Source organism: Vipera ursinii, assembly GCF_947247035.1.
Source record: "Vipera ursinii genome assembly, chromosome: 5".
Classification (NCBI taxonomy): Eukaryota; Metazoa; Chordata; class Lepidosauria; order Squamata; family Viperidae; genus Vipera; species Vipera ursinii.
This window is the reverse complement of record NC_139518.1, coordinates 35,292,187-35,436,365: the sequence shown is the minus strand read 5'-3', so window position 1 is coordinate 35,436,365 and position 144,179 is coordinate 35,292,187. Positions and strand designations below refer to the sequence as shown.

At 38.1% G+C, this 144,179-nt stretch overlaps 4 protein-coding genes across 6 annotated transcripts; 2 read left to right on the top strand and 2 right to left on the bottom strand.

Annotated features, from left to right (window-relative positions):
* The first annotated feature begins 64,044 nt into the window (after positions 1-64,044).
* MRPS22 (mitochondrial ribosomal protein S22) lies at positions 64,045-70,878 on the top strand. The gene is made up of 8 exons (XM_083364330.1): positions 64,045-64,174; positions 66,458-66,621; positions 66,965-67,129; positions 68,275-68,421; positions 68,890-68,973; positions 69,593-69,738; positions 70,340-70,448; positions 70,737-70,878. Exons 1-8 carry the CDS (start codon positions 64,057-64,059, stop codon positions 70,836-70,838), a joined length of 1,035 nt encoding a protein of 344 aa, XP_083220456.1. The 5' UTR covers positions 64,045-64,056; the 3' UTR covers positions 70,839-70,878.
* Positions 70,426-89,996, bottom strand: COPB2 (COPI coat complex subunit beta 2). Of its 2 annotated transcripts, XM_083364324.1 has the most exons (22): positions 89,909-89,996; positions 87,872-88,009; positions 87,411-87,497; positions 85,351-85,477; positions 83,472-83,620; positions 82,563-82,709; positions 82,146-82,245; positions 81,173-81,315; positions 80,766-80,965; positions 80,330-80,440; positions 79,859-79,947; positions 79,663-79,769; positions 79,195-79,338; positions 78,724-78,854; positions 77,860-78,067; positions 77,080-77,190; positions 76,444-76,658; positions 74,868-74,960; positions 74,605-74,785; positions 74,451-74,516; positions 72,506-72,595; positions 70,426-71,318 (listed from the first exon to the last, which is right to left on the bottom strand). In XM_083364324.1, the coding sequence occupies exons 1-22, from the start codon at positions 89,909-89,911 to the stop codon at positions 71,226-71,228; spliced, it is 2,733 nt and encodes a 910-aa protein (XP_083220450.1). In that variant the 5' UTR covers positions 89,912-89,996; the 3' UTR covers positions 70,426-71,225. The 2 variants fall into 2 exon arrangements, 1 of the variants encoding a protein (XP_083220450.1); XR_014492717.1 differs by lacking the exons at positions 70,426-71,318; positions 72,506-72,595; positions 74,451-74,516 and having other exon boundaries at positions 74,868-74,980.
* A 2,642-nt stretch (positions 89,997-92,638) lies between these two features.
* Positions 92,639-104,905, top strand: MRI1 (methylthioribose-1-phosphate isomerase 1). 2 transcript variants are annotated; one of them, XM_083364329.1, is made up of 7 exons: positions 92,639-92,736; positions 98,444-98,685; positions 98,768-98,937; positions 99,524-99,700; positions 100,686-100,910; positions 101,383-101,546; positions 103,911-104,905. In XM_083364329.1, the coding sequence occupies exons 1-6, from the start codon at positions 92,644-92,646 to the stop codon at positions 101,514-101,516; spliced, it is 1,041 nt and encodes a 346-aa protein (XP_083220455.1). In that variant the 5' UTR covers positions 92,639-92,643; the 3' UTR covers positions 101,517-101,546; positions 103,911-104,905. The 2 variants fall into 2 exon arrangements, with proteins under 2 accessions (XP_083220455.1, XP_083220454.1); XM_083364328.1 differs by having other exon boundaries at positions 92,704-92,916.
* A 16,030-nt stretch (positions 104,906-120,935) lies between these two features.
* On the bottom strand, positions 120,936-133,385 carry LOC310641357 (retinol-binding protein 2-like; the record flags this gene model as incomplete). The annotated part of the gene is made up of 4 exons (XM_083364334.1): positions 120,936-120,989; positions 125,549-125,650; positions 129,020-129,198; positions 133,313-133,385. The coding sequence occupies 4 exons, from the start codon at positions 133,383-133,385 to the stop codon at positions 120,936-120,938; spliced, it is 408 nt and encodes a 135-aa protein (XP_083220460.1).
* Between the last annotated feature and the right edge of the window lie 10,794 nt (positions 133,386-144,179).

The window sequence follows — 144,179 nt, the reverse complement described above, 5'->3', positions numbered from 1 at the left end:
ATCTAGAAGAGGTCTGTGCAACTTGTAGAAGGGAAAGGCCCACACTGATAAATTAAAAATCTTTGTGGTCTGCAAAGGAATGCTGGTGGGCTAATCAATGATTTGGTGCCTAGAGGAGCATCTACAGTGTTGGAGTTCGTGGTCATGGTAAGCCATGGAGGCACTAGGCAACATGATTTTCAGGGCAGTGGTGGTGATTTTATTACTTTTTTTAAAAAAAAAAGTCTGTGCTCTGTCCAAGGGTGCTTGGTAGGCTGTATGTAAAGGCCTGGTCTAGAATTTATTTTGGAGCATTCAACTATCTACAGCAGGCATGTCAAACTCATTTTGTTTGAGGCAACTTTTTATAAAAGAATTGCCATTAATTTGTTTTAATAAAATAATTTAAATCAATTTTTCACTTGATTTCAAATTAAATGAATTATTTTGGTTGACAATGAGATTTTTTTTTAGTACAATTGTCAAATGCAATAAACTGGTTTTAGGTATATGTTACTGGAAGGAAAAAGCAATCCCTGCTGTGTTACTGATCCCAGAGAAACATTTGCATGTATGCAGGTATCCTTAGGGTGCCATAGTTATGGATGAGAAATATTGGTTGGAAAGTTGGCATTTCTGGATGTAATACAAATATTTTGGACTTATTTTTGTTTCTTTGCATGTTTGATATTTTTAAAAAGGCATATGCTACTGACTACGCTTATGCACATATGTAACATGATCACTGCTTGTCCAAAATTTTACTATACAGATAATACCACCAGAAATTATTTTAGCCTTTTTAATAAATGTTGTTATTGATGTTAAGCTCACCAGGGAAAACATCATATATTGTTATGTATATACTAGGTTAATTATTTAAAGACTGAAGTGCAACATATCTAGATTCTAAATAATCTATTTTTCAAAACACACAACAGTCCAAAAAGTAAAAGTCCAAATTAAGAATATTTCATTCTCAAGAATTGTTTAGATTCAAAATAGTTTTCAAGAGTATACAAAAGATACTATTTTTTTCTAGAATCAGCTAAATTAGACATATTACATTGAGAAAAATGTTTCTCATTTCTTTCCTGTTACCTTTGATTTCATTGCAGAGATGTTAACATAAGAAATATATTTTGTTATCTAATTTTACCTTCCAAAAGACAGAAGCAGATGAAAAATGTGAGGTTCTTTCCTGTTGGCTTTTCTGAATTAGCTGTTTTAGATTCTAAAAGTTTAGTTCCTAAAGAAGTAATCCTGTAAATAACGTCCTCCTCTAGTGCAGGCTAGCAATCTTTTTTATGACTCAAGGACTTCAACTCCCAGAATTCCTGAGCCAGAATGGCTCAGCTTGGAAACTTCTTTCTTTCCCCTCAGCATGGCTGGCTCAGGATTTCTGGGAGTTGAAGTCCACTAGTCATAAAAAAGAACCAAGATTGCTAGCCCTGCAATAGGCTTAGGAAAGCCAATAAGGGAGCTGGTTTCTTTTCTTTTTTTTTTCTTTTTTTTTGCAAAAAAAAAGGTGCCAGAACGCTGTTCTGAGCGTTCTATGAGAAAAAAAGCCCTGGAAATACTGAAAGTTTTTATATTTAGAAAGTAAATGACAGTACATGTTCACTTATGATATCTAAATTCAAACATATGTTTTATAGGCTCTGGCTATGTTTCTAACTTAATATATATTGTGCAGCATGCTAGAGATGCTCTTTAGCCAACATACTCCAACATTAAAGGAATCTATTTTTCATGAATGAAGGTGAATATATGTGTCCCAGGATAATGGTGCAGGATCCAATATGGGTTGTGTTAAGTATTTGGTTCTTGAAGGTATTAAGCGAGACGAAGGGTTCAAACAGCAACAAGTTTATTCTCAGTCAGAACATAAGAGAAGCAAACTAATAACTGCTGCACAGCTATTTATACGGTTGGCCTCTAGGCGGTGACCAATAAATTTAAAGTAGCAGTTTCCTGCCCAAAACCTACTTGACAGATTGGAGACAGCAAGTCTAGCTCAGCCCAGCAACCGTTACATAACATGCAACTGTATGACCCTTCTGACACTGGAATAAACCAAATGGAAGTTATTATGGGATTAATCTATGCTCACTAAAAGTCAATTGGATGAAACAAGGATTGCCAAAAAGAAGGTTCCCCAACTAGATTATACCTTTGAAAATTAGTCTATTCTCTTAAGGCTCCTTAAAGATTTTGATGAAAGCTTGTGATTCTGATTGCATTAAGCTGGAGGAAAATCAGAAGAAATGGAAAAGGTTCCGTAAATTGAATTAATTTTCTCAGCTTTACACTTGTTCATGTTTTGCTATTCAAAAAAAAACCACTGTGAGCATTATTTCTTAGCTTAGTGCTAGCGGGCCTCAGCTTCATTTTTGATGTCAGCTATGGATCTGTAGTGATATTGCTATGTGGGCAAATGGAAATATCAAATAAACCCCTGCTTCAAAAAAATTCAGGAGCGCTAGAGGCTTTTTGCTTCAAAAGGGTATCTCAGGAGAACAAATTCCATACATGTCACTTGGTTTGAAAAGCAAGACTTGCAATTTAACTAATTATGAACACAAGGTCTAACCAGTTATCTATAATTAGATTTGTATAAAATGAATTAACATAATGGTTGTAATAATTGTCAGATAATTATCTAACAATTTTGCTGCCCCACCTACCCCATTTTACTGCCCAACCTACCACTTTTAAATTCTGCTTATTTTCAAAAGCAGCCTGCTATATAGCACCGAAACCTTCTGTTCAAAAAAAATAAATAAAATAAAGTCCTTTGGTAATTCAGATACCAGCATGTTGTGCGTATTTTTAAATCTCCTCCCACAGAAAACTGCCACCAATTACTCTGTGGGAAAGACCCCTGAAGGAAGCCATCAGACCAAAATTATCCTAGAGATCTGCTCAGCTGAATGCTTTCCTCCCTTTTCCCAAGGTCATGATCACAATGCTCCTATTGGAAGGAATCCAGAAGATTTTCCTAAATAATATTTATTCTGTATTTATTTACCATTTTTAGAATGGCTTGTATTCTTCTTTGGAATCATTGTAATACTGAGATATTAATAATTATCATATAGGTTTAATATAGCATTATTTATTATTGATGTCTCTATCATGGTCATCACTGGATGACTATTGATAGTCACCAGTGCTTTTTTTGTAAGAAAAAAAGGAGCTGGAACTCACATTTTGTTAATCTTTTATTGAAAAAGTATATGTTCAGTTCTTAACAGAAATTTAACTTGTTGTATTTAAGGCAAATGTTCATAATAAAATTTACACTAAAAATTAAAAAAAGATTTTCAATTCAGCAACATTTTTTAAAAAAAAGAAATTATTTACTTTTCTCACATAGTCAATCACTGTACAAACACCCACATGCATTGGTTGTGTAATGAAACATAACGGTTGCCACCTGCAATAAGTCCTCAGGGTGCAACCACACGACCAATCACAAGCCAGCAGCACCATCACAACCAGCGTGGACGAAGTACACATGCATCAGACTCAACACACAAGCAGACTGCATGCACCATTTTAATGATTTTGCCGCCAACCTGCTATGCTCGACAGGGCGATTCAAGTCCACATGGACCAAACATCAAATTTTCAAAAGTTACTTTTAAAACTTGGAAAATCTGCAAAAAAAGGTGCCGGAACTCTGTTCCGGTGTATTCTATGACAAAAAAAAAATACTGATAGTCATTATCTCTCAGCCTAACTTACCTCTGAAGCTTGTTATGAAGATGAAAGAGCTTTACCTTACATATGCTCCTTGAAGTTCCTTAAAGAAAGTTTAAATGTGAATGTATAGAGAAACAATTTCACTTTTGGGAACTAAATTTAATCGCAACTCCAGATATATATATCACCACATTACATAAATGGGCAGAGCATTCTGAAGGAGAAACAACCCCAAATAGCATGTTTTTCCCCCCTATAAGCAGCTAAAGTGCATGTAATATCACTTACCAATGTTGACTTCCCTGCACACTTTCCCTTTTAGAAAAGTGTAGGCTAGCCACATTGCTGATGAGAAAGGGAAAAGGACCTTAGTCAAGGCATAATAGATGGAGCAGTCTGGTAGCTGCATTAAGCTTAAGATCCAACCCAGTGGGTTCATATAGGTACATTATATAAATTAATTGAAAAATGTCATTGATATGTTTATGGATTGAAACTGCAACAAAAATTAGAACAATCTTCCAACACAAGGGTATTTTTTTTTTATAAATTTTTATAAATTTTTTCCTTACAAAATTAGTTCCCAATCCTTGGCAGCACAACTTCCAAACACTAATAGGCTGCAGGTCCAAAGCAACATTAACCTTTGACTGCCAGATTAAGTTGTGAATCTAACTGCGTTTACTCCTATCCGACCAGAGGGAATGATAGCAATGTAATGAAGCTTTACCAGTACATTTGTGGCAGAAATTGTTATGACGCTTCCCAGAAAAAGCAGCAGAAACTCTGCATCTATAAAATTGCAACTTCTGGCTGATTTAATATATCACCAGAATCTCTGTTAAGATCTGATTGGAACAGTGGCATCAAACTGTGCAAATCACCATAAGTAGGGAATGCAATACATGATGTCACTCATAATAGTACATTAGGTTCTTTGTAAATGTAGTTCCATGTATGTCCATGTAACCTAAAGTTTTACAAGGACAAATCATTATGCTAGTAAATTATCCTGTGAAGTCATCCTATTATACTCAATGTGAATTATTCTATTTTTTCATTTAGATAGACAATTTCCAAGGTGATTTGGTCTGGAAAAAATTATTAAAACATTGATAGAATATAAAAAATCTTTTGACTGCTTCATAGTGGTATTCATATATTCAGCAAAGGCTTCTTTAAAGAAGGCAGGAAGGATTCATTACAACCTTCTATAAATCTAATGACTGTGGAATTTGTACAACTTAATAACAGCATGTTCTTTTAAAATAGATTCAGTTATTTATTGTTGATGAAAGTTGAACTTCAGTACATATAAGTGTGGATCTCTTAATGAGAATCCTTTTTCTGAACTGGAAGGTTTATTAATCAAGCAAGAAAAAATAAGGGAGAAAGAAATCTTAATTTTTCTTTAACAATTAGAAACCTGAAACTACTTGTGGAAAGAACTGAAAATTGTTTTAACACTTAGTTTCATGAGAAAGGAATTCAACATAAAGATCAGTCAATAACGTCCACATATTCAATTTTCTTTCTTTTTTTAATTCCTTAAAAAACCACAACTGGCTTTCATTATATTTAGCTCCCAATTTAATCAGTTTAAACTGTTTCATTTTTTTCCTCTGATAAAAATCATAAGTTAGATTCAAATTTGAGCCACTTTAAACTACAACTCCTGTCAGCACCTTTGATTATTATATTACATTATATTATATTATATTATATTATATTATATTATATTATATTATATTATATTATATTATATTATATTATATTATATTATATTATATTATATTATATTATATTATATTATATTATATTATATTATATTATATTATATTATATTATATTATATTATATTATATTATATTATATTATATATTATATTATATTATATTATATTATATTATATTATATTATATTATATTATATTATATTATATTATATTATATTATATTATTATATTACATCATATCATATCATATTATATTATTATAATTCTACACTATACTAATTATTAGTGCATTAAGTTAAAGAGCAACTATATCTTATGAATGTGAATGTTTATATACTGTATGTCTCACAGAAAACTAATGAAGAAAACTCTGACTCTGGATATTGTTTTTAATCAGCGTAAATTGATGTTCATTTATTTATTCTTAAAAAATAAAAATTATACTTACTAAGTTTCATTTAACATGCATATCATGAATTTAAAGAAATAGTTGAAATCACACACACACACACACACACACACACACAATTTTTGACACTCTGTGTAAGAATGTAAATACAAGCAAACAGAAGTCAATCTTAGTGGAGGAAATTATTCCTTCAGGAAGATATGATATATTAGAAGTGAATAAAAATTAATGTATTATCATCATCTATGCCCTTCCTCAGGCTATGAAATATATAAGTTTGGACCATCAGTTTAATTACAGATTGTCTCTAATAGATTTATTGATGTAATAGATTTATTGATGTGATAAGCACACCTTTTTTCAGAGATTTTACACGAAGAGATAAAAATAGGATTCCTGTGTCATAATAGTCAACATAATTATTGATTGTTCAGTGTTTTGGACTTACATGACACACAATTCTCTGTGAAAAACTATTATCTCCTCCCACACTAAGGAAAAGCACAGGTGGCTGGATCACAGGCTCATGTGGTCTACACAGTGGTCAAACAGATGCATTTAGAAGTTTGCAATCATGGACTTGTGAGGAGGGCAATAACTTTCTTTGTTTTAAGGCATGCTGCCTGTGATTCAGAAGGTAATGAACAGTTAACAAAACTATTTATCTGTCCCTTTTTGCCATGCTATTCTTATGAGTGGGAGAAACTGGAAAGAATTTTTCACTGATTCCCTAAGGAATCAGTGATTCCCAGTTGGCAGAAACAAGCAGAATTTTTAATCAAGGACAAGAGATACTTGAGGTCCTTATCAGCTGCCATTTGTCAGCTTGGACAATCTACCCCACATAGGCTTTGTCATCACATAAGAATCAGAGTAAGCATGACCCAATGAGGATAAGAGCATTAAAGTCATGGAAGAGTCATGAAGTATATATTTTAGTCCCTAGTCCTTAATCTCATAAAAAGATATTTAGTGAGAATGCCCATAGGCCACAAATTTATTTACGTTTTATTTCTTTATTAAACTTGCATGCTGCCCACCTCCCCAGAGGCAACTCTAAACAATAAATATGGACCATAAATTTAAAATTCAATTAAAATAAAACTTGCTAAGTTGGAGAAGGAGGGAGAAAAGTATGCATAGGGATATGGTGGGGTATTATCTATTTTTCTAGGCACCTCTAAAATGCCACATCCCCTTTGGGGTCCCAAACTAGTTGGCACAGTCCTTTAGAGTCCAAAAGAATGGGTAGGGGTCCCAGAGAAAGGATGATGTTCCAGAGGGCAGTACCTCTGGCAGAAAAGGCTCTTCTTTTGGACCCTGCCAGCTGAAATTTCTTGACTGAGCAAGTCCACAGCATGCCTCTTCTGCTGGCAGGGGTGGGAAAGACTAATCCCATTGAGGTAAGCCAGTTTCTCAGGACCAATGCCATGAAGGACTTTAAAAGTAATAACCAACATCCTGTATTGGATCCAGAAGCAAGCTGGCAGCATGGTATGTCATGGGTCAACCTAGAGGCCCTAAGATCTGCCGACAAAGCTGCATTCTACACCACCTGAAAATTCCAGATACTTTTCAAGGGTTGCCCATGGAGAGTGCATTGCAGTAGTCCAAACATGAGATGATCAAGGCATGAGTGACTGAACACAGGCACTTCTAATCCAAGAAAGGGTGCAACTGGTGTTCATTCCATCATGCAGTGATAAAAGGGGTTGAGAATAAGCATACTTCCTAAAGCAGGGCTTTTCAACCTTTTCACTCATAGTACCACTTTTAGGATATGGCAATGTCCAAGTACCACCGGTCACTTAGCAAGGTGTCAAAAACTTGATGACCAAAAAAAAGAAAAGAAAAAAGTGATGAAGTACAGGTAGTCCTCGACTTACAACAGTTCGCTTAGTGACTGTTTGAAGTTACAATGGTACTGAAAAAAGTGCCCCCCAAGCCACAGCCGAGCAAGACACCTGCCTGCCCACCTGGCAGCGCTCTTCCTCCTATCCGAGGTTTTCATGGTTGTGAGCATTTCTGTTGAGGATTGGCAATGGGGGAGGGGTGGGGGGGTGTTTGATTTTTATTTTCCTCCCTCTGCTGGGTGGTTGCAGCAGGTTTTGGTCATTTCACATGACCCTGGGACACTGTGACCATCATAAATATGAATCAGTTGCCAAGCATCTGAATGCAAATCACAAGACCCTGGAGATACTGCAACATTCCAGCTGATTGGCACTTCTTCTAGGCTCAGCAGAAATGCCAGGATCAGTGGTGCTTCTTCTGAGCTCAGAAGCGCCAGGATCAGCGCCAAGCTCCAGCTGGAGACTGGCGCTGATCCTGGCGCTTCCACTGAGCCCTGACAGCCTGAATAAGTGCTGATCCTGGCACTTCCGCTGAGTCCTGACAGCCCTGCAGCTCCAGCCATCTCTTGCTCAGCTCATTCCCCTCCCCCACTACCACTTTTCTAGGATGGTCGTGTACCACCTGCCAGGTGCCAATGTACCACAGGTGGTACCCGTACCACTGGTTGAAAAGCCCTGTCCTAAAGTACTTTGAATTCTAACTATTTTTTCAGTAGCCAGTGATAGAGAACATACTTCTATATTCCAGGTTTATCCATCTACATTAGGTTAGCCATGGTCAACCATACTGAGATCAATGGTCTGATTCAATATAAGGTCAGTTCCAATTCAGATAAGAAATAAAAGAAACCACTTGTAAAAAAAGAGTATCATAGATTCAGAGATCTAAACCTCAAATAATTTTTGGTGAATCCCCCTCAATATTTTGTGGCATTTTAAAGTCTAACAAATTATTTTCACAAAACTTTCATTAATGTCATTTTTGCTATTTTAATCAAGCAATCTCTCTTTGAGAATTAATTCTTTAAAAATTCTATCCTGCTTATATAAACAAATTATCAAAATTAGGGAGAACCATAAAATAGAGGGACCCCTACCCCTAGCTTTTATAATAATAACAACAATAACAACAACAACGATGATGATGATGAAGAAGAAGGAAGGGACCTTGGGGGTCATCTAGTCCAGCCATCAGACAAATGGCTGTCCAGTCTCTTCTTAAAAACTTCCAGTGATGGAGCATTCACAGCTTCTGGAGGCAGATTGTTCCACTGATTAATTGTTCTAACTGTTCTAACTTGTTCTGCCTTCTGGTGCTCTGGAGAATAGCTTGACTCCCTCTTCTTTGTGGCAACCTCTGAGATATTGGAACACTGCTATCATGTCACCCCTTGTCCTTCTCTTGATTAAACTAGACAAACCCAATTACAGCAACTGTTCTTTATATGTTTTATCCTCCAGACCTCTAATCATCTTTGTTGCTCTTCTGTGTATTCTTTATAGAGTCTCAACATCTTTTTTCATTGTGATGACCAGAACTGGATGAAGTATTCCAAGTGTGGCCTTACCAAGGCATTGTAAAGTGGTGTTAACACTTCATGCTTCATGTGATCTTGATTCTATCCCTCTGTTAATGCAGCCTAGCACTGTGTTGGCTTTTTTGGCAGTTGCAGCACACTTCTGGCTCATATTTAAGTGATTGTCCACTAGGACTCCAATTGTAGCCACTAGGACTTGGCTACAGAGTGAAAAATTGGCAGCTTCTCTTAAAAAAACTAAGAAGGATGTTGGAACTGATTTCTACATAATGCCATGGGTGTGTGTGCACAGATGTTCTCATGCTTTCTTTAAGTTTAGAAAGAGAACTCATCAACCAATATATGTCCTTACATATTACCTATATTTAATGAGGCAGAGAGCCCTCTGTTCATAGCTAAAAACCATGTGATAGGTGATATTAAATATCTGATAAACATCATCTCTATTTAAACTATTTAATATAAACAAAGTTAAATTCCTCTTCAATAATAAAGGAAAATTAAATTGTAGCAAGGACTACATATGTTAGCTATATGTGATTTGACCCTTGTGTCAAATAGTTAAACACCCCTATTTTTCCTAAACCTAATATTGCTTTTATATTAACTAATAATGAAGGTGTCTAGATTTCTTGTATTCCAGAATATAATTTATCAGTATGGAGCAGTTATATGTTAGGATAACCAACTACATGACAAATAATGATTAGTTGTAGGCATTCCATTCCCCTACACACACACACACACACACACACACACACAATCTCTGTTGCTCAGTAAAAATCTATTTTCACAATGGAGGAACCCCACTTCTGAGATCACGTGTAATTTTTCAACAATATATTTCTTGAATAGAGGTATTATTTTTTATTTTTGTATCTAATTTGATATTCTTGGTTCCTATCCAATATGATAAGTGTCACAGTGACTGACAGGGTGTAGTTCTTTTCTTATATCAATTTTAGTCTTCCTTCACATGACAGCACATGAACATGACCCAGTTAGTAAGGCAAAGTAGAAATATTTAACCGCCAAATTTCTTGGAAAAAATGAGAAAGCCAAACCCCTGGAATGTCAATGAAATCCAAATGCCTGAGGGAAAGACTTGTGCTTGTGCTTCATATTATTAGTGCTTCATATTATTAGTCATTAATCCAAGTCTATTTAAACTCACATGAAAATGTAGAACAGGTCTTTCTGTGAACCTGACCTGCCCCAGCTGCAATTCACTTATCTGCATTTGATTTCTCTCTTTACCGCTTCTCCTATTCTGATCTCCAAAACTAGCTTTTTAATTGCTTGGAGATACCAATTTGTTTTGGTGCGGTCAAACCACAGAGGCGACATTTATCACAAGCTAGTTACACAGAGAGCCAGGTCAGTTCTCACCATCAGGAGCTGTTATTTCCATCGGTGACATTTTGTACTGAAAACAAGGCTACTGATTTGGCGAACACAAACAAGGCTGCTTCCTTCTTTGGAGATAACTCCTAGATTCTCAGTTCCATCACTAAAAATGGGGAGAAGGGAGTCAGTGGCCCAAGGATACTCCTGCTTTTAGGTTATGACTGACTAGAATAAACAAAACAAGGAAAATGCTTGATTTTAATGTCTCGTCTTCTCATGGACAAAAAAAAGAATGCTGTAGTATTTTCATTTTTTAAAAATCAGTGTGACCCATAGTTCTGCTGAGGCTAATATGAAATGTAAACATGGCTCAACAATGCTACTCCCACCTAAAGCACAAATGATACAAATGTTTAGACTGGACCTCAGAGAGTAAGCATTGGGAGGAATTCAAATAAAGTACAGCTCTTTCAGCTGCATTAGATACAACTTTTAGGACAGATCAAAAATCACAGAGTTTTCAAGTTTCCTTGAACCCTTCCCTCAACTAAGTGAGGCGGTGGTCACTTCAGAACATAATAATATTTTTACTAAATAAGTGATATACATGGATAGAAATCTGAAAAATGATAGCAAATAATTTGAAGATAAGTACATGTGTTAACTCTAATGTAGTGATTTGAAAGAACATCACAGAAAGCCAAAATTACTTGCAAAATAGCCCCATTGATTTCAATCAATGGACAACTTTATGATGTGATTTGTGTTCAATCAATTAGGCAATACCATTTGATGAAGGCTAGGAACCAGCATTTTCTTTTACAGCATGCCAGGTTCAAACAGACTTCTAAGTATAAAATATAGGTTAGGTGGTAAGATCTGAAATGATTTTTTTTCTAATGATGGGACTTCTTCATTCAACACCTTAATGATATAGCTATGTCATTATAACATGAGGTCAATTCATAAAATATTACAAGAATTCTAGGATGGAAGTTCTATTTTCTTTGTCAATATTTTCTGAGTTTCTGCATCTAATTGTTTAGATTTCCCAGGAATAAACTATGAGTTCACAATCACTTGCAGAAACCAGCTGGGTGACCTTGTTTCAGTCCCTTTCTTTTAGCCCTAGGAAGGAAGCAATGGCAGAACAGTGCTAAAAAATCTTGCCAAGAAATTAGCAGTTGCTGAACTTGGAACATACAAGAAAAATCTATGCTGTATTGCTCATTTGCAAACATTCTCCTGTCTATCACTGGTCAGGAAACTTTAAAGTATAACTGTAAAGAATTTAAAAATGTACTGTCTCAGAAAATTGTAGATTGGTTCTAGACTAGAGTGTTGTTGTTAGCTGCGAAGTCGTGTCTGACCCATCACGACCCTATGGACAACGTTCATCCAGGCCTTCCTGTCCTCTACCATCTTCTGGAGTCCATTTAAGCTCACGTCTACTGCTTCAGTGACTCCATCCAGCCACCTCATTCTCTGTCATCCCTTTCTTCTATTGCCCTCAGTCTTTCCCAGCATTAGGCTCTTCTCCAGTGAGTCCCTCCTTCTCATTAGGTGGCCAAAGTATTTGGAGTTTTAGCTTCAGGATCTGGCCTTCTAAAGATATAGAGTATTCTGAAACAATATCTGAGTTTAAATGATTTGCTTATATGCTTAATATTTCCTTGACAATTTATTCAGTTTCTTTTCAGCTGTAATATACTGCTATTATTCCATAAGCAATGCATTTGAATAAAACCCAGAACAAATTTCTTTTTACATTTCTCATTACATTTAGTTAATGCCTGAGACATGATCATTTGTTCATTAAACTATACCAAAAGGGAATTAAATGCAACTGCCAGTTAAAGCAGAATTATACATGATGAGCTGTAAACAAATGATTTCTTCTGCCAACTGAAATTTAACTGATATTTGTCAGAAGAAATATTCCTTAACTCAGTACTCTTTACAATTGAACTATTTTTTATTATTATTATTATTATTATTATTATTATTATTATTATTATTATTATTATTATTATTATTATTATTATCATTAACCACACACACTCAGCCAGACGTTTAGGCTGGATTTGTCATTTTTATCTATCTATTGAGTCATTATTATTATAATTTTAAATTTATTATAGTTGCCCACATCCATTGATTTTGGACAGCTTACAAATACAAAGCAATTTAAGCAGTTAAGATGTATAGTATCCTAGGCAACATAGAGTAAAATAATCATAACAGTAAAGAACCAAACTAGAACCCCCACAAAGACATCAATCTCCAGGCCCCAGAGCAAAGCTAGGTACCAGTAGTGCTTTTTGGAATTCCAGGAGAGAGGGCAGTGTCTGCATCTCTGGGAGGATTCTGTTCAGCACAACAGAGAAGGTACATTTGCAGAAGTTGACATTTAGTAAAAGGAACCTGGAGCATGACCACTCTATCAGAACATGTGCATGTGCATAAACAATTGGATAAATATGGTCTCTAAGGTATTCAGACCCTATGCCAGGCATGTCAAACTGCTGGCCAACGGGCTGGATGCATCTTACTGAAACCGCACCTAGCCCATTGCTGGCAATGGGGAAAAAGTCATGATATATCGTGCGACATCACGTGACATCGTGAGTTTAACATGCTGCCCTATGCCATAAGGGCTTTATAGGTCATCTAGAATGTCATCATCATTTAAAGTATGAGAGTGAGATTCAGGATGATGGGAACCGTATTTCAGCCCATATGAAAGGTAGTCTGTTGGGACAATCTATTGCTAATGTTAAAATACTAGCAGATAATTTTTAAAGCATTTTAAGATGTAGTCCTTTTCAAACTTTTGTAGGAATAAAATCCAATGATTTAAATAAACCTTACATTCTAGTAAAACTTGAAAAACCTGTAGATGACTTAGTCTATAATACTATATCCACATTGGGGGAAAGAAATATCAGAGAATTGAATAGATTTGCTTCTGAGTAGTCAAGTATAGGATTACAATATTAGAAAATATGGGGATTCTGATTTTTAACTCTCTATTTGAATATCTGTATCTCCATTTCAGCAGCACTATATTTGTCTGCTGCTAGATTAAAAAGAGAAAAATTTCAGCTATTCTTAAGCAGTCTAAGAAAGGAAACAGTGAATATCATAACCAGCTGAATATACAGAGAGAATTAATATTAGCAGGATATAATTAGACATATTGGACTTTAGTCAAGGCATCAGGGTTAACACCTTTTTGCTTGTAAAAAGTACCATGGGATCCTTAATAACTGTAAGTACTTAGAACTTTAGCCTTTCTTTCTCATTAAAAACACAGATTGTCAATGAATTAAGTCCTCAGTTTGAAAGATATTTTGGTTATTTTTAAAAGCATGGACAGTAATTGGTCTGAAGGGTGATATTTGAAAAGAATACAAGGGATAGACTGGAAAAGCCAAGAGTTTGGGTATTCTAAATAAAATTTTAGTTGGATTAATATAATTCAATAAATGATTTTGAGTTAGTACAATGTGTGTGGCCAGCCCTTTTGTCTTCTATACAACAAACCACAGTTAAAACAAAACATGAATTAACATTGGGGATGAACCATCTTTGATAAACCAGGGCACACAACTTGGCTGTCTAACTTTCCAAAGTGCCATAGAAGGCTAGCCAGTGATGAGGCTGAAATTTCTTAAACTCTTTTCTAACTATATATTTTAGGGTGGGAATGGGGAATGGCTGATCTCTGGGATGCAAACTATCTTACTTTTAATTTGGGGGAAAAGAAAGGAACATTCACTGTCAAAGATAATCAGTTTTGCTTCTGACCATTTGTGGTGTATTCTCATGGACTAAGCTAGATGTGTGGTCGGTCATTGATCATGGTTTTAAATAGCTCAAAACTAAATAGCCACACAATTTAGTATGGTCTATAAAGTAAATAACTATAATGCCACACACATACATTTAAACACCACAGCCTTTTCAAGCCCCTGGATTTTGTAGTTATTCAACCTGGCTATATGACTTTTAACAAATCTTCCAGATTCCTTATTAATTTCTGTCATTCACTAAGCAAGCAATGATTGTATAGCTTGAACAGTTAACATCTTTAGAGTATCTCATATATTGGAACTTTCAAAGAATTATTCTGCAGAATAATAAAGGGGAGGAAACGCCAGACATAAACATGTTAGCTTCAAGTTATCTTTAAAAATGCATTCCCAGTATGCTTGGTGCTCCAGTTGGCTTCATTTATGCCTTTGCAAAGATAGCTGTTAATTGCTTCCCTGATTAGGGTTTGCACCTGCATCTGTGGAATAGAAGCTATTTAAAATGAAGTGAGTTAACAAACAGCAAGTAAACTGGTAGGGTGAAGAGCAAAAATGTTTGACAGATAATTATCATGCCTGAAATAATTTTAATATAGACAAGTGAACATCTTCTCTATCTCATTCTGTTTTAATATGTTGAAGCAAAAGTGAAAGAAGTTTACAGTTTTGATTGGGCTTTTTCAAAAGTTAATTTAATGAAACCAATGTGTTTATTTTAAAAGTACACATTATTTGGGTCAACCAATAGTTTACATTTCATTTTTCATCTAGTATTTTGGAGTCCTTTTAAGCAATATAGAAGAATTTTAATTCTTGAAGTACTAAACTATTTGTTTCCTAAGCTGCATTTTTAAATCAAAGTGCAATTTTAGAACTAGTATAAAAATAATGGCCGAATTAATATTACACAATTTTATGGTTGGCTTAACCATGGCTTATTGAATAACCCATTTAGTGGCTGGCTTCATAGATAAGATCCACTATATGACATTCATCCTTATAAACTTTGATTTCCAACCCACAGTGACTGACTTTGTAGAAGATTGGTATCTGATTTTTGGCTTAACATGCTATATAAATTCAGCCAGTATGAACTATACATTAGTTTTTCTGTCTTTTGTGAGGTTAAAATAGGAATCATGAATTTGTGGCTCACCATATTGTATAGACCTAGCCATGTGGTTACTTGAGACTTTAGTATGTTCTGTTAATTGAGGCATTCGGTTAATTTAATAATTAGTATGTAAACACTGCTAGTGTGGTCTGTAACAATGGCTTAGTGTAAAGTGTGAACACCATCAACAAGAAAATGTTGTGTATGGCTAATATGACAATCGGAGTTGATGTAGCAGAATAGTTATTGGCAATAGTTGGCTCAAAGTTTGTGACAAGGAAAACTACTGTATGCATATGATCATGAGATGCTATAAAGAAGTAAAATATGTTTGTATTATCTTCAAAATATTTGTGAACATGAAAAATAAACTAAGTTCAATAAACTATATTATATTGGGAAAAAACATTAATTTTACTTACATTAATGGAAATTGTTTTGAGTTCAGTAAGAGTACATTTGTAAAAGTAATTTCTCCTGAAATAAGAACTTCCCCTGATTTAAGTGGTCTTGATTGTCATATTCATTTAATTCAATTGAGTCAGGCTTAAATATGATATATTTGGCAAAAATTATTTATCTCAAGTTGCATCATTTTGATGTTCCTTGGTACAAATTGTAGCTGGGATAGTTTCTAGCAGCCAAAATAAGCCCAGACTACAACATTTGGATTCTGATACTTCAGCTATGATATGTATTCATGGTTATTTGAACCATGATTTGTTCAATGAAACTAATTTTCAAATTTTGTGAAACACTAAAGTATAAATTCACATGAGCTAGATTTGCGCAACATATTAGATTAAAATGTGGCTGGAGAGTGTCTATTTCATTGTATAGTATAAGCACAGTTTATGTTTGACAAAATAGTTTTTTATAATTGAGAAACAGTGTTTTAAATAAAGTGATATTTTATGTAAATAATTTCCTTTTGCTTGCAGTTTAAAATATTTAAAATTTTACATTAGAGATTTGGATTCTACATAAAGCTCTTTTAAAGAGAAAAGTGTACCAAGTATATATGCATTCTTCTTTTTTATAGAAGTCCAAGAATTCATCTTTTGAAAACAACAGATTATCATTCTTAAAGTATCAAATCATTAAATCATTCAGTGAATGATTAAGATTCCTTCTTTTAATTCTGGTACTAAAAGCTATTCAAGTGAACATTCAGTAGATCTTTCTGACCAATTAATGTTAGGGGGAAACTGTAGTAAATTGTAGACTCAGATTAATCAGTTCTTCAGTTATTCTGATATCTGCAATCTTGATCTATGTATACTTTTTCTATTTGTCTTTTATTTACATTAAAAAAAATTTCACATGGAATCCAGGAACAATACCAGTGTTAACATAATGAAGAAGAAGGCTGAAGAGCTGCTGCAGAATGAGATATGCGTAAGTAGAAGCAGGGGTCCAATAGGTAGAACAACTGCAAGATCATGAGTGCAAATCTTAACTATAGTCCTGCTAAACACTTTTGAGGCTCCCCCCCACAATCCCACCAAAAAAGCTAGTGCATAGAAAAAAAGAAAATAAATAAAATACCATTTTACCTTCTATGAACCTATGAATGCCATGCTTTAAAATATTAAAAAATGGAAACAGTTTAAACTCCAATGTTAGTGGGATGCTGAAAGCTTCCTATATTTTCACATATACAGTACTATAGCCACTCCCTAAATTCATAGTTTCCTACCTTTTAAACTAAAGGCTTTAGATATTATTTACTGGCTGCTGGGTATTTTTCCACCTATGACTCCCTTGCCTACTTCCCAGCCCTGAACAAATCACGTACACTTGATATTCTCATGCACTTAAGCTAAAATAGAATAACCTGGAGAATCATGAACCTGGGTCTTTCACTTCCATCCTAACTGAACTGAAGCAAATAGCAACACAATGTTTGTCAACTGGCACCCTGAAAGGAAGAGAAGTGAGAGTAAATGGTGCTGGCCAACCTTCAAAAATGTATTTACTGTACTGTATTTAATTTGTATCCCACCTTTATTATTTTTACAAATAATTTAAGGCAATGAACATATCCAACGTACCTTTCTCCTCCTATTTTCCCCCACAATGACAACCCTGTGAGGCGGGCTGGGCTGAAAGAGAGTGACTGGCCTAAGGTCACCCAGTTGGCTTTCATGGCTAAGGTGGGACTTGAACCCATGTTCTTCCGCTTTCTAGCCTGGTGCCTGAACCATTAGACCAAAGTGGCTCAAAAGTGCCCTTATGTTTGGCTTTGATCTTGAAATTGTTTCACCATAGTCTCGGTGCCTTGAATGAAGTTGTGAAATTAGTTAATGCTGTCAGAATCTGAGCGTATAATTGTTGGTAAAAATTAAAGAGTTGGGGGAAGAGTTTCTTTCTTGAGACCTTGATTCAATATTGAGTCTGGAACAAGATTTACAAGATCATGTATTGTGGCAGAGATGAATTGCGTATATGTCCTAGTTCCTTTTCAACTGCCTGAAGTCTTTAATTCTGAATAGAGATATTGAATTACTCACTTGAATTGCAACCCCTGTAGTCTGTAGCTGCAAGCATCTGCTTTCTACTTTTTCCATTGCAATGCTAATCTATGCTTGGAGATGTTCTGTACCAGCCTACTACCGGCCCTGCAGATAAGGCAGGGACAACCCCTTTTACAAGAAGGCAAGAGGCTGGAACTAAGCCTGCCAAATTTATGAACACAAAAGCAAATAGAGCAAAACAAGACACGAACCATGAAACAGGAACTATTAAAATGGTTGCCTTCAGCAAACCAGCCCTCCCACGCATTCCCCTTTTAAACAGTTCAGGGCGTGACTTCTCTCTGCCTCCTTCCGAGGTGCCCCATTGCCTTCCTCTGTTTACTCCTGATTGACTGCCTCCTGCGTCGAGCGTCCTTGAATAGGGCCAGCTGTGGGTCATCTTCATCCACGCTGTCAGGCTCACACAGCTGGGTCTGCGTCATAACCAGGTGGGAGGGGCCTGGCTGAGGGCTCTCATCAGCAAGCTCTCCAACCCCCTCAGCCACCTCTCCAACACCCCCCTCCTCCTCCTCTGAATCGTCCGACCCAAATGCCGAACCCACAGGCTGACCCTGAATCACAACACTATCCCGCACTGCAGGGCCCTTCCCCCGGGTCTGCCGATCCGGATGTGGTCGGGATGGAAATTGTTCATGAAAAGCGGTCACCAAAGCAGGGGCATGAACGGCGGTTGCGTCTTCCCAGGTGAACTCCTCTGGTCCGTAGCCTTTCCATTCAATCAGGTACTGGAAACGACCTTTCAGCCAACGGGAGTCCCTGATGCTGGCGACCTCGTACTTGGGGGTGCTGTCTCCATCACAAGGTCCTGATCGGGGAGGTTCTGCTTGGCGGAGTGGACAGGCCGGTTGCTCGGGGACCAACAGAGACTGATGAAAAACTGGATGCACGCGTAGGGAATGTGGCAGAGTTAAGCGATAGGCAACCGGCTTGATGACAGCCTCGATTGGGAACGGTCCTAAATATCAGTGATCTAACTTTCTCACTGGCCGTGTTGACGGTAGGTTCCTGGTGGACAACCAGACCCGATCTCCCACCGATAGTGGAGGCGTATCCCGCCTTGACCAATCAGCAAACCTTTTGTAATCGGCCTTGGCCTTCTCTAACTGACGTCGCACCAATCGATAGATCGCCTGTATCTCTGCCATGAAGTCGTTCGCTGCCAGCTCCGGTGAGTCCACGGAAGAAAGGGGGAAAAACTGGGGTGATGTCCCACATTGGCCAAGAACGGTGTCATCTGTGTGGAGGTGTGCTGCGAATTGTTAAATGCAAACTCAGCTATGGCCAGATAGTCCACCCAATTGTTTTGCTGCAGATTGACATAGCAGCGCAGATATTGTTCCAGGATACCGATGACCTTCTCGGTTCCCCCGTCAGTTTGAGGATGATGCGCGGAGAGGCAAATCTTGATATCCAACGCATGCATCAACTCCTGCCAGAAGCGGGCTGTAAACTGGGCCCCCCTATCAGAGACGACTCTATCAGGGAGGCCGTGCAGCCGAAACACCTGCTGAATGAACATATGACTAGTGGCGCGGGCTGACGGTAAGCCGCGACAGGGGATGAAGTGCGCCATCTTGCTCAGCATGTCCACCACCACATACACTGTCATAAAACCAGAGGATGGGGGTAAATCCGTCAGAAAGTCCATGGACACAGCCCCCCCAGGGTCTTTTGGGTGTCAGCAAGGGCTGCAGTAATCCAGGCGGGGCCCCTGTCGCTGACTTGGCCTGCCTGCATGGGATGCAGGAGGTGACATAGGACTGGACATCATGTCGGACTCGGGGCCACCTGAAGGTATGGGAGACCAGGTTCAGGGTCTTGAACAGGCCAAAATGCCCCGCCGCCAGGTTATCGTGACACTGGCTGAGGATGAGTCCCCTGAGTGGCCCTCCCAGAATGTAGAGCCGGTCACGATAATACAAGAGTCCATCCATGACCGTCCAAGGAGAATCTGGCCCCACCTCCTCATTCCGCTGAGCCACCCACACCTCCTGCTGCTGTGCCTCCCGGATCTGAGCCCGTATATCAACCGGCTCCCGCACCGCAGCAAAAGACTCGACGGGGATCACTGTCCTGGGCAGAAGCTTGTCTTCCACTTGGGAATATTCGGGCTTCCTGGACAGAGCATCCGCTCTTTGATTGTGCCCGCTAGGTATGTACCGAACTCAGAAGTCGAACCTCGCAAAGAAAAGAGACCACCGGATCTGGCGTTGGTTCAAATTCCGAGCGGTCTGCAGGATTTCCAAATTCTTATGGTCCGTCCGGACCTCGATTTGATGCCGCGCTCCCCCAAGATGATGCCTCCAGGCCTTGAACGCCACTTTGATGGCCAGCAGCTCCTTCTCCCAGATTGTATAATTGCGCTCCGAAGGGTTCAGTTTTCGTGAATGGTACGCGCAAGGGAAGAGGGTACCACAGGGCATCGTTGCCTGGAGTAACACTGCCCCAATGGCAATGTCGGAGGCGTCCGCCTCCACGACAAATGGCCGTTGCGGATCAGGATGCTTCAAGATGGGCTCCTTCATGAAGGCTTCCTTCAAAGTCTGGAAAGCCCGTTGTTCTGGAGCGTTCCACTGGAACCGAGTCTTCTTCTGCAGGAGCTGGGTGAGGGGGGCTGTCAAAGCAGCAAACCCAGGGATGAAAGCTCGGTAATAGTTGGCGAACCCAAGAAGTCACTGAACATACTTCACGCGACGTGGGGGTTGCCAACTCTGCAAAGACTCAACCTTACTCAGCTCCATGGCGATGCCCTCAGGAGAAATGCGGTGACCCAGGAAATCGATGGTCACCCGGTAGAACTGGCACTTCTCCAACTTGGCAAACAGCCGATGTTCTCGGAGTCGCTGCAGGACCTGATGGAGATGCTGATGGTGCACCTCACGCGACGGGGAGTAGATCAGGATGTCGTCCAAGTAGATCACGACAAACTGATCCAACAAATCCCAGAAAATGTCGTTCATGAAATGCTGAAACACAGCGGGGGCGTTGGTCAGGCCAAACGGCATCACCATGTACTCAAAATGTCCATAACGAGTACCAAACGCCGTCTTCCACTCATCACCCGGCCGAACCCTGACGAGGTTGTAAGCTCCACTCAGGTCCAGTTTCGTGAAGATCTTAGCCTCCTGGAGTTGGTCCAAGAGTTCGGGGATGAGGGGCAGCGGGTAACGATTCGCACCGTGATGGCGTTGAGTTTCCTATAATTGCAGCAAAGCTGCAATTCACCAGATTTCTTTTTGATGAAGAGCACGGGTGCAGACACTGGTGAGGACGAGGGCCGGATGAAACCGTGAGCCAAATTCTTCTCCAGAAAGTCCCGCAATGCAGCCAACTCGGGGTCCGACATGGAGTACAAATGCCCCACTGGGAGAGGCGCATCAGGGACTAAATCAATGGGGCAGTCATAGGGCCTGTGCGGGGGTAATTGATCCGCCTCTGTCTCGCTGAACACATCAGCAAAGTCGGACAGTTCGGGAGGCAAGGAAACCGCTGGGGAACCCTCCACCTGGCTGGCACAGATATGGCGGGAGTGGTCCACGCACTGCAAGCTTGGGAAGGTGACCAAGTTCTGTGACCAATAGATCTGTGGGTCATGCGCCCGGAGCCACGCCAGTCCCAAGACCACGGGGAAATGCAGATCTGAGGTGATATAGAATTGGATGGCCTCCACATGGGAACTGATGGCCATACATAATGGCGGCCGTAATTGGCCCAGACAGGAGCACTCGACCATCGATAGTCTCCACTAACATGGGCGGATCCACCGGGCACTGGGGTACAGCCCATTTGGCCACAAATACTGAGTCCATAAAATTTGTGGTGGCCCCAGAGTCAATTAAGGCATGGACTGGAATCCCCACTGGCTGGCCAGGAAGGATCAGACGTGCCTCCAATATCAGATGCCGTGGAGGTCCACAGGCAGCATCGGAAAGACGTCGCTCAGTATTGTTGTGGGACGCCCGATCTATCACACTGTCTAGATTGGGCTCGGGGCGTTTCCCGACAGAAAAGTAGGGGACTTTCTTGGGGCAGACTCGGTCACTGATGCCTGCTGTCGCTTCTTTGGGCAAAAAGCAGCCAAATGCCCAGGGTCCCCGCAGTAAAAACACAACCCCCCCGATCGTCGTCTGTTCATTTCAGTCACCGATAGATGAGACCTGGTGGCACCCAGCTCCATTGGCTCCTCCCTTTGAACTGGGGTCTCACGCACAACAGGGGCTGCAGGGTTTTGTGGAGTGGCGTGGCGACTCCTTCACTGCTGCAACCGAGCATTGATCCGCAGACAGAGATGGATCAGCCCATTCAGGTCTGAGGGAATATCCACACGGGCCAGCTCATCCAACATCTCCTCCGACAATCCATCCTGGAAGGCATCCACAAGCACAGCCTCATTCCAGGCGGAATCCTGGCTAAGCAGCCGTAAATCGCTGATATAGCCCTGTAGGGGGCGTTGACCCTGCCTCAGAGCTTTCAGGCGTCGAGTAGCAGTCTGCGTCTTTATAGGGTCCTCATACATCAGACGCATATGATCACAAAACCCCACAAAGTTGTCCAACAATGGACTAGGTTGAGCCAGCAGAGGCGTGCCCCAACGAGCTGCATCACCCGAAAGAAGGCTTAACACAAACCCCACCTTATCCCGGTCAGTGGGGAAATCAGCTGCTCTCACGCTGATAAAGAGCTGGCATTGTCCCAGGAAAGCAGGAGACAGTTCTGGATTGCCAGTAAATTTATCCGGCATCGTAACTTGGCATTTTCTCCTGGGTGGGGGTGATGGTGGGGGTGCAGCATGGACCTGAGCTTGCAGTTGAGCCACCTGAGCTGCCAACAAAGTGAGTTGCTGGGCGAGCTGGGCATTCTCAGCATGTAGCTGCTCCATAATAATAGTAAGGGGTGGGAGGCTGAAGGCAAACTGTTCTGTACCAGCCTACTACCGGCCCCTTTTACAAGAAGGCAAGAGGCTGGAACTAAGCCTGCCAAATTTATGAACACAAAAGCAAGTAGAGCAAAACAAGACATGAACCATGAATCAGGAACTATTCAAACGGTTGCCTTCAGCAAACCAGCCCTCCCACGCATTCCCCTTTTAAACAGTTCAGGGCGTGGCTTCTCTCTGCCTCCTTCTGAGGTGCCCCATTGCCTTCCTTTGTCTACTCCTGATTGACTGCCTCCTGTGTCGAGCCTCCTTGAATAGGGCCAGCTGTGGGTCATCTTCATCCACGCTGTCAGGCTCACACAGCTGGGTCTGCGTCATAACCAGGTGGGAGGGGCCTGGCTGAGGGCTCTCATCAGCAAGCTCTCCAACCCCCTCAGCCACCTCTCCAACACCCCCCTCCTCCTCCTCTGAATCGTCGGACCCAAATGCCGAACCCACAGGCTGACCCTGAATCACAACAAGAGAGGTTTCATCTTATTTCCATAGGCAAACCTGGAGTAAGGCAAACCAGAACTCTGTATTCTCTGCATTAAGCTTTGTAAGCATCTTGGTATCTAGCAAAATCTAATTGACCTGAGATCAGGCATACTGTATGATAAATAAATGTGAGCATTGAACCGAATGTTTTAACAACTGAAACAGACCCATAGTTCTATGTTAAATTACCAAATAGGAAGCTTGCACCAGGTTTTTAGGACTGAGAAAATGCTATAGATCATTGAAGAACATCTGCAAGTCAATATAACGGTATTCCCCAACTAGTGCTCTCTAGATGTGTTGGACAATGACATTTCTATTTTTACATACCACCATGTGGCTGATATATAGTATTTCATCCCCATAACTAGAGGTCATCAAATTAGGGTATTCTGATACAGATGCATTTAGATCATGAATAATTTATCTGGTTCTGCCCAGATGTGTTGGATTATAGCTTCTCCATCCTTTCCTGCTGGCCATGCTAAGACCGATAAAAATTTAGCTCCACAATAACTGGACATTACCGAACTAGATATACCAATAGTTGGTGTCAATGATAAAGTATATCTTCTTACATTCCTATGACAGTATGCACCATGAGCAATAATAATGTCTTACTGTTGACTGATCCCTCATATCATTACACCCATCCATAGCTATTTATGGTGGGTGTTGTTTAGTTTAAAAAGCTAAAAATACATTAGCTTGTAAAATAAAGTGCCTTATTCATTGTCACTTGGTTTTGTTAAAAATGTTTTCACCTTAGTGCCATTTCTTCTGCATTCACACAAACACAATATAACAAGAAACTAAAACCTACATATAGATATCCTCAGAGAAAGCCTTCAGTTTGGGATTGTGGGATTTTAAATGAAGGGAACAATTTTGCAAAAGAGATTTAAAAAACCTGGGAAAAATCTACCATAGAGGCCTTTCAAAGGATAGTAAGATTATGGGAAGGTAACTATGTGCTTCCATTGCTAGTTATCTATATCATTTCCTAAGCATTAGTGATTTGCTTTCTGTAGTCTGAATTTTAGCAGATCCATACTAAAATAAGTTGAACAAAAGAAAAACCAGAAACATGATAAAGATCCTTGTTCCCTTTGCCTGTAACATTTTCTAGATGTTTATCAAACTGGAGGACTTTAACTCTTTTATGGACTTTTGCAGGGTTCATTTTATTATCCAATTCACTTACAAATTTTTTTTGTTCTCTATATCCTGAATCCAGAGTGTTTTCTGTGTGCAGAACATTACATTTCCTGTATGGGCACTGACCCATAACTGTGAACAGATGTGGCTTTTCGGACTAGACAAAGATTAGAGATGATCTCCTGCCAGAAACACTGCTGTTATTTCAGTGCCGAAAAGAGAATTTAGAGCACCTTGACCCATCCAAGGAACACCTTACCCTTCGCTTTGCTGTGTTGCCAGCTTTTTCTTCTTTTCACATAATGTCACTGTTGAAGCTTTAATATGTGGGAGGAGAAGCTATTGCTGTTTATCAAACCCTTTGAAATGTCCAAACTTTTTTGCCAGAACTGGAAAGCACAAATTTTATTTAATTAAATAGTGAAGTGAAAGCAGAATAGTGGCTTTGTCCCATTCTAACAAGCCATTATAAACATCGTAGCAGTGCCATATAGGGCTATAGTATAATTGATAATGCTGCCCCTAATGCTGGTAGCTCACAACCATTAGGACTAAGAGAACTTCATTTATACAAACCTCAAAATTCCATTACAAGATAGCATGCGACCAAGAAACAAAACCCAGAATCATGATTATACAATTTACAGGAGTGTTATGAAGATGAAGGCTGGCCCACTTCTTAATGATTACTACCACTGAACTGTGTGAATAAAACAGTAAAGGTTTCACTGTCAGTTGTGTCCAACTCTAGGGCACCGTGCTCATCTCAGTTTCTTGACCAAGGAAGTCAACATTGTCCAAAGACAATTGCTGTGATCATGTGGCCAACATGACTATATGCCAAAGATGCATGGAATACCATTACCTTTCCACCAAAGTGGTACCTATTAATCTACTTACGTTTGCATGCTTTCAAACTTCTAGGTGGACAGGAGCTGCAGCAAGTAACAGGAGCTCATCCCATTGCAGGGGTCTCAAGCTGTCAGCTCTCCAACTGTATGAGTGCTCTATAAGAAATGTGTAAGAAATTCTTATTCCCATATTCACAGAATGTATGGAAATAGATATTACAGTATTGTGGCCCTTAGCTTTCCCCTTAAAACACTATGCTTTTTTATTTACAAGAGATAAAACATACACACCCACCACTCTTTTATATTGTATAGAACATACAAAGCTAAGATATTCAGCCCTGTGGTCAATATCTGCTATAAAAGCACTAAGGTTGGAATAGGGTCATTAGATGCAAGGAGACAAAATCTTGCTCCAATATTGCAACATCCATGCAATCTGAAAATGAATACAAGATATGAAAGGAAAACAGAGTTAAAATAACATATAATAATAATAAAGTTGGAAGGGACCTTGGAGGTCATCTAGTCCAACCCCCTGCTCAGGCAGGAAACCCTATACCATTTCGGACAAATGGCTGTCCAATGTCTTCTTAAAAACTTCCAGTGTTGGAACATTCACAGCTTCTGGAGGCAGATTGTTCCACTGATTAATTGTTCTAACTGTCAGGAAGTTTCTAGGTTGCTTCTCTCCTTGATTAGTTTCCATCCATTGCTTCTTGCCTGCCTTCGGGTGCTCTGGAGAATACCTTGACTCCTTCTTCTTTGTGGCAGCCCCTGAGATATTGTAACACTGCTATTATGTCCCCCCACATCCTTCTCTTCATTAAACTAGACATACTCAATTCCAGCAACCGTTCCCTATATGTTTTAGCCTCCAGCCCCCTAATCATCTTTCGTGCTCTTCTCTGTACTCTTTCTAGAGTCTCGACATCTTTTTTACATTGTGGTGACCAAAACTGGATGCAGTATTCCAAGTGTGGCCTTACCAAGGCATTGTAAAGTGGTATTAATACTTCATGTGATCTTGATTCTATCCCTCTGTTAATGCAGCCTAGCACTGTGTTGGCTTTTTTGGCAGCTGCAGCACACTGCTGGCTCATATTTAAGTGATTGTCCACTAGTACTCTGAGATCCCTCTCACAGTTACTACTATTGAGCAAGGTACCTCCTATACTATACCTGTACATTTGTTTTTTCTTGCCTAAATGTAGAACCTTACTTTTTTCACAATTGAATTTCAATTTGTTAGATAGCACCCAGTGTTCAAGACTGTCCAGATCCTTCTGTATCTTAAGCCTGTCTTCTGGAGTGTTGGCTATTCCTGCTAGCTTGGTGTCGTCTGCAAGTTTGATGAGTTCCCCATCTATCCCCTTGTCCAAATCATTGATGAAGATGTTGAAGAACACTGGGCCTAGAATAGAACCCTGGGGCACCCCACTACTCACTTTCCTCCATGTAAATGCAGTTCCATTGAGGACCACATGCTGAGTACGGCCAGTCAGCCAGCTACGAATCCATTTTTCTATCTTATCAAGTTGTAGGTTGTGATCTACTTTATCAAATGCCGTACTGAAGTCAAAGTAAATTATATCCACAGCATTCCTCTGATCCACTAATTTTGTCACTTGGTCAAAAAATGCAATAAGGTTTGTCTGGCATGATCTGTTTTTGACAAACCCATGTTGGCTTTTAGTAATGGGAAATGAAAAGCCAAGACATGCCCAGGAGCCAGTAACAAAATTAACTATCACTTCATTATGAGTGCAATTCTTTATTCATGAGCATCCTGAGTCTATCTTCCTTATTATTTAATATACAATGGTTAGCAAATAAAATATGATTAAATAGGTCCAATGGGTCTTTAGTTAATTTTAGGATATTTAAATAAAACAATGCTCAAAGACACATGGCGATAATAAAAAGATAATGCAGAAACCCATTAAGCATGTTCACCTGTTGTTAAAATCCACATCAGAAAACAGTAAAAAAAAGTTACTTTGCTTTAAAACTTCCTATTAAATTCTTAATATCTGTCCATCTTTCTGAAGTTGACAATAGTCAGCAAATAATGTCAAGAAAATGAAAAAAAGATCAGCTCACATTTTGTTAAATTATGTTTATTTAATTATTTATTTAATTATTTTAGCCAATAAAACCAATGCCACAATTCAGAGAAAAACTCTAATAATGCAATTGATTATCTACTGATACATAATTTCTTACACAGCCCACAATAGTTTACACCATTTTTTCCTTTCCTTCATTTATTGGAAAATCAATGCACAATTGTACAGCATTTCTTTACATTTAAAAGACAGTTCATCTCTTAATATTTTTTAAAAAGAAATTGTATAAAAGAAGTGCTCTAGTTAATTCATATTTCTATGCCTGAAATAAGTTTCAAAAATAATGTTTTTGGAAATTATAGGAAAAATGTTCCTAGTTAAAAAGAAGCAAGAGATTCTCTGGAGAGAAAAAGGACGTTCCAGGTGTTGCCAGCTGTTAACAAGGATGTTTCTGAGTTATGTCAAGGCTTAGTTACATCAGAAAGAAATGCTTCCTGAGATACCATTCTGTTTATTACCCTCAGTTACATCTTTATATGAATGCTAGAATGATCTCAGATTATTCCAGCACAAAGATTTGGAGAAGCATCTAAATATGATGAAACAGATATTCTTGTCATTGACTTTTATGTATTCGTTATATTTGTATTCCTTTTTCTTCCACAGAGTGGCTTATGTGTTTATATTGGATTCTGGAGTTCAGCCAGTGTGCTAAATCTGACTGAATTTGTTTAGTTTTGGCTTGTGAAATACGTGCGGACTTGAGTATTTAATCATGGTTTGTTGAATCTCCTACAATTATCCTTGTGTGTGTGCAATAATTGTGAAATATCTGTGTATTTTCATGTTGTTATGTTCATGCTATGAAATTATAACATCATAAGTATAATAAGAAAATAAAGTATCATTGCTACAAATATATGATCCATTCAAAACACCTACTTTTATATGGGAAAACTTTATGCACGTACATCTGTATGCTCATAGGAACTCTTCATTCGACAGCGAATAATGGACAGAGTTGTTACTTTTTCAAAGGGTTTCTTGACTAAAAGGCTCTAAAAGATCAAATCAAGCAATAAGTAGCCTCGAACAACAACAACAGCTAAAATTGAATTCTTTTATTTAGGTTTCTAGCCAGACAGACATTTCCTTTTTCCACATCTTACATTCCATTCTCTTTACGCCCACTCATTCTCTCTCCAGTCATTAATCTGTAGTCAGTGAGCATCTTCAGTTCTCATTTACTGCTGCTACTCCCCTGGTATTTTTAGGTTTCTCTAAGATGCTTGTTAGATCTTTTTTATGTATGAGTACCAGCTGGATTATTAAAAACAACAACACATTTTAGTCTGTATATCGGAAATAAAAGAATGATTATGCTGTGTAATTTCGGTAGAATAACTCAATTCATAGGGAAAAGGGGGGAAAAATCTTGTAAAAACAGTGTTCTAGCTTCTAAAATTATATAAAAATGCAGTGAAAGCCTAATTTACATGCTTATCTAATTTAAACTGTATAGAAATTAAAATTTTAAGGAAATTTACAAAATTAAACAATTTTTAAACAATGTAAGTAACTGGCAAGTTACAAAATTTACATCAAACTCAGAGTCAAAGTAATTTTGAAATGTCTGAATTAATTAGAAATAATATTTTAAAATTAATCATGGAATTGACAAAGAAGAAGAATACTGTTGGCGGCATCTGTGTGTGCAGGTGTGGCTAACAATCCAGTTATCTAAAAGAAGCTGCAAGATATTACAAGCACAGGGAGTTACCAGCCTTGGGATGCTGATAAGTACTAATAATCTGTGTCAGAGAAAAGCTTTTCTCTACTGGAGCAGTGTTACTCAACTTCCACAATTTTAAGATGTGTGGATTTCCATTTCCAGAATTTCCAGCCAGCTGAGAAATTCTGGGAGTTCAAATCCACGCTTCTTAAACCTGCAGAGGTTGAGCAATACTGTGACAGAGAAACAAGTATAGCATTGTGCTCAAAGGGTTCTCATAAGCACCTTCATCAGTTCTGTACAAAAGAAGCAAGACCATAAGGTGCCTAATGAAAAAGAACACAACCATCTGCATCATGTCCTGAGATGGTACAAAATGCATAAAGTTTATTTCCAGGTTTCATCCAGAAATATATTTGAAGACCCACAGGAAACATAACCATCCAAGTAATACCTAAGAATGTGCCAGAGAGGCAGTGTTTCTCAAATTGGGAACTTTAAGATATATGAATAACTCCCAGAATTCTCCAGCCAGCCATTCTGGTTGGGCAATTCTGGGAGTTAAGGTTCATGCTTCTTAAAGTTGAGAAACACTGCCATAGGAGCTCTCACTTTAGGTATCTCATGCTCAGCAGACAGAATTTTTCATGGCTTCCATGAAAGAAAAGAAGTACAGTATTGCTAAACACTGGTGAATATTATTCCTTGCTATTTCAAGTACTGTACTTCTTAACCAATACATGGACATACACATAAATAAGACTCCTAAAAGGAATTTCCAAACATTCATATTTCATATGGAAAAATAAAGTAAAGGAAACAGTGCTATAAAGAAAACAAATGTATTGAAGGTATCCATGATCAAATGATAACTTTAGTATGAGGGCATTCACAATATTCCCTTCGCATTGTCAACAACATACTTCAGGAATAGGAGAAGGAAGAAAGCAGTCCATATGTATGCTAGCTGTAATCTCACCATCCCACCAATTCCAGATGATTGTCCATTTGGAAGAAGATCTGAAAGAGGTACAGGTATCTAGGCTTTAAGCCAATTATAACTATATAGGTCCAGATTCAAATTGGAAGCTAATAAAGAATATATTGACCAGTGCAATATATCCATAATGTAGCAAATACTGTACAATTGTCATGCAAAGCCAGGGAAACATTACAATATATCTAATGACAGAAAAGTACAAGAATCTATTTGGGTACTGTTGGTTTCCATTGTATTCTCTACTGTCTGTTACATTCAAATGTATCTATATGTCTGCTGCTCTCTGTTACCACAGTGTGTCCAATAAGCCAGCATCTAACCTTCATTTGATTTCAAGATGATTGCTTAAGTTTCAAAAATCCTGGATGGTGATAGACAGGGCAATGCACTTTGTAAACCTCAAATGCAATGCACAAAAAGGTACGGTAAGCTCTGTTACATAAGAAATGCCATAAAATTTCTCTGAGTCTTACCAGTTCAGCTTAGGTTGGAATTTGTACAAGTAATGTTATCTAAAGGAAAAACATATGAGAGCAAATTAAGGAGCACAGAATGAAAATGATTAAAGCTGAAGCTAGAGGCAAACTTACCTTTAAAGGATCAGCCATTGATCCTTATATCTTTGAAGGATTGGCTCTCAAGATATATTTCGTTATACTAAAATAAATCAAAGTATTGGTTAATTTATCCAGATCTATTCCTCCCCCTCCAGCATTCCTATGGCATGATTCCAAAACTATCACAGCAGGACACACATTTTGGATTAGCTGTGACTATTGGTTCAAAGAAGTCTGCCACTTGAAGAACGAAGAAATAATGAAGGGGAGGCATCAATATTTTATGCCAGAAATTGCTACAGATAACCCTCCAAATGTCTCTGCTGCATGAAACCAAAGGACCACTGTTGAATTTAGCATAGCTAATTATGAAATGATTCATACCAAATTTCTCCACAGTATGTCATCTAAATTAAGCAAATATAGATGGAACTAGATTATTGGCAGCAGTTATCCATGGATTCAATATGCGTGGTTAATGTAAAATAGCTGCATTTACTATTATGATGATATGAATTTGGTATGGATAGCAGTGTCCATGTATACGGTAGGTTAAGAACTGTTGAAAAGAATTATACAGTATTTCAAGTTGTTTCTTTTGCTGTCACTAGAAAAATGCAGGTCTTGTATTGGCAAGTATAGATGAAGCATGCCTGTACTGTATTTCTGACAATTGTGTGTCACTATTTTGTCACATGGATGACTTTTTAGATAGTGAGTTAATGTGATTACCATGTAACAACAGTACAAATACTGAATTTGGGACCTGCTGAATTCTAAATTCCTTATCAAATCTTCCAACCAATACTACTTTAACAAAACACAGTATACACAATTCTCAAGTAACCATGAAGGCAGGTTTCAACTTTAATCACTGTTAGCAAAACATTACTTGAATTAGCTGCATGGAAAGGAGCAACGTTGATCCTCAATCCCACCAGCCAACCATATCATTGAATTAAACTAACCTAAATAACAACAGCCTAGTTCAGCAACTTGATCTAGCTGAAATCGGATTTATTGAATTAGCTTATGAAAATAAAAAAAATGTTTAACAAACCTATTAATTAAAATATTATTTAGCATGTCTTTAACCAACCGAAGTTTGAATAACAATTTTAAAGGAAATTAAAATAAAAATCTTTAAACAAAACTCATGAAATAATTATTTTTATTATATGAACTGCTCTCATGTTTCTACATCTCTAAACAGATCTCTAGTCTATTTCCCTGAGCTATAAAGAGGGCATGCTATAATACAGTGATGGTAAACTTTTTAGAGACCGAGTGCCCAAACCGCAAGCCAGAACCCACTTATTTATTACAAAGTGCCAGGATTGCAACAACATTGTATTGCCCTCAGGGGGAGCATGGGACATGGCCCACTGGGTGGGCATGGCCAGGGTGGTCATGGCCACCTCAATGTTGCTCATGGGGGTGATGACTGTGGGGGCAAGGCAGGGTTGGGGGAGATCCAGAGGGTCTCTGGCGGGTGGGGTGGTGGGCAGGAGACTCGTCCTGCGGGGTGAGGCAGGAGGCAGGGTGGGGGTGCCATTGCCGTGGGGCAAGGTGAAGCAGGGGCTGGGGCGGCTGGTGCCTGACACCATCCGCCCCCGCACACAGAGGCCAGTGAGCACATGGGGGCTGACAGTGTCTGTCAGCAGCCACAGCCTGCCGGTCCCTTGACCAGCACACTCTGGGGCTCTGCAGCCCACTGCCAATAGGTGGAGTAGGGGAGGGGTGAGGGATGTGATGCAGACCACTGGACAAGCTTACTAATCCCATCTGCTTTTGCTTGCGGTTGGAGAGCAGGTTGCTGCTGGTCATCTCGTCTCCCTCACAGATCTTGCCCTTGGCCTGCACATGGAGCCTGTTCCCCTCACTCACCCGACCTGTGCAAGCTGCTGGCAGCGGTAGTGCACGTGCCCACAGAGAGGGCTCTGAGTGCTGCCTCTGGCATGCGTGCCATAGGTTTGCCACCACTGCTATAATATATATGCTCTCTCTTGGGAGCAAGCACCATTGGATTCAATGGATATTACTTTTAATTTATATAAATATATAGAATATCCATATATGGCTTGTGGGCTGAAGACAGTGAGGAATTCATTTATCGTGTATGTGTGTGTATGAGTTCCTGACTGTCCTCAGCCCACAAGCCATATCTGAATCTTCCATGAGCTACGATAGGGTGGGGCAACTTGCAATTGGCTTATGATATATTGAAATCAGTGGGGTGAATGGTATTGTTTGTTTGTTCCCTGTAATTTGAAGGGACAAAAGCCTTAAAGACTCAACTCTCCAAAACAAATGATTTGAGGATAGCATGGGAGCTGCAGAATGGCTGTTGCTGGACAATATTACACCCTGCAGGTTACCAATTTCAGAACTAGACAGATATCTGGTATTATCACCAACATGTTTTCCAGCTCACTTTTGAGAGTACTCCTATTACTACTTACTTTTTACTGTTCTCTGCCACAGAGCTCAGATGTTCCATACTGTTGCTGCATTTGGTCTGAGGTGGAAAGTGATAACATGTTCTAATGCATTCTCACAAAGCCATATAGATCCTTCATCAGATCATTGAACAGTTTGGTGCTTTGCAGAAATCCACTGGTGTCTTTCATGCTGTTGGATCTGCCACAACAGAAAAAGAACCAGAGTCATAGAGACTCATTCCGAATGAATCTCTTAGAATGAAGTATTATGAGCAAGATCCATTACAGAGATTTGTGTGTGAATAATTCTTTTGCAAGCTGCTAAGAGGATTACCTAATAGAAATATGTGGCATACAGATAGCTAAACCTCAGGTTTCATTTTGAGGAAGAACCCTCACAATATTGATGGGCAAGATTGTCCAAAATGTTGCAGCTTTTTCAATAACAAACACTGTGGAAGGTGAGGTGAAAGTAAGTCTTCTGTCTTAGACTGAATAAACAACTAGTGTTTCAACTAATTACACATATGGAGACCAAGAAAAACCTGAGGGGTTGGGAAATAAAAGATATAATTACTGGAAGCTTGGGTGCTTATAGATTTCAAGTCTTCTAAATGATCTAGAAATATTCTTGATTTCTAAGAACTCTAGGAGGACTTGAAACCAATTTTTTTTGCAATGGTGTCCATATTATCTCAGATTAATTTTGAGTTATCAGTTGAAAGGTCAAAGTTATGAGCTGAATCAGGCCATACATTTTTTAAAAATAAAACTAATGTAAATCAAGAAGTATTTGTTGATCAATTATAAAAAGTGCAGCTATTGGGATGCCAATTGAAATTTCTGTTGACCAGCAAATTATCTGGATTTGGTTTGTTGTATTATCTGGCACAGGAATGTTTGGTAAATAGTTTATCCATGTTTAACCCCAATCAATCTTCCTATCAGTGCCATTGCTATGCATGCAGATTTATATTAGAGAAATATTTATTACACAAGTTGATTTTTATGTGCAACCTTAGAGAACAATATTGTAATATGGAAACCTCTTGTCCTACACCAACTTTTACCTCCCAGTATTAGGCTGTCAGTCTTCAGTGGGTTGTTTTAACTTTTCAATTTATGATTTATTTTCCTAAAAACCTGAGGTTTAACAAAGTTGCTTGAGCCTGGATGGTTTTATTTTGACTATGTCAGCATTAGCGCTCAACATCTGAGTACTGGAAAAAGATGGAATAGTATTTTTTTCAAACATTTTTCAAAGACTGCTTAGATTATAACTAAGATCACTGACCTGTGTATTACCATCCAGTTTATGAGCACTAAGACTATAGAGTAAAGCATTCCTGCAATGTTTAAATTCATAGATTTAGAAATAATCCAGTTAGTACATATTTTTTAGGTCAGCATACTGAAGATGACTGAGAATACAGCCACAGCCATACAACCAAGTAAATCATCATAATAAAACAATTTGTTTCTTTGTTGCATTTGAACCAATAATCTTACATCATCTTAATACTGTTAACTCAGCATTAACTAGATGAAGTTATTCAATATCTCAGATCATGAAAAAATCAATTTCTTGCTAAGGGTAAACAATAATAAGCATGATGCATTATCATTTGATTTTAATCAGGTGCACAATAAAAATAAACATAACTCTTTTTAAATTTAAATTCTGATCAATTTCCAAACAAGATCACTGCCAGATTAAGCACATACCCCTTTAAGTTCTACTGAATGTCTTGAATAAAAGAATATTTTATGCAATGAAAACATTTAACTTTCATTCATAGAATTCTAGGCAAGTTGGAACAATGATAATTAAATATTAAATCAAAATATAAAACACAAAGCAGCAGCTGAGTTGCAAGAATGGAAAAGCTGTAATTTTCTTTCTCTGATATATGGAATCTTAAAAGATTGCATTTCATAACTTTAAAGACTAAATGGTATCTTTATCCTTTCCAGTAAACAGGTGTCCTAAGGCGCTACTGATCCTCATAATAATTCTATATTTTGGATTTAGAACTCTCATGGGAAAACAGGAACAGGGTTTGAAAAAAACCCAGTTTATTATAGATACTAGTAAAGATGAAGGACAGCTTCTACCTAGATCTCTATATATGGATATTCTATGGTTTAATCCTGAGCTTCTTTCCCCCACTTTTTGTGATGGACTGCTTGCAATCTGTTTTTCACATTGGCCAAGTTTCGGCACCTGGTCTGAGTTTATAAATCAGTTTATCTGGACCTAAGCTACTTGTTTTTGGTCTTGCCAGGTTCAAGCCTCCCACAGCTTCAGATTTTATTTTATTTTAGCTCCTGACACTGTAAAAACAAAAACAAAAGTCAAAGAATTCAGCTCTCCAGTAATGTCACCTTATCATTAGTAAACCTCCTGCTACCATCAGAGGCCATTAAAAATATGTCACATCAACTGAAAATTCTCTCCCTGTTTGAAGGGAAGATCTTTACTAGATTCCAGAAGGTTTTCTGTAATGAAATGAGATAGGCTTCCTTTCGAAAGTTTGTGCTAAATCTTGTAACTGTAAATCAATACATTCTTCCAATAATATTATTGGGACCTAAAATTTCTTATTATTGGCTGGATTGATTCTTGTAGAAACAAATTGGGTGCTGATGTTGGTACTCAATAATTGGGAAATGTCTAAATATTCAATTAGGAGGTTGTGAAGTGTGTGTGTGCCTAGTTGATGAAAGGCTATGAACGATTATTAAATATAATGACACCTATTAAGCAGATATTCAGAATGTGAAAACTGATGACAATGTTGACCTTAAAATGTATGCTGTCACAAAATTAAGCAATTTTAATGCAATAAATCTTGTCATGTACTAGGCAATATCTTGAAAGACGACTCAATATTCAAGGATGTAATTTTTTTGCCACGACCTGACAACTATAAAAAGATACCCTGCATTAATCTCTACCAGATCTCTGGAAGTATTTTCAAACTTAGATGAAACTCTCTCTAATCAAAATTGACTTTGGGGGAAATGAAATCCATAAAGAAATGACAAGCTAGCAGAAAGCTAACCACTCATGTGCCCCAGAGGCTGCTTCAAAAGTTCACAGCCAAACCAAGACCTGGGAGTTAACCCTAAATGTCTCTCCTGAAGAGATGTGACCCATGGTATGACATCTAGGTGACATGCTTAAACTACTGGGAACAGAAAGAAGATTTTCATACTGTGATCAAATCTTTGCAATGCTTTTCTATTCCCATCACAATTAATAAAACTTTCTTTACTTTCATTTTTATTGGTCATTTATCTGATGCTTGAATTAAAAAGTAAGTTCTCGCTCTAAATCTTTTAAGACTCTTAACCTAACTTTAAAAAATTAAAATAAGATATAATTTAATATAAGGAAAAATGACAGTTAATAAAGCTTGTTTCAAAAGAAATGAAAACAAAATCACTCAAAGTTGTTAAATGATATACAGGTGCTCTGGGTACATCCCTTTCTTGGATATGATATGAAGCAGATAGACATACTACAAAGCTGGAAAAGCTAGCGTGTCCTGGAACACTGATGAAGGCCCAGACTTGAACACTTATCTACATCAATTCTTCTTCACATTTTTGTTTACTTTTGTATAGATATCAGAGTGTAAAATAGAGGAGTACAAAATGGATAATCAAAAATGAAGGGCACATGTGTACAAAATTTGATGTGTTTCAGCTATATCTGTCACTGTGTGTGGTAGGGTGGGGGGCAATCTGATTCCAGATTTGCATTTTGCAATTTGATATCTATACTCCAGCACAAAATACACAATCCCACCCATCCAGTGCAAAGGGCACACATGTATAAAATTGAGTGCATGTTCCTTTAAAATTTCCAGAACTTGGGGCCCAATCATTTATAGAGCACCACCTCATATTTAAATATGGAATTCTAATTTTTCCCAAAATACCTCTTTACTCTTAATGGGAATCATTGTGTATATTACTCAGATGTTCACTATAATATGCACAATATTTCTTCTGGAAATATTTATAGCACAAGACCTGTTCTGTACAATGGAATGTTTTTTCCCCCTTGAAACAGAACCTGGATTTTTGTTTTCATAGTTCCCAAATTAAAAACAGTCTAGCCCATAAACATGCCATGAACTTTTTATAATAAAATAGACAATTAAAATGAACTACTTTAAAATATTACTTGAATAAGTATGCACAGAGCGTTATCTCTGTATTTATTTCAGGATTTAATTAAGATTCTCAATAAAACTAATCACTGTTCAATGTTCCTATATTCACCAGGTCATGGATTGGCTGTGGCCATTGATATATTATAATTGACAGTACTGGAGGACATCAAATGAGAAGAGTCTGTCTTAAATTTGGTTGTTTGGTTCTGTTCATAAACAATGCTAATGTTTGTCAACCTAAGTATTATAGAGGGACAACGAACTAGAAATCAATTTCTGTAGCAGAGAAAAAAAGCAATGAATGTATTTTTTTAAAAACTTGGAAAAAAATTAAACCTAAAGGACTGCCTGACTGAAAAGGAAAACATTTCCCTTTTGTTTTATTCTTTGCATTTTGACTTCCTGGTTATATTTATTCATTATCTTGCCAGAATGATTCACTTGTCATTAGAGACTCATTCTAGAATAGCCTTTGACGTCTTTATTGGTTTGATCTAACACATTCTAGCTGCGTTTTCAATTCCAAGAATATTTTAAAGACTACTCACTGCTAAGAGCTGCAACCATGACCACACACATTTTGGTTGGATTTCTTATACTATCTGAGTTTCTTACTCTTGCTGAGAGAGAGTAAATTTAAAAAAAAATGCTTTCAACATATTTACAAAAAAAGTTGGACATATGGATGTTTAGTTCAATTAAAAGCCCAAATCAGAAATATAAATGGTACCACTGCAAGCCTATGTTCAGAGTAATAAGCTTAATCAGCAATCTTGGACTTACATCTGAATTAACATGCTATATAACTCTGAATGGTCAAGTATGTGTATGTTTGTTACCACCTTTTTCTCTCCATATTGAGTTTGGAATTGCTTTATTTAAAATAATATATATTATATGGGACTTCAAGGGGATTTGCCATATAAATAGTAATTTAGTTGAGGAAAAATTCATTTAAATGAAAACTAATATTAAACTGTACAATATTAGTGTCAAATTTCACATGCTCTTACTGAGGTAGAATAAACAGTTATACTGTACAGAAAGAAGAACGTGCTTGTATAAAATAAACATTAAACTTATGGTGAAATGTTTAAATCTGATTGTGTGTGTGTGCGTGTGTGCGTGCGTGCAGAGCTTTTTTTTTTTGTCATAGAACACCCAGAACAGAGTTCCAGCATCTTTTTTGGATGGTACCTTGTAGGGTAGGCAAGGCAGGTTGTATGACATGTGTGAGTTCTGGCACCTTTTTTTCCGGCACTGTATATCTGTATGTTTGTGTGTCTGTATATATATATATATATATATATATATATATATATATATATATATATATATATATATATATATATATATATATATATATATATATTCTGTACCATCACAAAAAAGTCCTTTTCTTTGTCATTATTAGTATGATACTACTCTTCTTTAGTATGATATTACTCTTTCTCTTTAGTTGGAAGAGAAAAATTGATTTGTTTTTAAAGATGAAAAAAGTGATGACATTTTTGTAAGCCGTAAGCTTGTAAGTCGCCCTGAGTCTTTGGAGAAGGGCAGGATATAAATGGAATTTTAAAAAAATCAAAAAAGATGGCAGAGTTTTTGTATTTACTTTAGTTGTGAAGTGTTCAAGGACTGTGAGTAAATGAATCCTGCATCTCATTGTATAATTATCTAGTCCTTGGGGAGAAGGGCGGTATACAAATCAAATAAATAAATAAATCAAAATAAATTATTTCAATAACCATCTACAACCTCTTATCATTCAGATAAATTCCCTTCAATAAAATCCCAAGGAAAAATACCTTGAAAGAATTCCTTGAGAGAAACCTTACCAGATTAGCAATAGAGACAGCCAGAAGATTACGAAGTGTTGGTTTTATATATATAACTGATATAACAGCATTGTTGGTTGTCTTGTACAAAATAAACTTGAACACACTACCAAAATAAATTTGAAAGAATTACACATACCAATTAACATTAATCTGTGGTATCTGGTAACTGCAGTTTAACAACACTTAGAAGGCAACAGGCTGGACAATATCTGAAAACAATCCAAAAATTAAATCTGGGAGCCATGGAGAGATCTAAATAGAAAAGCATAAACACAGAGAATGCTGATCCATGGACTGTGGGTTCATTGTAGGAAAGGTAGAATAAGTCTATGGTCATTATAAGAAGTGAAGACCAGCCTGAATAAAATATATTAGTTTAATGAAGATTAATAAAGATGGGATAACATTAGACATGGGCCTAATTATCACCAAGAATATATAATCAGGTGAGTAATCTGTAAATGGATATTTACAGATTATATTTGAACTCTAGCCTCAGCATAGGATTTTACTGAGAAATATGATTAGGGACTGTATTTCATTCATTTTGTAATGTGGAAACAAAATATTAAACTAGAAAAGTCTTTGAATAAATCAGTAGAGCACTTCTGATATTTTTATACTTTAAAACTTTGGTACCGTGTTTCCCTGAAAGTAAGACTCACCCTGAAAATAAGCCCTAGCTTGATTTTTTGGGGTGGGCCTAATATAAACCCTACCCCAAAAATAAGCCCTAGTTTTGAGGAAAGGTGCATGCCTAAAAATCAAGCTAGGGTGGAGATGGGGATGGAACTGCCCCACATCCCCTGCGCCTGCTTACGATTGCAGCCAGGCCTTCCATGAATTGACACCTGCTTCACCTCACTGGCCCACTTCTGTGGTGTTCCCCATCCTGCATTTTGCAGTCAGAGGCCTTCCAGAAACTCCTCTGCAGCTGAGAATGGAGTTCTGGATTCCCCTACCTGCATTTTGACATCAGTAGCCTTCCGGAAAGGCTTTTGCAGCCAACATCTGAGCAACAGATTCAATGCACAGCTCAGTTCTTGGCTTCAGAGGCCTTTCCAGAAGGCCTCTGATGGCAAAATGCAGGCTGGGGGGTGCCGTACATGTCAGTCTGGAGCTCGATTCTCAGTTGCAGAGGTATTTCCTTCTGCCGCAGAAGTGGGCTGGCTGAGTAGGGCTCTTGGTGCCACCATTGCAAGGTGAGACTGTGAAAAATACACCCCCCAAAAATAAGACCTGTTACCGCTTTTGGAGGGTCTTATTTTTTGGGAAACACGGTAATGAAATTTGGAAAACCTGTTCTTAAATTTGTTTTTAATTATTTAACAAACTGAGGGTTTAAAACTCAACACCCAATGTTTAAAGTTTCGAATCTTGCAGAAATGTCTAAGATTTCTGCTTATTTGAAAGATCATTCACAGGAAAGATATATTTCAGTTTGGAGGAGATGGATAGATTATATTCAGAACAAATATGGGACTAAAAAGTTCCATTTAGCTTATGAGAAGATTTTAGTGGTATATTGTTATTGGTACTTTGTTTGTAGTTATGTTAAAGGGGAGTTAAAGCACATCATGGATTTGGTTAATTGTATATTATGCATAATTTTTATTTAGAATATGATTATTATAACTATAATCCTGTATTTAGCTCTGGGAAGTGGGGGGGGAAGTGGGCGGGTTTGGGGTGGGGGGCATTTGGGGATATATTGTAAAACTTTGTTTTTGTAAAACTTTTTAATAAAAAATAAAAAAACTCAACACCCAAGAAAAACATTTGCAAGAAAAATATCAAACTCAGAGAGCACTAGGGACTCCATATTTGAATATATACATGTGACTGGGTGTAGGTATACACACATGTACACCTGTGAATGCACTTAAAAATGACTTAATCCACAATTGCATAACCTGATTATCAAATTAATATATTTTGGAGGCTTTGGACAATCCATTAAATTATAGGCTATATATCAACAGGCTATATTAACACATTAAGCCTCAGGAAATCAAATCAAGCTTAATTCTCATAAAGTCTGATTATGCTATACAAATGTGCCTGCTTGTTCTTTAGCTAATGCAATGCTAACATTGCATACTTTCAATGGTATGAAGGCCCTGTAGTTGTGTGATTATTCATCAGTGAAAAAAATGAATAAATTTTTTATTCAATTTTTTTCACTCACTAGAGAAACCAAAAATCAAATATAAAGGTAAGTTATTCAGCAGCGAAGATCAAATATTTTCAATTATTTATTTATTTATTTATTGATGGGATTTATATCCCACCCTATCTCCCGAAGGACTCAGGGCGGCTAACAGCAAAAACATATAATAAGTACAGAAATCAAGATAAAAATAAAATTGAGAACATCTGTGCAGTAAATTAAAATTAGAGAATTTAAAAATAAATTAAAAATTCTAAATATAAATTAATTAGAATGCCTGTCAGTCCAGGTCAGCCTGGTGGAACAGGAGTGTTTTGAGGCCGCGGCGAAAGGATTGGAGGTTTTGGGCCATCCGAAGCTCAGGGGGGAGCTGATTCCATAGGGCTGGAGCTCCCACAGAGAAGGCCCTCCCCCTGGGGGTCGCCAACCGACATTGCCTAGCTGACGGTACCCTGAGGAGGCCTTCTCTGTGTGAGCGTACTGGACGATGGGAATTTGTTCCCGGCAGCAGATGGTCCTGCAAGTATCCCGGACCTAAGCCATGTAGGGCTTTAAAGGTAAGTACCAGCACCTTAAATCTCACCCGGAGGGCAACTGGTAGCCAATGCAGTTCACGCAGGAGGGGTGTAATATGGGAGTATCGGGGAGCTCCCATCACAACCCGTGCAGCTGCATTCTGCACCAGCTGAAGCCTCCGGGTGGTCTTCAAGGGCAGCCCCATGTAGAGAGCATTACAGTAATCAATACGGGAGGTAACGAGTGTGTGGGTGACTGTACGTAGGGCATCTCGGTCCAAAAAGGGGCGCAATTGGTATATAAGATGAATCTGTGCAAATGCCCCCCTAGCCACGGCTCCAATATGATCTTCAAAACTGAGTCGTGAATCTAGGAGGACGCCCAGATTGCGTGCTCTATCAATGGGAGGTAACAACTCTCCTCCTATAGTCAGAGATGGAACCTCTTGGACTAAACGAGATGACGGTATGTACAGCCACTCAGTCTTGGCCGGGTTGAGTCGAAGCCTGTTTTCTCCCATCCAAATCTGTACCGCTTCCAGGCAACGGGACATCACATCGAGGGCATCACTGGGTTGGTTCGGGGTGGAGATGAATAGCTGGGTATCATCAGCATATTGATGATATTTCACCCCGAAGCTACGAATGATCTCTCCCAGCGGCTTCATATAGATGTTGAACAGGAGGGGTGAGAGCACCGAACCCTGAGGCACTCCACAACTAAGAGGCCTAGGGCTTGACCTCTGCCCTCCTGCCAACACCATCTGCGAATGGTCCGAGAGGTAGGAGGAGAACCACCGCAGAACGGTGCCTCCCACTCCCAGCCCCTCAAGACGACGCAGTAAGATACCATGGTCGATGGTATCAAAAGCCGCTGATAGATCTAATAGGACCAGGACAGAGGAATAACCTCTATCTTGGGCCCGCCAGAGATCATTCACCAGTGCGACCAATGCTGTCTCCGTGCTGTGCCCGGGTCTGAAACCCGATTGGTACGGATCTAGATATTCAGCTTCCTCCAGGTTCAAAGGGAGCTGTCGTGCCACCACGCTCTCAACGACCTTCGCAAGGAAGCGAAGATTCGAGACAGGACAGAAGTTGTTTAGTGCCTTCTGTTTGAAATTAAGAGGGGAAAAATCCCACTACCTTAAAAGGATTTTAATTTAAAAGCAAAATGCTTAATAAAATTGTGATCCAAGAAAGTTTTAAACAGATAAAGGTGACTGATTTTAAAAAACAGAAGAAATATTTTCTGAAGAAAGTGATTTTGAAAATAGCAAAAATAGCTATTCATGGGAAAACTGATTGATTATTATCAATAACAGTAGACATTTAATGGATTTTATAAAAGAAGAAGGGTAATATTAGTGAAACTCCGAGTCTGTAATTCTGCTAACATGCTAAAGACAAAGAAAAGCAAAATAAAAAACCCCTGCCTTTTACTCTCACCATTATAGTAAACATATTTTCACTTTCTCAAATGGCAATCACAAGAAACGCTGCTAAACTATAAGACATAGGTGTTCACTAGAACAACTTAAAAATATAGGCATTTTACCAGATTAATTGCAGTAAATGTTTGAAAAATTTGGCAAAAGATGACTACAATGGTTAAAAATGAAATGGAAGAAGGCTCTGTAGGGCAACTGGCTGCAAACTAGAGTGTTGCAAAGTGGAAGATTTGGAACATAACACAGAAGTTATAAAGAGAAATGGGGAGAAATGTTTGGACAATTTGGCATTAAAGGAATTGAGACATTCAACTGAAGCCAGAATTGTTTCCTTTTGGACAAAGGAATAGCAGTTAGAAAGAAGCCAAGGAAAATTATTTCAATATATGATTACTGTGGCAACATTATTATATGTACAGCAATGGAAAAATTTAACACCCCTACTATGGAAGAATAGTTGGTGAAACAGACAAATTTTTCTCAGAGGGATAAACTATTTGCATTGATTACAGAAAAGACACTATCTGCATTTATTGGTATCTCCTATAGACTCTTTTTAAAAAAAAAGGACCTTGTGATTTGTGGTTTTGATGATTAGACAGGATAGGAAAAAGATTATGATCATATAACTTTTAAGAAAAAAAGTTCAAAAAAGATAAGGGTATTTATTATCATTCTAAAGAATACTGGAATTCACTTTGTTGTATCTTTTTTCTTTTCCTTCTGTTTTTTTTAAACTTTTTTTTCTTTTCTTGATCTTGATCTTCTTTTTTCTTCCTTTCCTTATAATTAGTGGATTAGTTTTTAGCTTTTAAAAAAAATCAATAAAATCACATTAAAAATTAAGAAACAAGGGATTGGTCACTTAGATAAAGAATGAATGAGAAAGTTGACTAGTGAGTTTATGCTTAGAAAAAAGTATGTTTTAAATATGTATTTCAAGTATTCCCATTTGTCTGTATACATGAAAAAGGAATTACTATAAAACTAAAAGTGGACTGGTGTCTTTTTTATGATGTCTGAGAATTATTGAAGGATATCAAGGGTGATAAGAGGTTCTGAATAGGATAACCATTTTGGGCGGTGTCAAAAATAGACATGGAACAAAAGGAAAAAGAAGAAAGAATGAAAGTAGAACAATTGCAGAACATGGAAAAATTAATCTTGTTTGAGAAAATATTTAAAGATAAATTAATTTCCAAACAAAAGTAATTGTAAATGTGTGTAAAGAAAAAGAGTATGGAAGCTGCTCAAAAGACAGTACAGAGGATCCCAGAATCATATGAACTGATGCCAACGAGAACTGTGAAAGGGATGCTTGGCGGAATCAAGTGAAAGAGGCTTTGGTAAACAAGAACATACATATATGTGAATGACTGCTGCAAAAAAATGAAAGTGAGAAATATATCATCTGTAAAGAAAAAAGAGTTGCACATAATGTAGTCAAGAAGAGCAAAGAGAAAAAGGGGAAAACAGAACAATTTGGATATACAACATATATAGTATTGCATAGTCGGGTGTATATACGTCATTTAGCAGCACTTAGATAAATCAGCCAACTACAGGCACATCAAGATAATTTACATTTACACACCATTCAAAAGAGACAATAAAAAAGCTAAGATGGAAACACAAACACCAGAATAGGGCAAACTACTGTATATAAACAGAAAGCTTGCTCCACTCACTTGTAGTACTGAAGATGTTATCTAGTTGGGTAAATGAAACATCTACAAGCAAACAACTAAGCTCAGAGAGCACCAACACTATTTTGGAAGTGGGTTAAGAAGATTGAACAGGGAGTCGCCAGTGGAATGACTTCTTACAAGAATTAATAATTGAAATGATTTGGGACACCATTGAAGTAAGGTTGTTTAAAGCACTGTATCAGAATGATAGTGATTTGTTAAAGAGTAACTTTTTAAAAAAATACAATAAATATTAATGTCCAACACAAATGATGAAAGAGAAGTGATATAGTAATGCAGAAAGGTTGAAAAATTGTCAGGTTGCAGGTATAGTATAAGATTTTTGCTCTTCAGCAAGATCATACAAAGCATAATTGTTATAGAGAAAGCATATGAATATTTTGCATAATTATGGAATTGAAGATCGGTAACTGAATGTAACATTTCTTTTCCCTTTGTTATTAGTTTTACTCTCTTTTTGCTAAATGTTGCTTTCCCTAAAGCAGAATATGCACAGTAATTAGTTTTAAATGTGTCCCTACATCTTGTACATTAGCACAGGAGTCCCCAATCTCTGGGCCACAGCTCACTACTGGGCAGTGAGCTATTTGCAACCAGGTTGTGGAAATGGCGTGAGTACGTGCATGCATCCTTCCTTGCACAAGCAGCAGGCAAGTACATGCATGTGCACTCCCATTTGTGTGAGAGGCAGGCGCCTATGTACATTGCTCGTGCAAGTGGAGCTGCGCCCGCTTGCCAGCCACTTACACAGAACCATCCCCTCCTTTGCCAGTCCACAAAGCCAGAAAGGTTGGGGAACTCTGCATTAGCATATGCATTTTAATGGCAATCTCTGTGTCCTTTGCTGTCTTTTTTGCAATACAGAAGTGATAAGTGTCTGAATCTAATGTAAAATTATCTGTGGGCTCACAGAATGCACTAAGCTAAAATCAACCTGTGATTTGTAAGCCACTTGGAGGCCCCAAGCTCCCAAACCCTGCATTTTTTTAGTGTCAGGTTTTTAGTTGATTTTTTTTACCTCAAAATAACTGGAGAAATAGATATGTTAAAGTTGCATGAGATAAAAGACCCTTATATCACTCAGCCTGATGTACCTGGTGATGTAACTCTATTACTTGATATGATTACTATGTATAATATCCATGTATAATGTTCAGTATCCAAGCTGAATAAAGTTGCCTAGCTCTGTGCTAAACTGTGGACTACTCTCTTTGTTATCTTCTGTCCCAGGAAATCAACATTATGTCAAAAATCCAAATCTACATTCCTTCCAGCATTAAAATTCTGAACAGTAACACAATGTGCTTTTAAACTAAAGAATTCATTTCCAGTAATTTTAATAAAATTTGCCTCTACTGTAGTACATTTCTTAGGCTAATAGTAGAAATGGCTATAACATCATTCAAATTTCTAAAAGTTCTTTTGCTCTGATACTAGTAATCTGCATTCAACCTTCTAGCCATCCACTTTTACTTCCACTTTTACAAAATCTTTATTAAGTTTCAAAAGCAAACATTAAAATAAAAACTAACATAAAGAAGGAAAAAGGGAAGGGAATAAAAGTGACTTTTGTCATATATTTGTTTGATGTATTTTTGTACACTTTTTATGTCCACTTCTAAGGTTTTGGTATGATTTTCCTTCAAAACCCCAGATTTGTGTGAATGAATCATCAGAAGTATATGCAAGCACTAACCATTTCATTTCATTTCATTCCTTCCTTTTTTAAAGGAATGTTCTGATGATATCAGGAATTTAAAATTCCTTTCCTGTCTCTTCTAACTCTGTATATCTAGCAGTTATCTGACCTTTTCTTTGACAAAAAGGAGACACATGGTAAACTCATAAATAAATAAGATTCTGTTTTTAGAAAACTACAACTAAGGAACATCAAGGAAGAATAAGAATGCTTTTAGAATAAAAGAATATAATCACTTAACATTGCTTGCTTTTGCAAATACAATGGTCTCTACAATATTTTAAAATAAATTTGTATTTCTGAAGGCTTTGTGATGCATGGAATAAGGCTCATCGAGAGCTCCAGCGAACACACGAAGGAAGACAGTGCCTCCTAGTGGTCTTCTTGGAAAATATATCTTTGATTATTATTAAGTAGTTCCAGGCTAGTTTTCTTTTTAAACAAACAAACAAACAAACAAAGGTTTCCTTTGCTTTATGCTTTATGTTATGATTGAGTATTGTTATTTGAGTGTTTGCTTCATAAAAATGTTATTATGCAATTAATTCCAGTATAGACAATTTCGACACATGACAAAACTCCCTTTCTGCACTCACTCACACATTTATCTTCATGTTGTGTGGTGTTCTAATTGTGCATTCCATTTACTTCCATACCTGCAATTGACTACATACTCCATCTACTTTCAACTCACCAACAATGTTTCAAAATCTAAATTAAGCAGTATAAATAATTATTATTGTAAAATCTCATGAAATCTGTGCCAAAGGAGAACATCATTCTGTTAGTAGTTTCAAAAACAGATAAATTACATATGTATTGAACTTAGTTGTTAGTATCAAGAATATTTCTTTTTGTTCAAATGATACCGATTCTTAAGAAAGATTCTAATCTGGAGGAATGGCAGCGAGGTATCAATAAATTTGTTTGGGCAGGGAAAAGGCCACGAGTTAAACTTAAGATTATGCAGGATACTCGTGAGAGAGGTGGTCTTAAAATGCCTAATTTTAAACTATATTATGAAGCTGCTGCATTAGTAGGAATAAGTGATTGGATTAATTTGTCACAAGAGAGATTATTAAATCTTGAGGGCCATGATTTGTTGTTTGGCTGGCATGCATATTTGTTGTATGACAAGAAGGTAGACAATGTGTTTAGAGTGCATATTTTAAGACAGGCATTGTTGAGAGTTTGGAAGAAGTATAGACATAAGTTAGACTGCAAAATACCATTGTGGGCAATTCCAAAACACGCAATAGAAAATATACATGCTGGCTTCAAACATGATGTGACTACGTACAAGGAGATCCTAAGCTTGGAAAGAAATGTTTGGTGTTTGAAATCATATAGCCTCTTGCGAGACGAGAAGATTGTTCAAAATTGGTTTCAATATACTCAGTTACGGGCCAGGTGGAAAGAAGACCAGAAAAATGGATTTACAATGACTGATGAAAATTTGATAAAGCAAATCAGAAATCAGGGACCAGCACATATTAAACGGATATATCTTGCGTTGATAGAGATTGACTCAGAAACAGAACTTGTTAAGGATTGTATGATAAAATGGGCCCAAAACATCCAGGAAGTTATTACAATGGATACGTGGGAAAAGATTTGGGTGAGGAATGTAAAATTTACACAAGCTCAAAATTTAAGGGAGAATTTTTACAAAATGTTTTATAGATGGCATTTAGATCCTAAAAAGCTTGCAAGTATGTATCCGAATTATCAGCCTAAATGTTGGAGGTGCGGTGATGAAGACGCAACATATTTTCACATATGGTGGACTTGTAAAAAGGTTAAGGCTTTTTGGATAAAAGTCTGGTGGAATATGCAGAAGATTTTTAAACAGAGGATAAAGTTTTGTCCGCAACTTTTTTTGTTGGGAATAATTACAGATGCTACAGTTGTGGACACTAAGTTGATGTTGAATTTAATTACGGCAGCAAGACTTTTGATAGGCCAATATTGGAAGAAAGAGGAATTGCCGACCATAGAAGAGTGGACTTTAAAGGTTTCCGACCTGGCTGAGATGGCGAAGATTTCGGCCTATTTGAAAGATCACTCGCAAGAACGCTATATTATGGAATGGAGAAAATGGATTGAGTTTATCCAGAACAAGTATAGGGTTAAGAAGTTTCATGTAGCATTTGAATAAGTCTTCTTTCTTTTCTTCTTTTTTTATTTTTGTTTTTCTATATATATTTAATATATATATATATTTATCCTATATAAGCTAGAGAGTGATGGGTTTTAGAGTTTATGGTTGTTAGTATATGGTTGTTTATGATTGTTTTTTTTTATATACCTTGTATTTAGCTCTGGGAAGTCAGGGGGGAGGGGGGGAGGGGGAGAGGTAGGGGGGAGGGAGAAGGGAGGGGGAGGGGGGATTTTTAAAGGAAAAATTGTATGTTAAAACTTTTTAATAAAAAAAAAGAATATTTCTTTTTGGTTTCTCAAAATACTTGCCCAAACCCAACAGAACTCCTCAAAAATGGTTAGATTCCAAAGTTTTGGAACATACCGTAATTGAATATAAATCTTTATTAATATATAAAGGTTTGCTCATAAATCTTATGCAGTTGAATGTATTACCCCAAAGTTTGTCACTGACTCACAAGGCCAAATCGTATTTTCTGTGGCAGCATCTGCCTCGAGGAACAGCATCTCCCCAAATATCCAGATGATTTTTAGCCTTTCATAAGACTCTGAAGACCTGGCTCTTTCCTCAGTGGTTCAGGCAAGCTGTTGTTATTGTGGTTTTATTATTGGAATGTATTTTTAGCTTGGGTGTCATGAGCTATGGATTGGTTTTTAAACTTCATATACTGCCAGAAGCAATGGCATAAAGATGGGCAGATACGTACATTTTAGTATTAGCACAACTCCTCCCATGCTGTTTAGCATGTTGGGCAGCAAGAGATCTCCAGTGTTTTTGATTTGGGGTGAGTACTTCAATGTCTTTTTGTGTGATGTTTAGAGTCTTTAAGTCTTCCATGAAAGTTCTTTGCCATGTATTTTGCGGTCGTCCTCTTGGTTGTTTGACATCACGGGGTGTCATCTTGGGGATTCAACTGTTCTCCATACGGAGAATATGGCCTCAAGTTGGAGCACTTCTTCAATAGTAATATGGTCAAAATAGCGAATCTCTAGGATACATATACACACACAAAGTGGAAGCTAAAATATTATTAATGAAGAGAGCTAGCTATCTAACTAAATAAATAAATAAATTTAAATAAATAAAGATCCAGAGCCCTCTCATCTTTGTATCATTGGTCCAAACACTGAAACCTTTGATGCTTCCTCCCAATGATAACAGCTGCCTTACAGAACCATCACAGGTTTTCTCCTACCACATTTGCTTTATGCCCACCAGAGATAAATCTCTTGGGCTTCACTGATTATTTCTAAAACTGACTGAAAAACACGAAATCTGGCTTTGTGACTTAAGTTCATGATCTTTGGGGAGTAGTATGGACTAGATATATTTCATCTATGATATCAATGTATAGAGAATTAACTTTATCTCAAGTGCCAGCAACGCTAATCCTCCCAGCAGCTGTTACCACTCAAATTCAAAATGAATATGATTTTAACTTACCTCAATCTAACCTAATAAATGCTATTGTTTTCCTAAGCACTTCTGTGAATTAAAGGTTGACATCTAAGCACACATACAGGACTGGAGTGGCTTCTAGGCATGTAGCCAAATATCTTCCCAATTCCCTAATAGGGTATGCATCACTCCCTCTAGAAAGCCTTTGACCAAATGATAAAAAACAAAACTGCTCTTGATTTCTCTTTTAAACTTTTTAAAAATCTCCCAGACTTGTCAAAAAAGGCCTCTGCAGGGCCCATGAATGTGACCTCGTAGCTAAAATATGTATAATCTGCCTCCTATCATTCTATTTTACCAGATAATTCTACTACTAATTTATGTACTATTCCCAATCCTTCAAAAAAAGGTGCAACGAGTGTACCTATAAAGGACCTCTTTAAATCATCAGAGCATTTACATTATTCTTCATTCACATAGTAACTCACATGGTTAAGCTAAAACTGGCTGCTTCCACACACATGCCGAATACTTTACTGAGTTGCACATTTCTGAAAAACAGTATTGCTACTTTTATGATTCAAAGAGAGGTGCTTCATGTAATATATTTTGCATCATCTATTTCACAGAATTTGTAGGTCTTCCAATTTAGACTCCAAGACATTGAAACTTTTTTGACATTAATATAGTAATAGCACTTAGATTTGTATACTACCCCATAGTGCTTTACAGCAGGACTTTTCAACCTTTTCACCGATTGTACCACTTTTAGAATATGGCAATATTCAAGTACCACCAGTCACCTAGCAAGGTGTCAAAAACAACAACAATGGTAAACAGTGATAAAGTACAGGTAGTCCTCACTCCCCTGTAATATCCTCTCCTCTCTCACCCCCTTTTATATCCTCTCCTCTCACCCCTTTAATATCCTTTTCTCTCACCCCCTTTAATCTCTTCCCTCACCCCCTTTAATATCTCTTCCCTCACCCCCTTTAACATCTCTCTTCCCTCACTCCCTTTAATATCATCTCTTCCCTCACCCCCTTTAATATCATCTCTTCCCCCACCCCCTTTAATATCATCTTCCCTCACCCCCTTTAATATTATCTTCCCTCACCCTTTAATATCACCTCTGCCCTCACCCTTTAATATCTTCTCTTCCCTCACCCCCTTTAACATATCTCTTCCCTCACCCCCTTTAATATCATCTCTTCTTTCCCCTTCAGCAGGACCCAGGCTGTATTATATGTATAAACATCGTTAATATCTTTAAAACATAAGTTAACAAGTCAGATGATGAGGTAAACCGATTTGACAGAAGAACACGCGGGAACTTTGACAGCTGTCAAAGTTCCTCGCAGGGTGCAGGCACGACCACTGACAGCTCGCGGCTGTCAAAACACCGAGCCATGCGGAAGCCGGAGCTGTCAAACACAGACGACGCGGATTGGACAGGAAAGACGCGGCGCCAAATAAAACAAACCTGATTGGCCCTCACTGACAGCCGCCGGCTATAAAAAGCCGGCAAGTTATTCTGTTGTTGTCTTGCTCTAAAATAAACCTTAACTTAACTAGCCTGTCGTCCCGAGTGGTCCTTCGGCTACTTCACTGGCGACGAAGGTGGGATCGCTCCAGAGCTGAAGTCACGGCCGCAGAAGAGAGTTCCCGGCCAGAGCTGTCACTGGAGGTTTTAACTTCCAACGGAGCGAGACCCAGGACCGGACGACATGGCAAACTTCGGCCGCGTGAGGGAATTCGACACCCGACATCCCGAAAGGTGGCAATCACACCTGGGCCAAGTCGAGGGATTCCTCCTTGTCAGCAAAATCACCGATGATAGAGCAAAGGCCGCCGCGCTGCTATACATCAGCGGACCCCCCGTCTATGACGCTGCCGTTGGGCTGTTCAGCCCGGTACCCATCACCGAGGTATCCTACGCGGACCTGGTAGACCAGCTGACGAAGCATTATATGCCAGCCCGATCCGAACTGTACTGGCGGGTTCAATTCGCCCAGAAGAAACAATGTCCAGACGAACCCGCAAACGATTTCATCGCGGGGGTCCGACACGCCGCGCGGAACTGCCACTTCCCCGACCTAGAAGACCGCATCAGAGACCAGGTGGTGATCGGGCTGAGGGACGAACGCCTACAGAAGAAGCTGACATCCAAGACCGACATGAGCCTGGCAGAGCTGACCAGAGAAATCATGGCCTACGAGTACAACCACAAGAAGAAGCCGACTACCACGACCCCAGAGAGCCCAGCGACCGTCTTCCAAGAGAGTGCAACCCTCAGCGACAGCGATGAGTCGGTGGATTTCACCGACGGAGAAGCCCTGCAGCGCAGAATGGAACGCAGGCAACCGAGGAGAAGCGACACTTCAGACCGCCGAAGGTCCAGGAACCCCCCTCCGCCACCGCCGCGTTACGAGCAACGAGCCGCCTGCGCCAGCTGCGGGAGCAACCATGCCCGAGGAAGCTGCCGGTTCAGAAATGCTAAGTGCCACAATCGTGGGAAGACTGGCCACATCAAACCGGTGTGCCGGAGCAAGGGCCGTGACAACATCAATGATTTGGAGGCAAACTCCCCAGGTAGGCCAGCTACCCAGGCCAACAGAGGAAAAACGCCAGGGGCCCTGGTGGAAACAATTGACAGGGTAAACAGCCTAAGCTCAAAGGTTAGGATCGGGGTAAAAATTCAGGGGGTGTCCTGCCTCATGGAGGTGGATTCAGGGTCAGCAGTCTCCTTAATTTCATTTAAAACATATCAGGAGATCTGTCAACAAGGCAAGGGGAAAATTCCTCTGAGGCAAACCCAGGTCCACCTAGCTGACTTCCAGAAAACCCCTATTCCTCTGGAAGGGAGGGCTAAGGTTACAGTAGAGTACAAATCTTTCAAGGGTCCCCTAGAAGTGCTGGTAACGCCCGGAAATCGCACCAACCTGATAGGGCTGAACTGGTTCGGGCCGTTAGGGATCGCCATAACGGGGGTAAATACTATACAATCACCCAGTCTCGAAGCCGTTTGCAATAAGTATGCAGACGTCTTCGATGGCACATTAGGAAAATACACGGGTCCCCCCATCTCTTTACAATTAAACCCAGCAATCCAACCCATTAAGATAAGAGCTAGGAGAGTGCCCTTTGCCCTTAAAGAAAAAATTGAAAGGGAACTAGAGCGCCTCGTAGGGCTCGGGGTACTTGAACCTACGGAGGGGGGAAGTTGGGAGACCCCAATAGTCACCCCAGTAAAACCTAACGGGGAAATAAGATTATGCGCGGACTATAAGGCGACCCTCAACTTAGCACTCAGCCCCCATGCTTACCCGGTGCCAGCGGTAAGGGACGTTTTTGCTTCCATCCGCTCCGGCGCCATTTTTGCCAAACTTGATCTCACGCAGGCGTATTTGCAACTGCCTGTCACTAATGACACCGCGGAAGCCCAGACAATTGTCACCCACCGCGGTGCCTTTAAAGTAAAAAGGCTACAATTCGGCATATCAGCAGCCCCGGGTATTTTCCAGGGTATCATGGAGAAAACCCTGAAAGGACTACCCGGGGTCTGCCCCTACTTCGACGATGTTTCATCGCCGGAGAAAATGAAGCAAATCTAGCTGACAGACTGTCAGCTGTGCTGAGCCGGCTCAGAGAAGCCGGCCTCAAACTTAAGCGGGAAAAGTGCTCCATTGGAGTCACATCCACAGAGTTCCTAGGGTACAAAATAGACGGTCAAGGTATCCACCCTACCACAGACAAACTAAGGGCTATTCAAACGGCGCCAAGCCCCAGGAATAAACAAGAACTCCAAGCCTTTTTAGGGTTATTAAACTTTTATCATGCCTTCATTCCCCACAAAGCCACTATCGCAGAACCTCTGCATAGACTCCTAGATAAGGGAACTGCCTGGTCCTGGACCAAAATTCAGGAAAATAGCTTCCAATCACTAAAAAAGATTATTTGCAATAGTTCAACGATCACCCTTTTCCGAGAAGATACACCAATATGCATCGCTGGCGACGCATCTCCCTATGGAATTGGGGCAGTATTAAGTCACGTATACAAAGACGGCACCCAAAGACCCATAGCCTTTTATTCACGCACTCTGTCAAAAGCAGAAAGAAATTACGCACAAATAGACAGAGAAGCCCTAGCAATAGTCGCAGGGGTTAAAAAATTTCATGACTACCTTTATGGGAGACCCTTCACTATATACACAGATCATAAACCCCTATTAGGGATATTCACTTGGAATAAAATAACACCTCAGATTCTCTCACCGAGAATACTTCGATGGTCCACATTCTTATCTGCCTATTCTTATCAATTAATCCATAAACCAGGGAAGGAATTAGGACATGCAGACTGCCTCAGCAGACTGCCAATTCCTAGCAAGGACCCAGACCCAGCCCCAGCTGGCCTGATTTTAGCAATTTCACAACTCCCAGACTGTCCCCTCTCTGCAAAGATTATAGCTAACAACTCAGCTAAAGACAAAATACTCAGCAGAATTCTTAGGTGGACCACAACAGGGTGGCCAGCACAAAACCCACACTCCCAATTCCAGCCATACTTTAACAGGAAAAATGAAATATCTACGCATAGGGGATGCCTGCTGTGGGGAAATCGAGTCATAATACCTAACAAAAACATAAATCAAACATTAGACATCCTACACGAGGGACACCCTGGCATTGTCAAGATGAAAGCGATGGCCAGGAGTTATGTATGGTGGCCAGGCATTGACAAAGAGATAGAAAAATACGTGGGGGGGTGCTACACTTGCCAAGCAACACGGAACGAACCACCCCAAGCACCAATTCACAAATGGGAAACGACAAAAAATCCATGGTCACGCATACACTTAGATTTTGCAGGACCTATCCAGGGACAAAGTTTCCTAATTGTAGTGGACAGTTATTCTAAATGGTTAGAAGTCACTCCCCTTAGGAAAACTACATCAGGAGCCACAATACAAGCCCTAAGGAAAATATTCGCCACACACGGCCTCCCAGACACCATAGTTTCAGACAATGGGCCTCAATTCACCTCTCGTGAATTTCAGATCTTCGCTATGAAGAATTGTATTAGGCTGGTCACATCTGCACCTTTCCACCCATCGACGAACGGGATGGCAGAAATTATGGTGCGTTCTACAAAAGAAGCTTTAAAAAAATTCGTCAAGGGGAACTGGCAGCGACGACTCAGCCAGTTCCTAATGTCACAACATGCAACGCCATGCACAACAACGGGCAAATCACCGGCGGAACTAAGATGGGGGAGAAGGCTGATAACGCGGCTCGACAGATTACATCCTGACACATTCCCGGAAGAAAACGAGCAACCACAACCAAACCGTACACTCACACCAGGCCAAATGATATGGGCGTGATCTTACACAGACAAAAACAAATGGGTCCAGGGGACAGTGCTTAAACAAACAGGACCCATTTCCTATCTCATATCCACACAAACTCACGGAAATCTACGCCGCCATATAGACCAACTCAGACCCAGACAACCACCACACACCCCAGAACCACAACCGGAGGAACATGACCACCAGCCCCCAGAAATACTACCGTTGCTGGACCAAGAGGAAGAGGGACTAAGAGACGTGCTACCAGCACAACCAGACATCGCCCCTCTTCCACGCCGCTCTGACAGAAACCGAAGGGCCCCCGCCTACCTAAAGGACTACCAGTGGGCAGGGTCCAACAATCAAGGGGGTGGGAACGCTCCAGGGGAGGGGTAAGGGGTGTATTATATGTATAAACATCGTTAATATCTTTAAAACATAAGTTAACAAGTCAGACGATGAGGTAAACCGATTTGACAGAAGAACACGCGGGAACTTTGACAGCTGTCAAAGTTCCTCGCAGGGCGCAGGCGCGACCACTGACAGCTCGCGGCTGTCAAAACACCGAGCCATGCGGAAGCCGGAGCTGTCAAACACAGACGACGCGGATTGGACAGGAAAGACGCGGCGCCAAATAAAACAAACCTGATTGGCCCTCACTGACAGCCGCCGGCTATAAAAAGCCGGCAAGTTATTCTGTTGTTGTCTTGCTCTAAAATAAACCTTAAGTTAACTAGCCTGTCGTCCCGAGTGGTCCTTCGGCTACTTCACAGGCAATGCCTCGCACAGCTCCAGCTGAATCTCTGCCTGAAGACTGTGTGAGACTGCCTGCCACCCACAATCAGCTGGAGCTACGTGCACCAATCCTGGTCTGTAAGCAGGACCCAGCTGAATCTCCACCCAAAGACTGTCTGCCACCCACAAGGCCGCCACCAATCAGCTCGAACTGCATGCTTTGATCCTGGGCTCTTTGTAGGACCCAGGCAACATACAGTTCCAGCTGACTTTCCCACAAGCCTGTGCGGCGCTGCTGCCGCTTCACCTCATCCACTTTTACACTTTTTTTTACATTTTTTTTACAGTGCTATTCAATCCGTCGTACGTGTACCACCTGCCAGGTGCCAACGTACCACTAGTGGTATGCATACCGCCAGTTGAAAAGCCCTGCTTTACAGTACTCTCTGGGAAGTTTACAATGTCAGCATATTGTCCCCAACATCTGGGTTCTCATTTTACCAACCTTGGAAGGATGGAAGACTGAGTCAAACTCAAGCCCTGTCAGGATTGAATTCCAGGCTGCGGGCAGAGTTAGCCTGCAACACTGCATTCTAATCACTGTGCCACTAGGGATAATGCATATATAAATGTAAAGTTATATAAATTTATAATATAAATATAAAACTGTTATATAAAACTGTTTATGTAACAGAAAACTGTTATAACAAATCATATAAAACTGCTTCTATAGTGATTTACATTGCAAACAATTTATTTAATGGTTTGTTAAGTCCTTGCTTAATGATTTATTAACAAGTCCATGAAAAGATTTTAACGTGGTCCAATATGTTTCTGTGAATCCAAAGAAGAATGAAGTCTTGAATTTCCCTTTATTGATTAATGATTAAGTTCATAAATTGTATCTGAAATTCACAATTGTTCTGTTTTGTTTCCTTAAATTATTTCGACTTCTGAAACCACAACTCTGGAAACCACTGCTCTAGTGAAAAGATAATTGCTTGCTTAATTCCTAAAGATAAAACAAACTATTGAAAAGATATTCAAATGTGAATTAAGTTTGTTCCTTTATCAATTCCTCTTTTCTTCAAAATAAGAGGGCTGTGTTAGTCTACTTTATAGTGGCAAAAAATCAAGAGTCTGTTAGCTTCTTGTCCAGATAACAAATTTAATTGAAAAGCATAAGCTTGAAAGGTCACGAATGCTTATGCTTTTAATAAAGTGTGTTAGTTGGAAAAAGTGCTTCCAAACTCCTGATCTTTGCTAGAAAATATTATGTAATACTGTGGCAATTTTCTAATTTTAAGACAATGTCATCCATTAGCCTGTGTGGGTGGAAAACTCTTGTGACCTTGTCCAGTTTACAGCAATCTCCTTTGAGAATATAACAGAATCCTAGTAAGATTTTTATGCATTATGCAAATCTCATTGTAAAAGTATATACTTTTAAATTCTAACACAGCTTTGTACGAATAAGATTTAAATTGTTAATACATATACAGACTAATTCACATTTCATGGCAATTGTTGCTTTAGCCTAATGTAAATGTACCCCATTTATAAACCATGTTTATAATACATCTGTAATGTATTGGGTTTTGTCTTACTAAAGAGTATTACGTGGGGTTAATTGCTGGAAGATTGTTTAAGCAGGGAAGCTGGCTAACGGCTCCCAGCTCCTCAGACAACCCGTCTCCAGCACCGCCATTGGCTGCTTCTAGGGCGGCAGTAGGTTGCTTTAAACCTATTGGCCACCACCTAGAGGCCAGGGTATAAATAGCTGCATTCACAGCCCTGTTTCTCAATTCAGTTCCTGCAACCAAATAAAGAATGATTCTTGCTGAACTCACTCGCCTTGCCTCGTCAATCAAGCAATGAACTCAGTATATAACACTGGCGACGAAGGTGGGATCCTGCTTCTCCAACAGAGCTGAGAGTCACTAGGGGAGAGGCCAAACACGCTGGTGGGAAAAGCAATTCCCCCCCCAAGATCAGCCTAGCACAGCCACGCTAGCGGCCACACGCCCAGAGGACCAGTCCCTGGGCATACAGAAGAACAGGATAAGAAGACGACGAGCCCTAGCCGCGAAGACCAGCAGAAATGGCAAAGGTTGGAAAGCTGGAAGAATTTGATATAGCTCACCCAGAAAGATGGTCTTCGTATCTATCCAGGGTTGAGAACTATCTACGCGCGAATCAAGTCACCGAGAACAGCCTGAAGGCCACTACGCTCCTGTGTGTAGCGGTCCAGCCACGTTGCGGAGAACTTGTTTGCGTCAACACCATTGGAGTCCGTAATGTTTGTGGACTTGAAGAAACGGCTTGGCAACCATTTCCAGCCCAAGCTGTCGGTAATTGCTTGGCACCACACTTTCAAACAGAGGGTTCAGCAACAAGGTGAAACAGCATCTGAATTCATCACAGCATTGAGGCAGGCCACACACCTGTGCCAGTTCTCTGACATAGAGGAGAGGCTCCAAGACCGGCTTGTCTGTTGTCTCTGAAATCGAGAGTTACAGCAAAAACTCTTCACCAAAGAGACTCTGTCGTTCCCAGACACGCTGAAAGAGATCATGGCGGATGAAGCTGCCGATGGGGCTGTTCGAGCCATGCCGCCCGCCAAAACAGCACAGCACAAGGAAGCCGTCCACTACAAGGACGCCGAACACATGGAAGACCCCGAAGACAAAACGGAAGTTGACAAGCTACAAAGGCACAACGACCAACAGCGTCACAGCGACAAGCAGCAAGGGGCAACTTACAAGGCAGATCCGTTCCTTAGGTGCCCAGGGTGTGGCGGCTGCCACCAATGCATGAACTGTAGGTTCTGGACAGCCACGTGCCAGGCCTGCAGAAAGACCAGCCGCATTGCGTCCATCTGTAGAGGTCACCAGAGGGACCGGCAATTGAATCGCCAGTCGGGCATTCTGATTAGGAGAGATACTGGGGACCTGGGGCAGTATAGCATAGGGTTTTGCTCCAGCCACAGAAGCATTTGCCGCACGGGAGCTCGCCGCCCTATTAAGTCAAAGTTTAGACTTCAGGTGGAGCTGCGAGGGGTCCCTTGCAAGATGGAGTTAGACACAGGTTCAGCCGTATCCATTATATCACTTGAGACATTTAACTTTGTCTGCAATCGCAGGAAGAGATGGGGCAAGCTGAGGCCATCTGACATTATACTGACTGACTTCCAGAATGCCAGAGTTGCAGTCAAGGGTGAGGCCACACTGGCCGTCAAATTTAAGGGGTTTTCTGGGCACCTGGACATTGTTGTAGTAGGGGGTCAGCGAATGAGCCTGATCGGGCTCGATTGGTTTGATGCACTAGGCATCCAAGTAACCAGAATCAACTGGATGCAAGTCGTGAGTCTAGCGACAGTATGCGAGGAATTCGCAGATATGTTTGACTCAGGTCTGGGGATGTACATGGGCCCGCCAATAACATTTAAATTGGATCCTACTGTAGTGCCGGTCAGGATTAAACTTCGTAGAGTTCCATTTGCTTTTAAACACAAGATAGACGTTGAGTTAGATAAACTTGTAGAACAGGGAGTACTTCAGCCTGTAGATGGGGGTGAATGGGAGACCCCAATCGTCATACCACTAAAAGCCAACCGGGAGGTCAGAATCTGTGCCGATTACAAATGCACAATTAATTGTGCACTCAAACAGCATGCGTACCCGGTACCAGTAGTAAGCCACATCCTGGCGTCCTTGCAAGGTGGTAAAATTTTTCCAAAATTAGATTTGGCTCAGGCCTACCAACAGCTTTGTTGACGAAGCCACAGCTGCAGCACAGACAATTGTAACCCACAGGGGGGCATTTAAAGTAAAACACTTGCAATTTGGGGTCAGTGTAGCCCCTGGCATTTTTCAAGGCATTATGAAGCGAATGCTCAAGGGCATTCCAGAGGTTTGCCCCTATTTTGATGACATGCTCATCACCGGTGAGTCCACTGAGGTGCTGGCAAGGAGGCTTACACTAGAGCCGTCCTACAAAGGCTGCGTGAAGCAGGCCTTAAGCTTAAGAAGAATAAGTGTAGTATTGGAGTCCCTTCAACTGAGTTCTTGGATTTCCGTATCGATGCCGAAGGCATCCACCCTGCTGAGTCAAAAGTAAAAGCCATTCAGATGGCACCCAACCCCAAAACGAAGGGAGAGCTTCAGGCATTCCTAGGCCTCCTAAATTTTTACCATGCATTCCTTCCTAACAAGGCCGCAGTGGCAGAGCCGTTACACTGGCTCTTGGACAAAAATACTGCGTGGAAGTGGACTAGTGTTCACGAAAGAAGCTTTCAGGAATTGAAGTCTCTACTGTCTGTCAGTTCCACGATCACTCACTTTAAGGAATTGATGCTGGTATGCCTTGCATGTGACGTGTCCCCATACAGAGTGGGGGCTGTCCTAAGTCACTTGGAGAGTGATGGGACTCAAATCCCGATTGCTTTTTATTCCAGGACACTGTCCTCCACAGAGCGTAATTATGCACAAATTGATAAGGAGGCATTGGCCATAGTAGCTGGAGTAAAAAAATTCCAGACTAATTGTATGGTAGGGACTTCATGGTCTTCACAGATCATAAACTGCTACTGGGGTTATTCACTACAGACAGACAGACACCCCACATCTTATCCCCTAGAATGTTAAGATGGTCCATTATTTTATCAGCTTACAGCTTTAAGCTAATTCACAAACCCGGCAAGGATATGGGCCATGCTGATGGCCTGAGCAGGCTTCCACTGCCTCAAATCGAGCCAGATCCGGCCTCAGCAGCTGGCATTTTATCCATTCAGGACTTGCCAGAGTTTCCCCTCCATGCGGGGGACATAGCCGCAGAAATGGCAGCAGACAAGACTCTAAGCAGAGTGCTATCTTGGGTCCACACAGGGTGGCTAGAGAAAAGCCCGGGTCCTGAGTTCCAGAGCTACTTCACAAGGAGACACAAGCTCTCAGCTCATAAGGGTTGTATTCTATGGGGGAACAGGGTCATTGTTCCCACCTCATTAAGGGACAGGGTATTGCAATTGCTTTATGAAGGTCATCCGGGTATTGTTCGCATGAAAGCTTTGGCACAAAGCTATTTATGGTGGCCAGGATTAGCTAAAGCCATCGAAGCTCAAGTACATGGGTGTTACATGTGTCAGCAGTCTAGGCCTGAAATTCCGCACGCTCCTGTGCACAGATGGGAGGAGACACACACCTCCTGGTTGAGGATTCATATAGACTTCGCTGGGCCCTTTCAGGGACAGTTATTTCTTATAGTGGTCGACAGCCACTCTAAATGGCTGGAAGTTATACCAATCGCAAATATGACTATTGCTAGGACCATCCAGGTGCTTAGGAAACTCTTTGCAACGCACGGGCTACCGGACGTCATAGTGTCCAATAATGGGGCCCAATTTACTGCAGCAGAATTTCAGGCTTTCCTGAGGGCAAACCTCATTAGGCATGCAACATTGGCTCCATTTCATCCATCTAGTAATGGGCAAGCTGAACGAATGGTGCACACCACGAAAGAATCACTGAGGCGCATAGTGACTAGGGACTGGCACCACAGACTGGCCCACTTTTTGCTCTGCCAACATTCCACACTGTGCACAGCAATGGGCAAAAGCCCAACAGACCTGCGCTGGGGGAGGTGACTAATCACGAAACTGGACAGGTTGCAGCCAGACTGGGTGGCAGCAGAGGCCTCTCGCCCAAGACCCCCGAGGGAGTTGCAAGTGGGTGACAGGGTGTGGGCCTAGAACTATGGGCATGGGAACTTGTGGAGACCAGGGAAAATCACCAAAACGTTGGGCCCTCTCTCATATGAAGCGGGCCTAGAGGGCAGGCGAGTCGTTCGTCGCCATATCGATCAGCTTAGGAAGTGTTTTCCAGAATGGCCACAAAGCGAGGACTTCGTCCCAGGTCCCATCCACAGACCTCGAACTGGCAGCCAGGCCGATCAATCCATATGCTCTGAGGTCCCAAGCAGTCAGAGCAATGGGGAGGTGGTTGTAGAGGGGCAAAGCCTGGGAGTGCAACATGGGGCCCCTGAAGGAGGAAGTCAACCAGAACACTACAGCCACTGTGCTAACTTTGCGGAAGGATTAGACTCTGGGGTGGGCCGACCTGGAATGGCCAGCCAGAGAATTCCGAGTCAGCCAGACTCGCTTGAACTTATGGACCCTGGTCAACCTAGCCCGGCAGGCAATCTGGTAGACCAGGGAGTGCCTGGCTCCCCCAGGTGTTCCACGAGGGTTCGCAGGCCTCCTGCGTATGTGCAAGATTTTCTTCCAAAATAACTGAGCTGTATGTGTCATCGAATTGCTGCTAGCCAGGAGAGCCTCTGTATTAGCAAATGGAAAGGGTGTACTTTTGCATACTTCTCTTGTATCCTTGTAAAACTTGTAATTGCTGTAATCATTCCTTTCGTTGTTATAATGTGTGTACATTCTAGGGGGGAGGGGTATAATGTATTGGGTTTTGTCTTACTGAAGAGTATCACATGGGGTTAATTGCTGGAAGGTTGTTTAAGCAGGGAAGCTGGCTAACAGCTCCCAGCTCCTCAGACAACCCGTCTCCAGCGCCACCATTGGCTGCTTCTACGGCGGCAATAGGTTGCTTTAAACCTATTGGCCGCCATCTAGAGGCCAAGGTATAAATAGCTGCATTCGCAGCCTTGCTTCTCAGTTCAGTTCCTGCAACCAAATAAAGAATGATTCTTGCTGAACTTACTCGCCTCGTCTTGTCAATTAAGCAACAACATCCATTAATTATACTTAAACATTAGCACAGCAAATGAATCCTATCTGAGGACACATAACGATTTGACTTACTTATGCCTCATAATATGGCTCTCTGCACTGTGAGAAGTAACTAAAATTCTCCCTTTGAAGCTGCAATTTGATCTAGAGACAGAATTCTTAATTCCATTATCTACTTCCAATTTTCTGATTTGTGTCCCTTGTCTTGCAATGTCATCACCACCACTACCTCTGCAGAAGGAGGATTAAGCAGCAAGGCTGTTTGCCATCCTCTTTCCATACTTTCCATTTAGAACTGCAATATCAGAAACACAAATATTTTGGCTTCGTTTTTGTACGAAATATATATTATGGGGACAAGGGGCAATATTTTCTGTCTTGTATTTTGAAGCAGAATGGGCCAAATTGATTATCTTCCATTTCATCTCTTATATTTTATATTTTATCTCTTATATTTTTTTAAAATAAATTCTCCTAACACAGTAAATTTTTTGCTTAGGGAGTTGTGGAGAACACAGTACGGTTTACAAACCGCAGTTTGTTCAGGAAACCGACTGGGCACCCCATGGCATAGCGCGTTGCAGAAATACCGTACTGAATGTTACTTAAATTCTCCGACTATTTTATTTGTTTCTTTGGTCCAGCAAAGTAATTCGACATTCATTTCGGACTAATTAACGTCAGCCTCCAGGATCATTTTCGCTCAGATTGCGGAGGACGGCCGCAGAGCCGGGTTAAAGGTCTGCCGAGCGATTTATTTCAGACTACGTTTCCCAGGACACACTGCGTTTTCTCCGGAATGAGTTATTGGAGCCATTCCGGGTCAATCTAGCATGGCTTCGCTTGGAGTAGCCGGCTGCGTTAGAAGCGGGAGGGTGGCCTTGTTGCTTCCAAGGTGTCTACTAAGGGCCTCGTGGGGATGGAGGGAGTTTTGCGAAGGCCCCCGTGCAGGTTAGTTTTGGCGGGGGCATTAGGTAGTGACCGTTCCTCAGATGTAGGGATGGCGGAGTAGGTGAGAGTATTCCGACGGGAGCAATCTCATTGAAAGGATACGAACAAACTATGGTTGCGTTAAACCCTCCTTTTCTCTGCTCGAACTATTAGATTTCATGCGCTACCAGATTCAGGCTGCAAGATCCAAAAGACCATTAAGTAGCAGCAAAGAGATACAATAAACTTTGCTGTCATTGTTGACCGTCCAGATTTTTGCAATCCCATCTGGTTGCTCAGTTTAGGCACCCATAACTTTGCTATCAGCTTACTGGAAATCATCTGGAGCGATCCTATTTAAGCAGCAAAAATCTGAATTGTCGTTAGATGGCATATTTTAGTAGCTCAAATATGGTAGTCCTAGGTTACAGGAATTGAAGCACAAGACCCTCGGAAGGCGTCAGACTGGAGAAAATGTTCATTTGTCAAAGCTGAAACGATTTCTTTCAAGACCAATATGCCTTAAAGCCTTATTCATCTCAATGGGATCAAGTTTCACTTCATTGGGTTTATTCTTTTTGATCTCATTGCTATTTTGGCAGTTCAATTAATATCAATGGGAAATATTTTTGTGGTTTTTATTGGAACATACAACTTCATGATAGTAGGATGTAAAAATGTAAAAACTATCAGTGAAGACAGGAAGCTGCTTAGCCAGTCTATGTTTATCCATCATAATATATACTGTTATTTTATTTTTTATTTTTTGTGGCTCTTATGGATCTCGAACTAAAAGAGAAGGCTTAACTGAAATCTCAGTAAAAAAATGCTGTTTTGCTCAAGTAGACTTACTAAAGTGTAGTGTAAAAGGACAATAAACCTAAGGTCTAAAAATGATCTTTTAGTATTAGAATTTATTCATGAAATGTGTATATATTGCCATGTCTACCCTGATGCTTTCATGCATGCTGTCATTTGAAAATGTTATGGTCATCTAGTCATCAGTATGATTCTGAGCAGTTTGCCTTTAGAGTCCATGAGCCCGAAGTCAGATCAGAATGTAGTTCCCTAAGACGTGTTTCTTTTGCTTTACGTATAATTCTTGACTTACAATTACAATTGGGTCCTGTATTTCTGTTAAGCAAGGCAGTTGTTAAGTAAATTGTACCTGATTTTATAACCTTTTTGCCATAGTTAAGCAAATCACTGTGAAACACTGCAGTTGTTAATCATTTGGTCATTAAGTGAATCTGACTTCCCCCATTATCTTTGCTTGTTGGAAGCTGGCTGGGAAGGTTGCAAATGATGACCAAATGACTCTTGGATGCTACCAAGTGCTTGAATTTTATCATATGATCTTGGTGATGCTGTGACAGTTATAAGAGCAAAGATCTATTGTAAGTCACATTTTTCAATACCGTTGTAACTTTGAACAGTTACTAAATGGTTGTAAGTTGAGGACTACCTGTATAAGATAAAGTAGGATAGTATTCTGTAGCTACTGACAAATTATGAGTAACAATCACATATGTGGTATAGTGATTTACTTTATTTTTACTGTTTTTAAATCTGTAAGTCATTTTATTCATGTCTGTTTGGATATATTCAGGGAAAAATTACTTTGTTAATAGTATCCTGGACTCCAACACCTCTTTAATCAAGATTAAAAATCTGTATGAAATCCTTTTCATACTATTTATTTGCTGTATAGAATTAAGTTAGATCTTTGAAATATGAAATCTTTGTGCCGTTCAGCTATGAGGGAGCTGCAACTTTCAAGCCAGCATCTGTCTTATACTTTGGGAAAGCACTCTTAAGAACCATAGATTATATAGTGTCATCTGCGGTGAATAAAAAAGTCTACCCCAATAGCTACTCCATTTGATGGAAAAGAAAAAAGAGAGGCTTTGTCAGAGTATACTTTGTCTCCCAGGATGACACTAGAATGGGAGAGAATTGGAAATAATGCATGTATTTTTCCTTTCTTGGGATTAGTGAGATGGAAAATACAAATTAAGCAATATGAAGTGTCTGCTTCTCATCCTGCCTTTCCAGAATGAACCCTGCAAACCATACATTTCTGTTTGTCCCCATAGCTTCTTGCCTTTTACCTACAGTATGATTCCTCCATCTATAAATAACTTATAATATAATTACTTTGTATTTATTTGTGCTTATCCCCAGTTGCATATAGGGTTTTAGCTAACAGTTGATAAACTTTTAAAAGTTTATTTTTTAATGATATAATGTTTTGCTGTTGTGTTCTAGCATTTGTGTATTTTTTGTGAACTACTTGTTTTACAGAAGAAACCAAAACAGATGTTCCAAAGCCTTGTTTCAGGGATGAAAAAGTTCAGAGCTTACTCTCCAAGATGACAGGGATAGATTTGCAGAAGATTTTCAAAGCAAGAAAACAAGAGCTAACACCCCCGGTATACAAGGTCATGACAGAATCCCAGCTGGAAGAGGTATTTTAACTGTTCTAGAGTGAGCGCCTGTTACTCGTCCCAGCTTCTGCCCACCTAGCAGTTCGAAAGCATGTAAAAATGCAAGTAGAAAAATAGGGACCACTACAGTGGGACGGTAACAGTGTTCCGTGCGCCTTTGGCGTCTAGTCATGCCAGCCACATGACCACGGAGATGTCCTCGGACAAGCGCTGGCTCTTCGGCTTTGAAACGGAGATGAGCACCGGCCCCTAGAGTCGGAAACGGCCAGCACGCATGTGCGGGGGAACCTTTACCTTTATGACCATAAATAGAAGATGTGTTGATTTGTATGTGTAATTATTTACATTATTTTTCCCCCCTTAGGCTTCAGCACAAGCTCTTAAGAAGGCTAAAGAGTATCTCAAAATGCCTCCTGTACTGAATGAACGGGAACCAATTGATGATGTTTTAGCTGAGGACAAGATAATTGATGGATTTGAGCCCTATAAATATGTATTTACTGATTTAACATATGATGTCCCACACAGTGTAAGTCTTTTAGATACCCATGGTAATAACTCTGAAATGTATGGCTTAATCCTATTTTCTGATTCACTGTATAGGCGGTGCTGTACACAGAGCAGTAGCTTAATAGCTTATTTTAAGGACTAATTTCAGTGACTGAGGCTTTTCATATCACTCATGGGTTTATGAAAAATCAAAGTTTTTCAAAGCATGCCGCTTTGTGACACTGTATTCCCATAGAATATAAGATTGACTTCGGCTGAGCCATACTTTAGATTAGTTCTTTAGGTTTTTCCCCCCCAGACCCGAATTGCCTGTTTTTTTCTTGGCAAGATGTTAGAAGAAATCAAATGTATGCATAATGAATATTTAGAATTCATCTTTGCATTACAAGACTATCTCTTGTACAGTTAGTTTTAAAATAGACTACAAGTAGTCCTTGCGTCACGGCCACAATTGATCCCAAAGTTTCTGTTGCTAAGTGAGACATAAGTTTTGTCCTACTTTATCTTTCTTGCCACCGTTGTTAAGTGAATCACTGAAGTTGTTACAGTTAGTAACATGGTTGTTAAGTGAATCAGGCTTCCCTACTGACTTTGCTTGTAAGGTGTCACGTGACCCTGGGACACTGCAACTGTCATAAATTTGAGCCAGTTGCCAAGCATCTGAATTCTGATCACATTATCATGGTCATGGTCGTTAAGTGTGAAAAATGGTCATGTCACTTTTTCCAGTGCTGTTGTAACTTTAACAATCACTAAACGAATTGTAAGGCAGGGACTATCTGTAATAATATTTGCTGACAAGAGTTTGGAGACGGCTACTGAATTCTATGCGAGACCTCAGTGCCTAATTTTCCAATTTGTCACTATCTTATTTATCACTGGTTTTGTAAAGACAAAAATCAGTTATTATAGAAGAATTGAGCCAGCAAGTTAGTTTCTAAATTTTCCCATTGAAATAACATTGGGGTATTTCAAGTGAGTGCTATGACTGGCTGTATCATGGATACCCATTGAATGTTACCCATTCAAATAGCTGCTTGGAATTTCTCAAAAGCCAGTTGATGTTTAAAATTTATACTAATTCTTGTCTACTTTAAAATGAAAAGAATTAATGCCACCATGATAAAATTGTAGCTTACTTAATGTTTTATTTTTCAATTTCAGGAACGATTCATTGTAGTTCGAGAAACAAATGGAGTATTACGCAAGGCCACCTGGGAGGAAAGAGACAGGATGATACAGATCTACTTCCCAAAACAAGGCCGTAAAATTGTCCCTTCATCTATATTCAGCAATAAAAATTGTGCAGTGGTAAATACAGGAACATTAATTTTCCTCTCATAGTCTTTAGGGCGACTCAGTTGGCTTATCAGATACCTGTTATTTGGGGACAATTGCCTAGCATTATCTTTTAAATTATTAGGCACCTAATTCCAGCTTGTTAAATTTAGCAAGTGAGTATGAATATCCCTCAGTCTTATATTCTAGTTTAACTGGACTAAAAATAAGTTGTCAATTTAAGGTTTTGATTAGTAAGTTGACATTAAACTACTGGTATATAGTATTAATACAGGAATACTAATGGTTCTCAGTTCCAGTTGGTGGAACTGGGACTGTTTACCTTCATTTGAACACTTGATTTACACACCTGAATAGCTTTTATTCCTGGAATCTTACTGCAGAAGTGGGTTTTCTCCTAACTGCTTTGTGGAAAATTTAAATCAAAGTTTTTGACATGAAGTGCTACCTTTCATTTTTGTACAATATTTCTTGTTTTAGACTATGTTTCTTCAGGACCGTCATGAAGAATTCCTTGATCGCTGTCTTATGCAGTTTGAGCCAGATTCAGCTAATTATATCAGAGTGAGTTATCAGTATTGCTCAATGGAGAGATGGAACTTAGGAACTGCTCTCCAAAATACTGTAAAAGAAAATTTGGGAACTCTTCAGCACTATTTGTATTTGTAGTAGATTTGAACTTCATTTAAACCTTATTAATCTGGCTTCACTTTTTTTTGTATTTTGCTTCTATCCTGTGAGAGTCCAAGAAACTCTTAGACAATGTAGAAACATTTGTGTTCATTTTGGTGGTTAATAGATGTGTGCATATTAAGATTGCACTTAAAGGAAGTGTGTTGGCAAAACCCTTAGGAACTTCTGTGGTAGACTTATGATCACTTACATTACAAAACATGTAAGTGGCCTGCAATTCATTTGCTATACCTGTGGTTATTAGTGACCTCTTGAAGTATGCTTTGCAATCACTGCTCAGAAAGACGAGTTCAATATTTTCAGTAAGTGCATCATACAGTATATTTATTTTGATGGCATTTGTTCAATCAGCTCATTCATGGACTAAGATGAGGGCATAGGTCACATTGCAGTACTGCAGGATTATATATATTCTAAAAAGTGGGCTAAATTTCCCTATTGTACATTTCTGGAAATGCATTATGATTTTTAAATATGCTTATCTGAACAGATGCATCACGAGACATACGAGGATATTGATAAACATGGAAAGTACGATCTTCTGCGTTCAACGAAATATTTTGGTGGGATGGTCTGGTACCTTGTAAATATAAAGAAAACAGAAGGATTGCTACTAGACATGGTCCAAAGAAATTTGTAAGTACTTTGGTAAGCCAATATTTCTGTATGAAAGGAATTCACTAAACTGTTTCACTTGGCAATATTGTATTTAAAGTGAGCCATGTTTATCCATGATATCTATTCAGATTGAAAGCTAAGATGATTATTACTTCTTGGAAGTTCCCCAAGAAATTCCACTGCTCTGGGCTAGACTGTGAAGCTTTTTCTTTTGGTTGACATTGGCAGTCTCTTATATTCAGCTGCTGGAAATCTGATTTCTGTATAATCCCTAGGAGTTGAATTTCAGTTGAGAGCATATTTTTGTTAGTATGAAAAAGTGTATTTCAGAATTCAGTTCAAGTTTTTCTTGCTACTGTTACAAGTATTTCATAAATAATTGCCTGATTTATCTTATGTATTAATTGTTGCAAAAACAGTGGATTGCTGAAGTTACAGAGAAGCTCAGTTTTTGAATAAAAGTTTATGTCCTACATAGTAGTGGCTTATTTTCATCAGTATTTCTTTCGCTATAAGCTAGTAACATTAAGCCACCTCCTGAATTCTTAATAATCTGAATGTTCAAATTAAATATGTGAAACTATTTAGGAGTTGTTACAAATGAACTTCTGAATTTCAGGCTTGAAGATGCTGTAAATTTAATTACCCTACACCATATGCTCCATCCTGATTGTGAATCAGCAAGAGAGGCACAAGAACAAGATATCCAAGGGATAGATTTAATTAAGGTATAATATACATTTTGTGAATGTAAAAAAGTTGACTATAGAAAATGCATATATCAGCATCAGCTGGGAGTCACAACTTTGCATCATCCTAGTGGCTGTTGAAATAAAAGCAGTTTATTCATATTCAGAATTTGTTTTTAAACTTGTGTAATTTTTTTCACCATATTAGCTGTCAATTCCTTTAGAAGTTTAGCCACACAAATTTACCAATTGCTTTAGTATAAGAGTCCAGAATGTTATTTTCAAAATTATATGGGATACCTGATTATCATTTTAATTTTTTTACAGGCATTTGCAAAGGCAGAAACATCAAGAGCCGGCTACATTGAACTTATCCTACAGGCTTATCAAGCACCTTCACCTAAGTCTGCAGCTTCACAAAGTGATTAGATCAATAAGATCATTTAATGTCTAATGTATGAAAAAGGAGGAAAAATGTACATAAAGCTCTAAAAGAACATTTTTATACCATGTATGATAAAATTAATTATTCCACAATTTCCTAGTATGCCTACTTTTTCATTTTTATTTTAAATCAAACCTTCATACACCAGAGACTGAGGGAATCCAAGACATTTATTGGAGAATTGTTTGATCATGTGATGCGAGCTTGCTACTTTATCTAAGGAAGCCTACATTACAATGGAGAAATCTCAATCTGTACTGTAAAATACTGTCCCTATTTATTTTCCATCTTAAATATAAAAAGAGTCACTTTTCAACAAGACTACATTGTCAAGCATAACTAGGTGTGAGAATGCACATCAGTTTAAAAGTTCAGTCAGACATTTCTTCATCCAGAAAAATATCGGTGGTATCAATATCTTCCAATTCCAAGTTATCCAGATCTACATCCAGGTCCAGTAAAACCTAAAACAAGAAAAAAGTAGTTGGGGAAAAAATCTGATATCTTATTAGCAAAAAAGTAGACCCATTATTTTGTCATGATTCTAAAGATGAATTGTCTTATTGACAGCGCTACTATCTTATATGGCCATTGATCTTATTTGTAATTAAATTCAAATTTAAATCAAGCCAAATTCTTCACAACAGAGCTATCTTGCAAGGAAAAGCCATGAATTAATTGTGTATAGCTCTTATATTTTTTGAAAAGTGGTTTATAAATCAAGGGTTATAATCTACCTTTGATTGTTAATATACATCGGCAGCTAGCACCACTCTTAAGACAAAATAAACAGGAAACTTCTAACTTGTTAGAAAAAGTATACAGTCCTTATTCAACAGACACAATTAGTTATATAGTTATATAAATAGTTGGAAGGGATTAGGATTGCTACGATCCACAGAATATCAGAATTAAATCAACAGTGTAGCAATATGTAGAACAGATGATAATAATTAAAATCTTGCAAAAAAAGTCTTTTATCATGCTTGGCATACAAAAATTAATTCGTGATCAATTGTAAGATAATAAAGCCATTTTAGTCCTAATATTTTTAACTACAATTACTGAAGCTTTTTACTATGCTGGATCAATGCTGAAATTCATTAATCAGTTGACAGATACGATTAACCATATTAAAATAGTTTCTTTCTTAGGAACAAATTGGAAAATAAATATATTAGAAAAAACACTAATTAAAAAACATTAATATATACTTTCTTAGTTTCATACCTAAAGCTGATTAAAACCATTAATGAGGAAGATAGTACTTAAAATGTAAGAGAAGATGTTATGCTAGGACAAGTCAATGATTGCAGCTACATGCTAGAGCTCACATTTGAACACAATAAAGTTAGCCTGTATTCAAAAAATATTGTTTATCTTAGTTACCACTGCTCTTTGAAGGCAGTTAATTAGTATTTTAGAAAATGTTTAAAAAAAACTGATGTATTAGTGTTCTAAATAGAGGGACAACTTACATTAAAAAGTTTACTGGCTAGCAGTCAATTTATACTGACTTGGCTCTGCATAGCTTACAAAACATTTAATTTTGACACTATCACAGTAACTTGAAAGAAGGAAATTACAGAAGTGTAGTAGGATTAGAACTTCCAAACTTCTAATTCCTTTCTTTCTAGTATAGTAAATTTACCTTTTCATCTTTGATCTCAACTGGAACCTTTCCAGCAACTGGAGGCTCTACTACAGGTCTGGGAGATGGCACTGGTTCGTCTTCTGATTCCTTATGATAAAAAAAAGAAACCGACCCCCCCATATAATGAAGAAATAATGTATACTTGTGCTTATCTGTACCATAGCCATTCTGTTCTAACATAAACTGAACTTTCAGCGAAACCCCAATTTTTTAGACCATCCATCCAGTGTACTTCAGAAGCACAAAATAAAATTTTACTCTGAATTTCACCTTCTGTTATTTCTAAAGTAATTTGAACAATTTGTGTTATTACTTTTTTAAAGATTTATCCCGCCCTAATTACCAAATCAGTGAACCTATTAATATTCCTTTCTCTTCCTATTTTTCCCACAACAACCCTGTGAGTTGGGTTGGCTTGAGAGTAAATGGCCTAAAGCCACCCGACTGGGATTCACACCTAAGGAGGGATTAGAATTCTGTCTCCTGGTTTTTATGCCAGTACCTTAACCACTATACCAAACTGGCTCAGTGTTACATTATCCAGCCAATTTACATCAATTGCATAATTATGGCAACTACAATCATTATCTAGATCAGGGGTGTCAAACTCAATTTCATTGAGGGCCGCATCAGCATTGCGGTTGCCCTCAGGGGGCCGGGTGGGTACGGCCAGGGTGGGCGTGGCCTACTGGGTGGGCGTGGCTAAAGTGTGTATGGCCTGGGTGGGTGTGGCCAGCTCTACATCGTTCGCATCAAGGGTGCCTATGGGGGCCTGGGCAGGAGTGGGACAGATCTGAGGGTCTCTGGCAGAAGGAGGGTCTCTGGGCCAGGGCCAAGGCAGTGGGGGCCGTTCCCTCACTGTTTCCAGGATGGCTTCGCGGGCCGCATGAAACCACTTTGCGGGCCTGATCCGGCCCCCGGGCCTTGTGTTTGACATGTCTGATCTAGATGCTTTTCAATCTATATGGGATGAACACAGCATTGGTTATTCTTATAGATGACCACTGTTGTGACCTGTATAGGGAAGGTTTGTGCCTGTTCCATCTATGATAAACAAAGACATTGTCACAGCAGTTCTGTTGTTTTCTAAGTAGTTGGGTATGGCTGAGACAGGATAAGAAATTAGTCTAGTGGAAAACTTCTCCAACTCTTGTTGGCTCTTTGGAATCTTTTTTTAAAAAAAAACTATTAATGGGAAAGGACATTAGTACCTTTATAGTCCAATATCAAGTACTTTATTTTTAAATATACAAAACTTTCAAGCTGTAGCTAAAAGATAATTGTTTTTCATTGATAGTATTCATGTTGTGAAATACATTTTGCACTGAGTTTAGGCTCCTTTAGCCTGCTTTTTATAGCCTCCAGAAATGTATTAAAACCTGATTTTTTCCAGAGAGCAGTCTAATGATTATATTTTTTTTATAGCAGAACCTTTAAAATCTTCACATTAAGTAATCAATATTGGACTAAGAATTTATCATTCTGAATACCTAGTTGATCTGAATAGCCAAGATACTTCAAACTAAAACAATTCTGAGGAAAATAAATGAAGAATGCACACTTGCTTATCAAATACAATCTACTGCTTTCTACAATGCTGTATAAATGGAATCATCTGTATAAACCCCTAAAAATACAGTGTGCTTTGAAATGCTAAAGAATTTATTTGTATCAGGATTGGCATTATTTTCTGCAGAGTGATGCAATCCTGGGGACCATACTAAAAAGGGTGAGAACACTCATGTTTTTTTTTCTATATTTTTTTCTCTCACAATCTTTGTTTTTCCTACTGGAAAAACTGCAAAAGGATTTGGAAATCATACAAAGCTTCACAAAATATTTATCTTAAAAGCCTTTTTTGGAGGGGAGGGCAATTTGTCCAGCCCTGCTTTCCTTGGTGCTCTCTAAAAGGTGTGATATCCTCAGATTTATTAATACTGACCTCTGATACTTTGTTTTCCAGTGTGAAATCTTTGGCTTCTTCTAAGATATTTCTTTCTTCATTTGGCTAACAACAACAAAAATTAATAATGCATAAGCAGAACTTTACTGATTCTCAAGATTGCTAAAATTGTTGGTAACTTGCATCAACTTACAGTAACTAGAGGGTATTCACTGGCTGGCCGTGATAAGGTTTGGGATTTTTTTATGTATTCTTCAGCAACAAATGCCTCCTTCAATCCAGGGAACAAATTTTCATATTCTGTGGGGTCAGCTAGGGATTCAGCTGCTTTCTGATTGATTTTAGAAAGATTTTCTCTCCATAGTTTTACAACTCTGAAACAGATTACCAATGCAAGCAGCTCAGTTTTGAACAAAATATTTATACTATGAAAAACCAATTTCACTGCTCAGTTACCTTGAAACTTGGCTTGGCAAATATGTTCGTGCTAAGAAAGCTGCTTCTGGCAATCGTCCAGTTTTAATCAAAAGTTCAAGACAATGGTCAAGCCTACAATGAAACAGAACTTCCTTTTTTAAAAAAAGGACAAATTAGTAATATAACAGAAGTATGAAAAGTGTGCCTACAATATTTCTATAGCACTGCAAAAATCTGTGATATCATCAAAAGAAACCTATTTATCATTGTTTCAGTATGGGTTATTGACATTGGGTGCATGTAACAATAATATTGCCTGCCTGTACCTATTTCAAATTCAGTTCCTGGTACAATTTAAAGTGCAGGCTTAATTTATTAAGTACTTTAGGCTTTAGCACCTTGATACTTGCAGCACTGCCACCTATTATCTGTATAAGCCTGACCTATTAGAACACGGAGACAGAAACTCCTGGTCTAACACTTCTAAGAAAGTGAGCATTGACTAGAACCGTGTTTCTTAATATGAGTGCCTATGTAGAAAAATAATGGAATATTAAAATACTATCAAGTGACTCGGAACTGCGTCAATTTAATTTTTAACATGATAAAATATTAATAAATATAACCCAGACAACATAGGGTCCTCCATAATTTTTAAAAGTGGTGGGAGTTCCTGAGAGAAAACATTTAAGAAACACTGGACTAGAAGTTGCTGCTTCTCTGTGGCATCTTGTTGTTGTGAAGTAATCCCGCAAAGATCAGACTTTGTTAAAGTCTAAAGTTAAAGAAAAGGTAGCTCTTGTGGGTATAAAATCTACCTATCCAGATTTGGAAACTATAGAAATTTAGAATGTGAAACTGAAAAATAAAAAAAATAAACAAAATTGCTGGCCAAGTTGAAAGACAAATACTATGGTTACATTAATATTTGTGTCAGGTTTTCCCAAACTTTAAATAGTCATGGGGTGTATGTTTTAGTAACCTTGTTTCAGTCTTTCATTGAGTGAGTTGTCCGTTTACTCATGTGCTAAAGTAAGCTATTTTAAGGTTAGGTAAAGGTAAAGGTTCCCCCGCACATGCGTGCTAGTCGTTTCCGACTCTAGGGGCCAGTGCTCATCTCCGTTTCAAAGCCGAAGAGCCAGCGCTTGTCCGAGGACGTCTCCGTGGTCATGTGGCCGGCCTGACTAGACGCCAAAGGCACACGGAACACTGTTACCTTCCCACCGGAGTGGTCCCTATTTTTCTACTTGCATTTTTTACGTGCTTTTGAACTGCTAGGTTGGCAGAAGCTGGGACGCATAACAGGCGCTCACTCTGCTACGCGGCACTCGGGATTCGACCCGCCAAACTGCCGACCTCCTGATTGACAAGCTCAGCATCCTAACCCACTGAGCCACCACGTCCCTTATTTTAAGGTTAAGAACACCCAATTGCCGGCCACTGAGAACAGCTGTCTTAACATTTTCACCCTTTCTCTAGAGAACCAACAAGACTATGGTTGCATAGGTTTAGAGGGGAAAAAGAGAGATTTTTGTGTATTTTCTAAATACTAATGTTTATTTTTTGAGGATACTTGGAAAACGCTACTGAATATGACATAATGTTTGATACTTACTCTCCTTGCAGAAAGTAGCTCATAAATGCTACATTGTTCTTGCCATCTTTTTCTGCTGCTTCAGCTAGCTTGTTCACCATATTAGTATTTCCTGAAGCTGTGGCTAAAAGCAGTAAGCCACCATAGTCTTGTGCGTGATGCAGGCATTCTTGGGCAAGGCCAAACTGGCACTTAGTGATAGCAAGTTCAGCTAGCTGCTTCCACTTTTGCTCAGACTATAGAAACAAAATATTTTCATCTTTTGAGCATCATACATGCTAAATGGTTTTGAAAATCATTTGGTTCTCCTACGGCTGATATTTTTTAATTTCGTTACACCTTTCCTTTTATAAACATTTATTTTGTTAATAGGCTTATATGCAATTCCAGTTATGATAGACTCTGAACAGTTCAGTAATAAGAATAAAAACAAAATTCAAAATGTACAGTAAATTACTGAGACTCTGAGGAAGTCTCTTCTCTTCTGAGGAAGACATCTTCTCACAGAGGAAACAAAGACAATGATCTTTACTCCAGACACCCATTCTCCATTGCTTCCCAAAAAGCAAATGGAATTGGGCCAATCTAATATTGTGGAGGATTCTGTTCCAGAAGATGGGGTACTTCTACGATATTTTTAAGATGACACCAACATACCTCTGCTTCCAACGCAAGTTGATATGCAATCTTAAGCTCACCAAGCTGAAGAGCAAGCTCAAAACGATGTTCAGGGTCTGTTGATACGGCAAGTGCTTGCTGCTTGAAACCCTAAACACAGCAACTTGTTAGTGACAGAGTTTTCTTAACATCCTATACAGTAGAAAAGTGTCCTTTACCCTGATCGCTGTTATAGTTTCAAATATTTAAGTGTTAAATGTTAATTGCTATATAGTTTCCATTTTGCTAAATATGCAGCTGTGCAGTGCTAGCACATTAAACAAGACTGCTCAATACAGGCTGCATGTTAGTCCCCCTCCTCCCCTTAATTTCTAGCACGCCAAGCATACCAAGGTGGTGTCAACAAACTCTAACTGTAAATTGCCGAAGTACAGATCACTTTTCCAAAAGTAAGGAATAAAATAGCCTGATTATACCTATTTTACAGCCAGGTATTACATATAAGGGTTGAAAATGTCCTGTCCTTTCTGATAACACTGTTGCCTTATTAATGCACAATGGAGTCCCTGATGCTCTTTGCATTTGCCTGTTTGCTTGTAGACATTTCATTATTTTTGTGTCCTGACAGTGTTGGTAGGAGTGTGGTTTTCTCCTTGGTAATTAATATATCTAATATTTTCTGAGTTCATAATTGCTCCTTCCTCATCCTCAAAAGCAAAGAATATTGGGACATCTTAATTTTAAACAAAACCTCTGGTTGTTCACAACATAAAATTCCACTACAACTAAGACTTGAAAGACTAGGGCAAACGATTTTACCTGCTTCTCGAGGAAGTGTGCAACTCTGATCCTCTGTTCCTTTGGAATTGTAGGGAGAACTTTGTCGGCCATACTGAAGTCTCTCCTCATGACTGCAGTCTGATATTCTAGCACTGAGACTAGTAAGGAATAACTCACTATATTTAATTCTTTGTCACCAAGGTAAAGCCGGTTGTCTTTGGGGATATACCCTAATAAATACATTGTTCTTTAAGAAATGAAAAAAGACAGAGGAAAGTATGTTAGTACAGATGTAAAGTTTCAAATAGTTGAATCTGAGAAATAAGAAAGATTAGAATAGTTATTTATCTAATGTAAATAGGCCAATTGCATCAGCAAGCATGTTCTAATTATGACTAAGTCTAAATACCACTTCTTAGTCTGTTATGAAGCAATGTTTTGCACAGCCACCGAGAACAATAAGGAACTATCAAAACATAATAAATATACTGAGGCACTGACAATAGTGGAAAAGTTTCTTCCAAGTAACCAATTAAAAAGCAACTTGCTGTAATTCTAAATATCCAGAATTATTCCTTTTCCTTAAAAAAATACATACCAGGGGAAAATTGTGTAAAATATTGAGTCTTCTGCATTACAGTGAATGAACAATAAAGAGTTAGGATTATGGAATCTTGCCACCATCAACACCTTTACTAGAGTCTACTAAGACTCCAACACCTCACTATCAACATTTCTCTTCTCTCCATCAAGACTAGAGAACTGCAGTTTTCTTGACATTATTTCAATCTGGAAATCACCCTAAGGACCATATGGCTGTCCATTAAGAACGGATAGAAGGCCCAATAGCAGAATGACTTTACATCAACAAAAATTATATCTTATGATCTACAGAATGCTTACCGGTCCAAGTGTGCAATAGTGACAATTTCTCCTCCAACGTAATAGTTCAGCCTGTTCACAGAGCTTGTATATATAAAACAATCTCCCACCCAAAGTCCTGTTTTCACAATCTCTTGAATTTCACCAAGGACCTAGTGGAAGAGGTAAAGAGTTTACACTCTGTAATATCCCAATAGATTCAGCAAAATGATTCATTAAGCAGAGGTTTAGCCATATTGGCAAATTAATGCATTATTTCATGAGCTCTGAAGTGAAATTAAAATACGAATTTGCCAAATTGAAGAGTATTCTGCTAAAACAGTGACATAATAAGCAAAGATGAACATTTGCTACCCATATAGTTTTATATCTTATTATGAAGCAGAAATTCACAAGTATATTGATTTACCCATTCACTTATTTTATCAGGAAAATACATCTATACAAATACAACATGTACTGACAAGGGATCAGATTCCACTGTACCAATACCTCAAAGGCATCTTCAATGCCATCTTCAGTGACTCCCTCATGAGTATCTTGTGCGGTTGCAACTTTTTCAGAAAGGTATTTCAGAATGAAGAATGATTCTTCTGTAGCTATGCAGACAAGTTCACCAGAGTCAGACCAGAAAATCTAAATCGAAACAACAGAAGCCATGGGTTGTGAAAAGTATATTGAGCTGAATATTCTGCATTTGAAGAAAAACTTTAAAAAATTCAGTAAGTACTAATACTGTTATTTATTAAATTTAAAGAATTTTCTTCAAACATGCTGTGCATTATAACTGCATATAAAAATCAAGAATCACATTCATTAGAATAAGACCAATTCATCTGGAAGGATACTTATAACAACCCAGCCTCCATGGCTTCATCAAATAAATAGGTTTTCACCAATGTTCTAAAATCTAGGAGATTCTTAGATAATGAATGAGATTCAGTTGAAATAACAACTTACATGTTTGGGCTGTATTTCAATTCTGCGTATCAGTTCTGTATTTTCCCAGTCATAAAATGCCAAACCATTGACAGATCGGACACCCAATAAGAAACCACCATATATACCTGTATCAAAAGGAAATAAGAATTAGTGTTTTTCTAGAAAATGCTCCATATAATTAAATAGAATGCTAAGCATTATATGTATAACATGCCTTCTGCTCCAAAATCAGGTTTAAAGGATTTCTTCTCTTTGAAGTTTTTAAATATCTTGACACTGCTATTGCTTTCTCTGATTGCATACCTGCACATAAAAGAATTCAATATAACTTCAACATGCCAACACATATAATAAGAAGCAGGCAACAATAGGTACCCAGAATGCCTATGGTTTGCTCAAACACATCATTAAGTTATTCATGTTTTCCAGGGCTCAAATGAAATAAGTGAGACATGGATTATGTATAACCCATCAGCCATGCATGCCTTCCCAAAATTAGAATATCCAACCATTATTAAAATGTTTGAATATTACAATTTATTTTTTAACATTTTTCACATATGTTTCACACTTATTTGAGAAATAGTAGTAGTTGTTTCAGATACACATTATACTTTCTAACTGAGGTGTTTCATGTGCCACATAATATAATACACAAAACTCTTACTGGGATTACTTTACTTACTCAGAAGAATCATGTGCCCATGCAAACTCCTGAGCAGAGCCAAAGCTCTTGTTTCTCAGTGCCATAGCAGTATAAATGATGTATTCACCATCCCCACATACTACTACAAATCTGAAAAACAGAAACATAACAGCATTAGTAAACCATATAAAAATGGTTTGTCTGTAAGACTCAAAAAAGGTATTATAAAAATATATATAAAACAACAGTGGTAGGGTACAAGTCTTGTATGCACGACGTACTGGGTACACTCAAACAGAACTGTGAAAAAGTAAAGTAAAATTATTTCTTATCAATGTCAATCAAACTGGCTTGGCAGTGATGATGTAATTCAGAGTAACAGAGTTCCATGTAGTATATTCCTAAAATGCTTTTGGCTCTACATATAATTTAAGACAAACCTTTTCCCCAAAACCTTCTGAAAAATGAACCTTACCGTCCATTTGGATTATGCTGAATAGTTTGAGGATATATTTCACAGCTGCCCATATCTTTCACAGCAAGAGGCAGCCTCTCCCCATCTTTGATTTCTGTATCTCCCATTGCTTTGAGATTAGCTTGCTGAATTTCTGAATGCTTGGCCCAAATAATCTTTCCATTTGCATCCATTGACATGGCTGGCTCTTCCCGACCAAGCTAATAAAGGACAAAATTAAAATGAAAATAGAATAAAACATCCTATACATTTCTCCAAAGCAATTTGCTTACATCTATGACATTTACAAAAAGTAATAAAAATCACCAATCCCAAATGCTCAGTTAGTGTCTGTTTCTCAGTTATGAAAAATATGCAATCATTCAGCTTGGTGGATATCAGTTATAGGTTTTATAAGACAAACATACTTTGACAATGATGCTACCCTCATCATATCCAAGGGCCACATTGTTTGATCCTCTTAGGCTTGCAACACACCATACGCGTTCCATGCCATAATTCAAAGTACTTTCCAGACGATAAGTACTTGAATGCCAGATGCGAACAGTTCCTGTATTTTTTTTTTTAAAAATGGGAGGGAACAAGAAGAAAAATAATTTTGATCTATGATCAACATAACTATTATATAGAATATTATTTAAACACTTTCAACAAGAACAAAAATCTATGGTTTCCTGAAATGGCTTATATACAGAAACATAGATAATAATCAGTAAAATGACTAATCATTAATAAACCACTAATAAAATATTTAAATATTTTTTAAAAATCTCAGAAGTGTTTAATAAGGAATTATATTTCCTAAGTATTTATTTTAAAAGGAATTGTTACTGTTAAATAATCACAATCTAAACTAATCTCATGGAAATGGACAAAACCCATTTATTGATTCATGCATTTATTCAACAATGTTTAAGCATTTCTTAAAAATCTTTTATGGAAAGCTCTTCACAGAACCAGTTCTACAGGAATTAGTCTTTTCGATCTTTCCTGAACTTAACATAGTTATAAGTCAAATGTTAATACCCCCCCCCCCGGGAAATCTATTGTTTATAATTAATATAGGCCTATGTGCATAAAAAAGGTTTTTTATAAGTAATGTTTAGAAGAAAGAAGCATTAACAATAACTCATAATAGACACCATAAATAAACCTATACTGATTTATTACTAGGTTTCTTTTACAACCAAATCAGGAATATTCCAATGAAATCTGGATTTGAATAATTCATAATCTTAAAGCAAAAAAAATGTGTACAGTACAGTATGATTGTGATAGACATTTCAATTTGTTACTGTTATAAAATATGGCAGTGGAGTGAATAATCTAATACTCTAAACAAAATGTTAAATTAGTTTCATAAATATATATCTAGATTACCATCTTCAGAGCCAGTGATGATAATAGGAAGCTCAGGGTGAAAACTGACACAAGAAACATTCTGTGCATGTCCCTCCAGAATTTGCACACAAGTTTTATTCTAGAAGAAAAAAAAGAAAATAATTGATAAAGATTCAGTTGCATTGAATCATCATGGATTATCATCACAAGTTTCAGTTGCACAGTTAAAATAATATCTATAATAATAATTTACTAAGGTTATATGCTGCCCAACCCTCAATGACTCTTAAATAATACAATGACAGTTTTCAGAAACATGTTTAGCATTCTCCAACAACAATAATCTTCAGCTAAATAACAAAACATAACCATAAATCCAGTTTTCAGTTAAAAAAAACCCAGCATGTCCAGCTATTTTCTATCACCCCCAAATGGTTTAGAAATAATATGATATACCTGATAATCCCAGATTTTAACAAGGCGATCATCTGCTCCTGAAATTAGGTAAGGCTTATCACCTCCACTGTAATAATCAATACTATTTACACCTTTCTCGTGCCCTTCTAAAGTAAAGTTGGGTGAAGAAGAGCCAAGCTGCCACACCTTGCAAAAAGATGAAATTACAGATTCTTAAAAAAACACAGTAGGCATAGTACATGTACCACCACCAGTTAATAAAGTTGATACAAACAGTGATTTTGAAACCTTCAGCTACATTAAGTTTATAATATTCTGCTCAAATTCCTGTGGGTAAAATTAAATCAGAAAGGAAAAATAGATCTTACTATATTAGATAAATAGTAAATAAATAAATATAGTAAAATAAATCTTACTATATTAGAAGTTTCTTCAGTTTTCTAAATAAACACTAAAATTGAATAAATTATGAACTTGCTGAAATAACTTCAAGCTTATGCAAGAAAAGGCATTCACAAAAGAAGTTTTTCTTAAGTCTTTCTGCATCAAGAGAAGCTAATCTTGGCTATCATATCGAATCTTCACAATCCATACCTCGAACCCCCAAGCAGTAGCTAATTAAAGCAAAAACTTCAAACCAATGAAAAGTATTAATGCACTAAACATACTAAAAAGTAACCAAGAGGATGTGTATTACTGATAATCAACTTCTGTAAATTCAATATGAAATTTAAGCAATATATATTAGTTTAACTAGGTTTTTGTATATGACAGCATAAACATTGGTATGAATCAATATTTCAAATCTGGTAGTTGTCGGTTCTGCTACAGAAGTAGTTAAGCATTTACAAAGCAATGCATTTATTTTACTGTAAATTAATAATTCTGACTTTCCAAGTGATAGTAGTTACTATTTCCAAAGAAAAATTCATTATTCATATATTATACCTTGATTGTTCTATCCAGAGAGGTACTAGCAAACTGGTTATTGTCCTTGGGATTTATGACAATCTGCATTACATAATGAGTATGCCCTTCAAACACTTGAGAACAGGCCCATTTTTTATCCCAATCCCATAGTTTAATAAGCATGTCATCTACGGGAGAAAAAGAACATAAATCATTGCAAATTTTTCTATCACTACTATTACCCGCTTTACAAAAATTGCACATTTTTACTAGAATGAAAAATTTAACTTAGCAACTAAGTGGTCTCTCTCTCTCTCTCTCTCTCTCTCTCTCTCTCTCTCTCTCTCTCTCTCTCTCTCTGTGTGTGTGTGTGTGTGTGTGTGTATAAAATTTAGAAATAAATTTAGAAAATCTACTTGACAAAAGGGATGAAAGCCAGACAATACATCAAGTATCCAACTATAAATACTGGCATTCTGTAGTTTTGATGGAACTGTATTGAGTTATTCAATTACAAAATCATGCTTCAACCTTCAGAAAAAGAGGTTTTGACCTTAGTGAATGTAAAGAAAACTGCCAAGAAAGTGTCTATGGAGATTCTCAGTCATCCAAGTCATGGTTATCCCAAAAGAGGAAACTGCATTTTGTTGTTTTACTTTGAAGATGTTTTGCTTCTCATCCAAGAAGCTTCTTCAAGCTCTGAAGAAGGTTGTTGGATGAGAAGTGAAATGTCTTCAAAGAAAAACAAGAAAGTCCAGTTGCCTCTAGAAAAAGCACCTTTGGGACTGCCAAGAAAGTAGATTTAGATTTAGATTTTATTAGATTTATATACTGCCCTTTTCCCATAGGACTCAGGGCGGTTTACAAGGTGTTTAAAACATCAATACAAAAATTAAAAAACAATTAAAAATGATTAAATTCAATCCCTGGAATAGAAATATAAAAACCCCAATTAAAACTCTCAGCCTGGGCCGGAAAGCTCAAAGAGCCAGGTCTTCAGGTCCCGGCAACCACGGGCAGCTGGTTCCAAAGGGTAGGCGCACCCACAGAGAAGGCCCTCCCCCTGGGTATTATCCGCCGGCAGTCTTTTACTGGCGGCACCCTGAGAAGGCCCTCCCTGTGGGAGTGCACAGGACGAAGGGAACCTGATGCCGGCAGCAGGTGTTCCCTCAAATATCCCGAACCCAAGCCATTTAGGGCTTTATAGGTCATCACCAGCACCTTGAATCTCACCCGGAGGGCAACCGGAAGCCAATGCAGCTCGCGGAGTAGAAGTGTTACATGGGAGTATCGGGAAACCCCCATCACAACTCGCACGGCTGCATTCTGCACCAGCTGAAGCCTCCGAGTGGTCCTCAAGGGCAGCCCCATGTAGAGAGTGTTGTAGTAGTCTAACCGGGAGGTCACGAGTGCATGAGTGACTGTGTGTAGGGCATCTCGGTCCAGATAAGGTCGCAACTGGCGCACCAAGCGAACCTGGGCAAAAGCCCCTCTGGTCACGGCTCCTATGTGATCTTCAAAACTGAACCGTGAATCCAGGAGGATGCCCAAGTTGCGAGCCCTATCAACGGGGGGGTAACACCCCACCCCCATCGTTAGCGATGGAATAAATTGGTTAACCCAAGATGCTGGTATGCACAGCCACTCAGTCTTGGCAGGATTGAGACGAAGCCTGTTTCTCCCCATCCAGACCCAGACCGCCTCCAGGCAACAGGACATCACGGCGAGGGCATCACTGGGTTGGTTCGGTGTGGAGAAAAAAAGTTGGGTATCATCAGCATACTGATGATACCCCACCCCGAAACCACGAATGATCTCGCCCAGCGGCTTCATATAGATGTTGAACAGGAGGTGAGAGAGAACCGACCCGAGGAACTCCACAAACAAGAGGCCTTGGGGCGGATCTTGATATACTTACCACTGCTAGTTAGAATAAAGGGTTGTGTAGGATGCACAGCAATGCAGCGAATATAATCTGAGTGTGCTTCAAACATATGTACTCTTTCCAAGGTATTATAGTTGAAAACTTTAATTTGCATATCATCCTGTGGGAAAACAAAATCAAATGAATAAGTAAAAGCATCACTGATTCAACTGTCATGATGAACAACTGAAAAAAATGAGTGCAGCATACAAGGATGGTGAAATGTTCTCAAAGACCATACTGCAGTTATATCAAGAGTGGAATCTGGGAGAAAATGGAAACTGAAGCAAATGAGAGGAGTGAAAGAAACTGGAATACAGTTACTGCAGTCAGCAAAAGTAAATAATTTATGTATAAAAGTTATAAAATTGATAACAGAGTGAATGAAATGTGCACATTAAGAGGAGGTGATGGGGAAGATACTTGTAATGGAGAAATAGTATTATGAAACCTTACTGTTGTGTGTAGCAACATATGAAATGTATAAAAAAAGCAGGACTATTGAAATACTGAAAAAATAATTTTATTTGTATTTTTTAGCTGCTCAACTCCAATGCGCAGCTAACAAACTGAGCAGAGTCCAGAATTTTTTTAAAAAACATAAAAGGTAAAAGATAAGAGTTTTGTCAGTGCAGTTGTATCCAACTCTAAGGGCCATGCTCCTCTCCGTTTCTTAGCTGAGGGAGCCAGCATTGTCCAAAGAACCTTTCTGTGGTCAGGTGGCCAACATGACTATAGGCCACACGGAATGCGGTTACCTCCCCATTAAAGTGGTAACTATTTATCTACTTGTATTTGCATGCTTTTGAACTACTAGATGGGCAAGAGCAAGAGCTGAAGCAAGTCACAGGCGCTCACCCCATCATTTTCCAGCTGACAGGCTCAGTATCTGTAACTGTTGAACCATTGTGCCTCCATGAAAATGTCAAATCAGACAGACAGACCAGACTAAAATACTCTAATAGATAAATAAACAGAACAAAAAGCATTCCTAATAATAAAACATAAATCCCAGGCCAGGCACAAAAAAGTCTTCACTAGGCTAGAATTTAAAAAAAGCATATAACACATTAAGAGGGTATGATAAAATGAAAACTTTTGAATGAAGGGATTTCTGAGTAAATATGAAATTGCAAGTTGACCGCTAATATATCAGTGACATATAACAAAAGCATGCACGGTAATTGAGTCACTTTTTTCTGAGATGGAAGGTCATATAAATTTGATGAATGACTAAATGTTTAATGAAGCATTCAACAGCAAACAGAGAATAAGACAACAATATATGCTACCCCCTTGACTGTTTCATAAATAAAAATACAAGGAATGTTGTGATGACTTTAGAGGCTAGAAACATGTACTTTTCCATACAAATGTCTGATGTCTGATTATATCGTTATTACATTGTATTATGTTTATGAATTGATGTCCATCAATATTGTGGAAAGTTAAATTAATATTATTCTGTGACCAAGTTTTATAATGATGTGCTTAAAAACCTAATCAAATAACTTGTTACACAGTATTTTTTTCATTTGCCTCTTCTATTTTCCCCTTTTTAGGGATATCAACACACTAGAAATAATAAAAAAATATTGAACTACATTTTATAAACAAAAGACATGTTAAACAGCTTAGATCACAGGTGTCAAAATTGTCATGTCACGTGATATGTCACGATGTAACGTGACTCTTTTTGCATTGCCAGCAATGCAGTGGGCACAGCTTCAGTATGATGAAACCAGCCCGTGGGCCGGGAGTTTGACACCCCTGATATAGATTGTCAAAGAAGCCATTCTCATTCTGATATTAAAACAAAACCTGGTCAACAGTTAATTTGGGGAAAATCCAGAAGTGCAGGCAAACTAAGAATCCTAAATTTCCACATAAAGATGAGAACATATATTTTAAATGTTAAACTGTGGATATAAAGTATGATTGGACATAAAAAGTTATCACAGTTAAATTTGAACTTCAGGATCTCTAACTTAAGTAAACTATAGTGTATCTCAATAGACTTTCAGAAATATATATGACACAAATGAACAACTTACAGCTCCTGTAACAACCCAGTTCTTTCTTGCCACAAATTTAGCTGCTCTGACAGGTAAGTCACATACTTCAAAAGTCTTCACTAGAGTCTGAAAATAAAATGTTAATTATTTTCACACAAATAGATTTTTCAAACGGTTATTGTTTGTCATGTAAGTTATAGCATTGTAAGGCTAGAATCATAAATTTATAATAATTTTGTTCTAATGCTATATAAACCTGGTATTTTGGGGAAAAAATAATTCAAAATTTTCTATATGCCTCCAAAGAGGAGGAAAAATACTAATACCACAAATGAAACCTTTAATGGGAGGACATGAGAGTTAATTAAAAAATGTATTGCATACAATGAATTTTTTTAGAAAAACATACACAAGGAGAGTATTATTTTTGCATGAATCTACTTCCATAATAATAATTATATTTTCATAAGGTTACCAACTATATTTAATATTAGGCTTACTTGTGTTTCATGATTCCAAACACAAACACTGCCATTGTAAAGGCTAGCTAACATCCATGGTTCTGTGGGATGCAAGTCCACACTCTTCACTCGGTCAGATCGAGCTGTTAGTTTCCGCTTTATATCAAGTCGGAGAGGCTAAAGAGAGGAAGATATATTAGGCTATATCAAACACAAACTATCTGCGTATACTATTAAAAAATGAAAATAAAAGTTTGGTTATATTTATGTAATATATCATTATTCTTTCTGCAATGAGCCAGATTAGTTTTTCATACAGGTGATGTTTGAAGTTGCTCAAACATTTTGTGAACCCCAGGCCATAAAATAAAGCAAGCAAGCAAATATTGCCACTGACGCCACAGAAACGTTCATTTTTACATAAAAGGAGCTCACTATCTATATAGATTAATCAAAATAAGACTGATGGCACTACAGAACAATTACAGAACTGATATTAAAAATAGTTTGGGGCAGCTCCTAGAAATGGACAGGAATACAACTGTACAAATAGAACCAAGAGGCTTCTAACTTGTGAGTACTTTAAAACCACACTGAAGGTAAAAGCTTAAATATTTTTTTAAAAAATGAGATGCCTCTTTAATATAACCATAACTATTAAGAGAAAAAAGGTCATTGACAAAGCATGAATATTTTATGCTTTAATGTTCCAGATTTCTAGTCCTTCACTTGTGTCTGAAAATGAAATACAATAAACAAAAAAGGAACACTCTGAAAAGGTTGAACTAATCAGAATTGATGGTACTGGATCAAACATGACAATATTTCAGTTTTAAAATAAACTAGCAGTTTCATTCTGCTCAGTGATAAAACAAAACATCTCTCATCTGTTCAAAAAGCATATGCATTTCTATCTCTTCAGCTCTGGAACATGCAGATTTTGTTTTGAACAAGTAAAGGAGTATTATTACAATAATCATGCAACTTTACCAGTAACCTAACTTACAAGTTAGCTATGGGGCACCAGCACTTATCTTTTAGTCCTGGTTTAATAAGTGTACATTAAGGCAATCATATCCATGCTGAAAATATCTGGATGGCCATTAGATGGAAATAAATAGAAACAGAAAACTCTCTGCTGTCAATACTGATCCTTGGGTTAGCCTCAGTTACACAGTCTGAAAGGGCATGAATGAAAGCAACAATTGCAGCATTGTTGAACATTCATAATCATATTATGTACATATAACAGAAAATGTACTTTAAGGCCTGTCCTTTTCCCAGCAACATTTGGAACAGATAATGAGCTAACTCCCAGGTAGGATAACTAACTAAAGATTGGCCCAGGAGGTATGCCGTCGTTGGCAGTTAAACCCTCTCAGAGCAGAGATGACAATTCTAACAGGATTCAGAATATGTTTTCACCCATAACAAAGAGAACCGAAAAATTTCAAGTCGTATGAGCCCAGGCGGGCCTCTTTTGATGCATCAGCATCTCCTGCAAAGGCAAATTGGCAGAAATAAATCAAGCTCAGAATCAACGAGCGTTCTCCTCTCCCGATCGACTTAAAACAGCGTTGCCATTTCCCCAGGGAAAACAGATTTTGCAGAGAAATCCTCAAAAACGGATTTTCTCTCGCCGTACGTTCGGACCAAGAGATACAGTATTACCGTCACGGTTGGATTTCTGCTTATTGCAAGCCTCATGAACACTCCCGAGCTTCCATCGATTAACCTACACCAGGGGTCGGCAACCTCGGCTCTTTTATGACTCGTGGACTTCAACTCCCAGAATTCCTGAGCCAGCATAGCTGGCTCAGGAATTCTGGGAGTTGAAGTCCACGAGTCATAAAAGAGCCGAGGTTGCCGACCCCTGACCTACACAAACAACCGTTTGGAAGAGCAACACTGAGGCTCTTGCATGAATGGAGGTGGAAGCAAGCCAAGTCTTTTCTAGACGTATTCCTGACCCGACCCCTTGTTTGATCCAGCTACATTCCTCTCCCCTCTCGGCCTACTATTTATATGGAAGCCTCCACTAAAAGTTTCTGAGACCCTCGACTGGCTCCAGCTTACCATAGCGCTGGCTCCCGCGTCGGCTGCTCAGGCCACCCAACTTGCCGAGGTCGGTTCCCAACTCAATTCACCGACGTGGAGTTTCCGGCTTCAATGGTTCTCGCGAGAGCCAAAAACCAAACGAGAACGTCGGGCAAATATTCTTCCGGCGCGCCTCCTGAGCAGGGATTTGGAGATTAAAAAAAAGGATAGAGATAAAAAAAAAGTGAAGAGGAGCTTACTCCACTTGGATAGTCTGTTTTGACATTTTCTATCGAATGGAGCTAATTTCTGTCCCCCTGTGAGCATTTAGAAGAAGAAGCTGTTAAATATACTATAATACTATTCGTGTTTACTGACTAAAGTTCGTAGTGTCTCAGTGTAAAATAAATCCAGATTTACTGAACTGTCTTTTAAAGCCAAGCTAGAAAAAAATCTGTAGACTTTATGAATGTTTTTCCTAATGTTAACAATTATGGGATCTTAAAAATATGTTCAATGCAAATTGAAAGAGTTACATTTTCCTATATTGACATATTTTTCTTAATATAAGCAAATGAAATGAAATGATTAGTTATGTAAAATAAATACAAATGTAACAACCTAAGTTTAAAAGTGAAAAGGAAATGGCCATCCAGTCTAGAATTACTTGGAAGGTTGTGTGTGTCATCCTACCTATATGTCTTTTGCTCAGGTTCCAATCGTCAGTGCTTTATTGATATTATCCCTGCCCTTCTGATTCTGATTCAAGAACACTGGCAGTAAGTTTCATTTTTGGCATTAGTTTTATCGCTAGGAAACTGAAGAATGAGTCCTTAGCCTAGTTGATTCTAACTGATAAATAGATCTCAAAGAATTAAGTATCTTGATTCTTTCTTACTGCCAACTGTTAATTTGCCTTCTGCTGTTGTGAACAAAAAAGAGAGTATTTGATTCAGATGTACACAATAATAGAGCCACACCTTTAAGTCATCAGTATTTTGGTTTTATCTACACTTCAAATATCTTTAAAACATCCTCTGCCCCACACAGAATGGAGCTCATATCAGGAAGATTTGATACCCTGAAGTGATGGTGGGGATTCAACCATACCTGTTTTCAATTGTATATGTTCAGAATACATATTTTCTTTACCTGTCCTTAGAGCTAATTTACTTACACATCAGCAGATATACGAAGTGGACTTCATCAGAATTCAATGAGAATTCATTCTGTAGTTTTCTTATTGCAATCTCTAACAAAGTCACAATATTCTGTACTGTTACAGTTAAGGGATGTTTAATTTTTAACTGTCTGGTCTACAACTGTACAGTAAGTAAACAGGAAAATAGAAAAGTTATATGTCTTCGGGGTATTCAGTTCTATAATGATTGAACACTAGTGATTAAATTGTTGGATTACTACTGCGAAGATCCATGAAATGGAAAATCATTGAGTGGCTTTAGGCCAGTTATTCTCTCAATCCAACCTACTTCACAAACTCAGTGCTGGAGAAATAAAATGAAGAGAGATCCCCCATGCAAGTTGCTTTTAACTCACAGAGGAAACACTGAATATAATTGTAATGCAAATGTTATATTTGGTTATGGGCTTTTAAGTCATACTATAAATATAGTAAGATGAAGAGGGTATTTCATGTCAGTGTCTAAAAAATAGTTGTCACTTGATAATAGCTGATACAAAGTAAGTTAAGATTAAAACATTTCTGCAAGTTATCCATTTCATTATCTGGTTTGCTGGTGTGCAGTGCAGTTGGAATGGGTAACAAAATATGAAGTTAATTGTAGCAGCAGTAATGGACAATAGGCAGAATATTATTTTGTATCAGTTTAAGATGTAATAGTGGAATTTGTAGTGAGAGGCTTTGCCTGAAGGAAAAACAAATGAGAGCTATGAACCAGTGGGAACCCAAGTATATTTCATTTTTGCCCTTTGCCCATTATAAATCATCTTCCATTACAACAATGTCATTGACATGCCAACTTTATTTGCACAGATTTTAATTATCTGAAATGGATGCCCTGCTCATTTTACAGCAATTTGGTTAATTATCTCTATGTCATGATTTTCAACCAGATAAAAGATGGTGGGTTGGGTGGCAAATACTCTTCAAGAGGCTTTTGTTGAAAATATATTAATTTACCTCAACAACTCTTATTGAGCAGATGGTAATTTTAAAAATGGGGTCTGAATTTCAGTTTATGATTTAGGTTTGATGGACTATCTATTCCATCTGCTAATTATTCCATTGTCCAGCTGCTGAACTCATGAACTAAGCAGCCAAGACCAGTAAACTTCAGAAATTAAAGGGTTGTATATTTTTTCAGATGTTTAATATTGTTCTAGCATGAAACAATAAAAAGGCCATAATCTCTACATGCTTATTTATGAATAATCCCATTGAATCCAACACACCTTTTTAAATGAATGTTCTAAATGAAATAAAGGATTGCACAATTAGTTATCATCATTGAATATATATTTATCTTGGTACTTTCAGCATTCATTTTTTATTATATCTGTCAACCACAATTTAGGCTTTTAATCTGATAAATGGTGAAACATAACTCAAGCAATGTAGTACATCAATATAAATATTTTAATGTGCCAAAGGGCAAATGATGGTTTGTGGAAAAGGAACAGAATAGAATAGCTTGATTTACATAATATCCTAAACTACAAATGTACAATTAATATTATGTATATTATGCTCAAGAAATTGAATATCTTGAGGACAATAGTAGACCCGATCTACTATGAAATCAGCCTGGGACAAAAGTTCTTTTGAACTGACGTTTCCTAGGACCCAGCAGAGACGTCGGCAAAGGGCCGATTCAATCACATCGGAGGTGACCAGGGAAGCTTCCGACTGCTGCAACCCCACAGTGGCGATCGCCATGAGTTTGGAAGCGCTTCGGTACCGCAGGGGATCCCTGCAGATTCTCAACCAGCTTCTGCTGCCTCATCAGACTCTCTATGAGGAAATAAGCAGCGTTCGCCAGGGCTGGGAGGCCATTCGGTCTATGAAGGTGCTGCCGGTGGGGGGGGAGGGGGAGCGGTTGGACAAGATCGCAATTGCCGAGTGTTGCACGTGTTCGGTCTGTATCTCTAGAAAGCATGGTAATCGGAATCACCGCCACGTAGTACAGAGAGGCGTTGGTGTTACAAAGTCTCTGGAGAGTCTCTCAGATTCTGAGTATTGTCTTATAGATATCAATACTTGCGGAGTTAAAAGTCCTGCAAAGCTAAGAGTAAAAGTGAGGGAATATAAAGATTTCAGGCAATAGACAAAGTCATGGTTGTGTTCATATCAGAAAGGCAAAGTGGCCTTTCACTTTATTGAATCAATCCCAATTGGCTCCTATGGTGAGACAAAATCCGTATTTTTCAGCCATAAGGGCAGTCTTCACAAAGAATGTTTGGGTTTAATATGACATGCAATGACTGTAAATCTGTTTGCACATGTGTGCTTACTATTATCTTAGCCCAGGCATGTCAAACTCGTTACGTCATGTGATGTCACTCAACGTATGGTGACTTTTTCCCCATTGCCGGCAATGGGGTGGCCGCGGTTTCAGTATGATGCATCTGGCCCATGGCCAGGCAGTTTGACATGCCTATTCAACCCACATCTGGGGTACCAATTTAAACTGCAAATATCCCAACAGGCTGTAGTGGTACCAAAACTGGTCTTATCCCATCTATAAGGACCCAGATTGTTGGGGGCAATATGCTGACTGTGTAAACCACATAGAGAGTGCTGTAAAGCAGGGGGTCCCCAACCCCCAGTCCGCGGCATACCAGCATCCAGGCCACACGAACAAGCAAAGCCCCATCCCTAGGATGTGGGCAGCACACAAAACCACACACTCTCCGGTTTGTGGAAAAACCTTTCTCCACGGAACTGGTCCCTGGTGCCCAAAAGGTTGGGGACCTGTTCTGTAAAGCACAATGGAGCAATATACAAATCTAAGTGCTATTGCTATTGCTATCTAGTGATTGTTCAGAGTTGCATAAACCCAAATTGATAGCCCTACATAAAACAATATTCACATACCATACTAGGATAAAATAAGGATTTGGACTGAATTGTGGTTCACGTTTTATCCAAATTCAGTCATTGTGTAAGACTGGGGTCTTCAAAATTGGCCCTTTTATGACTTGTGGACTTCAACTCCCAGAATTTCTCAGCTATTCACTAGGAATTCTGGGAGTTGAAGTCCACAAGTCATAAAAGGGCCAAGTGTGAAGACCCCTGGTGTAAGAGATCTGTATATCTGAAGAGCCAGGTTGTTCATTTAACTACACACACTTGTAAGTATAATATTATATTATGAATTTCTCCAACTTTAAGAATGGTATTAATAATTTCTATTAATGCAAGGAATTCTAGCTGTTTAACCAAATGCAGTTTCTGATATGTGCCATGCTCAGCAAAATAAGTCAGTGCAGCTTCTATATATTGACTTTAAATTATTGAATGCAGAATATTTAAACATATCATAAAATTGAAAGAGACCATTTGAGCCACAGTCAACCTTCTACCTAATGCAGAAATCGGAATCAAATTATCTCCTACATATAGCATTACCGCTTCATGATTATTTCTATGAAGGGAATATACCACTTTCCTGTATACCGTAATTGATCCCATTGTCAAATAGATGTACTTGATGGGAAGTGTTTTCTAACATTCAATCTGAATCTGTTTTCTTAAAACTTAAATGTTATTTTGGATTTCATAATCTAGAACAATGGCCAACAAATTTGCCATACTTTCAGTGTTTAAAAGGTGTATCCATTTATTCTCATAAACAAATATGCTTCAATTTTCATCTTCATATTCTTATTTTTCTGGTTACATTGGATAGATATAATTCTTGTGATGGGACTTCAGCAATGTAAAAGATATTTGAATTTTAGAGGATTAAGAAATTATATTTCTCCTGATGAGCCTTAAATTGCATTTGCATTTTTTGCAGCAACCGATGCTGCTGATTGTATTCAGTTGATTTACTATTTGATATATTGATCACTATTCCAATACCTTTCACAAATACCATTAATTACTAAGCTATATATCCATTAGGGACGCGGTGGCTCAGTGGGTTAGGATGCTGAGCTTGTCGATCAGAAGGTCGGCAGCTTGGCGGGTCGAATCCTGAGTGCCACGTAACAGAGTGAGCGCCTGTTACTCGTCCCAGCTTCTGCCAACCTAGCAGTTCAAAAGCACGTAAAAATGCAAGTAGAAAAATAGGTACCACTACGGTGGGAAGGTAACAGCGTTCCGTGCGCCTTTGGCGTCTAGTCATGCCGGCCACATGACCACGGAGACGTCCTCGGACAAGCGCTGGCTCTTCGGCTTTGAAACGGAGATGAGCACCGGCCCCTAGAGTCGGAAACGACTAGCACACATGTGCGGGGGAACCTTTACCTTTACCTTTACCTTATCCTATACCTGTGCAAGTGAATAAAGTTTATTGTTAGAATGGTATTTATAGTCTACTTTCCATTTCTTAAAATCTCAGACCAGAAAGATATGCATATGTTATGCCCTTATTTACAAAGATTTACATGACTTCCATACCTTCTTTGGAGGAAGATGGGATTTTTCTATTTTTACACCATGTATATACCCTGTGTAATGGTTTCAATTACATTGGCCACCAGGGGGCAGTGGAAAACTGCACTTGCATGTTAAATTCACTTTACAGGCAGTTGTTGCTTACCCAGCATTTATTTAGCAATTGTTCAAAGTTACAAAGGTGCTGAAAAAGAAAACTTATGACCAGTTCTTGAGGTTTGGGCACCCAGAGTATGGTCATCTGATCATAATTTGGACACTGGCCTTCACTTAAGATTGTTGCAGCGTTCTGTGATCAAGTGATCACCATTTGTGACCTCTGCTGGCTACCCACAATGAATGTCAATGGGAAAGCTGGTAAAGAAGGATGCAAGTGGCTCTGTAAGTTACTTTCCCCTCTTCCCTGCCTGGCAGCAGCCAATCCCAGCCCTGCTGTATGCCACACCTTACCTGCTTGCGGATCTCATTGAGATTCCCTGGGTCTTGCTTAATGACCAATGATACTTGCTTAATGACAGCAGTGTGGATTGCCAGGACTGCCATTGTTAAGCAATGTGGTCGCATTTTACAACTGTATTACTCAGCATATTAAATTCCAGTCCTAACCCTAACCCTAATTACTATTGTTAACTGAGAACTTAAATTTCTCTATTTTAGTGTAATATATGAACCAAGTCTTACTTACTTCATAATAGGATGGTCTTTGAGAAATCACTTGCATTTGGCCAGTAGAAAGATGTTTTGTTAAACATCACAAATATTTCCAAGAAAAACAGTTTTTCAATAATCTAACTGGAGGCACTAGCTATCTCAAAACCAGAATAGGTGAGGTCTAAAAAGGGTTATAGATTCTTATTTATTAATACATACTTATATAAAGTATGGCTTTTTAGAATTAAAAGTATTGGGCGTGATCTTGTGAATCATGTTTCTGTTCAGTTTATCTCACTAAATATCTCCAGAAAGAATCTACTTCATCTCAAGTCAGGCTGTTCCACTGTCAAAGCATTGAAATATTGGGGCTGCATTTGGCTGGATTTAATCTTGTTTTATTTATAAAACACATTTTACATGCCAGCTACTCTTCTGATTCTAGGCAACATTTAATATTAATAAAATAGTAATATATATTTACTGATTATGATTATGTGACATCAAGGTTTTTTCAACTCCTCGTGATCACACAGATAGGTGTTCTCCATCATGATCTATCTTTAACCTGTTCTTCAAGTCTTCCAACAGTGCACTATTTGCCACTGTAACTGAGTAATACATTTATAAAACCAGCAAAATGTACAAATAAACCTGTTGCTGCATTAAAATTTATTTATTTTTAACCCACCGTATTTTTAGAATGTTGAAATTCTCTTTCTACTAATCAGAAAGTCTTGGCCCTCCTGATTTCTTCCAACATGAGTGCCTGGAAATCCTCTCCCTATTAAATTACCTGGGTCAAGCTAATTCCTCATAAGAAAAAGATGGATGTTCAGTGTATTGTATAATCCTCTTTAGCCTATTGTTTTCTGCAAACCTAACTAATCTGGTTAATTCACAGAACATGCAAATTACAAAAATCAGGTTAAGTAACCATTCAGTTAACAGTGTGAACAAAGCCTATCGTAAGTTTATTCTTATACTTGACAATATTTCTATCTATTTGTTCATGTTTTGTCTTCAAGTATAATAGAAAATCATTCTGTTTCACCTTCTGTGTTAGCAGCCTGTCAAATTGTGATCTTATCTCTCCTTGAGTTTCTCTTTACAAGCTAAATATACTCAGTCCTTCCAAGTGTGGATTTAATTTCCATCAGGTCACTTTTCTAGATGTTTGAAGTTGTCCTTTTAAAATTCAGATCAGATTATTCCAAATAATCTTTTCCATTACTTCAGGAACATTTCGGTGTTTATAAACAGTTTTAACCTTGTGTACTTGATATGTTGAATTATTTTAATATGATTGTTTGACTTATTGTTTTTATTCCTTTGTTGGTGTACATTACCAGAGTCATTTGTTATGAAATGGGTGGCCATATAAAATTGATGAGTAAATAAATAAATAATATTAAAAACTGACTACATAATACATGCTGTGCAGAATTATTTCCCACTAGAATCAATATTGTGTACTCTCAGGAAAATGGATACAGAAAGATAGTTCATGAAATAGTCATTAATCCACAGAACATTCTATGGAGTGTTTGAAAATATGTATTCACCAACTCTCAGTTGCATGGGTAAAGGAAAATGGCTGAGCTTATATACAGTAGATGACCATCTGCCCTTCCCTCATAAATACTAAGAAAGCTGTTTTTCTGTTCCAGCTGATGTTTCTGTCTTTAAAAGCAATCCTACATACTTCTTTTCTATTGAAATCTACATAGAGTGTGTTAGAGTGTAATTTACATCTTGATAGCTTTATACTGATTGATGGGTAAGATTGTGGTTGTAATAACTTAACTTGTTTCCTATGAGGCTTCCTATTCTCCCTTGTTTTTATTTTGTTGTAGATTCTTTTAATTAAAAATATTAAATGAAAAACTGACACACCAGCATTTTTTAGTTTATATTCATGCCTCTAGATCTCATATAGATTCCATTCGCCTCATTGGAACATTCTTAAGCAGTGGATACTTGAAAGCAAGAGCTTTTAAGAAGTATTCTTATCTATGTGGGGGGAAAAAATAAAATGTAAACTGGAAGCCTAGGGAGCAAAGAGAATGCTGGGGGATTGAAAAGATATTAAGGAACAAGTTTACTCATTGGCCTTTTAGTAAATGGATTTTTGGGGTGCTCATTTTATGAGCAATCAAGGCTGTCCTTGGACAGTCATTTTATGAGAACAGCCATTAGGTGGTAACATTCTAAATATGCTTGCTGTTTCCCCAATGTACAGTCTTTTCTACCTGATTCTATTTGTGTTTCTCCCTTTCTATTGGTGTTATTTTAAAGTTAAAATAAATATCTCTTCTTAGGTGCGAGGTGCTCCAGCCATTGCCATTATAGGTTGTTTGAGTTTGGCAGTGGAATTGCATAATAAAGGAAATGAAGAACTGAGTTTGGGTAACCTGGAGATTTTTGTGTTGGACTCACTAAGCTACTTAATAAGTGCCAGACCTACTGCTGTCAACATGGCCCGGGCAGCTCAGGAGCTGGGACATTTTGTCCATCAGGAAGCAAAACGTGAAGGGACTACTCCAGAGAGTTTACGAGAAAGGTGAGGGTTTAAGAGCCTATCTTCTTTCTGCCCTGAAATTGTAAGCAAGAAATGTGCAAGTTTGTGTAACCTCTTATTGTAGTGTGATCAACTGGGCAGAAGCGTGGTTGGACAAAGATCTGGAAGACAACAAAAGTATTGGGGAACATGGAGCTTGCCATCTCTTGCAACAAGCAGGGCAGGACAAAGTGAGAGTCCTGACTCACTGTAATACTGGCTCATTGGCCACTGCTGGTTATGGCACTGCACTTGGTAAGTGGCATCTCTCAGCATTCAAGAAGCATTGCCATTTCTGTCCTTTGTGATAAAGGGTAAGAGATTATGGTAATACAGGTAGTCATACAGTATGACCTAAAATAACTTAAAATTTTGTCATGTAATGTCATATAGTATGCCTTAATTTATTTGAGATGTTTCTGACACAAACAAACAAGCAAGACGATTAAGTGAGTTGGTCTGATTTTTTTTTTTGTCATGGTTGTTAAGAAAATCATTGAGTTGTTAAATGAATCTAGATTTCCCCATTGACTTTGCTGACTGAGAAGGTTGCAAACAGTGATCACATAACTCTAGGATACTGCAACCATTGTAAATACATGCCAGTTACCAAGCATCTGAATTTTGGTCATGTGAACATGGGGATGCTCTAGTGGTCATAAGTGCAAGTACTGGTTGTAAGAGATGTCACCTCTTACAACAGCCTTCCCCAGTGTTCCATGTTTTTTAGGATTTGGGCTCTCAACATCTGAAGGAAGACTCCAAATTGCTTGGTACCTTGACAGCTTGTAGCCTTTTATGTAGTCTGTTATTTTGACTTGTTTGTAACATTGCTTCATAGGTATCATTCGCTCGTTACATGCAATGGGTCGTCTGGAGCATGTTTACTGTACTGAAACACGGCCATACAATCAGGGGGCCCGGCTGACTGCTTATGAATTAGTATATGAGCAGGTTCCTTCAACACTCATTGCTGACAGCATGGCCTCCTTGGCAATGAAAGAAAAAAAGATATCAGGTAGATGTCTGGTTTTCTTCTTTTTCTGCATTACTGGTGTCATTTCTAGATTCCATGCTAGGACAAAAGTGTACATGTGAGTCTATGGCTGGCCAAGAACCCAGGAGGTCGAGTTACTAAGGAAGTTGCTGTTCAGGTCACTGATGTCATGTCACTGATATCTTGGGATGGGACATACTTTTTAATTGGATAATAAAGAAATCTACTGACCACTAAAAGCTTGTAGAATTGCTTGGTAGAATTGGTAGCAGTAATCATATACAAACATGCAAAGGAAAATCTTGTTGGAAGGAAGAACGTATGGCTAAATGGAAGTCAGAGTTGAAAGCAATGTTTGTTATATAGAGAGTCTCAGGTTGAATCTCTAATCTTCACTTAAAAGGATTTCAGATGAAAGGACAGAGAAACCCATATTTGAAATTTTGGAGGGCTGCTGCTACCATGAATATAAAAATATTTGACGGTTCTCTGAAGACATAGTTTTGTTTTCTATGTGCTGATCCCTAATTATATTTTCTTACTGAATAGCCTAGTACATGCAACATGCCACGCCAATATCTGATTTGTTAAGTTTTAGCATATGTATTGTGGGAACCCAGCTAATAGGGATTTAATCAAAAAGATATACTTAAACCATGGCTTCAACCCAGTTTAACCAAAATTTCTACAGTCCCAATAAACTCTAGGAGATGGCACAAAGAACAAGAATGGTTCAAAGAACAAGAAAAATAATGAATTGTTCCCACTCTCCCACGTTAGGAAATTTTAAAAACATATGGGATCATGTTCCAGATTCTGGAAAATGCAGAACAGGCATGCAATTCTCACTAGGAAATTTTGTGGGAGAAAAAAACAAAAACCCACAGCAAGCTCTTCTTGTTCTCTTCTACTTTCCCCTTGCTCTGCATTGTGGATAGTCGGGTATTGAACTAATTTGGGATGCATTAGGCTTTTAATTGCCATTGTCCTTCCTTTTGTAATTCAGCTGTCATTGTGGGAGCAGACAGGGTTGTTGCTAATGGAGACACTGCCAATAAAGTTGGTACTTATCAGCTGGCTATTGCTGCAAGATACCATGGGATTCCCTTCTATGTGGCAGCACCCAGCACTTCCTGTGACCTGCAATTAAAACATGGAGGGCAGATCGTTATTGAGGAACGGCCAAGCCAGGAACTGACAGACATCAATGCTGTACGAATCGCAGCTCCAGGTAGCAAAACATTAGAAGGGTTATATGTAAACAAAGATTGTATGTAAAGAAAGGAGACATGATAGAATACTAATATTTTCAGTACTATTTGTAATCAGTAATCTAACGGGCTACCCCAGCTTACATAAGTCTAGATGATATATATATTTCAAGTAAGTTGTCATAGATCAAGAAAATGTATTCTGACTTGAATCTCCTTGGATGCATGACAATCTAGTAAGCTGTTATCTACTTTTTGAAGAATGACAATTGATTATGGAAATTTAGTCCAAAGTTTGTTGAAGGACATAAGGTTGCCTATATATGTCTGTAATTTATTTTACTCTAGAGTCATCTAGATATCCTTTCTACATCTTCTCTTTATAGAGTTTCCCATTTTTGAAAACTAAGCCATAATATATACCATTAATGAAATAAATACATCTCTTTTATAACACTAATGGAACAGCACATATGCTTCCTTCTTTCTTAGGCATTGGAGTTTGGAATCCAGCCTTTGATGTCACTCCTCATGAATTGATAACGGGTGGTATTGTCACTGAGTTTGGGGTCTTTCCTCCTGCTGAACTTCAGGCAGCCCTGACACGGAAAGTGTATAAAGTATAAAGAACCTGAGTTAAGATGTTTCCAGATAAGGTGGGAATATAATCTTCAACAATTGTTACAAGGGCTTCTTTCCCTAATCTGGCATCTTTCTAGATTTTTGGGATGCAGAATTTTGTACAGCTGAAAATGGTAGTTCCAGTACCTCTGAATACCACTGGGTTTGGGGAAGTTGTACTAGAAATCTTTCAGTCTGGATCTGATTGGAATGCTTGATATTTCCGCAATTTTTTTTACTGAATGTTTTTTTGCAAATTCAGCAAATTAAATAATGTGGGAATCTTGCTTCTTGAGTTTCATCTACTTTGGCTTTGTGAGGATTGCTTGATTTTGGAATTTTTGAGTCATACTATGACATATAACTTTTCTGTAACATCAAGTGATTTTTTTAAATATGCATAGTATAATTCTTTATCACTTGTTGCTTAGGTTTCTTTATTAACATTCTATTATGTGTTCATTACCCTGGTGGTGCAGTGATTAGAATGCAGTATTGCAGGCTAACTCTGTCCACAGTCTGGAGTTCGATCCTGACAGGGGATCAAGGTTGACTCAGCCTTCCATCCTTCCAAGCTCGGTAAAATGAGGATCCAGATGTTGGGGGCAATATGCTAACATTGTAAACTGCTCAAAGCGTGCTGTAAAGCATTGTGGAGCAGTATGTAAGTGTAAGTGCTATTGTTATGCACCTGTTTTAAGGTCCTTTGGTGTTGTATCTCACATGATTTTAATCTTATGACAACAGATTCTCTGTAACATTGTCTTCCAATGTAGTTTTGTAACAGGAAATCTTCTGCAATACATTTTACATAAACCTAATCTTGGTAGATATAAAAGTATGACCTATTGCTGATCTCTACTGTGGAAGAGGCAAGGAAATTCAGTCATGATAGCTTGACATAATGTTCATGACAGAGGTCAGCATTGGCTTACTTCTGCTTTACTTTCAGTGGGGTAACTGTTTAGGATCAATGCACATGGCAAATATTAGTTGTAAATGCGTGACATAACATTTAAGTTCCTTCTTGACTACCTCAGATCTTGCAAGCTGATTCTTTGTAACAACATTTATTTTCATTTTCTGTTCTTCAGACAAAATGCATTCCTTACAACAGGCCATGTACTTCCCATTACTTTTCATCAGAATAAGATGAAATTCCACAATGTGTTATTTTGAAATGAGAGTTAGGTGCAGAAGGAGAAAGATAGAACTTCAATGCAGTGGAATGGCATAAAGTTTCTACAGTAATAAATACAAATTAAAAACATAGGCAGAAATTATCTTGAATTAATGGTTTAAAATACAAAAGTGTGTGACCAGAACATAAGTTTATTGAGGTGGCCTGAATAATTGCAAATTAAAATGCAACACACACACACACACACACAAAAGATGAATGAGCTGAAAGAAAGAGACGTTAAATATAAAGATTTGATAAAGTTGATGACTTCCTCAAAAAAGAAAAAAAACTGATAAAGTTAAAGCTCCAAAAACAGTTTATGACACAATGTATGGACATAGTGGAAAAAAGGATAGTTTGCAAGGATAGAAAAGTAAGGAAAAGAAATTTTGAATGTTGCTGATGTCAACTAGATGTAGTTAGATTCCTTTCATTTTCTCTTTTCCGTCTTTTCCTTACTATTTCCTACTCTTTCTGTTCTTTGAGTAACACTGCTAATCCCAAGATGAAATTGTGTGATGGGTGCATATGTATATGAACAGTGTTCAAATTTTACTTAATAAGGATATATAAACAAAAGCATGAATAAATGTGTATCAGAAATTGTGTTGATCCAGAAATACAAACAAAATAATCTCTCTTGTTGGATCCTTTTAGTCAAGCCATCTTCTGTCAGTGATGCTGTTAGAAGAATTACTATGCTTATGTATTGAAATGCTTTGAACCCTTAACAGATTCTGTTTCTTAACTGTTTTAAGACAGCAGAATTAATGCTGAAATAAAAATGGACAACCTCATATAGAAAGAAAGGATCTGTGGGGTTCTGTATGGGTATGGGCCATTTTAATTGGAAAGAATGAACACAATAGTAGTTCATGCCCATAAATCTGTTTTTAAAGCATTTAAATTTCCTAGGGCTAGGAATCTATGTAGGGGATTTTAATTTGCAACTAATCGTTCTGCAAAAGTATAACTCAAAGGAACTATATTTAACTTACTGGGGAAAAAAGAGGTTATGCTAGCTTTGATTGACTATAATTTTCAGCAGCTGTAGATCTAACCCTATTTTGAAAAATGCTGCATCAATTAAATGAACTGAATTTGAAGTTATGACTACTACAGTAGAGCTGATCACAACCTGTGATAATGTTCTGTATACAGTAGTTTGGTTGTGTTTGACTGACCCTAATGATTTTTTTGTTTCTCCAATTCACAGATGGGTTCTTGATGCGCTGTGTTCATGAAAAATCCTAATGTGAAAATTTGCTTAAGGTCAGGGTAATTTAAATAGCCTGTCAAGAGAAGCTTTTAGAAAACTCAGTGTGTGACTCTAATCTGCAAAAATTCCCATTAGGTATGCCTTATATTAAGACATTGATTTTTGGCTCTGTTCTTTCAAGTGGAAAGTTCCTCTTTCATCAGTGCGTATAGTGGGTATATTAAAAATAATTTCTCTCTCTGGATGTTGTAATGCCTATTTAATGTTCTTGTTGGAAAGGTTAAAACCAATTATTGTTGTGATTTTTTTCCTGCTGGCATTTCCATTGTGTACTATGGGTCAAACAATTAGCAGCCATAAAAATGTTCATTGTGGAATGCTGCTCTTGTTATATCTATGTATCAAGAGCAAGTTAACATTTCCCCCCTAAAATGAATAGCCTAAAATTAGGTCATTGTTATGACTTTGTACATGTGCTACATCATGTACCATTTCTAATCCATATGGAATCCACATAGAAATAAGTTATTCTTTATTCCAATTATTGCTGATTATTCATTTTAACATCAACAGAAGCTATGAGGTTTGTAATTGCCAGAAGATTCAGATGGGTTGGACATTCAAATGTAGCAGAAATTATTTTTTAAAAAGAAAAGTCATAACTTTATAAAGGTATTGATTTTATTTAATATGTACAAAATCCATATTATCTGTCAGAAAATGTACTTTTTATCACCTCTTTTTCTTGTCTAGTTTGGGCCATGGATTCTTCAAATGAGAAGACAATTTTTTGTATTTGTTTAATTAAAATAATATCTTTAAAATATGTTATTTATTTTGTACTTTTATCTCTGGACTCAAAACTGTTTTTTGGCACTAGGTGGCATGTGAACTCTGTCCATTGTTTTACATTGATTTCTGCAGGAGGAAGAATAAAATAGTTTGCTAATTTTTGTTTTTATTTATATTTACTATGAATCATTCTGACAATAAACTTACTGTAGTAAGCCTGATTCATTTATTTTATTATTTATTATTAATTTCCTGTCGCTATTCTTTCTACAGCTTTCTTTGGGGGACAGGACAGTAAGTTTGATCAGAATTTTGTTTGTTGTCTACTCCTTCCCTTATTTGTTGCTTAAACTGCAGGTTGTTTAATATCCTAAAACTTCAAACTTCTCTTTGAAAATTTCTTTCAAGCAATCACTGGCTATTAACATTAACTATGATTCAGTCACCAAGATAATGTTAATGTGATTTTAGACAGATACTTTGCTGTTAGGTAAACTCTTTGCCCCAATTTATTTTTTAAAAAAATATAAAAGTAAAGAGGAAGCTATATAAAAATAAAGAGGAAGCTACAAAATGACTAGTCTCAGACATAAATGTGATTCAAGATGCCAGTTATCATTTATAAAGCCTTACATGGCATGGACCAAGATATTTGCAGGATCATTTTTCTCCTATTCTTTCTGCTTTGTCTACCAGATGTAGCAGGACCATGTTCTGGATTTTTTTCTTTAAACAGGAGGGTGGTTTGTACAAATGTGCTAAATAAATAAGTAAATAAATAAAAATAAATTAAGGTCCAAGATTCTGATGCATCCTCTTTCTTGGTCTTATTTCTGTTTGAGTTAGTTTCCAAATGGTTTTTGAACACTGTTTTAATTGTTAATTTTATTGTGTTCTGCAAAAAATCACATTTGTCAGATGAGTGTCCATATAAATTTGATAAAATATTAAATAAATATTGTTGGATTCAGGAGTTGTGCCTTCTGGATGGCAGCATTTGTCCTCTGGAATGACATCTCTCTGGAAATTACAATGTTGTTAGCCTTTTGAACAGTCAGGATTTGAATACCTGGTTGTTTCCCCAGATATCTGGGCCAAAAGGTGAACAAGTTCTGCTGCTGATGCAGTTTTTGTGATTTGAACTTTATTGCTTTAATCATGGGTACCTTTAATCAAGGATATGGTTTATGTGGTATAGTTCTTGTTTTAATCCTTGGACACTACCCACAATCATGGTCTTGAGATGGGCAGCCATATAAATAATTTAAACAAAATAAGTAATCTGTCTTTCCAGACTTTCAGTTCTAGCAGCATTTATCAAGAATGAGATAGTCAATAGTCAATAGGCTGAATCAATAAAGAGCATTGGAAAGAAAGTTTAGAATGAAGAGGACCAAACTCTCTTTCCCTGTAGAAGGTGGCAAACAACCCCCACATTATAGGTAGAAGACTGCATCTGTTGACCGAAGGATGTCCATATAGTCATCAGTTAAACCTTGCCTGAAAGAAAACTTTGCTACATTGTTTGGCAGCCATTTTATGAGCGTGTCCGTAATGTATGAAAATTCCACTGACCCAAGTAGGCTGCTAGTTTTAAGATTTTATAATAATGAATAACTAGTTAATAATGGAACTTCACGTTCTCAAACCCTTCAGGCAATGTCAAACGAAATGGAATCTGCAGGCTTAAGGCTTGTTCTCATAATGGTAAATTATAGCTGTTCATGGTAGATGAGCATAACTGTTTTTTCATGAAACTCCCAAGAAGGTCAAAATTATGACAAAAGTTGGTGAAAGTTGAGCACCTTTGCCTTGAAGCCATAAAAGAGGACACAGAATCAATCTTGAAATATAGATTCCTAGTTGTTTTTTTTAAATGGAACTATACATCACTTTTAATATAGTTCACAAAGAAAAGTTTGTTTTAACCTTGATATCACGTATTTAGTTCAACAATTCTGAACACCTTGTAGATTCATCATAGCCTTTTGATTTAGCTGATCTTTGCATTACCTAGTGGATGACAATCTGTAGAATCATATCAGCAAGACTTTTTTTAACTGGTGAATATTTAGCACATCTTTAGAGTTTAACAATGTATAATAAAAGTTCAGCTCTCTTGTTAATTTTCTGCTAGATTGCTTGTCCTGATTTCTGAGCAATGTAGGTGTATGCTAATTATCTTGTTTCCAATTGTTCTAAATAGAACATGATTAAAACAGTACTGAATTTCAAATAATTAAAGAAAAACTCCCTGAGTATAAAATGTACCTGCAATCAGTACCTGGAGACTAACTATAGTCTATACAGTAATCAGAAATGGATGAGAGCAAGAGTTCATTAAACTATCTTTCCTATGTTCTGAAAGACTGTAATTTACAATTGTTTATAATTCACATTCACTTGTTAAGAGAAAAAATAACGTAAATCTTTTTTGTGTGTGGAGGGGGTGTTGCTACATTCTTTAAAAGGCACTGGATATTGGCACCCAGGTGGGCAATGGTAGGTATGAGAAGGAGATTTGTGAAAAGACAAGGTACATATCTGTGAGGCAAGAGAGGGGGGATAAAAGGCTGAATTGGGACAGAATCAAAACCAAATGATTTGATCATATTAAGAAACGAATACCAAGCAAACCAATCAACTCTATGTAACATTTCTTGGTAGCAATGATTCAGTTATGAATAACAGTGAAAACCAGATGCGAAGTCAAATGAAAGTTATAGATAGCAGAAACAGTACAGAAACATGATAAAACAGTTTTGTAAGTCTAATTAATGCTACTTGGAAAAAAACACTAAGTTCAACAGGGAATTTTGTAAGGTCAGTGGGTACAATAGGAATATAGTCATTTTGATACCACATATTGCAATTTTTTAATTACTGTTTTTTTTTAACTGCTAAGGGCCAAGAGGGGTAGAATTTGCTATAATGTTAAGAATAGAAAGGACTGAAATCTTCAACCTGCTTTATTTTTTTATATTTTATGGACATGTTAAACCAGACATGTCAAACACAAGGCCCGGGGGCCGGATCTGGCCTGTGAAGTGGTTTCATGTGGCCCGCGAAGCCATCCTGGAAACAGGGAGGGAACGGCCCCCACTGCCTTGGCCCTGGCCCAGAGACCCTCAGATCTGTCCCACTCCTGCCCAGGCCCCCATAGGCACCCTTGATGCGAACGATGTAGAGCTGGCCACGCCCACACAGTAAACCATATGCACTCTAGCCACACCCACCCAGTAGGCCACGCCCACCCTGGCCATACCCCCCCCAGCCCCCTGAGGTCAACCGTAATGCTGATGCGGCCCTCAATGAAAGTGAGTTTGACACCCCTGTGTTAAACTATTGGAGACCTAACTCAGCAATTTTGTTTCTAGGAAATCATATTACTATTTTCTTTTAGCAGCATACTGTTTGGGAGTTCTGGGCTTTTCATAGATAGCATGATTCAACAGGGAGTAAGAAATTTGGAGCAATAGAGTTCTAGTGCTAAATTTAGAGTAAAAATGACTGTCAAAGAGAAACTGCAGAATAAGATAAGGTTCAATTCTGAGTTTAAGGATGTTTCATATTAAGAATAGATAGGAGAGCTGAGTTAATTAATAATGCATATCCTTTCTTACACCAAGGGTGACAATTGTTTATAGAAAAGCATGCTAAGACATAGTCCCCAAATATATGAAGTCAGAGAAAGAAGTGGGTGAGTCAAGACAAAAAATAAATTTGATTTTAATTTTAGTTGAAGTAAAATTCAATACGTGGGCAGGATTCATATTAGGGATATATTTTTTTTACATTAAATACTACATTGACAAATTCTGGGATTGCATCCAAGCCTTGGGGATGGGGAGACTGCATGCGTGACTCTATGAGATCAAGAGTTAGTCATCCTTGTTTTGTCAGATCATATGACAGGTTTACTGTTTGGCATATCTGCTTTATATACCCAAAAATATTTCCTTGGAAAAAAGATTTGATGGTTGCATAGCATGGCCAAGAGAGACCTATACAATATGTTGTCTTCTTATTGCAATTTTTTTTACTATGCTTAGTAATTTCAGATTTGCTAATAGGTTATTAAAATGTACATGCTTCACTTGAGCAATTTGCTAATGCTTTCAGATCCATTGCTGGCAAACAACAATATATATTTTAGAGGGTGCAAGCAGTTATTTTAGGAGGAAGGGATTCTCTCTGCTATTTTTATTATCTAAGTACTAAGTTTAATTTCCTCGTATGTTTGCTCAATGTTTGTGTATGTTAGCATTTGCTTCTTCAAAAAACTAAAAAACTTATAGCTATGAAATTATTTACCATTTATATTTTTTCTTTTAAAATGTCAATTAAAAAGCCTGTCATCCTTAGGAACTATAGAACAAGTTGCATTTGATTGAGACTTATTAGCATCATGGTTGTTACCTATGAAAAATCAACAACATATGAATTTGGCTAGCAAAGATGATAGTAATTGAGCATCATAGATATATCAACTTTTGTTGATCTAAAAAGACCCCAAAGAATTTATTCATAAATATATGGGAAAATACCTGGAGAACCAGCATGGAATGTTGGTTAATATGTCCAGCTGGACCTGGGAGACACAATTTCAAGTCTTCTCTCAGCCATGGAAACTCATTGGGTGGCTTTGGGTCAGTCCCTCACACTTAGACCAATTTATAGGATAGTAGCAAAAATGAAATGGAGAGTTCCAAGTAATCTGCTTTGTACCGCTGGTGGACAAGCAACATGTACATTGGATAAATAACATATAAATGAAAATAAATAAATATTGGGACTATAGATTAGTTTTTCTAAATAATCCATCTACTGTATTCAGAAAACCTTGAATAGATAATTTTAAGATTAACTAAGCCAAATCTATAAAGTATAAAAAATTGGGAATGTTTTAAATAAATGTGTGTATACACTCCAAGGATTTTTGTTACTTCTGATGACTTCCCTCAAATGTCATATAGTGAATGGCTGACAATTATAGCACTTCTAAGAGAGTTTAGTTTCTAGTCCTTAGTTAATGGGTATTGGTGCAAGCTTTCTATTGAGCATAAGATTAGTGCCAGTACAAGCATCCTAATCCTGACTTAGAATGTTACAGCAGCCAATACAGGTCCACAAAACAAATGTAATGTTCACTTTAAGTTGCCCTTCAGCGTCTTAGGGCATCATTTTGTGCTAGCGCAGCTTCTGAACCAATTTCAAAAGGAGCTTCCTGTAAAATTGATTGTTATATACTGGGCTCATTAGTGATACCACGTGGGTTGCTGGAGCAGCTAACGGCTCTCCAGCAACCCAGACTACAAGTCTCCAGCACTATAATTGGCTATCCCTAGGTGGAAATTGTTGCTTCAAACCTATTGGCTGCCACCTACTGGCTAGACTATATATTGCGGCTAATTGCAGCCATTTGCCAGTACAGATTATGCACAAAATAAAATATGAGTTTCCCTTTACTCAGTTACCTCATCTTCATTCCTGTGCCAAAGAACCCGCTATTTAACATTGGCGACGAAGGTGGGATCCTGCTTCACTGAAAAAAAGAGTTAAAGTACAAGGGGAAGGCAGCGCACACCAGAGGCATTTCCCCCCACCGCTCTCAAGGTCGGCTAGCAAGCTACGCTAGCGACCTCGTGCTCAGTGGACTCATTCCCTGAGCCTGGAAGCAGGATTTGGAAGGAAATGCAGGAACCAGCAAAGAAAGAACGCCAAAGGTTGGAAAACTTCAAGAATTCAACGTGAAGCACCCGGAGGAATGGCCATCCTATTTGTTCCAGGTAGAGAACTACCTCAGGGCAAATCAGATCATGGAAGAAGGACTGAAGGCTGCAACGCTACTCTGCGTGTGCGACCCAGCAACCTTTGACTTGGCTGAGAACCTTTTCGTGCCGACACCGATTGAAGCGGTCTCCTACTCAGACCTCAAAAAGAAGCTAACTGGACATTTCCAACCCAAGATGTCTGAAATGGCTTGGTGATTCAAGTTCGACCAGAGAGTGCAGCAACCTGGTGAATCAGCTTCCGAATTCATAGTGGTCCTGAGGCAGGCCGCATGCCTTTGAAAATTTTCAAATTTAGAAGAGTGACTACAAGACTGGCTCGTCTGTGGCCTATGGGACCGAATGCTTCAGAAGGGACTCTTTGCCAGACCAAACTTAACGTTTTCTGAGGCACAAGATGAAGTGATGGCCGACGAAGCCACCAGGGGCGCAGTTCAAGCAGTACAGCCAGCCAAAATGACAAAGTTTGAAAAAACGGTCCACCTTGACGCAAAACACACCGATGAATCTTTCGAGGAAGAAGAGCTCGAAATCAACAGACTCCAAAAGCAACCCAATGCACGACACCGAAACAGCCAGCAGCGAGAGAATCTCTTATCTAGATGTAAGGGGTGCAGCGGCAACCATTTCTGTGCCAACTGCAGATTTCATTCAGCCACGTGTAGAGCTTGTGGAAGGACAGGCCACATCGCGGTGTTTTGCAGAGCTCGTCAGAGAGACCGGCCACCCAAACACCAGCCAGAAGAACCGACTAGGAGAGGTACTGGGGCCCAGGGTCCAGTTAGTGTGGGATTTTTCAGAAGCCGTAGAAGTGTATGCCGCACCGGGGCTCAACGACCCCTCAAACCCAAACTTAAGTTCATGGTAGAGCTACAAGGAGTTCTATGTAAGATGGAATTAGACTCCGGCTCTGCAGTCTCAATTATTTCTCAAGATACTTTTAACTTTGTGAGTAGGTGCAGTAACAATTGGGCCAAACTAAGGCCCTCAGATATAATCCTAACTGACTTTCAAAATGCTCAAGTTAAAGTTAAGGGAGAAGCCACTTTGACAGTAAAATTTAAAGGTTTTTTTGGGCACCTGGATGTCATTGTAGTAGGGGGCCAGAGAACAAGTCTCATTGGACTCGATTGGTTTGATGCCTTAGGTATTCAGATTACTGGCATAAACTGGACACAAACTGCAAACCTCGCGTCGGTATGTGAGGACTATGCAGATGTTTTTGATTCAGCCCTAGGAACATACACAGGCCCACCTATCTCATTTAAGCTAGATCCCAAAGTAGTTCCAATCAGGGTTAAGTCTCGCAGGGTCCCCTTTGCCTTAAAACATAAAATTGATTCAGAAATCGATAAGCTTGTAGAACAGGGCGTGTTACAGCCTGTTGATCGTGGGGAGTGGGAAACTCCTATAGTCACTCCACTTAAAGCCAACGGGGAAATTTGCATTTGCGCTGACTATAAATGCACACTAAATAAAGCCCTCAAGCAACACGCTTACCCGGTCCCAGCGATCAACCACATTTTAGCCTCCGTGCAAGGTAGTACTATTTTTGCTAAACTTGATTTAGCACAGGCCTATCAGCAATTGCCAGTTGATGAGGCCACAGCTGCAGCCCAGATGATTGTGACTCACAGAGTCAAAGTTAAACGCTTACAGTTTGGAGTCAGTGTTGCACCAGGCATTTTCCAGGGAATCATGGAGCGTACACTTAAGGCTATTCGGGGCTTCTACCCTTATTTTGATGATGTTCTCATTGCAGGGGAATCCCCAGAAGTGTTAGCCAGTAGGCTCAGGGCTGTTTTGCAGAGGCTTCGCGAAGCAGGCCTCAAATTAAAAAAGAGCAAGTGTAGTATTGGGGTTCCTTCAACCGAATTCCTGGGTTTCCGAATTGATGCTAACGGCATTCACCCTGCTGATTCTAAAGTAGAGGCCATTAAAATGGCTCCTAGGCCCAAATCCAAAGGAGAGCTACAAGCATTCTTGGGCCTCCTAAACTTCTACCACACATTTCTACCTCATAAGGCCACACTAGCAGAGCCCCTCCACAGGCTTCTAGATAAGAAAGCTCCATGAAAATGGACTAACTTACATGAAAAAAGTTTCCAGGACTTAAAAGCACTATTGTCAGAAAAGTCCAATGTAACTCACTACAAAGAGTCTAAACCAGTATGTCTTGCATGTGATGCATCTCCCTATGGGGTGGGGGCAATTTTAAGCCACGTAGAAAAAAATGGAACACAGGTCTCTATAGCATTTTATTCAAGGATATTGTCTTCTGCTGAGTGCAACTATGCTCAGATTGACAAAGAGGCCCTAGCCATCGTTGCTGGAATAAAAAAATTCCATGACTATTTATATGGCAGTGACTTCACAGTCTTTACAGACCACAAACCTCTGTTGGGACTTTTCACAACAGACAAACAAACCCCCCCCCCCCCGCATACCTTCTCCAAGAATGCTGAGATGGTCTATTTTTCTATCTGCATACACTTTTAAATTGATTCACAAACAGGGCAAAGAAATGGGCCATGCTAATGGCCTTAGCAGACTACCACTGCCACTAATGGAACCAGATCCGACTCCAGCTGCTAGAATACTGTCCATACAGGACATACCTGAATTTCCCCTCCATGCGGGGGACATTGCTGCTGAAATTGCCACAGATAAAATACTTAGTAGAGTATTGTCATGGGTATACACGGGCTGGTTGGATAAAAGCCCAGGTTCTGAATTTCAAAACTATTTTGTCAGAAGGCATGAGTTATCTGCCCACAAGGGCTGCATATTATGGGGAAGCAGAGTCATAATTCCCACCTCCCTAAGAGACAGGGTTTTACAGTCATTATATGAAGGCCATCCAGGCATTGTCAGAATGAAAGCTTTAGCTAGAAGCTACCTTTGGTGGCCTGGCCTTGATAAGGACATTGAGACACAAGTCCATGGTTGTTATACATGCCAGCAGTCTAGGCCTGAAATGCCACAGGCTCCAATTCACAGGTGGGAGGAAACGCACACTCCCTGGTCTAGGATTCACATAGACTATGCTGGGCCTTTCAGGGGCAGCTCTTCCTTATAGTAGTGGATAGCCACTCCAAATGGCTGGAAGTAATTCCAATTCCTAACATGACTACTGCTAGGACCATCCAGGTGCTGAGAAAACTCTTTGCCACACATGGGTTGCCAGATGTCTTAGTTTCAGACAATGGGGCCCAATTCGCTGCTGCTGAATTTCAGGCCTTCCTTAGAGCTAATCTCATCAGACATGCAACGTCTGCACCTTTTCATCCATCTTCTAATGGTCAAGCTGAACGCATGGTGAGGACAACAAAGGAATCACTCAAGCGCATTGTCACAGGTGACTGGCATCACAGATTGGCAGATTTTCTACTCTGCCAGCATTCTACACCCTGCACTGCTACAGGCAAAAGTGCTGCAGAACTATGTTGGAGGTGATTGATCACTAAACTGGACAGGTTTATTTATTTTATTTAATAATATTTCTATACCGCCCTTCTCCCTGAGGACTCAGGGCGGTTCAACTAGGTTGCATCCAGATATAGTAGCAGCAGAAGCCTCTCGACCAAAACCACCAAGGGGGCTGCATATGGGCAATTCGGTTTGGGCCAGGAACTATGGTCATGGGAATCTGTGGGTTCCTGGTCAAATTACCAAGGCATCTGGACCCCTATCTTATGAAGTGGGGTTGGAGGGAGGGCAAGTTGTCAGACGACACATAGATCAGCTCAGGAAACGGTTTCCAGAATGGCCACTAAGTGAGGACTGCATCATAAGTCCCTCCCAAGGTCCTCAAACTTGCGGCCAAGCCAGCCCTCACATGGACTCTCTGGACTTTTCCTTCATAACTGAGGTGGAACCAGAGGGAGAAGTGGAGAGTCCTGGAATGCAACATGGATCCCCTGAAGGAGCAAGCCATCCGAACTTCAGCAACCGCTGCACCTACTCTGCTGATCAGTCTGACTCTGGCGTGGGCCAACCTGGAGAAGCCAGCCAGAGAGCATCTAATCCCCTTGACTGAGGAGCACAAAGGGACACAAGTCTACCCAGCCCACTGGGTAAGCTGATAGACCACAAAGTGATTGGAACTCCGAGACATTCCACTAGGGCACACAAGCCTCCTTCATATCTCGCTGATTACGTTGTAAAATAAAGAGCTATAATATTGTTGTATTGCTGTTTGCCACTATACTACAGAAACTAGTGCTATGTTATAACTGTCTAAATGTGCTATCCTTGAAGCCTATTCATTCAGACGTTGTTTAATAACGTAACCTATATGGGTTGTTTTTTTCCTATTACTTTTATTTTAGTGTGTTTTGTTAATGAGTCTTGATAATTGCATTGAAACTAATTTGTGTTAATATTGTCTGATCTAAGACGGGAGGGGTGTTATGTACTGGGTTCATTAGTAATACCACGTGGGTTGTTGGAGCAGCTAACGGCTCTCCAGCAACCCAGACAACAAGTCTCCAGCACTATAATTGGCTATCCCTAGGCGGCAATGGTTGCTTCAAACCTATTGGCTGCCGCATAGACTATATATTGTGGCTAATTGCAGCCATTTGCCAGTACAGATTCTGCATGAAATAAAATATGAGATTCCCTGTACTCAGTTACCTCGTGTTCATTCCTGCACCAAAGAACCCGCTATTTAACATTGATTATGGTGATTCATTCTTGAAGTTACCAATATCATGGCCAGGCTTATCCTACCCAGAAATGGTTTAGCAGGTAAACCTGCATAACTGAGAAAATATAGTAAGTCTCCATTTAAAACTCTGAATTTGAGACCTTCACTAATTGTTTTCCAGACAAATTAAATTTGTGGCCTTTTGTGTGCAATGTTCTTGTATAATGGGTACAATATTGTAGCACAACACAGGTCTCTACATTTTGCTGGTTATTCAGCCATCTTTACTCTCAAGTAATGATCTATCTATGCAATCATTCATTGTGGAACATAAGATCTAATTACAGCAAGTAGTAAGTTGGGAAAAATAATTGAGAACATCTTTGCAGCTTTCAAAATGCCTGTCTATCTAATATTCCTTTAATCACATTTTCAGAAAATGATTCCACCTCATCTTCTAATCTTCACATCTGCGTAACAAGTGTAATCAAGAAGACCAAAATTAAAACATCCCTACTTTCAATCACTCACAAATTAAAACTGAAAAGAAGTTCATCTAAAAGAAATGGGTAGGGGTAAAGGAATCTGGAAATAATAAGAAGAAACTGTATTAAAACCTTAAACATATCTGTCCCAATTATCAATCTATTTGTATTAAGCTTAATGAACCTGCCAATTAGAACAAAAACAAATATAATTAAATAGATCATGTAATTAAATGGATTCTAGTCTTCATGTTGATTAAAACAAAATTTTCCAAAGTTTTTAGCCTAACTGTCCACATCTCTAGTCGCCTGCAATAGCGAAATCTTGTCATGTAATTGTATGGAAATGGTATCCCAAAGGTGCTTCTTCATTTCTTCTTCTTTGCTTCTTGAATGAAAAGCAAAACATTTTCAAAGGAAAAAGACAAGAAAATGCAATTGCCTTTTGGAAAAATCACCTTTGGGACAACCATGACTTGGATGATTGAGAATCTCCATATATGTGGGAATAGTCTATTATTCTTAATTCTACCATTAGGAGAAAAAAGAACCAAGTTGTAGCACAAGGATGCAACTATTCCTAGGCTCTTTTCTTGTGAAACTTCATAGGTAAGAATCAGTGAAAATTCTCTCCTACAAGATACTAGATTCATCCAAATCTTGATTTGTGCAAGACGACAACACCAATTGATTCAAATACTACAAAGTTTGCAAAACATATTCAAGCATATGGGTTCAGGGTAATTGTTCTAGAGCATGGGCCGGCAACCTGCAGCTCTGGAGCCGCATGCGGCTCTTCCAGCCTTCTCTTGCGGCTCCCAGTATTTGCAGAGAGAGAGAGAGAGACAGAGAGAGACATTTGCACTCCCCCCCTCTCTTTCTGTGTGTGTGTAAAAAAAAGAGAGTGGCCTCTCACGCTGTTCTCTGAGAAGCTGACAAGCTTATTGGGTGGGGCTCCTGCCTTTGCTGCGTCTCCACAGGAAGCAGGAAGCAGCAGGAAGCAGGGCAGGAGAGCCAGCCCAATAAGAATGTGTGTCAACCTGTCTGAGAAGTGAAGCCAGCTTGCCAGATGAGCAGAAGATTGGAGAGAGGGGGGAGAGAGGGGGAGGGAGAGAAAGAGAGGGGGAGAGAGAGAGAGAGAGAGAGAGAGAGAGAGAGAGAGAGAGAGAGAGAGAGAGAGAGAGAGAGAGAGAGAGAACTCATGCACAGCAGCCTCTATTTCTTTTTAAATAAACTCTTCAATCAAGTGCGCAAGTGAGTTTTGCAGCTCCCAGTGTTTTTTCCCCCACTGGGAAACAGGTCCAGGTGGCTCTTTGAGTGTTTAAGGTTGCCGACCCCTGTTATAGAGAGAGAACCATGGTCAAAAGTATGTAAATAATAATATAGGTAACCTTCAGAGTATTATTTGTCATATGTTATGCTTCTTTCCATAGTATGTGAATCATTTATCATAAAGTAAGAAAAGACTAGAAGCAATAAATAGGTCTTCTCAGTTTAGTGTTCCTTTTTTGTATAAAACAATCCCTTGATCATTAAAACAGGTCTTGTTGTATTGAATGAATACTACTGGTGGAAGTAGACTTTTCAACTCATTGTGGACTTTCCAATTTACCACCGGCAGCTAGCCAAAGTAGTCAGAACTCATTAAATCTGAATCCAAGGAATATGAATATATAACTAGGTAAACATGAATGCCTGATTACATGACCAGGAAAAGTGATGACAAGCAATATAAAACTGTTACTAAGGTTTTTTATTTTCAGTTCTCAGTAAGCAATGGATTAAGGTACTTGATCAAGTAAATCTGCAGTTTCTCTTAGGTTGTGTATTATTTAGCTCAGAAAAAGACCATTTCACAATATGCTGCTCAGAGTTGCTGTTAAGAGCAGCCTCTAAAGTCTCTACCCCCTGCCAAGTCTTGTATGCTGCCTTATAATGGAAATGGAGCATTCTTGGAAGGGACGAGAAAAGAATGTCAGGAGGGCATGCCAAGAGTATATATTCCAGCTGGACCACTTAAGGTGTGAAGATCATTTGATCTGCCTAAAATAAGCAAATGCCTACAAAATAAAGTGATAATACAGTGCCAGATGATGGGCCCCTCAGGTAAGAAGGCACTCAATATGCTACTGAGAGAGCTGAATATATTTCATAAAACTAAGAATATTTTTGACACAGATATATTATGGGCTTCCAGACATCTAGTTGCTGGATTCATAAAGGGAAAAAATCCAAAGCTGAAAAAATAGAATTACAATGGGAAGATAGAACATGAGAAAACTAAATATTGGAAAGATCAAAGAAAGATGAATCAACTACATCTTTGTCTAATAGACAGACAAATTGAAATGGTCTGGAATTGATTCTTTCATTCAGACAACCATACTATTTTTTTCCACTCAGGACATGGTATTGCTTTCATAATTAGGAAGAATAGTTAGATCAGTATAGTAAAACACCAAATACCAATTTTATCAGTCATGGTGGCACAGTGGTTAGAGTGCAGTATTGCAGGCTAATTCTGCCAACTGTCAGCAGTTTGATCCTGTCTTAAGGTTGACTTAGTCTTCCATACTTCTGAGGTCAATAAAATGAGGACCCAGATTGTTGGTGGAAATATGCTGACTCTGTAATCCACTTGGAGAGGGATGTAAAGCATTATGGAGTGGTATATAAGTCTAAGTGCTATTGCTATTATCAAGTGTGCAAACAACTTTTTAATCAATGGTGGGATTCAAATATGTGAACAACTGGTTCTCTGTGTGGATGCCACTTCCAGAAGTCCATTCTGGGCCTGGGCAACAAAAAATTAGCTACTGGTTCTGCTGAACTGGTGCGAACTGGCTGAATTCCACCACTGTTTTTAATATGATCATTGAAGTTTATGATCCAACCTTTGATGAAGAAAACCAGGAAAACCAGAAACCTTATACCATTTTAGACAAATGGTTGTCCCATCTCCTCGTGAAAACCTCACCTACAATGTCCAGAGGCAAGTCCTTCCACTAATTAATTGTTCTAACTGTCAGGAAATTTCTCCTTAGTTCTCTCCTTCATTAGGTTCTATCCATTGTTTCTTGTCCTGCCTTTAGGTCCTTTGGAGAATAACTTGACCCCCTCTTTTTTGCAGCAGCCCCTTAGATATTGGAACACTGCTATCATGTCACCCCTAGTCCTTCTCTTCATTAAACTAGACATGCCAAATTCCTGCAACCGTTCTTCATAAGTTTTAGCCTCCAGTCCCCTAATCATCTTTGTTGTTCATCTCTGCACTCTTTCTAGAGTCTTAACATCTTTTTTACAGCATGGCAATCAAAACTGGATGGCTAACACAAAGAAGTATAGAATGAAATTAAAGAAATTATAAAAGATGGGTGTGAAAAGAGACTACCATAGATTAAAAAAAACAGAAGAAAGTAAATTGGATATCAGAAAAGGGTGGAAATTGCAAAGAAAAGCCAAAGCAAAAAGAACAAAAAACCCTCAGGAAGGCACTTAAAGAATTTCATGAAAAAAGAAACAATATTAGACTGTGATCAGTAAAGACACAGAAGATCAAAACTGATATAGTTAAACAGAAAAGTCTTCCTTTATTCTGTGAATTATTTGGAGTCAGGTCCATTGAAATTGATTGATTGTTTAAAAGATATAGCTGAACTCAAAAGGAGATTTCAATTTTGAACAGATGCGTTAAAAGACTGACAACGAACAGATAGAACAGATATTAGAAAATTAGGCAAAGATGGAAGGAATATATTGAAATTCTGTACAACAGAGAAGTCAACATTCAAAATAACAGGTATTCTCTTTACAAGAACATCTAATACTAGAAGATGAAGTTGTATCAGCACTCTGAGCATTTCTGTATCAGAAGGATGCAAGAATTGACAGAATATCTACAAAAATATGGCATGCAACAGAAAAGTTAGTAATAAAATTGTGCCTGCAGATGTGGAGAAAAACACTGGCTAACAGATTATAAAAGGCCAATTGATACAGAAATATCAAAGAAAAGAGACTTAACAGAGTGTACATACATAGTCTGTGATCTAGGCAGTTTAAAAATGTCCAAAAACCCATCTTCTAAGTAAAAAATACTCATCTTTGCAGAAATATTCAGCATGTTCTGGTGTCCTTCACTAGTCAAATTTTAATTACATGTTGTGAAGGCAAGCATATGCTGGCTGAGTTAGCACATTATTTTAAGCCATAATGTAGTTGGGTTAGTTTTGCTTTGCATAATGTAAATTCAATTATTCTAATTTATAAATCAAGGTTTATGTTTTAGTGCACGGGTATCAAACTTGCGATGTCACATGACGTGTCGTGACATATTGTGACTTTTTTCCCATTGCCGCAATGGGGTGGGCCCATGGGCTGGCAGTTTGACACCCCTGATTTAGTGTGTTCCATGAATCCAGACTGGATTAATCAATGATTCATAACAAATAATCATTTAGTGCAATAAATTAGCAATTTTATCTCCCTAATTAATATAACCATATGCTCTACATTTGAAGATTAACTATCCAGATTTTTAAGTTGCATATTTATACATAAACATATGTATAAATTTAAAATATATGAAATGACTTTTAGTCATATTCTCATCTGATATTTTCAAAGTAATTGAAGCTTGCTTAATTTAAGGGTATGCTTTGTAGTATGTCAAGAACCTCGAGCAGCATGAGTTAACCTTTTCTGAAAAGATGGTTTAAATAAGTGATCTCATTGATGCCTCTTGTTTTGCTATAGAACCATTTTGTCACAAGGAAAGTGTTTTAGTGACCCAGATCTAAACAAGGCAGAGAGGCTAGGTTCACATGTTACACTAAACCAGGATGTTTAAATATAGTTTGTTAAATAAGCTGCACTAGGTTTAGCATATCTTACTAAGATGGTACCAGGCAAATCACTTACAGTCTCAGTACAATATGTGAAACCAGTTGGTGATACTTTATTCTTAGATACAACACAAATGTATTAAGAAGACAAGAAAACATATAGAGATACTATTGTCAGCATGAACTTTTACATTTTTTTTGCATCATTGCATGAGGATATCTCTGTTACTAGAAAAATAGACCTGCTAAGGTTTGGAAAATAGAACAAAACTTTTGTTTAATTCCTATTTGGAAGGCAAAGATCCATTGTAAAGTGTGCAAGTGTTTAATATTATTTTTACGCATAATTTGCTAATCAAACAGAACCATTGATCACTGACAAAAACAAACTTTTATTCCAATAGTTATCATTAGAAAAAAATCAACACAAATGTGGCAGCTACATCAGCTTCATCAGTCTATTTTATCTTCTTGAAGACTTGATGGCACACCTGGTCTTCACAAGTCAATTCCTATAAAAGAAGAACCATTAGAAAGCAGAGCTTTTTCATTGTGCTTATTGTACTCCATGCCTTCCCTTAAAGATAAAAACAACTCAGGCACCACATTAAGAATGAGGCTGGACTATTAAATGGAAAAGAACAATGTATTTTATGTAACCAATCAGCCAGTAAGCACTACAGGTTGCAGTAATTAGATTTGGACACTTCAGTTGAGTTTTTAAAAGGATAAAAATGAAAAATGTATGAAAATTGCTCTGTAACAGTAGGACATTTCATAGTCTATTATTAGCCCACATACTGTAGTGCATTAAAACTACTGGAGCAACAAGAAATTGCAAAAGGAGAAAAGGCAAGGCTTTAAAGGTAACAAGGTAAGTACAATAGTATTTGCTATGTGTCTGCAGAAAGTGGGTCTTGGCATGTTATACCAAGTGTTACAAAGTAGGTCAGTAGCATTATTGGCGAGTTTTGAATGTATTTTAATCATGAGAGGCCATCAGTCTTAGATATGAGCTACTTGTTTCTATGTGGATATCTTTTTTACATATAGAGGAACATCTTTTGGTACAAAGTAAGGGAAGATTTTTATAATCATATTTTTCAAGTTATAGTAACAGTCTCTCAACATTGCTGTTAATTCCTTAAATGGTTCTTAAGGCTTGGCTTGCAGCAATAAAAATGAAGAGAAGATGCTACAGAACAGTAATGATGTATTGCAAGAGGACTATGGGCAGATGATTTTCTTCAGCTCTTGTTTTTGCAGTCAGATCAATAGAATAAACCACTATCGAGTGTTTCTCTATCTGTAAAATGGAATTAATGATTCCGGGATGAAATAGTTTAAAAATCACTTCCAAACATAATTGTGTTTTTACTTTTTTTTAAAAAAATCACAATTACTTTGCAGGTCACATGAAGCTACTATGAATTTTGTCATGTCATAAGAGGTACTGTGAGCATTATTACTCAGAAGAAGAAATATCAAAGTTTTTTTTTAATATGGATAGTATAGTCCTACATGATTCCTACCAAACTTATTAGGGTTCAGCACAATCTTACTAGTCAAAGCAGCTTTAAAAGATCATCAAAGTAGCTCCTTGTTTCCCAAATTATCCAATCATATATGTTCTGTTCCTAAGCATCTATATTTAACAGTGGACTATGTAAAAAGTTTTAAGTTAATCATTATTACTACCTCTTGTGATATTAAATTCAGTAAACTAATTGAGAACTATGGGAATAATTTTTTTGTCTTTTTCTAGCACTAGAAAATCATGCTCCCCAATTTTTTGAAAATCCCATTCTGCAAAGTCATAATTACAGTACCTTTTTAATATAATTCTCAAGAGAACAGAAATTATCAACTATGTCTTCCAAGGTATCTGTGTTAGTAGAACTAGGTTTATAGAATCTCTGGATTTACGACTATTTTACTAGAATAGTTGTATCTATTCTAGAAAAATATGGGTCTTCTTAATAGGTTTTGAAGCAAGACTGAATAATGGACCTGGAAGAAGGTAGCAGGATATACAGATGTTCTTTTTCCGTAGGAATTATGCAAGTCAATGTTTGCATCTAATGAAAAATGAATTGTGGCTAAGAATGTTAAACATTAATGCATTAAGTTGCAATATTAACCATACTTATTTTAAAAGTATGTTCCTCTGAAAATAATTTCCTTACCTTCTGAGAAAAGTAGTTTGGAGTTGAGTATTGAAAATGCTTAAAAATGATTACTTAAAATTTCTAACCCATTAAGTAAATTTGATCTCAGTGGAGAAGAGGAACAATGTTACCAAGTTTAGGCAGCAAAAAATCAGACAGCCACTAATTGGAAGCAAAGTTTAGTTTCCTGTAGCTTTTTGAGGTTATCTAGTCATTATTTGGATTTCTGCAGCCCTGTTCTCATTGTTAATTATGGAATTTAATCATGGAAATAAACATGACATTAATTATGCTTTGGGTGTCCTTCTTTCAAGGATTCTACTGAACATATGCCAAAATTCATTGGTAAGAACTTCTTTATTTCCCCATCTGGCTGTAAAGTCAAGACTCCATGGTTTCTGCTATGTACCCATCACTTCTAGTCGTTCTGATAGCTTTGCTACTTCCCATTTACTGGGCTTTGCTTCTCGTCTGCCATCAAATGAGAAGGACGGGAGGGTCAGCAAAGTGCTGGCTGGAGAGTCATATTTTATGCTTCCTCCATTGGCCTGCTTTTGGGGGGGCACTAGTGAGGGAGAGATGCTGGGAGAGATCCAAGTCAGTAGAAATACAACTATGTGGAAATGTAGTTATCCTCCTATGTCCTCATTTTTGAAACCACTCACTTGAACATTTTTATTATTTAATCTCTCATTTATCGTTTCTCATACTTTGGTGACTGCTTAATTTTCTTTACATCATTCAAGTTTTCTATGTTTTTGTTTGAATTACATTTATGAACTCAGCTATATGAATCCAGCTTTTCTTCAACAGCACTAAATTATATGTTTTAAAGATAAGATGTATGCCTGGTGATTAGTCTAGTCCATTTTTTCAGCCTGCTTTTCTGTGCAGCCTACAGAAGAGGGTTCTTGTATTAAATCGTATTCCCCATAGCTTACAATGAAGTTGAGGAAAATACTTATTACTGTCAATTACTGGAAAATTATATTGTGACAAAAGGTAGATTCCACTTCACTTTTCCATAGCACTTTGAGCTATTTGTTTTTAATTAACAAAAATATGCAACTATTACAATTTTACAACCTCAGTATGGAACATTGAGATTGTGCCCATGAATAAATAAATGCCAGGTGGCTTGAACCAACTGATTGTTCTAATCTTTTGCAGCAGGTTTTATTGCTAGAATATCCTATACTGTATACTTTCCTCAATAAATAATGGTAGAGTTTTGGTCAGCGTTTTCCTAATTTTAATTACTACCTGGAATTGCTTGTGGGCTATTAAATGAAAACAGAAGCAAGCCCATCAAACATTAATTTCTAACTGTTCAAATAAGTACAAAGTCTGCTGATCTGCAGACTAATGAAGCTGAAACGGTATAAGGAAATAGTGTGGTTTGTTGGGTAGTGGGTGTGCACATTTTTTTATCATTTTTGATTGTGGAAGAGATTGGAGAATCCCAATTCTGCCATCTTGCCTCATATTTGCCTGCCTTAAAAAGATCTCTTTTTAACTTAAAAGAAATACCATTACAAATCAATAGGTACACTTGAAAGGGTATTCTGAGATTGAATTTCCTCCTAAAATAAATAGTATTTGTTACTATAATGGCCTCACTGACTTCAGTGCTGTTTTTTTATGATTGACATAATCTGTAGTCTGTCTCATAGTAAAACTGACAGGTGAAACAAAAGTGCTTATAGATCATCTCCCACTATATCTCCAAACAGAATTAATTTTATTTCTTAACATGAAAAGGAGTCTCATGCTTTAATCCTGAATAAGGAGAGATTCCTTAAAATTCAGAGTAGAGCAATGAATGTTTATCAGGCTGTTTTGCTCTAGCCTTATTTATTTTACATGTAGTTGTTTTTTTTGGACAAGTTTAAGGTAGTGATTCCCTGACTTATAAGGCAATAAAAGATTACATTCTCCCATGTGACCCTGGCTCGGGAAACAAAGGGGAAACACAGGATAAGCCTCCTTCAGAGGCAGCATCCCAGTTATGGAAGCATCTTCTTACTTTCAATATTTATGGAAAGGATCACAACTTTCAAAATTATCTGAGTTTTTAATTTTTTTACTAAAGTATTTCTTTTCCTGGTTTTATTAGGAATTCTCTTAGCCATAAAACAGGGCTTGCATTTTCTTAAAAAGCAGTTAATAAATCCATTAAAGACATACCCATGTAGTTATTTATATAATATTCCTGTTCCAGGTAGCACCTGTGAGGGAGATGGGTGATTTCTAAATTTGATATATAAATAAAATAAATGTATATATCAAATTTAGAAACCAAATTTAACCATAAAACCATATATATATGAGCTTGTCACATTTCATCTTTATAACAGGTGCAGTTTGGGGCTGAATCAGTAACCCTATTATCCAGTCAAGTAATCTAAATACCTATCCGGTTGCTGCTCTTGTAATACCTGCAAAAGAAAGCTGACGTGCATAGTGCAATTGTACACGCATGGACACTTTTCTGTTAGCAGAAGTATGGTATAATTAGGGAACTTGCATGGAAAGAGTGACTAGCCAAGGTTACCTTATAAGAAAAGAACTGAACCTTTGTTTTGCAACTTCACATGGTGCTGATCAGAATCAGCACCGTGTGAGGTTTTGTCTGATGTGTGGTGATAAAATTGGAGAGTAAAATATCCGAAATGAATATCCAAGCAATTTCAGAACAAGACAGCATGCATATACATATATAGATATATACATGGATATAGATAGATATACACACACATACATACATATACATACATATACATACACACATATACATACACACACACATATACACATATACTAAATGCTTTAAAAATCCTTATAAAAGTGAGTTGATGTAGAACAGCTTTTTATTATACAAAATCAACATATTTGTTTCTTACTAGATGCAGTTTGTCTCCTTCAATCCAATGTTTCCAGCCTCTATTGTTTTTTTCACCTTTCTGGACACAGACAAGTTTGTCACCATCCCAAGTCACTGTTGTCTTCAAGGATTAAAAAGATGGTATTAAGCAACATTCTAGAAATTGAAATATTTAAACCTGGAACTAAATGCAGTTCAGTGAATGTGTCAGGAGAAAAACAAAAAGGGTGAAGGGAAATACAGCCATCCCTCTGTAAAATCCCAAATTCTGGTTGCAAACTAAGACTGGCACTGATGTTTCATGTTTCCAGCTCTTCACCCTGATTCATGAAATAACCACGGAAACAAATTACACAAATTTGCTTATGATGGAAGTATTCCCTAGAAAGGGAAACCAATATGAAATTTGGTTCTGCTTTAAGAGGAGAGTAACTAATCTCCAATAGAAAAGTCATGCTTTATTTAAACTACTGCAACATCCACACATATATTTCTATTTAAGTAAATAAATTAGGGTGGTGTTCAGCGCAGAATAGATTAAATTAAATTATTTTGTATAAAAGTGACACACTAACTGATGATTAAATCTCCCAGTTGTTTTACAAGGTTGCAAATAAAGCAGCTATTTATTAGAGACATAGTACAGGATAAAAATAACTAAAAAATTCTTGGAAGAAAGGTTCCATCTTACAGATCAAATTGCTAGGATAGTTAACCTTTGAAAGCCTGCTCTGCTTGTGCAGTGCAAAATATTTCTTCATTTCAATATAATTTTTTCCAAAGAAAAGGAATTTCAGTGGAATCTGTATTTTTGTATTTTTTTATTATGAAGAAGTTCTGTATGAATGTCCATGTAACATTTTGCAGTCATTTTTACAGTGATGTACCACTTCCCTGTTCCCATACATCCATCAGACCCTAGCAGCTAGGAAAGTATCAGAATGACAGAGAGGTTAATAATCCTAGCCGTCCCATCTTCCGCCAATGCCAAGAATAACAGCAGCAAAATAATTCAAAGCATATTCATGTACCCAGAGGAAAAGGTAGTAAATGGCAGTTCCTGAACAGGCAATAAAGTTTTAGAGAAATTGCAAGGTGAATTTCAGTAATAATAGCATCAGGCAAAGGGGCAGAAAAAGTTTTTTTAAAAAAAGAACAAAAGATTTTTATTCTGTTGTTGCTCATCAAACATGCTATTTTATAAATGTTGGTAGATATTTTTGAGTCTCTATTCACATTTTCTCTTACTATTTTTGAAAAATCTGTAGACCTGAACTGGACTAGAGAGCTTTTTAAATATAGCAAACTTGGATAGGTTTTTCAGCTTGAGGAGTAATCTTTTTTTCAAGTGGAGAACTATCTGGATGGTGCCAGAATAGAAAAATCATCAGGAGGAAGAGGAGGAATTAAGAAAAAAATCCTGTAAAAATCTCACTTTTTGAAATATAACATAATGTAACGTAATGTAATATAATATATAATCTTAGTAGTTCTTCATCAGTTTAATAGCAAATTGTAAAAAATTGCTAAAAATTTTAAAGTTAATGCAAAGATAGCATAAGTCATAGGTCATGCTGGTTGGGAATTGTAGGACTTAAAATCCACACATTGCCAACATTGAGAAACACAACTATAAGCTGTCCATCCTTGAGAACTCTATTCTCGAAAGCTGCAGTAGGGTAGGATATCTAGCCATCTGTTCTGAAACTTTTTGTTATCTACTATACCTTTCAGTCTATTGACTGGGAAGTATTTGATTGTAACTTCTTCTGAAGGTGATAGGAAGGGCAATAAAACTTAAGATATCATTTGTCTTGATATGAGAGGTAATTCCCCCCCAATCCAAGTTAGTTTTTGCATTTTATTTTATATGCTGCCCATGTTTATAACAGTGATTAACAGGAGAAAACATCTATGCAATTTATCGGGGTTGGGCAACACTCTACACTGAAGAAGTAGAAAGTACAGATTTTTTTTGCTTCCGAGCATTTTCCCCAAAAATACAGTCTACTTTTTTTTTTAGTATCAACCAAATGTTAATTCATTGTGACAGGAATTAACTGACTGGTTTGTTGCCCAAGACTGATGTTGTGGGCTGAGAGAAAGAGTGACTGGCCCAAAGTTAACCAACTGGCTTTCATGCCTAAGGTGGGGCTAGAACTCACACACTGCTGATTTCTAGCCTGGTCCCTTAACCAATAGATCAAACTGGTTCTCAGAAAGAAGCAGAATGACTCCCTTAACAATAATTAATCCCTGCTTTTGCTAAAAAAACCCCACACACCAAGTAGCAGTATGTTGGTATAGGAATGCTGGGTAGAAATCACCCTGATAAGAAATCAGAGAGAATTATAAAAGAAATGAGGTGCTTTTTCTTCCTGTAGTCACATAACAGGACTGAGATAGAAAGAGAAAATTGAGGTTGCTGAAAGTTCAGCAAAGTGGCAGTTTTGTGCTCCTGAATAGGGCTGGTAAAGGATGGCTTTGTTATGAGGAGCATGCTGTGATGTCAGGGCACAGAAAGGTCACAGATGATAGGGAAGATGTTGGCTATAAGTAGCAAATCTCTCCATTCTCCTTGGGAAAAAATAATTAGGTGATTGTAATGTTTGCTATTCTGTTCTGGAGATCTGATACAGAAGCACATAAGCCACAATTTACATCGGGTGCCTGTGACACCATTAGAATCAGGTGCAAAGAGTTACACCTTTTGGAACTGGTGTTAGTGAAATTTAGTCCCCAGTCTTATTCTGTCTCAATCCAGGGTGAAAGCAATGAAACAAACCTTTGCTGGCATCTGATCAATACCTTCTATGAAACTCATTAATAATCCAAGCAGCACCCAGCATCCTGAGGCCAGATTGGCTGTTGATTGGAAGACAGCAGGAAAGAATGTATTTCCCTTGTAATATACATTAAAGTTTTCCCTAGTTTCTCTATCTTCTCCAGACCTGATAGTTCAGCTTCCAGTCTGGACAGCTTTTGTTTGCAGGGTAGTGAGGAAGGGCCATCTTGCAACATAATAGCAAGATGGACTTGAAAGGCTTCTAGTTGGCTAAGGGACTTTGTATAAACAATAGGTTTTACCTAGTTTTGCTCACCACAAGTAAAATGTTTTGTGTGCTGCAGCCTAGAAGAATAAAGGGCAGCGACTACTGTGGCTAACAGGAATCTGATTTTCTCTGTGCCAAACTATGAAGTAAGTCTATGGCAGTCAACCAGGGAAATATAATAGTTTGGAACCATGAAGAGTTGAAAGCAAATAACAAGTAATTTTACCTTGCTGTCATCTGCTTGAGAAATTGTCATGATTTGCATATAGAATAAATAGTTGCACTAGCAAAGCATCTAGTTTCTGAAATGCAAATTTCAACTTCTTTATAAATAAGCATTTATTTAACATTTTAATTTGCTTTCAACCTATTTACTTGAATGTCAGGGGCTTATATTGACTGCTGTGTAAATGGGAAACAAATAATAGGTTTTCTACCTTCACAACTCGATTGTCAAGCCCCTTGGTGTGCTCTTCAAATTCCACTCCTATGGTATAATTCAATTCATAGTTTCTGAAAGTGCTCAGTGTTTTTGTCTTGAAATTGTCTCCATCTTGAATAATTTCTTTTGTTTGTTTTAGATGGTTTGCAATCTTACGGGTAGCAAAATCGATGCCTGCAGATGGAATAAGAGATATGCATTTTAACAATGCGCCTGATTAAATTTGATTTCTAAATATAAAAACACAAACTTGTGAGGTTATGCAGATGCCCAATAAGACTTTTGGCTTTTTAAAGGGACTTCACATCTCTTCTATGAACTGATTTTTAATAAGTTATTTTGAAGTGGTCAATGCATCAAAAAAAATCCCTTGTTAAATTGCCATGTCTGCCTACTTTTGAGTAGGAATTTATCTCAAGATAGCAGACTTCCACGTAAGGATCTGGAAGTAATTCCCATTGAAAACAGTGGGACTGATTTTCTAGGAAAACACATACAAGACTGTGCTCTAAAAGATGACATATACATACATACATTTATACATATTTTCCACTAGAAGAATATCTCATTATCTAAGCCTACTTTTATAGAACTGTACAAAAGTTATTAATGTGCTGATGTGATATGGATAGAAGCTACAATTATCAAATAGGATTCTCAATGCAAAGTTCTTTCTCTGTCAATCAGATAATTCCTTGTGCCATTACCACCCAAGTTCTCTATCGCTGTTCTCCTCCTGGCTAGTACACTGACTATTATGGTCAGTTTTTCACACCAGACCCTATTGCATGCCAAGCTTTGTGATTTCAGACAAGACAAATACAATTTCTTAACCACTTCTCAAATAAAGATATTTAGCCATCTCACTAGAGAGGTGTTGTAACAGAAAGAAACATGATGGAGAGCACCAGGAACAGTACAACAGCAAAGAATTGCCCATCTGCATCTGAAGCTTCTTTCTGCCTGAGAAACAGTAGGTAATATCCATTGACCCCCATCACTTCCATGAATGAGTCCAACTTTTGTTTTTTAAAAGCCAGTCAAGTTGGTAGCCACATCTCTTGGCAGAATCTCATAGCTACTAAATTTCATGGTGGCAAATTCTAAACTTTAGCTACAGTGCAATAAGGATTTATGAACATTTGTAAGCAGTTCACACATGACCTGAATAGTAAACCACATGCTCAATTCACAATTAAAGGCAGTTAGCTTTTATTATTGTTTAGCAGGCCAATAAATTACTGAAACTCAGACATTAAAGGCACTTGGGAGAGCTTCAATATCCCTTTGTGCTTGGAGAACTCCTTTCCACAGGTATTTTTCTACCTTAATCTACTTTGTATTTGAATGTTATAATCACATGGGTGGAAAGAGAGAGCAACCATAGCTCAGAAAGGAACCAATCTCCATCTAGGTAACAGAAGATTGAAACACTTATTTATTTGTTTACTTGTATCCCACCTTTTTTGTTTTTCCAAATAACTCAAGGTGATGAACATATCCAACAGCCCTCCTCCTTCTATTTCCCCACAACAACTCTGTGAGGTGAGTTAGGCTGAGAGAAAGTAACTGGCTCAAGGTCACTCAGCTGACTTGCCTGGCAAGTTCATGTTCTGCTTTTTAGCCTGGTGCCATAACCACTAGACCAGTGGTTCCAACCTTTTCTATACCCTGCACCCCTAGAACGCTTCTGATATATTCTTGTACCCCTTACAAAAGTTCGAAATGTAACAAATTATGCATATACACTATAATTTTGTAAACCCAAGTTTTTGCACCCCCTGGAATATCATCTCACACCCCCAGGGGGTGTAAGCACCCCTGGTTGGGAACCCCTGCACTAGACCAAACTGGCCGTCTCATTATGTTCATAACTTGCTGTGAAAAATGGGTTGGAAAGCATTAGTAGTTTTGTAGTTTAATCATCATTGCCTTCCATTACATAATGTTATCACTTTATTTTGATCATGATCAGAATAGGGTATTTGAAGAGCAATGGTATGCAAAAGATCAAATATAAAAAAGATTGGGTTGATTTCTTTCTTGTCATATTTCAGTAAAAGACACTAGTGATGATCTAAACAAATTCATCAGTGGGAATAGCAGTCAACCAAGATTGTTGTAAACATGTCCTTGAATTCAAGATGTATTTCACCTCTGTCAGCCAAAAGCTCAAAGATAGAAAGCTGTGTCATTTATTATCCATTTCCTCCTCTAGCGGTTGCCACTGATAAGATTGCAAAGCACAAAACAGCAAATGCAGTGTTGTGATGTAAGCCCTAGACCATTTGTACATGTGTGAGAGGTACTAAAGAGGTGGAACTTGAATCATGATGCAACTGTATCTTGCTCTAAGTGAAAGCTTAGAATATCTGATAGATAAAATTGAATGTTTTTGCAAAGTATATAATATTTTGCAGCTAAAATATCTAGCAAGTTTCCTCAAGAGAGCCATAGAGCAATCCTACTACCCAAGAAACAATTTAGTGAACCTAAAATATAAAGAAACATATATTTACATACAAACAGGTGCATAGGCCCACAGACATACACACACAGAGAGAGATATCTACACAGACATCTTATTTTGTCATCCTTTACCTTACCCTATTAAGTACTACATTCTCATTCTTATAAAATTTGAATACAGTTTGCTACCTTTTATTGAATTTATTAGTGTTGTCTTTAGTTAGGAAAATCTGAACAAAATATTATTTATTTATTTATTTATTTATTTATTTATTTATTTATTTATTTATTTATTTATTTATTTGTTTGTTTGTTTGTTTGTTTGTTTGTTTTTATAAACCGCCCTTCTCCCGAGGGACTCGGGGCGGTGTACAGAGTAAGGTAGGTATACAGATTGAACAATAGTGAAAAAACAATAGTAAAAACAAACTGGGACCCCAATTAGAGCTATCAGGCCAGGCCGGACTGCTGGAACAGGTGAGTTTTTAAGTCGTGCCGGAAGGTGCGGAGGTCGGGGGCCATCCGGATTTCGGTTGGCAAGCTGTTCCAGAGGGCTGGCGCACAGTTATGTTATATTCTTTTTTATTTTCTTGTGAAAGTAAAAAAGGGCATCATATACATAAATATGATAAAATATTGAAAATATTTACACTGATAATTATACTAGTAAACTTATTGTGTTGCAATTAATGTAATTATATACTGTATAAGAAGAAATCTGTCCCAGAAGTCTTTAAAAAAGTAAAGATGTAATACTAATACTTCATTGCCTGATTAACTGTTCAGAGGGAAGAATATGCAACAGGTCATACTGTATATAAAAAGGGAACCTTTGCAGAATGATTGCCCCACTGATGGCTGGCACTATGTGCAGGAGTTGTACATCTGAAACTCAGCGCTTTTTAGAACTGACAGCCTGAGAATTAGAGCTCATATTTAGTCCAGGAACTCCTAACAGTTGACTAGTTTTGTTAATATACCAGCCATCTGTTCAATGCTAATGGTAATTTTTGTTTGTTTGATGTCCCTTAGTAGGCATAAGCTATTACAGTAAATCAGAGTTTATATATGTGCAATTCATTATTAGGTAGAAGGTGAAATGAGTAAGAACAACTCTACTATGCAGCAATGCTACTGATTTCCTTTTTTTAAAAAAAAATCTGGCAACCATAATCTCTACAGTAGATTGCTCAATTAAGATTGTGTCTTCTGGGTTCTTGTATTGATAATACCGGAAATATAATTTAAGATCCAGTTGTCAATGTATTACATGTGGAATCCTATGACTGATATAACTGAGATAAACATGGGATGGAGTCTCACCTTGGGACAACCTTCATCTTTTCTCCTGTTTGGCCAATATCCATTCTATTGAATCCGTAGAATACATTCTCATAAGCTCTACAGTTCATAAAAATAAGTAGAAATCTCTTGTCACCTATTTTAATGCTGTACCCAGTTTTGTAAGCCATTTTTGCATTTGCCAGAGATATACATAAAAATGGTCAGATGATGCATGGTGCTTTGTAGGATTAAAGGATATTTTACTACTGTTGTCTTGATTGGCAGTGTTAAAACCTTTTAACAGTGTACATAAATTTTTGTTGTAATTTTAGGTTTTGAATTATTTTAATCTATACTACTTTGTATGCGTATAATTTGAAGGCTTCATATGCTTCCATAGGATGTAAAGCACTGTTTTAAAAATATTTGAATTATCTCTGGTTAGATTTTAATACACGCTTAAGCAATCGCATTCAAAGTACCTTGTTGTATTGTAAATATAGAATTTAATCATCTGAATTAAGTTTATACTTACCTAAAGCAATCATATAACTTTCAAAGTTTTCATTTAATACCATTTCCCATGTTCCAGTGTAATCGGCAGGCATTGCTGCTAGGTAGTTTAGCTATGGAATATGAAATGGTAGTTCTCCAAAAAGAATGAACTGTAATTCTATCCTTTTTATAGTTCTTTGGATGTAGTTTATGGTTTCTAATATAATAAAGTCTAAGGGTCACTGAGATAATCTAAGCAGAACTTTATGTTCGTTATTAAAGTTCAAAGAAGAACTAGATGTGAGAAGGAAAATGATGTTGCAATGACCTTTGTAAAATGTTAAGAAAAAAGACAATAGAATATTTTTTATGAAAGCATATGGTTGAAATATGTATTCCATAATGGCAAATTAACAAGTCTAACTTGGTTGCATTCTTGGTTTTTAAAAATGTCTAAGATCCTTGACTTCTGTTTGAATTTTATTAGGAGTGCTATCTAGCTGATTCAGTTCAGTTTAAAAGAAGCAACATCTAATTTCTTCCCAATAATCCCACTCTGCTTGAGATAGGCACACCAATGTTCCATGCACTACTACAACATAGCTGTTTAGGTACTTCTGGATGCTTCTGATGTAGAAAAAGCAGGAGGTCTTGCTACAATACCAAGTGGCAAGATAATCACATTGGCATTTCATTCAGTCCTCCTACTTCTTCCTCCTAATGTGGATTTCTTCGAACAGCTACAACTAGGACACTTAGCACAAGGTATTATATCACCCCTGTAGCTGAAGTGCTGCTTTTAATTTATAAAGCTGTCCATAACTTGGTACGTAGATATCTCCAGATGCCTATGTCACCTGCAGTTTATCTCTCTGAAGAGTTTCTCCTGGAAGAAGCTGCTTGTGGTCTTCCAGTTTCATGCAGTGGGGGTTCCTGAAGCTAGGAAAAACTAATTTTCCATCATGACATTAATAGTCCAGAACAGCCTATTTCTAGAGGCTAGTTTGTATCTTTGTTGATGGCCTTCAAGGATAGTGAAGACCAGTCTTTGAAAGGCTTTGAGGAAGGATTATGCACTGGATTTTATTAACTAGTTTATTGGTATTGTGTGTAATTCATTGGGATTTTATTTGGATGTTATAGGATTGTCTTATATTTTATAAAGCTCTTTAGCCACTCTGAGTTCATTACAACTCAGTGACATAGATGTTTGATGATTTTTTAAAAAATAACACTCCTGTACTTTATGCATACTCTTCTAACAGTACCGTAATAAATATAGTAAAGGTAAAGGTTCCCCCACACATGCGTGCTAGTCGTTTCCGACTCTAGGGGCCGGTGCTCATCTCTGTTTCAAAGCCGAAGAGCCAGCACTTGTCCGAGGACATCTCCGTGGTCATGTGGCCGGCATGACTAGACGCCAAAGGCGCACGGAACGCTGTTACCTTCCCACCATAGTGGTCCCTATTTTTCTACTTGCATTTTTACGTGCTTTCGAACTGCTAGGTTGGCAGAAGCTGGGACGTGTAACAGGTGCTCACTCTGTTACGCAGCACTCAGGATTCGACCTGCCAAACTGCCGACCTTCTGATCGACAAGCTCAGCATCCTAACCCACTGATCCACCGCGTCCCTTATAATAAATATATTTATATTCAATTATCCATTTAGAAAAAAATTAAAGTCTAGAAAGGATCCCTGTAATATTTAAGGAACAGTGAGGAAAAAAATCTATATCCTGATGGTTTAAAGTATTAGAGTAGATGTTTAAAGTAAGTGTCCAGTGCTGCTTTCTGCCACATGGTACAGCCAGTCTTCAACTTACAACAGTTCATTTAGTGACCATCCAAAGCTACAACATCACTGGAAAATGTGACTTATGACTTTTTTTCACACTATGACCATTGCAGCATCCCCACGGCCACGTGATCAAAATTCAGATGCTTGGCAACTGACTCATATTTATGACAGTGGCAGTGTCCGGGGGTCATGTGATCTCCTTTTGCGACCTACTGACAAGCAAAGTCAATGGGGAAGCCTGATTCACTTAACAGTCATGTTACTAATTTACCAACTGCAGTGATTCACTTATTAACTCTGCCAAGAAAAGTTGTAAAATAGGGTAAAACTCACTTAACAAAGGTTTCACTTAGCAAGAAAGATTTTGGGCTCAGTTGTGGTTGTAAGCTGAGGATTATCTGTTATCATTTCCAGATGTAGTGGGATCCCAAGTATGATCCAGCACAACCTGGCTTTCTTTAAGGGGTTTGGATAACCCTATTGTTCCTGCTATGATAGATAAAAATTTGGGAATGCCATTGTGATTTCCCACATAATTCGAGATATTGTGGTTTTAAGTCAGGAGTAACAATCTGAGTCCTTGCTGCAGGAACCTTGAGTATAGTTCCCAGAGTATCTCAAAAACCTATCCACAAGATGTTGCATATTAATTGTATTTAATTAATGTAATTATAATCAAATGTAAATGTAAAAGTGGAGTCAGAGAGCATGAATAATTTAAGTGAACCTTATGATGGCTCTGGTGATAATAAGGGTGATAGTATCGCTCTCTGAAACTACTCAGAAAGTATCGCTTTCTGAAATAATATTGATATCTGAATTTCTAATGTTACTGGCAATGTACAATTTCATTAAAAAAATGAGTAGTGCAAATTGGAACATAGAATTATGGTCAAGTATTTCCTAGTCTCTCCTATGATGAAATTAATTTTATGCAAGGCAATTCTGGAAGCATTTGCTTTGTCAGTAAAACAACTCTCAGTAGTCTCTCTTTAGTTCATTGTTTCTCAGTCAATTTGTGGATATCATTTCCCAGAATTTCCTAGTCAGCCTGGCTGGCTGGGGAGTTCTGGGAGTCAATGTACATGCATTTTAAAGTTGCTAAGGTTGAGAAATACAGTTTTGGATTAAGGAAGCATGGAGGTTATCTGCATATTCCACTTAATAAGTGATTTCTTGCTATACCTGCATTCCAGATATAATGTTATTTTCTTCTAGCCTGCATTTGCAAACATACTGAAGTGAAAGGAAAGGGAAAGAGAGCTTTTTTCCTTAGAATGTGGATGCTTGTCAGAATGTCTCTGGAGACAAACCATAAAATACGGGACACAATCTGGCAAAGTTCCTTCATGGCATTTCGGTAAACAGTAAGAGGCAGAAGGTAAGCCTCTGGGAAATTTTGATTTCACTTCCACTAAATGAGATTCTATAAGAAGTACCTTCATAAAGTAAAATTGTCTTATGGAAGAAGAATAAAGTGTTTACCACCAAAATATTTGGTGTGAAAAGAAAAACAAATGGAGACCGGAACTTATACTTTCCGGAGGACTATTGAGATATGATGGTAACTATATTAATTCACAAGTCTTTCCTAAATTAAATGAATTCTTGAGCATGCTAGACTTAATTAATGAGGTGACTTTAATGTTTTTTTTAAGCCAGCAATTTATTGTTTGATCAGTTGATTATTCATTATATTGCAAAAATCCAGAACGTGGAATAGTTCGGTTATGTTGTGTGGATGAAGCTAAATAATGAAAAGTTGTGCTCTAAATTCTGCTTTGTATGTAATTCTGTAGGCGAAAGTTTAGCAGTTAACATCAATTACAATTTATGGAGCAAACATATAAACCCAACTGAGCTGTTTCTAAGTGCAAGGAACAAGAAACAAAATGGGCTTAGTCAAAAAGAAATTAACTATTCATTAATACCTATTGCTCTAAATGTTATTCATAGAGAACCTGCCAAAGGGATGTTAATATGTAAATTGATCAATGAGCATAATATAGATTGATTCAAGTTAATGTAAAATAATTCTGACCAAACTATTTTATACCTATTAATATTAATGCAGTATTTGAAAAATGGAAAGCTATTTTAAAAATGTGGAATTTCTGAGTCACGTTTAATCCATAGCTAGGAATGAACCATTCAGTATAAATCCAGGAAAATCAGAGTGTTAATTCATATTGAAGAAATTTAGAAACCATGATGAATTTCAGCAAGAGATTCAAGAAAGATTCAGGAATAAGAAGTACATATAAAAATAGTGTGCATTGGTTATCCTTCCCATCCCATAGACCAGGGGTCTCCAATCTCTGGGCCATGACCCTCTAGTGGGCCATGAACTGTTTGCAACTGGGCCATGGAAATGGCACATCCCCATTTGCACGAGCAGCTGGCAAGTGTGTGCACGCACACTCCATTTGATGAGTGGCATGTGTGCGTGCATGTTGCTTGTGCAAATAGAACTGTGTGTGCATGCATGCATGTTGGCCACTTATGTGGAGCTCTCCCCTCTCCCAGTCCCCAAAGCCAGAAACATTGGGGAACTCTGCCATAGACTGTTTGGTCTCTTCCTTTGAATGGATTGGTATTGTTTCATCTGTGTCCATTTTTTTCTTCAGTGCTGTCATATTGCTTCACTACTTGATACCTTTCACACCTAAAAAGGTGGGAAAATTGTAAAATAGATCTGAAAAAAGTTAAAAGGGGTAATCCTGGCTTCAAACTTATGCCTAGGGATTATAGCAAAAAGAGCAACTAATGGCTAGAACATCCATCACAATCAAAATCTTTTAGTGAGAGGCATTTGAGAATTTTGACAAAGAGCTTTCAGGTAAAGAACTGAACCTCAATCATTCAACCCAATTTTTAGACGTATTCTAGGTTTCAGTTTCTAACTGAATTTAAGTAGAAAGGTTACAAAGGAAATACATCATGTAGAGCTCACATAATATGCTGTGAGAAGGATAGCATAGTAATTCTGTAATTTGACTGACAGTATCCACAGTAGCTTCTAATAATAAAACATGGGTTGGAGCTCTGCTTTTTCTTTATTAAGACAATCTTTGATATTGAAATTGTGATTGTAAATGATTAATACCAGCCAATGACAGAACTTATGCACATTGCTTCCCAAACTGAAGCCCTCCAGATACATATAGCTCTTTAGTAGAAATAGCCCTGGGAACTGAGGGAGTTAAACTCTCTTATAGAGGGTTATTTGTTAAGATAGAAGGAATGGGTTTTTATATTAGACCAGGCTAGACTCCATTATAAATCCAAATAAATATCTCAAGCTTTTGTGTGCTTTCCAAATTCTATAGATTAATTCTTAGCATCTACAATCTATCACTCTAATTGTACTTATTCTGCAACAAAATTTTCTAATTGCTACTGCCAGTTTCTATCTTCCTCAGATAAAGGTTAAATTATTCCACAATTGAACAGCAAGCGTGATAGATGGAATTTGAACGGAAAGGTTTCATAGAAAGTTATATGGCTTATTTCACCCTTCTGGTCCCTCTTTGACAAGCATAATTTAGTTAAAAGGATATGTATGCCATTAAGCTTTCTCATGCCTGACCATTGAGAATGCAATAATGTCAATTATTACCATTTTCCATTTGTTTCAGGAACATTTGAAAGGATGGATCTGTGAAATACTCAGAAAATTATTGACTAAAAATAATGGGGAAATATCATTATAAAATGTACCATCTGTATTTTTCAGGATATATTTAATGCCGATTATGTACACTCTGTTAAAATATTGAATGGAAAACAATTATCTAGAGAGGCAGTGAAGTGATGTGATTAAAGTACTCAAATCAAAGCAGGAACCTTGGTTCTAGCCTTGTCTTAGGCATTGGAAGCCAATTGGGTGGCCTTGCACCTTGTTCAACACTCTCAATCCTAGACTGGGAACTGAAAAAAAAAACATCTATCACATCCACTGGAGCATGTGGATGAGTTCATAGTCTTCAGTAAAGAGTCCCTCGTCTTCAGTGGATTGATTTGGAATTATTATAACAATAATCTTCCATGTAACTGGCTCAGAATTGTGGGAGTTGAAGTCGACGAGACATAAAAGAGCCAAGCTTGCCTATCCCTGCTCTATACCATATACTACCATCTTCATAGCTGTTTGAATCATTATAATAATACACAAAGGGTGATGGGTCATCATACATATTTTCATTCAAATCACAGGGAATGTACAAATATAGTGTGAAGAGGTGTTGGGATCACAATTGGGTTCCTCCCAATTGATATCCATAAGCTGTACTGAATATTGCTTCTTGCCCAAAGAATGCTACTTTTGCATTACTTGCACCTTTTTGTACAAATATAGAAATAATTCAGGGACTATAGCAGTGGGATAGGGCCTGATTCTGCATCCTGCGCTGTGTGAGTTGACTTTACTTGGTGTGCATTCTAGTTTGTTATTAGTGTATAAACAAATGAAAGTGGAATGCAGCATCAAAACAACTGTCTTCTTTTTCACTCTGTATTATGTATTTTCACTAATTACTACATATAACGTGTTGTCTTTTCTGTGAATAAACTTTTTGGTGGGAAGGGATTAAGAAATTCTTGACATATAGTCTGACATTTGCAATAAGAAACATTTGCAATAAGTATTTAGGAAAATTAACTAATTTAATGTGCTTACAGTTCTTAATTATCATACAGTTCTTAATTATCATTCTCTTGTAGCAAGGGAAGCTGAAACCAAGTGAGGGAGATTGCAGGAGCGCGAGATTGGCCGATTCACGTTCCTGGCAATCTCCCTCGCTCCGTTTCAGCTTGCTTTCTGCAAGAGAAAGCCGGGCCGCAGGGTACTGCTCTAACGCGGGTACTGCTCTAACGTGGAGAGGAAAGGACAAAGAGGGAGGGAAGGAAGAAAGGAAGGAAGGAAAGAAGGAAGGGACAATGGGAGAGGCAGGGAGAGAGAGAAATAGAGAGAGAGAAAGAGAGAGAGAGGGAGAGAAAGAGAGGGAAAGAGAGAAGGAGAAAGAAATAGGGAGGGAGAGAAAGAGGGAGAGAGAGAGAAGGAGAAAGAAAGGGAGGGAAATAGAGGGAGAGAGAAAGGGAGAAATAGAGGGAAAGAGAAAAATAGGGAGAGAAAGAGGGAGAGGGAGAGAAAGGGAGAGAGAGAGAAAGAGGGAGAGAGAGGAGAGAGAAAGAAAGAGGGAGGGGGAGAGAGGGAGAGAAAGAGAAGGAGAGAGAAAAATTAAATTAGTAACATGATTGTTAGGTGAATCTGCTTTCCCCACTAACTTTGCTTGTCAGAAGGTTGCAAAAGGTGATCACATGACCCTGGAACAATGTGACCATCATAAATAAGAATCGATTGCCAAGCATCCGAATGTAAATCACATGACCCTGGGGATGCTGCAACGGTCATAAGTGTGAAAAATGGTCATAAGTCACTTTTTTCAGTGCCGTCGTAACTTTGAACAGTCACTATGTGAATCATTGTAAGTCGAGGACTACCTGTACTTTATCATTTTTTTCTTTTGGGGGGGGTCAAGTTTTTGACACCTTGCTGGACGACTGGTGGTACTCGGACATTGCCTTGTCCTAAATGTGGTACAATGGATGAAAAGGTTGAAAAGCCCTGTTTTAGTATACTGGTACTATTTGGTTCAGAATATTTTTTTCTTGTTTTCCTGCTCTAAAAACTGGGTGCGTCTTATGATCAGGTGCATCTTATGGTCCGAAAAATACGGTATGTGTTTCCAATAACGATTGTGCATGTAATGATGTTTAGTATCTCACCATATAGTGATAATTTTGGGACAGGGTAGTGCTTCCTCAAAATCACAGTTTGTCTCCTTGTATAAAATTATTACAGATCCTTTCAACATTAGACTATTGTCTCTCTCTCTCCTTTCTTCCTTTCCTGAAATAGAAATAAATAAATATATATGTTGGCAACAAGAAAAAGACATGTGAAATATTGTTTTGCTGATTAGGAAGGATGGTGTTATAGTCAAATGAAGTAAGTCAGTTGTAAGCACTGAGTCAGTTTATGTTGCAAGCTACCCAATAAAATATATGCAATTGTGTGTAATCCAACACAGCATAGATAGGCTAGTTCTTTTATCTTCCACTCAATTAGCTCTGAAGAGTTTTGTTCCAGGACCCACAGCTGTGATTTAAAGAGAGGAATAGTGTGTGGATAATTGATGCAGAAATCATAGTGCTATTGATTAGGAATCGTTCTTTGGTGATGGGATTCAGCAAAGAATCACTGGAACTGATTTTCATTTTCTTAGCAACAGTACCTGCAAAAAGAATAATAGCTGTTCATAGTATGCAAAGATACATTTTGGACTACATTATATAAGGACTTTGTCTTCTGCTCTTTTTCCAGATGATTTATATTTTTAACAAACATCCCTTTTCCCCTTTGTTGGCTCTCCATTTTTATTTTCCCCACATCCTGCCGCTGTCCTAAATGGTATAGGAAAAGTATTAGTTTCTTTGCTGTTTATAGGCCATACATCTTATATTATTAATGGCTAGAGAATATGGGGTTAAGATCTGATATGCTTAGAGAATATCCATTTGGAGGTGGCTAATACAAACATTTTATTTGTATTTTGAATCTCAATACAACACAGGTTTTATTTTTCAAAGGTTTATTGTCCCATGATAATACCATTCTGACGTGGATATACTTTGTGAAATTGGAAAATATGTAATTTGCCCAGGATCCTATATGTACATAAAAATCTGGATGCATAAAAATCTGTTATGTATCTGGATACATAAAAATCACTCCCCTCGATGAATTTGCTTGCATGTAAAATAGAATATATTAAAGATTTTAGAAGTTATTTTCAAGCAAAACCTGAATGCAGTACATTTTTGCAGCAACAAAAATAAATTATTTTTCTGAATACACTGTCTAAGAGATTAAAATGAATCTTGCACTTCATTGGTATGAAAATCAAACCTACAAGTGAAGCTTAATCTTGAACATTATCACAACTACTGCAATCAGTGTTTATAATGTCAAAGGGCAAAGATTGTGGAAGGTAGCAAAGGATTGCTCTGAGCAATTTTTTATCCTTTGATGTTTGTAATCAGATTAAAAAGTGCTTAAATCCTTGGTAGGTTTTAACTATTAATTTTCTTTAATTCTACTGTTCTTTCCATGCCCAGAGAATAAAGGTTAAATAACTACGTGGCAGTTCAGACATTTCTTCAGAGGCTTATATCATTATTTATTTATTTATTTTGCAATGACTGTGCTTGTATCGATCAACTTACCTGGTTCATGCTATTAAGTATAGCAGTCAGTTACGCACAGAGTGATGTAAAGACATGATTTGATATTTATTAGGAAATTTCATCCATTGCTACAGAAATGAGCACAGGACTTTGAGATCCTTCCTGTCCCTTCCTTTGTACATTCAACTTGATTGATTAGTCCCTCCATTGGTGAGAGGGGAAGGATGATGAAAGAAGGGGGCATTTGGTGAAAGCAGCAGGCTCCTGCAGATGCCATGACTCTTTGATTTATAGGAACAATATGCTGCCAAACTATGGATTGTGTTGAGTCTTAAATGAGAGCTGCTCTTCAGGAATTCACAGTTCTAATTCCTAATGCCAGCACCTTCACCTTTATCATCAGCCATAAGAAAGTCTATATCCCACCATGCCCTAAAGTATTAAACTGAATTCTGTATTAAAGTCCACCTGAAAAAAAAACCACTGACACCATTGAGTTGACAACATAAATTGCATTTTGGTTATTTTAGATATACTTATGTACTGTGATGATGCCCCCCTCCCCCAGAACCTCTTCAGATGTTAGCCTGGAGAAGCATGAACTAGTTACGGGCACATCAGGAGGGGAGTTGGTCAATGGCTCCAAGCAGCCATCTGAGTGAATTGGCTGAAGCACAGCTGCAGTAGGTCAACTCTGAGGCTTCAGGTGGGAAAGCATGCAGCTGTGGAACTGCTTCTGTACCTGATCCAAGAAAACGTAAGGAAGAGAAAAGGCAGGAGAAGTGAAGGTCAGCCAGATTACTCATGAGGAGGCAGTCTCACCCTACTTGATGGACTGTACCAGAAGCTGGCTATTTAGCATAGGAGACAGATAGGGATGATGCTGGGAATAATGTGCTTGTTTCCTTGCTATGTGCTCTTGCCTTGAACTTCAGATTGTGTCGCTTCAGCTGTTGCCTTTGCCTTACCTTTACTTGTGGATTTGCCTTTGTCTTGGAACTTGCTTTTGTCTTTTGGACTGGACTTGCCTTTGCCTTGAGGAGTAGTGTTGACTTCATTTGAGTAGCCTTTGGAGCTTTTGGGGGTTGAGTTGGGGTTGGCATAGAAAATTGCTGGAAAATACCAGTTCAGGCTCAGAAGCATTATTAAAGACTTCTAAGAGGCAGCTACTAATGGAAGTTGAGGATAATTCACACTTCACTGTGAAGTGGAGGATAATTCACTGGTTGCACAAGGCTCTTTGTGAAAGTATAGTATAGATTACTAAGTATAGAACATTTTAAGTTTTATTTTTGTTTTGTGTTTTCAACTGAATCTTGAATATACCTAATTATGTTACAAATCTTCTAGTAACTTTGCTGCCCTTCTCCCTGTTGCAAACTAGAACATAATCTTTAGTTTCTAGAATAAGGGGAACATGAGTCTTCCATATATTTTTCACTACAATTTTCAGCATCTTTTATCAGTGGCCATAGCATCTGGGATAATTGAAGGCACCATTCAACAGTCTGGAAAGGCCAAAAACTTCAGTCCTAAATTCCATCTTCTTCATTGGCACATCAGTTGACTTTCCCTTGTCAGGTCAGCATATTCATAGTATTTATTCCTTCTCTCTTCCTTCCTCCCCAAAATGTCAAAGATTTAGGTATCTTTTCTCATAACTGATGTGCAACAACAATTTTTGGTTCATGCAATCAGTAACTATTTAACAATATTTATATACCAGTCCAATAACAAGACTATGGTATATTCCATAACCTAAGGACTATTATCAAGAACAATTAGCAGCTTGTAGCTCATGTGGCTAGGGCATCAGTTGACTTGGCCTAAGTCCTCAGTTCCTAAGGAGGCAATTTTTGA

Excerpts from the sequence above, each read along its gene's own strand:
- MRPS22 (XM_083364330.1), top strand. The coding sequence starts at position 64,057 with ATGGCTTCGCTTGGAGTAGCCGGCTGCGTTAGAAGCGGGAGGGTGGCC. Across the intron at positions 68,974-69,592 it reads ATTCAGCTAATTATATCAGA|ATGCATCACGAGACATACGA; the intron begins GTGAGTTATCAG and ends TTATCTGAACAG. Across the intron at positions 69,739-70,339 it reads GACATGGTCCAAAGAAATTT|GCTTGAAGATGCTGTAAATT; the intron begins GTAAGTACTTTG and ends TCTGAATTTCAG.
- COPB2 (XM_083364324.1), bottom strand. Across the intron at positions 81,316-82,145 it reads CATCACTGGCTCTGAAGATG|GAACTGTTCGCATCTGGCAT; the intron begins GTAATCTAGATA and ends AAAAAAATACAG. Across the intron at positions 71,319-72,505 it reads TTGAGATCAAAGATGAAAAG|GTTTTACTGGACCTGGATGT; the intron begins GTAAATTTACTA and ends TTCTTGTTTTAG.
- MRI1 (XM_083364328.1), top strand. The coding sequence starts at position 92,785 with ATGAGTTTGGAAGCGCTTCGGTACCGCAGGGGATCCCTGCAGATTCTC. Across the intron at positions 98,938-99,523 it reads TGGTTATGGCACTGCACTTG|GTATCATTCGCTCGTTACAT; the intron begins GTAAGTGGCATC and ends ATTGCTTCATAG. Across the intron at positions 99,701-100,685 it reads GAAAGAAAAAAAGATATCAG|CTGTCATTGTGGGAGCAGAC; the intron begins GTAGATGTCTGG and ends TTTGTAATTCAG.